At 44.7% G+C, this 144,179-nt stretch overlaps 1 protein-coding gene across 1 annotated transcript; it reads left to right on the top strand.

Moving 5' to 3' along the window:
• Positions 1 to 706: 706 nt before the first annotated feature.
• LOC139265352 (cilia- and flagella-associated protein 337-like) lies at positions 707 to 119,927 on the top strand. Its single transcript, XM_070882325.1, has 20 exons — positions 707 to 794; positions 10,134 to 10,333; positions 22,845 to 23,285; positions 34,221 to 34,397; positions 38,874 to 39,048; positions 42,904 to 43,071; positions 46,423 to 46,571; positions 46,878 to 47,108; positions 54,341 to 54,505; positions 55,434 to 55,549; positions 56,179 to 56,309; positions 61,548 to 61,646; positions 63,457 to 63,609; positions 67,872 to 68,059; positions 72,253 to 72,450; positions 93,078 to 93,241; positions 94,610 to 94,719; positions 100,969 to 101,115; positions 104,896 to 105,037; positions 119,731 to 119,927. Exons 2-20 carry the CDS (start codon positions 10,169 to 10,171, stop codon positions 119,795 to 119,797), a joined length of 3,186 nt encoding a protein of 1,061 aa, XP_070738426.1. The 5' UTR covers positions 707 to 794; positions 10,134 to 10,168; the 3' UTR covers positions 119,798 to 119,927.
• Positions 119,928 to 144,179: the final 24,252 nt, after the last annotated feature.

A 144,179-nucleotide genomic window follows, 5' to 3' on the forward strand; every position in this document is an offset into this window, starting at 1 on the left:
CTGCTGCCTTTGCCTTTCTAAGTGGTGGAGGTTGCGGGTTTGGGAGGTGCTGCGGAAGAATGCCTCGATGAGTTGCTGCAGTGCATCCTGCAGAGAATAAACACTGCAGCCACAGTACGCTGATGGTGTAGGGAGCAGATGTTTATGCCAATGGATGGTGTGCTGACATTGCAAATTGCTTTGCTTTGTCCTGAATCGGGTTGAGCTACTGAACACTAACCCTTTTGTATTAAAATCACATCCTCGTCAAAAAAATTATAAATCCGAAACTGCAAAAATTGTACTTTGAGATTTAGGTTCTCTTTCTCCCCCGTCCTGCCCCTCCAATAATACATCTATTAAAATGATAGCTGCAGCTGAAGTCCTGGAGGTACATGTCCGCCCTGCACTCCCATTGTCACTGCTTTTGCCCACTTGTGGCATTGTGTGGGACCCTGATGTGTCAAATTGGCTGCTAGTTTGCGCTACCTAATGCGAGCGACTACCGGTCAAAAGTACTTCAGCAGCAGCGGGTTAAAGGAAAGGCGCTATACAAATTATTTTAAATCTCACGCATGGAGTTGGCAAAATAGCTACATAGTTCTTGGAAGATGGCAACAACTTCAGGCCGAAGTTTGTCCCACCCTGCCGCATGATTGACGGGGCGCGTGGCTGGAAGCGGAACTGCGCAGGCCGTTGCTGGGTTACCGAAGTCACCAAACTTCTGTGGAAGGTGAAGTTTGCACGGGAGCGGACTGAATTCCTGTTTCGTTCGGTTCCGTGCTTTGTGGCTGCATGGTTTTTTTTTGAATTGGGTGAGTAAAATGTGGTCAATGTTTTGCTTTTAATATTTGGAGCGCATCTGCAAATGTGTGACCTCTCCGTACGCAACATCGGATTGAACCCCCTTTGCCGTGTCGGCGTCGTCTTCTATACACTTTTTTTTCAACATCGTTAAATGTGTACGTTGTTTTTCAGGGCCGGAATTTGGCATTGTTTTGAATGCAGTCTGGCGGCTAATTCGCCACCTGGAGTTTGATGCAACTACCTGCACCTTGGTGGCTTGAGTCCCAGAAAAAATGACTTCCTAACCCGCCTTGTCCAGAAGCTCTATGCACTAAGTTTCCTGCAAATTAGTACAGTAGCAAATATTTAATATATCTATCCTCACTGCAGCATTTAAAAAATGATTGCTCAATGTTTTTCAAACTGCAATGTTAAGCATCAGTAAAAGTTTTCACCAGACGCTTCTGAAGTGCATTGAAACATAGAAAATAGGTGCAGTAGCAGGCCCTTCGAGCCTGCACCACCATTCAATAAGATCATGGCTGATCATTTCCTCAGTACCCCTTTCCTGCTTTCTCTCCATATCCCTTCATCCCCTTATCCGTAAGGGCCATATCTAGCTCCCACTTGAATTTATCCAATGAACTGGCATCAACAACTCTCTGCGGCAGGGAATTCCATAGGTTAACAACTCTGAGTGAAGAAATTTCTCCTCACCTCAGTCCTAAATGGCCTACCCCTTATCCTAAGACTGTGTTCCCTAGTTCTGGACTTCCCCAACATCGGGAACATTCTACCCACATCTAACCTGTCCAGTCCCGTCAGAATCTTTTATGTTTCTATGAGAACCCCCCTCATCCTTCTAAACTCCAATGTATAAAGGCCCAGTTGATCCAGTCTCTCCTCGTATGTCAGTCCACCCATCCTGGTAATCAGTCTGGTGAACCTTCGCTGCACTCCCTCAATAGCAAGAACGTCCTTCCTCAGATTAGGAGACCAAAACTGAACACAATATTCCAGGTGCAGCCTCACCAAGGCCCTGTACAACTGCAGTAAGACCTCCCTGCTCCTATACTCAAATCCCCGAGCTATGAAGGCCAACATTGCCACCTTCACCGCCTGCTGGACCTGTATGCCACCTTTCAATGACTGATGAACCATGACACCCATGTCTTGTTGCACCTCCCCTTTTCCTAATCTGCCACCATTCAGATAATCTGTCTTTGCATTTTTGCCCCCAAAGTGGATAACCTCACATTTATCCACATTATACTGCATCTACCATGCATTTGCCCACTTGCCTAACCTGTCCAAGTCACCCTGCAGCCTTAGCGTCCCCCTCACAGTTCACACCGCCATCCAGTTTAGCGTCATCTGCGAACTTGGAGATATTACACTCCATTCCTTCATCTAAATCATTGATGTATATTGTAAAGAGCTGGGGTCCCAGTACTGAGCCCTGTGGCACTCCACTAGTCATTGCCTGCCATTCTGAAAAGGACCCGTTTATCCCGACTCTCTTCTTCCTATCTGCCAAGCAGTTCTCTATCCACGTCAGTATATTACCTCAGATACCATGTGCTTTGATTTTGCACACCAATCTCTTGTGTGGGACCTTGTCAAAAGCCTTTTGAAAGTCCAAATACACCACATCCACTGGTTCTCCCTTGTCCACTCTACCAGTTACATTCTCACAAAATTCCAGAAGATTTGACAAGCGTGATTTCCCTTTCATAAATCCATGCTGACTTGGACTGATCCTGTCACTGATTTCCAAGTGCACTGCTGTTTCGTCCTTAATAATTGATTCCAACAATTTCCTCACTACTGATGTCAGGCTAACCGGTCTATAATTACCCGCTTTCTCCCTCTCTTTTTAAAAAGTGGTGTTACATTAGCTACCCTCCAGTCCAGAGTTGATAGACTGTTGGAAAAGAAAGGAAAGGAGGTGGGGTAGCTTTGTTAATAAAGGATGATATCAGGACAGTTGTGAGAGACGATATTGGCTCTAATGAACAAAATGTTGAATCACTGTGGGTGGAGATTAGAGATAGTAAGGGGAAAAAGTCACTGGTGGGTGTAGTTTATAGGCCCTCAAATAATAACTTCACGGTGGGGCAGACAATAATCAAGGGAATAATGGAGGCATGTGAAAAAGGAACGGCAGTAATCATGGGGGATTTTAACCTACATAGCAATTTGATCAAATCGCACTGGGTAGCCTTGAGGAGGAATTCTTAGAATGCATACCGGATTGTTTCTTCGAACAGTATGTTACAGAACCTACAAGGGAGCAAGCTATTTTAGATCTGGTCCTGTGTAATGAGACAGGAATAATAAACAATCTCCTAGTAAAAGATCCTCTCGGAATGATTGATCACAGTATGGTTGAATTTGTAATACAGATTGAGGGTGAGGAAGTAGTGTCTCAAACGAGCGTACTATGCTAAAACAAAGGAGACGACAGTGGGATGAGGGCAGAGTTGGCTAAAGTGGACTGGAAACAGACTAAACGGTGGCACAATTGAGGAACAGTGGAGGACTTTTAAGGAGCTCTTTCATAGTGCTCAACAAAAATATATTCCAGTGAAAAAGAAGGGCGGTAAGAGAAGGGATAACCAGCCGTGGATAACTAAGGACATAAAGGAGAGTATCAAATTAAAAACCAATGCGTACAAGGTGGCCAAGGTTAGTGGGAAACTAGAAGATTGGGAACATTTTAAACGACAGCAAAGAATGACTAAAAGCAATAAAGAAAGGAAAGATAGATTACGAAAGTAAACTTGCGCAAAACATAAAAACAGATAGTAAAAGCTTTTACCGATATATAAAATGGAAAAGAGTGACTAAAGTAAATGTTGGTCCCTTAGAAGATGAGATGGGGGATTTAATAATGGGAAATGTGGAAATGGCGGAGACCTTAAACAATTATTTTGCTTCGGTTTTCACAGTGGAAAACACAAAAACCATGCCAAAAATTGCTGGTCACGGGAATGTGGGAAGGGAGGACCTTGAGATAATCACTATCACTAAGGGGGTAGTGTTGGACAGGCAAATGGGACTCAAGGTAGACAAGTCCCCCGGTCCTGATGAAATGCATCCCAGGGTATTAAGAGATGGCGGAAGTTATAGCGGATGCATTCGTTATAATCTACCAAAATTCTCTGGACTCGGGAGGTACCAGTGGATTGGAAAGCAGCTGATGTAATCCTCTGTTTTAAAAAAAAAAGGGGGCAGACAGAAGGCAGGTAACTATAGGCTGGTTAGTTTAACATTTGTAGTGGGGAAGATGCTTGAAGCTATCATTAAGGAAGAAATAGCGGGACATCTCGATAGGAATAGTGCAAGGAAGCAGACACAACATGGATTCATGAAGGGGAAATCATGTTTAACTAATTTACTGGAATTCTTTGAGGATATAACGAGCATGATGGATAGAGGTGTACCGATGGATGTGGTGTATTTAAGGCATTCGATAAGGTGCCACGCAAAAGGTTACTGCAGAAGATAAAGGTACGCGGAGTCAGAGGAAATGTATTAGCATGGATCGAGAATTGGCTGGCTAACAGAAAGCAGAGAATCGGGATAAATGGGTCCTTTTCGGGTTGGAAATCGGTGGTTAGTGGTGTGCCACAGGGATCGGTGCTGGGACCACAACTGTTTACAATATACATAGATGACCTGGAAGAGGGGACAGAGTGTAGTGTAACAAAATTTGCAGATGACACAAAGATTAGTAGGAAAGCGGGTTGTGTAGAGGACAGAGAGGCTGCAAAGAGATTTAGATAGGTTAAGCGAATGGGCTAAGGTTTGGCAGATGGAATACAATGTCGGAAAATGTGAGGTCATCCACTTTGGGGGAAGAAAAACAGTAAAAGGGAATATTATTTGAATGGGGAGAAATTACAACATGCTGCGGTGCAAAGGGACCTGGCGGTCCTTGTGCATGAATCCCAAAAAGTTAGTTTGCAGGTGCAGCAGGTAATCAGGAAGGCGAATGGAATATTGGCCTTCATTGCGAGAGGGATGGAGTACAAAAGCAGGGAGGTCCTGCTGCAACTGTATAAGGTATTGGTGAGGCCGCACCTGGAGTACTGTGTGCAGTTTTGGTCACCTTACTTAAGGAAGGATATACTAGCTTTGGAGGGGGTACAGAGACGACTCACTAGGTTGATTCCGGAGATGAGGGGGTTACCTTATGATAGATTGAGTAGACTGGGTCTTTACTCGTTGGAGTTCAGAAGGATGAGGGGTGATCTTATAGAAACATTTAAAATAATGAAAGGGATAGACAAGATAGAGGCAGAGAGTTTGTTTCCACTGGTTGGGGAGAGTAGAACTAGGGGGCACAGCCTCAAAATACGTGGGAGCCAATTTAAAACCAAGTTGAGAAGGAATTTCTTCTCCCAGAGGGTTGTGAATCTGTGGAATTCTCTACCCAAGGAAGCAGTTGAGGCTAGCTCATTGAATGTATTCAAATCACAGATAGATTTTTAACCATTAAGGGTTACGGGGAGCGGGCGGGTAAGTGGAGCTGAGTCCATGGCCAGATTAGCCATGATCTTGTTGAATAGCGGAGCAGGCTCGAGGGGCTAGATGGCCTACTACTGTTCCTAATTCTTATGTTCTTATGCATCCACTATTTCTCGGGCCACTTCCTTAAGTACTCTGGGATGTAGACTATCAAGCCCCGGGGATTTATCGGTCTTCAATCCCATCAATTTCCCTAACACAATCTCCTGACTAATAAGGATATCCTTCAGTTCCTCCTTCTCACTAGACCCTTGGTCGCCTAGTACTTCCGGAAGGTTATTTGTGTCTTCCTTCGTGAAGACAGAACCAAAGTGTTTGTTCAATTGGTGTTCCATTTCTTTTTCCCCCATTATAAATTCACCTGAATCCGACTGCAAGGGACCTACATTTGTCTTCACATATCTATAGAAGCTTTTGCAATCAGTTTTTATGTTCCCGGCAAGCTTCTCGTAGTCTCTTTTTTCCCCCTCTTAATTAAACCCTTTGTCCTCCTCTGCTGAATTCTAAATTTCTCCCAGTACTCAGGATTGCTGCCACGATTGAGCCACCTTCCCTGTTCTATTTTTACTCCAGACAGGGATGTACAATTGCTGAAGTTCATCCATGTGATCTTTAAATGTTTGCCATTGCCTATCCACGGTCAACCCTTTAAGTATCATTTGCAAGTCTATTCTAGCCATTTCACGCCTCAAACCATCGAAGTTACCTTTCCTTAAGTTCAGGACCTTAGTTTCGGAATTAACTATGTCACTCTCCATCTTAATAAAGAATTCTACCATGTTATGGTTACTCTTCCCCTAGAGGCCTCGCACAACAAGATTGCTAATTATAGTTTTTGTACAAACTGGCTTGGGTCATTGGGCAGTTTATTTCCAGTATAATAATTTTATTTTAACATATGTCTGGTGTAGGCATATATTGTCTTTAGCCAAGATTCATTCTTTTGTGTCAGTGTGTTCCATCATGAACCACTTTGCTCAAAAATGTGTATCCAAGCTCCTGCACCCCAACATAAGAAAATACTTCTGCATTCATGCCAACTGTCAATGTTTTAAGCCAATGGCCTTTCAATTCGTGTCAGCTTGTTGGCCTTTCATTCGAAAAGTCAGCTTTTTTCACTGGGATTGGAGATTGGAGTCGCATTGTTTGGCAGGTTAGACTTGATCAGCTAGAGGTGGGAATAGAATAGTTCAGAAAGACTACTATAGTTACATAAAAGTTGGAGATGCTCAGCAGGTCAAGCAGCATCTGTGGAGAGAGAAACCGAGTTAACATTTCAGGTCGATGAGTCAATGATCAGTAATATAACTGTTGATTCAACAGATGCTGCGTGATGTGGTGAGGATTTTTTGTTTTAGTTCATATTTGTAGAATAGTTACAGAATGGGACATGAAGCTATCATTTAGAAGTTATTTTCTGGTACTGTCGGTTACCCACCAGCTTATCAGATGAATTGATGGTTTCTGAGAGTCACTGTTACAGATGTATTTATTGTTTGTCCCCTAAATTTATTACATATAACTTGGTGCTAAAAGCAGCTTAAAAGTAACTTCCTCAAAGGAGCGTTCTGGGATTTGGCCTTATGTCAATGCTTATTTTCTTCAAGACTGGATTAAGCAGGATGTACTATGATGTGGATGTATTAGCTGTCTTTATTTGAGCTGTATTCTCCCTGCAATTGCAGAAGTAACAGAACTTGAAAATAAGAGTGTTACTTAATTTAAAATTAAGCCAAGTTTCCCATATTTAGGATCATTGGGCTCAATTTTCCCCAATTATCTGCGCTGTTTTTTTGGAGTAACTTTAAAATCTCCAAGTTTCCTCCAAGTTTCTGCGCCAGCACTTGGGTTTCACTTGGGTACGATTTGTTTACCTTTTTATTAGAGGCGTAAATTGCCACCCACGCCAATTCTGGCTATTTATGCAAGTTTGGCCAACTACGATTTTTCTTAAGACGGTGTATGTGTCCGCTTTGAAAAACCTGGCGGTTAACAGAATCAGCGCAGAAGATCCAGTTCCATGGCCAGAACAGCAGCGGCAGAGAGGGAGAGAGAGTGGGTAATTATAACCTGCTCGAAAATTTCTCTCTTATTTATGGGTTCTGTGGTACAACTCCATTACTGTAACAATCTCCTTTTTGTCTTTAATCTCTAATGAATCAAATTCACTTTAATCTGGGGCTTTTGTTCTCATCTGTCCACCCCTTCGTCCTGGGCTAGGGGCGGCACCTCCGTGGGGGGGGGGGGAGGAGGGAGGCTTTTCGGCCTGGCACTGCAGGGGGGGGCGAGGTGGGCCTTTCCAATTCAGTTTACAGGATAGGCTTTTGACACAAAGACTCTTTAATATTTTCACGTTGGTAAGCTGCTGCTTAAATAGCTGCAAGGTACTTGTGCAGGTTGCTGTGAGCTGGCCAGAATGTCTTGTATGTTTCACTTTCCAGCCTCGGCCTGCAGTGTGTCCCACGCTACCCTGGCAACCTGATCTTTTTGGTGCACATCTTGGGCTCCACCCACAGAGCTTAAGGACAATGTGTGCCGAGCCACATTCACAAGTCAAAATAGGGAAATTTTCACTTTTTTTGCTGTAGAGGGGCTCAAAAAAAACAGGCGAAACTCTTCAAATATGCCAAAAAAGTCATTGGAGAAAATTGAGCCCTTAATATGAGACACTACTGTAATGTAGGCCTGTTAGTATGCAAGTTGTAGTTGCAACTGAAAACACTTTTCAGTTTGCTTATGTATGGTGGAGGTCTCTTTGCTACCATGCAGTAACTGGGAAAAGAGCCAAGACTGTTCATATTAGTGGCTAATATGAGGAATAATACTAATAACCAAAAAGAGCAGGGTGGAGGCAGTCACTCGGGTGTATGTATAAATCATAAAATTTATTACCCATGACTGTTCCTCTAAACATTTTTGTGCGTTTTAGTTTATTTTAAGAGTTTTATTTCTAGTACATAGTGGTTGCATTTGTACAATGTTCCTCTGTCTGTTTTAATGAAAAATTTAACCAGTTTTTAAAAATCTATTAAAATAGTTGGTGGAGAAATGTCACACGAATGTGGTAAGCTTTTAGCTGTTATTATCATCGACAGTAATTCCAAGCCAAGTGTTTTACGAACAACAAATGTTGAAAAAGGTTGATCATCTAAAAGAGGAAAAGAGACTTGTCTCTCTCTCTCTCTCTCTCTCTCTCTCTCATCACTCAGTTCTTGGCCACCCCACAGGAAACAAGCCACCATCTTGCCAAATTCACTTTCCCAATTCATCCAGGAGGAAGTGCAATCTTTGAACTCCACAATCTCAACTAAATAGATTCCAATGGGAATACTGTTGGAACCAATCAAAACCAAGAAAGTCCAAACGACTTGACAGCCACCCAACTGAGTTTTCATGGCTCAAATTGACACCTCTCCTGAAACTCTTAGGGTGCTCATCTCTTCAATATCACTTTCAGATTCTCTCAATTACACGAGTGCAAAAAGACAAAGGCCACACCACCTTATCCTATAGACTCATAACCCTGTTTAACACATGCTGAAAAACATTAACCAAGATTTCAGGCTATCAGACTGACTGCAGCTGTCCATGGTTCAGTTCGTGCTGAGCGAAAGGCCTTTATATCTGGCCACGTTGTACAAGTTTGAAACAGCACCAGTGTTCCAACCCGAATACATGGGCACTGAATGGAATTTCCTTCTTGCTTTATTCACATGAATTAAAATCTTTTAAATTAAATTTTCACACCCTTCGTGTTCATTAATTGCCCTGACTTCCTCTTGCTCTGAGGGTCCAGAAAAGAAGGCCCATTACCCCATCTCTTTCCTTTACCCTAATATCAAACATAAGAAAAAGTTTTCATCCATGGAGAAAGTGAGGAAGCTAATATCAAAACTGTTCGCTGATTGAATTTTACTTGTAAATGACCCATCTGATTCAATTGCCAAATAGATTCCAAAGTAACAAAGAACTCAGCCAAATTTTAGGATACAAGCTTAACTATTCCAAAGTGATTCCCTCGTGCAGAATAAGCCCATAGGTATTTGTCAATCCTACTGCTATAGTGGTGGTCATCGTCTGGTTTGAAATACTTCGATACTAGTAACTCATTGACCTGAAGAATGGAAACTCTTTCCCTTGCCATCACCCTACCTCGGCAGCATACACCTGCCTGGATGGATGAAACACCTTCCTTATCACTCCTCGGAAAGACTAGCACAACAAAAATGCATTTACCCGCCTGCATTCTCTACCTGTCTTGGATTCTTCTATCCCTAGTCCAGCAATTCTAAGACTTCAGCAGATCCAGGTTCATATGAACACAGTTGCATGTGATCTGGACATACTCTCTCATTCAAGTCATAGAAAGTTTGCTAGGCCTCTCAATCTCTGCAAATCCAGACTTGTGCCTGCTGGGCATACCCACTGGTGGGTGAACCTCTTGCAACACACAGCTAGAGTAACTAATTGTAAGCGGTAAGAAGATGCATTCCTGCATTGTGGTGAAAGTCCCTACAACAACAAATATGAGAATAATATGTGACCAATGTATGCCAGTTAGAATGGGTATTGTTTGGAATCTGCTTGCAAATCACAAGTACCAGGTTTTCTGATGACCTTTCCCAAGACCAATGTGGGGTCACAAGGCCAATGAGCGTATGTAATCTCTTGTAAGTTAATGTGGCAAAACTACAGTAATTTCACAAAATATTTATGTATTCTTAAGCAAAGTCGTCGTAAAATTTAGAAAAATGCAATTTGAAGACCAAAACCACGATTAGTCAAAATCACAAATGCATATTATAAAGGTAACATGTTGTCTGATTTTCTGTTAGAAGCCCTCTGCTGATGAACATTGCAGTCTTGAAGAATGTCGTCTCCATTGCTAGTCGAGTATAAAAACACAGAAAATGAGCTGGAGTCCAGATCACTTGATTCAAATTCTGATCAAATGGAAACAGCAAAAAAGGTTCTGGAGCAGGTAGAAAACCGACTCAGCGTCAAAGATATAATGAAAATCCAGAAGGTTTTCATGGTAGGTTTTCAGTTATGCATACATGTTGGCATTTGAGGTTAATATTCCACCTTATTAACAATAGGAATGTTTAATAGTTATATACATGCCAAAAATAGCTTGCTAATGCTACATGAAAACTTGCTCATTTATGTATCATATATGTTTGGATTAGATTGATAGGATCATGGCCAAGACAACAACTCTGTAATCTCTTACTCAGCTCATGATCAGAAAGAACACTATGATTGCAAAGCGTTTGGTTCAGCCTGAAACATTGGCTGGAGAAGGGCATGGAATCAGTGGCAAGGGTACGAAGTTTTTGATGAGGGCTTGAGGAAGTTAAGATTTATCCAGGACTGGACGTCAAGGAAGTCTTCTGACAGCACAGAGGTGGTTAATTAAGGGTGCGGTGGGGGGGTAGAGTTGGGTAGCATCAGTGTACATCTGAAAACTATCTGAAGCTATCACAGCAGGGCAAATACAGTTGAAAAAGAAGAGGAAGCCAAGGACATATCCTTGAGACCAGCCCCTTGGACAGGACAATAAAGGAGAGATTGGAGGTGGAGATCGGCGTAGTTGATTGCACTGAGTGCTGTGAAGGGGTGGAGGATGGATAACTTGCCATCGTCACAGAGGATGTCATTCAAAACTTTGGTTTAGGATATTAATGCTGTAAGAAGGTTAAAAGCCAGACTGGAGGGATTTGAACAGGGAGTTCTAGGATAGGCAATAATTCCCTAAATTCATATTATGGGTTGGCAAACTCCTGCAAGCAAGATTTAGAACCAAGCATATTTAAAATCCTTTATCGAGATTGGACAATTAAACAGTGAGTATTTGCAACTGTTTTTTTCTGCCTCTCCGTCCTCTGGACTCCGCCCCCGCCCCCCAAACCGGAAATGGGACTCGCAACGGCCACATTGTTCCGACTGCGTTTTCTATTCCTGGAGCTGGATTTGCTTCCAGCTTTTGCATTATTTGGCACATTTTCGCGGCCTTCTGTGGGAGCGAAAACATCGGAGGTAGAGAGAGAGAGAGAGGGGTGGGGAAGAGAGAGAGAGAGAGAGAGAGAGGGGTGGGGAAGAAAGAGAGGTGGGGAAGAGAGAGAGAGAGAGAGGGGTGGGGAAGAGAGAGAGAGAGGGGTGGGGAAGAGAGAGAGAGAGGGGTGGGGAAGAGAGAGAGAGAGGGGTGGGGAAGAGAGAGAGAGAGGGGTGGGGAAGAGAGAGAGAGAGAGGGGTGGGGAAGAGAGAGAGGGGTGGGGAAGAGAGAGAGGGGTGGGGAAGAGAGAGAGAGAGGGGTGGGGAAGAGAGAGAGAGAGGGGTGGGGAAGAGAGAGAGAGAGGGGTGGGGAAGAGAGAGAGAGAGAGGGGTGGGGAAGAGAGAGAGAGAGGGGTGGGGAAGAGAGAGAGAGAGGGGTGGGGAAGAGAGAGAGAGAGGGGTGGGGAAGAGAGAGAGAGAGGGGTGGGGAAGAGAGAGAGAGAGGGGTGGGGAAGAGAGAGAGAGAGGGGTGGAGAAGAGAGAGAGAGAGGGGTGGGGAAGAGAGAGAGAGAGGGTGGGGAAGAGAGAGAGAGAGGGGTGGGGAAGAGAGAGAGAGAGGGGTGGGGAAGAGAGAGAGAGAGGGGTGGGGAAGAGAGAGAGAGGGGTGGGGAAGAGAGAGAGAGAGGGGTGGAGAAGAGAGAGAGAGAGGGGTGGAGAAGAGAGAGAGAGAGGGGTGGAGAAGAGAGAGAGAGAGGGGTGGAGAAGAGAGAGAGAGGGGTGGAGAAGAGAGAGAGAGGGGTGGAGAAGAGAGAGAGAGAGGGGTGGGGAAGAGAGAGAGAGAGGGGTGGGGAAGAGAGAGAGAGAGGGGTGGGGAAGAGAGAGAGAGAGAGAGAGGGGTGGGGAAGAGAGAGAGAGAGAGAGAGAGAGAGGGGTGGGGAAGAGAGAGAGAGAGAGAGAGAGAGAGAGAGGGGTGGGGAAGAGAGAGAGAGAGGGGTGGGGAAGAGAGAGAGAGAGGGGTGGGGAAGAGAGAGAGAGAGGGGTGGGGAAGAGAGAGAGAGAGGGGTGGGGAAGAGAGAGAGAGAGGGGTGGGGAAGAGAGAGAGAGAGGGGTGGGGAAGAGAGAGAGAGAGGGGTGGGGAAGAGAGAGAGAGAGGGGTGGGGAAGAGAGAGAGAGAGGGGTGGGGAAGAGAGAGAGAGAGGGGTGGGGAAGAGAGAGAGAGAGGGGTGGGGAAGAGAGAGAGAGAGGGGTGGGGAAGAGAGAGAGAGAGGGGTGGGGAAGAGAGAGAGAGAGGGGTGGGGAAGAGAGAGAGAGAGGGGTGGGGAAGAGAGAGAGAGAGGGGTGGGGAAGAGAGAGAGAGAGGTGGGGAGAGAGAGAGAGAGGGGTGGGGAATGAGAGAGAGAGGGGTGGGGGGAGAGAGAGAGAGAGGGTGGAGGAGAGAGAGAGGGAGGGGAAGAGAGAGAGGGGGTGGGGTGGGAAGGAGAGAGAGGGGGGGGAAGAGAGAGAGAGAGGGGTGGGTAAGAGGAGAGAGGGGGGTGGGGAGAGGAGAGAGGGGTGGGAAGAGAGAGAGGAGAGGGGTGGGAAGAAGGAGAGAGAGGGGTGGGGAGAGAGAGAGAGGGGTGGGAGGAGAGAGAGGGATGGGAGAGAGAGAGTCTCTCTGTGGATGGGGAGAGAGAGAGAGAGGGGTGGGAGGAGAGAGGGGAGGGGTGGGGGAGAGAGAGAGAGGGGTGGGGAAGAGAGAGGAGAGAGAGGGGTGGGGAAGAGAGAGAGAGAGAGGGGTGGGGAAAGAAAGAGAGAGAGATGGGGAGGGACGGGAAGAGAGAGAGAGAGAGACAATGGGGGGGCGGGGAGGGAGGGGAAGAGAGAGACACACACACTGGGAGGGAGGAGAAGAGAGAGAGACATGGGGGGCAGGGAGGGGAGGAGAGAGAGACGGACATGGTGGGGGAAGGAGGGGGTAGAGGGAGAGAGAGGCAGACATGGGGAGGGAGGGGGAGAGAGAGACAGACAGACATGGGGAGGGAGGGGAAGAGGGGGAGAGAGAGACAGACATGAGGGAGGGGAAGAGAGAGAGCGAGACAGACAAGGGGAGGGAGGGGAAAAGAGGAGAGAGAGAGACAGACATGGGGAGGGAGGGGGGGGGAGAGAGAGAGAGAGAGAGAGAGACAGACATGGGGAGGGAGGGGGGGAAGAGAGAGAGAGAGAGAGACAGACATGGGGAGGGAGGGGGGGGGAGAGAGAGAGAGAGAGCGAGAGACAGACAGACGGGGAGAGAGAGAGAGAGACAGATATGGGGAGGGAGGGGACGAGGGGGAGAGATAGAGAGAGACACAGACATGGGGAGCAATGGGTAGGGGAAGAGAGAGAGTGAGAGACAGTATTGGGGAGAGGGGAAGAGAGAGAGACAGACATGGGGAGGGAGAGGGGAAGGGAGAGAGACAGACATGGGGAGGGAGAGGGGAAGAGAGAGAGACAGACATGGGGAGGGAGAGGGGAAGAGAGAGAGACAGACATGGGGAGGGAGAGGGGAAGAGAGAGAGACAGACATGGGGAGGGAGAGGGGAAGAGAGAGAGACAGACATGGGGAGGGAGGGGGAGAGAGAGAGAGAGAGAGAGATATGGGGAGGGAGGGGAGAGGAGAGAGAAAGAGAGAAACAGACATGGGGAGGGAGAGGGGAAGAGAGAGACAGACATGGGGAGGGAGAGGGGAAGAGAGAGAGACAGACATGGGGAGGGAGGGGCGAGAGAAAGAGAGATATGGGGAGGGAGGGGAGAGAGAAAGAGAGAAACAGACATGGGAAGGAAGGGGATGAGGTGGAGCGAGAGACATGGGGACAGGGAGGGGAAGAGAGAGAGACATGGGGAGGGAGGGGAAGAGGGGGAGAGAGAGTTAGTGAGAGACAGACATGTGGAGAGAGGGGAAGGGAGGAGTGATATGTCCTTCCTATACAGTATAAATGCACACGAGGCCATACTTGGGAGAAGGTCACTCTGTGACCAGTTACCTTTATTACTAAGACCTCAAGAGACAGACGGAAGGTGGAGCTTCCCTTTTTATACCGGAAAGTCCAGGTTAGGAGTGTCTCCCACAAGTTCACCAACTTGTGGTCAGTGTTCTCAAGGTGTACAACTTCGGTCAGCTTATACATGGGTTGCAATCACAGTTGAATACCTGACATCACCTTCCCCCCCCAAAGTCTTATTGCGATCACAGGTTAAGTCTCTCTGGTGGTTTACGCTCCCTTGTAGAGCGCCTGAGTTGGGGCTCTGGTTGTTGGGCGCTGGCCTGAGTATCTGCTGTTTGTGGTGCCTCAGGCCTGTCCGGACTGCCCACAGTGTCTGGGCTCTCCTCCACTTGGTTCCGGTGTTCGGTCACCTGTGGTGGAGTAAACTCTACGTCGTGTTCTTCCTCTGCTTCTTCTATGGGGTTGCTGAACCTCCTTTTAGTTTGATCCACGTGTTTGCGGCAGATTTGTCCATTGGTAAGTTTACCGACCAAAACCCTATTCCCCGCTTTGGCAATCACAGTGCCTGCAAGCCATTTGGGCCCTGCAGCGTAATTAAGGACAAAAACAGGGTCATTGACATTGACCCCCTCGCATTCCTGTCATGGTAGTCACATTATGACTGACGCCTGCTCGCAACAATTTCTTTCATAGTAGGGTGCATAAGGGATAACCTGGTTTTGAGCGTCCTTTTCATTAACAGCTCTGCGGGTGGAACCCCTGTGAGCGAGTGTGATCGGGATCTATTGGCCAACAGGAGCACCTTTGTAGGGAACCCCCTTGGATTCTGAGCATCCCCTGTTTGATTATCTGCACTGCTCGTTCCGCCTGGCCGTTTGAGGCCGGCTTGAACGGTGCCGTTCTGACATGGTTGATTCCATTGCCTGCCATGAAGTCCTGGAATTCAGTGCTTGTGAAGCACGGACCATTGTCGCTGACCAAGACATCTGGTAGACCATGGGCGGCGAACATTGCCCGTAGACTTTCTACCGTGGCAGAGGATGTGCTTGAATTTAAAATGGCACACTCAATCCATTTGGAGTAGGGGTTTACTACAACCAAAAACATTTTTCCTATGAAAGGACCTGTGTAATCCACAAGGATACGTGACCATGGCTTGGCGGGCCAGGACCAGGGGCTAAGGGGGGCTTCCCTGGGTGCATTGCCCAGCTGAGCACATGTGTTGCACCTGCGAACACAAAGTTCCAGGTCTGCATTTGTCCCTGGCCACCAAACGTGTGACCTGACAATTGCCGCCTTCATGACAATGCCCGGGTGCTCATTGTGAAGTTCTCTGATGAACACCTCTCTGCCCTTCTGGGGCATGACTACTCGGTTTCCCCACAGTAGGCAATCGGCCTGAATCGAGAGTTCATCCTTGCGCCTATGAAACGGTTTAAACTCCTCGGGGCATGCCCCGTACGTGGCTGCCCAGTCCCCATTCAGGACACATTTCTTGACTAGAGACAATAGCGGATCTTTATTTGTCCAGACTTTAATCTGACGGGCTGTCACAGGTGAGTCTTCGCTTTCGAAAACTTCAACAACCATGACCATCTCAGCATCATGCTCAGCTGCCCCCTCAGTGGTGGCTAGTGGGAGCCTGCTGAGTGCATCGGCACAGTTTTCAGTACCCGGTCTGTGCCGAATTGTATAGTCACAGGCGGCTAATGTAAGTGCCCACCTCTGTATGCGGGCCGACGCATTCGCATTTATGGCCTTGTTGTCGGTCAAAAGGGACATTAGGGATTTGTGATCTGTTTCCAGCTCAAATTTCCTGCCAAACAGGTACTGGTGCATTTTTTTTACTGCATATACACATGCTAGCGCATCCTTTTCTACCATACCATAGCCCCTTTCTGCCTGGGACAGACTTCTAGAGGCATAAGCTACCGGCTGTAACTGACCCTTGGCATTAAGATGCTGCAACACACACCCTACCCCATAGGACGACGCGTCGCCCGTTAAAACAAGTTTCTTACACAGGTCATATAGCGTTAACAGATTGTTGGAGCATAACTAGTTGCGTACTCTATCAAAAGCCCTTTCCTTGCTGTCCCCCCAGACCCAATCGCGACCTTTGCGTAGGAGCACGTGTAGCGGCTCTAACAGCGTGCTCAATTTAGGAAGAAAGTTACCAAAATAGTTCAGGAGCCCCAGGAACGATCGCAGCTCCGTCGTGTTACGGGGTCTGCGTGCTCTCTGGATCGCTTCCGTCTTGGACGCAGTAGGTCTGATCCTGTCTGCTGCTACCCTCATCCTCAGGAATTCTACCTCTGGAGCTAGGAAGACGCACTTCGCCTTTTTCAGTCGCAGACCTACCCGGTCCAGTCTGCATAGCACCTTCTCCAGGTTGTGGAGGTGTTTTTCAGTATCAGAACCCGTGATGAGGATGTCGTCTTGAAAAACCATTGTCCTTGGAATCGACTTGAGGATGCTTTCCATATTTCGTTGAAAGATTGCGGCAGCCAAGCGAATCCCAAACGGACATCTGTTGTACTCAAACAACCCCTTGTGTGTCGTGATGGTGGTCAGCTTCTTCGACTCACTCGCCAGCTCCTGGGTCATGTAAGCTGAGGTCAAGTCCAATTTTGAAAAAGGTTTGCCACCGGATAGCGTCGCAAAGAGGTCCTCCGCTCTCGGTAGCGGGTACTGGTCTTGGAGTGACACCCGATGGTGGCCTTGCAATCACCACATATCCTGACCGACCCATCCGCCTTGAGCACCGGCACAATCGGGCTCGCCCAGTCACTGAATTCGACTGGCGAGATGATGCCTTCCCTCAGCAGGCGGTCTAATTCGTGCCTCATATACGGCACCACTCTGGCCTTGTGGTGTACTGGCCTGGCATCCGGTTTTATGTGAATCACTACCTTGGTCCCCATGAAAGTGCCAATGCCAGGTTGAAATAGTGAGTCAAATTTGTCCAGGACCTGTGAGCATGATATTCGCTCCACAGAAGAAATTACATTGACATTGCCCCATTTCCAGTTCATGACAGCCAACCAACTCTTCCCAGCAGTGCGGGACCATCCCCTGGGACAATCCAGAGTGGCAACCTGTTCTCTGAACCTTTGTGGGTCACGACTACCGTGGCGCTGCCTAGCACCGGAATGATCTCCTTTGTATATATCCGTAGCTGTGCATCAATTGGCAATAATTTTGGCCTCCTGGCCTTGGACGCCCACAACTTGTCGAACTGTTTGATACTCATCAGGGACTGGCTGGCCCCTGTGTCTAGCTCCATTGATACTGGGATGCCATTGAGGAGCACTTTCATCATTATCGGTGGCGTCCTGGTGTATGAACTGTATATGTGCTCCACATGAACTCGCTGAACTTCAGCTTCCAGCGATTTCCCCTAGTGTCAATTTGGCCTCGTAGGGCTTACATCGGGCCCATCCTCCTCGTACATCAACCTGGCTGGAGGCTTCCTGCAAGTATTCGCCAAGTGACCGCTGACATTGCAGTTTCTGCAGGTATATTGCTGATACCTGCAAGCTTTGGCTGTGTGTTGGCCTCCACACCTCCAACATGAGCCATTGTTGGAAACAAAAGGTCCATTACCAGTCAATCATCTCTGACTGTCTCTGTTACTGTCCTTAAGCGCACCATTGACAGGTGTTGATGGCCCCATTACTGGCCGCATTGTCCCTTGTGATGGCATGAATCACCGTTCAGCTAGCCATTGTCTCTGTTGAATTCCCCCTTTGGGTTCGACTACATGCTGGGGCATGTCCGATTGCCCCTGTCTGCCGGGAGAACTGTGTGCCGCGTTAACAATGTTGACTCCCTGTCCATTTGCTGCATTTAAACCAAGATTTTTGTCAAACATCATTCTGGTCTCTTCCTCCCCTGAGATAAATGTCTGGGCCATCAAAACCGCTGTTTCCAGGGTCAAGTCTTTGGTCTCAATCAATTTCCTGAAAACCCCAGCGTGCCCCATGCCCTCAATAAAAAAGTCTCACAGCATCTCCGCTCTGCATGCATCTGGGAACTTACATAGGCTCGCCAGTCGCCGGAGGTCTGCCACGAAGTCTGGAACGCTTTGCCCTTCTCGCCGCCGGTGCGTGTAAAACCGGTGTCTTGCCATGTGCATGCTGTTCGCCGGTTTAAAGTGTTCCCCGATCAACTTAATGAGCTCTTCAAAAGTCTTGTCCGCCTGCTTCTCTGGCGCTAGAAGGTCCTTCATCAGAGAGTACGTCCTGGATCCACAAACCGTCAGGAGATGAGCCCTGCGTTTGTCGGCTGAATCCTGTCCCAGCCATTCCTTAGTGACAACTTTGCTGTAGTCTCAAACTAAAATCGTCCCAATCATCACCAACACAGTACCTCTCGTCTGTGCTGCTAGTGGCCATGCTCGTATGGCTTAAATCCCAGTTGCTCGTCGCCAATTATATGTACTTACTATACAGTATAAATGCACATGAGGCCATACTTGAGAGCAGGTCACTGTGACCGGTAACCTTTATTAGCCAGCACGGAAGTTATGAAGGTGGGTAGAGCTTCCCCTTTTATACCTGAAAGCCCAGGTTAGGAGTGTCTCCCACAAGTTCACCACCTAGTGCGTCAATGTTCTCACGGTGTACAACTTAGGTCAGTTTATACATGGGTTACAGTGACAGTTAAATACATGACTGAGGGGAAGAGGGGAAGAGAGAGAGACAGACAGACATGCGGAGGGTGGTTGGGGGAGAGAGAGAGAGAGAGAGACAGACAGACAGACATGGGGAGGGAGGGGAAGAGGGGGAGAGAGAGACAGAGACAGGCAGGCATAGGGAGGGAGGGGAAGAGGCAGAGAGAAAGAGACAGGCAGACAGACATGGGGAGGGAGGGGAAAAGGGGGAGCAAGAGATAGAGACAGACAGACATGGGGAGGGAGGGGAAGAGTGGGAGAGAGAGAGGGGCAGACACATGGGGGGGGGAAGAGAGAGAGAGACAGACATAGGGAGGGAGGGGAGAGAGACAGACATGGGGAGGGAGGGGAAGAGGGGGAGGGAGAGAGAGACAGACTCGAGGAGGGAGGGGAAGAGAGGAAGAGAGAGACAGACATGGGGAGGGAGGGGAAGAGGGGGGGAGAGAGAGAGACAGACATGGGGAGGGAGGGGAAGAGGGGGGGAGAGAGAGAGACAGACATGGGGAGGGAGGGGAAGAGGGGGAGAGAGAGAGACAGACATGGGGAGGGAGGGGAAGAGGGGGAGAGAGAAAGACAGACATGAGGAGGAAGGGGAAGAGGGAGAGAAAGAGAGAGACACATGGGGGTGGGGGGAGAGACACATGGGGGTGGGGGAGAGAGACACATGGAGGGGGGTAGGAGAGACATATGGGGGGGGGGAAGAGAGAGCCACACACATGGGGGGGAGAGAGAGAGAGACACACATGGAGGGAGGGGGAGAGACATATGGAGAGGGGTGGGGGGAGAGACAAATGGAGGGGGGCGGGAGAGATATATGGGGGGAGAGACATGGAGGGGGGAAGAGAGAGAGACACACACATGGGGGGGGAGAGAGAGACACACACACATGAGGGGGAGAGAGAGACACACATGGGGGGGGGCAGGGGTGGAGAGAGAGAGAGACTCACACATGGGCAGGAGAGAGAGACATATACACACTTGGTAGGGAGGTGGGGGGAAGAGAGAGAGACACATGGGAGTGGGGGGGAGAAAGAGAGACACGTGGTGGGGGGGGGAACAGAGAGACACGTGGGGGTGGGGGGGGGGACGGATCACCTTCTTCCTACCTTGCCCTTTACACCTACACCTGATTTCTCGGAAAACTCGGTGTGTGTGTTACAAGGGACATTGGAGTGGATAAAATCCGGAAGTCACAACACTATCACTATTGACTTCATACCCATTAAACTCATTAACAATTTGTGATCCCCACACAATGCCCCATCTATGGCTGGGGAGGGGGGTTTTGGTCAGGAACTTGGGCTGGGGTCAGGAACTCGGGCTAGGGGAGGTATGAACTTGGGCTGGGATGAGGTCAGGAACTTTTGCTCGGTTGGAGAACTCTATCCTCTCTGGGTTCTGAAGTCAGAATGGCTCAAATTACACTTTGCAAAATCACTTGGGCTGGGCGGTTCCAATTATGCATTCCAGAGAAACTTCTGGATGTGGCTTGTCTTCCAAGGGGACTAATCAGCAATCAGGTCATGTGATAATGGAGAGCCAATCATCATTTTCCGAGTGCAAAAAACTCCGTCCACACTTAAATGGGTTTTTGTTTTTTAGCATCCTCATTTTCTCAATATATTCAGTTCTGAAGGGATTTGAGCACAGGGGCAGAGAGGTGTTACTACAGTTGTACAGGGCCTTGGTGAGGCCACACCTGGAGTATTGTTTACAGTTTTGGTCTCCAAACTTGAGGAAGGACATTTTTGCTATTGAGGGAGTGCAGCGAAGGTTCACCAGACTGATTCCCGGGATGGCGGGACTGACATATCAAGAAAGACTGGATCAACTGGGCTTGTATTCACTGGAGTTCAGAAGAATGAGAGGGGATCTCATAGAAACGTTTAAAATTCTGATGGGTTTAGAGAGGTTAGATGCAGGAAGAATGTTCCCAATGTTGGGGAAGTCCAGGACCGGGGGTCACAGTCTAAGGATAAGGGATAAGCCATTTAGGACCGAGATGAGGAGATACTTCTTCACCCAGAGTGTGGTGAACCTGTGGAATTCTCTATCACAGAAAGTTATTGAGGCCAATTCACTAAATATATTCAAAAAGGAGTTAGATGTAGTCCTTACTACTAGGGGGATCAAGGGGTATGGCGAGAAAGCAGGAATGGGGTACTGAAGTTGCATGTTCAGCCATTGAACTCATTGAATGGTGGTGCAGGCTCGAAGGGCCGAATGGCCTACTCCACCTATTTTCTATGTTTCTATGTGGCCTCGGACTATTTTTCATTTGCATTCGGTCCCCAGTTAATACACAGAAAGTAGTATAGGCCAATCATTTGTTAATAATTTAAGAATTTCTATTTTTGTGACTCATTGAAATTTTAAACTTAAATATATTTTAAAAGCCTGTTGACAGACTCGGAAATTTTTTTTTCATTCATGGGATGTGGGCGTCGCTGGTAAGGCCAGCATTTATTGCCCATCCCTAATTTCCCTTGAGATGATGGTGGTGAACTACCTTCTTGAACGCTGCGGTCCATGTGGTGAAGGTACTTCCTCAGTGTGAACAGCTGTAATGAGGTCTGGATTCGAGTGGTTCCAATTATTATATCAATCTGTAGAGTTCTGGTTCTGATTTGACTGAAGAAATCAACCTCCAGAGTCAGTTGTTATTTTTGTCAAAGTTTGATTTTTCAAGTCAGAGTCCTACCTCTAACACGGAAGGTAGGAATACATAAAAAATAGAATGTTTAAAATAATTAAAATTGAATATATTAGTTGGAAACTAGGTAAAAGTAGTTGCAATAAAAATGGAGGAGAATGCATTGAAGAAAGAATGAGAGAAGTGACAAAACAATAAAAAGCAGTGATATTTTAAAGAGAAACCTTAAAAAAAACATGCATTTTAATAGTGTAGCATTAATGTTATGGTAATAAAGCTACTACTAATGAGAGATTTATTGTTGGAATATTAGCTTTTGTATCAGAGTCACTGTACGAGAGCTTAAAATCTTTTTTTTAAATGGCCAGTCCAAGTACAGCTACACCACTGGCATCTACCTGACAAAGTGGAAAATTGCCCAGGTATGTCCTGTTCACAAAAAGCAGGACAATCCAATCCGGCCAATTACCGCACCATCAGTCTACTCTTAATCATTAGCAAATTGATGGTAGGTGTCGTCGACAGTGCTATCAAACGGCACTTACCAATAACCATCTCCCCTCAGATAATGCAGTCCATGACCTAAGTGGCATTCAGGCTTGGGCTGATAATATGTTACCTTGGATAATATGCTTAAATCCAATGTGGGCCTCAAACTTACTAACCTCGAACCCAGTGAGACCAGCTGAGCCAAGCTGACACAATTGCACCAGAAGCCACCAACCTGAAAGCAAAGATCCAAGTATGGTTAGATCAAATTCTGTTTAAGATAAATTATTTATTTGGTGCAAAGCTAGTTCCACTAATGTATTAAAATCATTGCCATCCATGTATTAAAATGAGTTCTTGTTAATATTGAATTCTAAAGCAATGGTTTTGTACTGCAATTTTATCCTGTGGTCATTTGAGATCAAATTGTATGCATCTTCCTATAATATTGCTCATCAGTTCACTCTGTAAATAAAGTGACTGTTCTGCAAACCAAATTTTCAACACTTGGTTGCTATATTAATAAATAAAACTTGTTTGCTAATGTTTATATTAATGAAAATGTTAAAGATGTAACACTTAGCCTTCAAATCCCAGTCCACACAGCAACTGCATTTATTTAATGCTCATTAACTGTTACTAGCAGTCTAATACTTTGAAATTGCTCTGTACTAATTAATGTATGATTAGTATTAACTTAAAATAATCCAGGTGAATGATTGTATGGATTTTATTTGCATAAACAACATTTCTATACTCTTTCCTCTTTTAGCCACCAAATTTTAAAGAATTTGTGCCAGTTAATAGGAAGAACTTTATTGACAGTATGTTCACAGCTCTTGGATGTGGTGTTGAAGAGGAGTATGGAGACTTGTTTGACAGAATTGATGTAACACAGGATGGTTTTGTTGATTGGGACAAAGTGACAACATTCATGCTGTTGGAACATTATGAGAAAGAAGAGCGGGTGAAATCGTCACTTGTTCCTCAGTGGAAAGATATAAAATTTCTTCCATCACATCATAAGGAACCTATTCAAAGTATAGTCTATCTGAAGAATTCACATCGCTACCTGAGTTTGAGTAAAGAAGGTTGGCTAAACGTCTGGGATGAGAATTTAAAGCTGCAGCAAACTTTACGAGTTGCCACAGATTCTGTAAGATTGCGGGACCTCTGGGTAACAAGTATGATCTCCTTAGCCAATGTAAACAAGGTAGGATTTCACCTCTGAAATACTGTGCTACTTGTGAATCAGTTCAGGGAAAAGGGATCACAAAGTACTTTTTAATATAAGTGCATAGCTGGATCCAGTTGATTCCATAACTTCTCATTTCGTCATCGCTGATTTAACATTTAGGCTAAAACCAGACATCAATGCTGGACTATTGTATGGAGTCCTAATCAAAGTGACAAATTATATCTTCTGTGACTGTGACCGTGGTCCACTATCTTCACCCTCTGAGAACTTTTCTAATACACCATTGTTAGTCATTTTTGCGTGAAAGTTCGTAATCTCGTCACCAGTTGTCATGTCTTTAATACTCTTATGATTGACTCCACGAGGTCTAGTATTGTACTTGAGCTGTTGTGACCTTAGTCCCATTTATTGTAACTCCAGAATGAGGCACAAGCATGGTGGGCAGCCTTTCATGGTGGGCAGCCTTTTATACTGGGCCCTGCACACCTATGCAGGTGACCCTCAAGTCTCCCACCGCAGTGCCCTATGGTGGCACACCTTATGTGACTATACAGATAGTATACATGGTCTACATACATGACATCACTTCCCCCCCAAGTCTTTAATGCAAATTGACTCGTACATTGACGGTGACCTGGGCTTTGCTCTTCCTGGTTGACCATTGGAGAGTTGCTTCTAGCCTGGGTGGGTTGGTAGTGGAGGTCCCAGTGGTTTCTGGTTGTGAGTCCATGACTACTCCATTCTCCCCCCCCTCCCCCCACACACAGAGATCATGCTAATGGCCCATTACATGCAAGTTGCTTTTAAGTTCATCACATGGGTTTTACATATACATCTTGGTACATTTGTTGGGTGGATTACAGTTGCGTTTCTTTTTGTGTGGTACATTTATATGATCAGTACAGGTATATCAGTACAGGTACACAAGGACAATCTAGTTCCAGCACGGCCGGATGAGATCCCGATTGTCTGGTGGCGGCGCAGCGCCCCATGCTAGTGGGTATGTGGGCGAGGTGAGCTCATTTTGCTCGAGTTGCTGGAGCTCAGGGCTCTTGCTGTTACTCCTAGTGTCGGGCAGGCCCAAAGACAGCTGATGTGTCTGTGACCTCCCTGTCCTTTTCGTTTGCACGTGTCGCTACTGCTCCCTGGGAAGCAGTCTGTGCGAGTGAGCGTTTCGTCTAAGCGACGGTGGGGCTGCCTCCTCTAATCTCGCAGTTCACAGGGGACTGCTGACTCACTTTCGTTGAGGGCACTGTTGTGAGCACTCTCTAGTTTGGGATCCTGGCTGGTCCAGGTCCCGTTCGGAGGAGCCATTGCGGGTGACCCTTCGCTCTTGGGCATTGCCGTGGTGGCGAGTGGGTTTGTGGGCTGCGCCTTTTCCACCCGGGTGGTGGGCGACAGTTTCTGACTGCGAGCATAGGCGCAGTTTACTGTTTCTGGCCCGTGGCGGTTCATGCCATCGGGTGCCTGCAGTGTTAAACCGATCTGAGACAGGGTATCGCTACCGGTGCCACTGCTCTCCGGGGATCGTTTACTCTGCGGCTTGTCTACTTCTGTCAGCTGTGGGGACACTTTATGATACATCGTTCTGGTCTCGGGGACGCAGGCTACAGCATTGGATAGCCCGCTGGACCTGTATACGACCATTAGGTGTTCGCCCGCTACATTGGCTGACATCGCTCAACAACATTTTGCTCGTTACAGCTGGGCTTTTACATTGGTTACCAATTTCAAGCAGTTCATTCAAAAATGGCGGGTTGCTGGCCTCCTTTAAAATGGCCTTACTACTTTTAACCCAATCATCTTCCTTGCATGGACCCACGTGTCGTTGTTCCATTAGCGCTGCACCTCGTGGTTTGGACGCCATATCTTTGCCCTGTCCATGATGTCAACTGCCGCAATCTTCTTTCCCAGAGATTCTGCCACCAAAGCTGGGAAGGCGCCTTCGGATCCAATCTTACTCCCCAAGAGTCCTGCCACTGAAACCGGAAAGGTGCGTTCAGGTCGTTCGGACGGATCATCGCCACACAGTCGTGATGAGCGGTCTGTGCCTCGGGGGCTGCGCGGATCTGCTCTCCAGTGCCTGGTCCAAACGAAGGTGGGGGCTTGCTCTGGCACTGAGCATGGGGGACGTCGATTGTTGGAGGGATGAAGTCTTCCCAGTTCCAATGAATCATCCCCATCCATCTTCTTCCAAGTAGCATTGGTCCATCACCTGAAACAATCCACAATGGTAAATTGTGCACCGCGTCATCATGGGATCCACTTACATCCGCACTACCAACAACTGATATCAGTTCCTTGGTGTAGGTGCGCAGCTTTGCCTGAACCGGGACCAACTTGGCTCATTCAGCTTGATCATTCCATAGCCTCTCAAAGGCTTTCTGGCTCATTACTGACTGACTTGCCCCCGTGTCCACTTCCATGAAGACTGCAGCGCCATTTATCTTGACTTCCATTATCACTGGAGGACAATCTGTGGTGCAGGTATATACTCAATACACTTCGTCCTGGGACTGAACAGCCTCTCTAGCCATCTCCTCGTAATCTGCGCTGGATTCACAGTCATTTGCTGACTCCTGTTCCACGTGGTGAGTCACAGCTCTTTTGCACATTCGCTGCAGGTGGCCCTTTGTGCTGCAGCCTTTGCACACATAGTCTCTGAACTGACACTGATGAGCCCTGTGATTACCTCCACAACGCCAGCATGGTGCTACTCAACTTACGTTTGCACCCCTTGGCGGACTCTGAGTTAAAGGACTCGGGGGGCCTGTATGCTCTTCCCTGGGCAGATTCACGTTCAACAGTTCTGCCTGTGAAAGGCGCTATTCTATTTACAGTACTTGCCGGGTTTGAGTCCTGGGAGTGAGTCATCATCTGCTTGGAGCTGCAGCTTGAGATCATGAACGCCTGGCTGATGCTGATGGCTTCTGCAGAGTGACGGTGGTTTCGGCAGGCAGTAGTCTGTGAAGAAGGGCCTCATGACCGATGCCAATTACGAAGCTGTCCCGCAATGCATCAGCGAGGGATGCACCGAATTCACACGGTCCTGCCAGCTCCTGAGGTCGGCAGCGTACTTCGTGATTTCCTGGCCCTCGGGGCAGTGGTGTGTATAAAATTGATGCCTGGCCATGAGGATGCTCCCCTTCGGTTTGAATTGGTCCCGAATTAGCACTTTCAGCTCCTCGTATGACTTGGTCGTTGTTTTCTTTGGTGCAAGCAAGTCCCTGACGAAGCCATAGAACGCAGGCCCACAACTGGTCAACAGGATCGCTCTGCGCTTATCTGCCAGTGTGGCCGATCATCGCTTACCAGGTCGTTTGCTACAAAATATTGATCAAGCCGCTCCGTAAAGGCTTCCCAATCTTCACTCTCTGGGAACTTTTCTAATGCACCAACGTTAGTCATTTTTGCGTGAAAGTTCGTAATCTCGTCGCCAGTTGTTATGTCTTTAATACTCTTATGAATGACTCCACAAGGCCTAGCATTGTGCTTGAGCTGTTGTGACCTTAGTCCCATTTATTGTAACTCCAGAGTGAGGCACAAGCATGGTGGGCAGCCTTTTATACTGGATCCTGCACACCTATGAGGTTGACCCTCAGGTCTCCCACCGCAGTGCCCTCTGGTGGCACACCTTATGTGACTATACAGTTAGTATACTTGGTCTACATACATGACAACACCTATGTTCAATTTCTCCGCTTCTCTCTCCTTAAAGACCCTTCTTAAAACCTACCTCTTTGATCAAGCTTTTAGTCACCCAACCTAATCATAAAATCATAGAATAGCACAGCACAGCACATTATAGATGGCCCATCAAGTCTGCGGCAGTTCTTTCGAAGAGCAATCCAGTTAGTCCCATTCCCTTGCTCTTTCCCCATATCCCTGCAATTTTTTTCTCTTTCAGGTATTTATCTAATAGCTAATGGCCCTGAAAGTCCGGCCTCGCCGGGTCCGTACGGAGTGTGTATGGACCCAGGAAGGCATCGGAAAAGCTGGATTTCGACACGCAATGCACATGCACTGAAAATCGGCTTTTCCGATCTGTCAAGTTCCTGGCTTGACAGATGGCCACATCTCGGGAGCGAGGACATTCTCATGGCAGAGATTGGGCTATTCGCATAGCCTACTTTTACCAGCATAAGAGTTTAAAAACATATCAAAAACATATTAAAATAAAATTTAAAAATACATATTTATGTTAAAAATCCTGCCCACTGATATAATTTTATTTTAAACTATAATTTAAAAAATTTTTAAATCGGCAAATTTTTTTTTTCAAAAATATTTCTATCAACTTTAATTTCTATAATTTATATATGTGAGGTATTTTTTTAATGTTTTATGTAGTGTTTGGGGGTGTTTCTCATTCATGGTAATAGGAGTTTCGGACTTATGAAACTCCTATTACTATGAATGAGAAAATACTTTACTGTGATTGGGTGTCCAGGCCCACGTGACTCCTACGGACATCCCAACATGAATACGCTCCGTTGCGCAAGAAGAGGAAGGCTCGAGTCCAGGATCTCTAGTGAGCGTTCAACCAAAAGGGAAGTGCGTATCTTTTGTCCTATTTTTAGTTGAACGCCCGCGGGAAGAAGAAACTGGGATTTCAGGGCCAATATCTCCTTATTTGTCCTTTCTATCAATTTATGTGTTATTGCACTTCTGTGAAGCACCTAGGGATGATTTCCTATGAAGAAATATAGGCTTGCATTTATATAGCGCCTTTCATAACCACCAGACATCTCAAAGCACTTTACAGCCAATAAAGTACATTTGGAGTGTAGTCACTGTTGTAATGTGGGAAACGCAGCAGCCAATTTGCACAAACATCAATGTGATAATGACCAGATAATCTGTTTTGTTATGTTGGTTGAGAGATCAATATTGGCCAGGGCACCTTGGATAATAGTGCCATGGGATCTTCAAAATAGTGCCGTGGGATCTTTTAAATCTATCTGAGAGAGCAGACGGGGCCTCGGTTTAACATCTCATCCGAAAGACAGCCCCTCCAATAGGGCAGCACTCCCTCAGCACTGCACTGCCAGCCTAGATTTATGTGCTCAAGTCCCTGGAGTGGGACTTGAACCCACAACCTTCTGACTTAGAGGCGACAGTGCTATCCACTGAGCCACAGCTGACACTGGTGCTATATAAATGCAAGTTGTTGTTGTTGCACTTCTCAGGATGCACCTGAAAGCTGCATTATTGAGTTACCACTTTGGGGGAATGGAAACTTTAAAAGTCAGGGCTTTGTGTGATGCAGAATCATCGAATTTTACAACACAGAAGGCGGCTACGCAACCCATTGCGTCTGTGCTAGCTTTTTGAAAGAGTTATTGGCTTAGTTATAGTCCCCTGCTCTTTCCCAATACCCTGTTATTTTTTTTCAAATCTTAATCAACTTCCAATAAAGCTAAAAACTATTATGGAATTTGCTTCTATCACTGTTTCTGGTATTGCATTCCATGTCCTAATAAATCGCTGTCTGAAAGAAATCTCCCAGCCTCTCCATTTGTTTTTTGCCGTTAAATGTATGTCATCTATTTACTGACTCAGTGAAACTATTTTTACCTTATTTACCCTTATCAAAACTTTTCAGAACTTTGAACACATTTATCAATTATTTTCTTAAACCTAGACAAGCCCCGTATTCTCTAGTCTTTCTACATAACTAAAACCTCTCATCTCTAGTATCATTCTATTGAATCTCTTCTGTACCCTCTCCCTTGCCTTGCCATCCTCGGTAAAGTAGGGCACCCAAAACTTGATACAATTTTCTAACTGCAACTTAACCAGTGACTTTTTTTTTAAGTATCTAGGCTTAGCACTACCTCATTTTGCTTTTGTATTTGATGCCCTATTTAAAAAGCCTACTATTCCATTTCTTTTACAATTTTAATTGTTCTTCCACTTTTAAAGATTTGTATGTCTAAACCCCAAAGTATGTTTGCTATCCAAGCCTTGGAGAATGAATAAAAATTTCACAATTTTAGAAGATGTTTAGTTCAGTTCTGAAATTATATAAATTGAGAATACTAATACTAAAACAACTCACAGATGTACTATCCTTTAAATAACTAAAAAATGAAAACTAATATTCTAAGATTTCCATTTTAGTCATTATGGAGAAATGCAATGAGAATTAACATTGTTTGGACTAATTAGGAAATACTGTACTAGGTATTTATAATCTATTAATAAAAATTCATATGCTTGGTATATAGTTGATATTTTGTGGAATTCTAAAATGCATTTTTTCTATACTGAAAAGACCTCAACATTATTTATTGAGTCTATATCATGGGCAATTGATTGGGCTTTTATGGATTAAGCAATATTTTTTTATTAATTAAATATTAGTATCAGCTGTCTCAGTGGATATTACTTTTGCCTCCCAGTCAGAAGGATTTGAGCACATAATCTGGGCTGACATGTTAGTACAGTACTGAGAAGTCCTGCCTTTCAGATCAAATCTCCCATTTGTTCATTCAGAACAATGTAAAAGTTCCCCTGGCACTATTCACAGAAGAGGTGTCTTGGTCAACATTCATCTCATTTGCTATTTGTGGGACATGGCTGTGTGCAATTGGCTGCTGTGTTTGCTCAACTATCAATAGCAACTCAACTAATAATAGTAACACAATTTCTAAATTCGCAGATGACACCAAATTTGGGGGTGGGGGGAGTGCGTGGGGATAGTCAATACTGAGGAGGACTGCAACAAATTACAGGAGGACATTAATAAACTTTCAGTAAGGGCATATAATTGGCAAATGATTTTCAACACAGAAAAATGTGAGGTATTACATTTTGGTAGGAAAAATAGGAAGGTCACGTATTACTTGGAGGGTGTGAGTCTAGGTTGGGTCAAGGAACAAAGGGATCTTATAGTACAAATACACAAATCACTAAAAGTTGCGACACAGGTTAGCAAGGCCATAAAAAAAAAAGCAAACCAAGCACTGGGGTTCATTTCCAGAGGTATAGAATTGAAAAGTAGGAAAGTTATGCCAAACCTATATCGAACCTTGGTTAGACCACACTTAGAATATTGCGTACAGTTCTGGTGACCATATTATAAAAAGGATATAACAACAACAACAACTTGTAATTATATAGCACCGTTAACGTAGTGAAACATCCCAAGGTGCTTCACAGGAATAAAAAATTATGGGCATATTATGAGATAAAAAATTTGACACCAAGCTGCATAAGGAGAAATTAGGGTAGGTGATCAAAAGCTTGGTCAAAGAGATACTTTTTAAGGAACATCTTGAAGGAGGAAAGAGAGGTAAAGAGGCGGAGAGGTTTAGGCAGGTAATTCCAGAGTTTAGGGCCTAGGCAACAGAAGGCACAGCCACCAATGGTTGAGCGATTATAATCAGGGATGCTCAAGAGGGCAGAATTAGAGGAGTGCAGACATCTTGGGGGTTGTGGGGCTGGAGGAGATTACAGAGATAGGGAAGGGCGAGGCCATAGAAGGATTTGAAAATGAGGATGCGAATTTTGAAATTGAGGCGTTGCTTAACGGGAACCAATGTAGGTCAGCGAACACAAGGGTGATGGGTCAGCGGGACTTGGTGAGAGTTAGGATACAGACAGCCGAGTTTTGGACCACCTCTAGTTTACATAAGGTAGAATGTGGGAGGCCAGCCAGGAGTACGTTGGAATAGTTAAGTCTAGAGGTAACAAGGGCATGGATGAGGGAGGGCTTCAGCAGCGGATGAGATGAGGCAAGGGCGGAGACGGGCGATGTTACGGAGGTGAAAATAGGTGGTCTTAATAAAGCTGCGGAAAGCAAACCAAGCACTAGGATTTATTTCTAGAGGTGTAGAATTAAAAATTAGGGAAGTTATGCTAAACCTGTATCGAACCTTGGACCACACTTATACTGCGTGAAGTTCTAGTTTCCATATCATAAGGATATAGAGGTACTGGCGAGGGTACAGAGAAGATTTGCAAGGATGATACCAGAAATGCGAGGGTATACATATCCAGAAAGGATGAACAGGTTGGGTCTCTTCTAGTCAAAAAGGAAGGCTCAGTGGTGACCTAATGGAGGTCTTCAAAATTATGAAAGGTTTTGATAGAGTGGATACAGATAGAAAGTTTCCATTTGTGGGGAAGAGGCCGTTAATATAAGATAGTCACCAAGAAATCTAAGGGAATTCAGAAGTAACTTCTTTCCCAAAGAGTAGTGAGAATGTGGAACTCGCAACTAAAGGGAGTGGTTGAAGCGAATAGCATAGATGTATTTAAGGGAAGGCTAGACAAGCATATGGGGAAGAAGGGAATAGAGGGTTATGCTGATAGATTTAGATGAGGAAAGACGGGAGGAGGCTTAGAACATAAGAAATAGGAGCAGGAGTAGGCCACCTGGCCCCTCGAGCCTGCTCCACCATTTAATAAGATCATGGCTGATCTGATCATGGACTCAGCTCTACTTACCTGTCCGCTCCCCTTAATCTTTTATTCCCTTAGCGCTCAAAAATCTGTCTATCACCGCTTTAAATATATTCAATGACCCAGCCTCCACAGCTCTCTATGGCAGAGAATTCCATAGATTTACAACCCCCTGAGAGAAGAAATTCCTCCTCATCTCAGTTTTAAATGGGCGGCCCCTTATTCTGAAACTATGTCCCCTAGTTTTAGTTTCCCCTATGAGTGGAGATATCCTCTCTGCATCCACCTTGTCTAGCCCCCTCATTATCTTGTATGTTTCGATAAAATCACCTCTCATTCTTCTGAACTCCAATGAGTATAAGCCCAACCTACTCAACCTATTTTCATAAGTCAACCCCCTCATCTCCGGAATCAACCTAGTGAATCTTCTCTGAACAGCCTCCAATGCAAGTATATCCTTCCTTAAATACGGAGACCAAAACTGTATGCAGTACTCCAGGTGTGGCCTCACCAATTCTTCCCCTTTTTGTTGTAGCAGGACTTCTCTGCTTTTATACTCTATCCCCCTTGCAATAAAGGCCAACATTCCATTTGCCTTCCTGATTACTTGCTGTACCTGCATACTAACTTTTTGTGTTTCATGCACAAGGACTTCCTAGTCCCTCTGTACTGCAGCACTTGGCAATTTTTCTCCATTTAAATTATAATTTGCTTTTCTATTTTTTCTGCCAAAGTGGATAACCTCACATTTTCTCACATTATACTCCATCTGCCAAATTTTTGCCCACTCACTTAGCCTGTCTATATCCCTTTGCAGATTTTTTGTGTCCTCCTCATAATTTGCTTTCCCACCCATCTTTGTACCATCAGCAAACTTGACAACATTACATTTGGTCCCTTTATCCAAGTCATTAATATAGATTGTAAATAGTTGAGGCCCCAGCACCGATCCATGCGGCACCCCACTAGTTACTGTTTGCCAACTGGAAAATGACTCATTTATCCCGACTCTTTGCTTTCTGTTAGTTAGCGAATCCTCTATCCATGCTAATATATTACCCCTAATCCCGTGAACTTTTATCTTGTGCGGTAACCTTTTATGTGGCATCTTATCGAATGCCTTCTGGAAATTCAAATATACCACATCCACTGGTTCCCCCTTATCCACCCTGTTCGTTACATCCTCAAAGAATTCCAGCAAATTTGTCAAACATGATTTCCCTTTCATCAAACCATGCTGACTCTGCTTAATTGAATTATGCTTTTCCAAATGTCCCGCTATTGCTTCCTTAATAATGGACTCCAGCATTTTCCCAACGACAGTGGTTTGGCCAACTGGTCTATAGTTTCCTGCTTTTTGTCTGTCTCCTTTTTTAAATAGGGCCGTTACATTTGCGGTTTTCCAATCCGCTGGGACCGCCCCAGAATCCAGGGAATTTTGATAGCTCACAACCAATGCATCCACTATCTCCTCAGCCACTTCTTTTAAGACCCGAGGATGTAAGCCATTAGGTCTTGAGGCTTGAGTGGAGCATAAGCACTGGCATGGACTGGTTGGGCCGAATGACCTGTTTCTCTGGCTGTGTATCCTATGTAATCCTATGTAAAGTAACTGCCAAACGTTTACCATTGATACATGCACGTTCTTTCTTTAACTGAAATAGAGGGCTCAATTTTCCCCAGTGATTTGTGCCGTTTTTTAGGAGCAGGCTGCTTTTTCTGGCCTAACTTAAAAATCCACAGTTTCTCCAATCAATTTGCACCAGTGTAACTCATTTAGTTTTGATTTTTTTAAAGTATTTTTTTCATCCAAAGGGGGCGTAACCAGCCACCTACGCCAATTCTGGCCATTTAGTGAACTTGGGCCAGCTGATAGTTACTCCATTTCTGCTTAGGCCAGCGTATGTGGCCTCTCCAGAAAACCCTTGCCGAGAGTTAAAGAAATCGGCGCAAGTAAGTAAATCCGAGGCCATTCGGCCTGGACTCGGGGCCGGAAGCAGACCGGGAAGGCACTCGGGGCCAGGAGAGGGCCGTCGGGGGAGGGAGTGGAAGGATCGGCAAGCCCTTCAGCCTGGGCTAGGGACGGGGAGCGGACCGGGAAGGCATTCACTCGGGGCCAGGAGAGGGTCGGTGGAGGAGGGAGCGGATGGACCGGCAAGCCCTTCGGTTGGACCAGGAAGGCACACGGGGCCAGGGTCTGGAGCGCTTCTCTGTAAACCCTGTAGAATAGAAATTTAAAATTGCACACTTACCTTAAGCTGCTGTGCCCGCTTGAGATCCCGGTCCCAGTCTGGAGGCCTCTCGATTGCCAACTCAGAGCTGTACTGTGCATGCGCGTCAAAAATGTAAGTTTTTTTCCCGCGCATGCGCAGAAGGCCCGGCTGCGTTTTTTGGCATAGACAGTAGGCGTAACTCTGGCAATACGCCAGAAAATGGTTTAGGCAAAATTGAGCCCACAGTAATTGTTCAATCCTATGTGTTATGTTTGGAAACTCTGTCACATGCTACACATTAAAGCCATTTTCTATGTTCTATTTTAAGGTAGCAGTTGCATTTACCAGTAAGGAGATTTGCTTTTATGATCTTAATTCCAAAGAAGAATTTTCCTGTCAGTATAAACTTCATGGATTATTCAATACTTTGATTTGTATGCATTATTGGTATAACCCAGAAGATGGAAATGAAGCAGTTCTCACCTTTGGTAACGTTTGTGGAGAGGTAAATTGCGCTAATCACAAATTATTCTAGGGATTTGGACTATTTTAATCATAATGATCAATGAATTTCATTCAACTATTTAATACTCTCTGAACATTTCTACATTCATTTTTGTTTGTGATTGGCTTATAGTGAGACCCTGTTTACTTCCAATTGGATTTCATTGATTCAAAATAAATATTCCTACATAAGGTTACACCAATACAAAATTAAGTGGCAAGAAGTTACACCAAGTGATGCCACACTTCAGACTGTTCTTACATTAGGTCATATAACTCTTTGGGGTTATTGTTCTTGTACCTCTGGTTTAAGTTTTCTGCTGCTTATTAGTTTCTGTTTCTTCATTGCCAGTGAACACTCTATCCACCACCATTTCTTCAGTTCTCTCTGTTTGCAGCTTTCCTTTTTCAGCATAAAGGCAACTTGTTTTTTGTATCACAAAAGTGGAAAAACTGCAGTCTTTCTGTGGTTTCAAATAAAAAATTTGAGGAAAAATGAATTTCAGTAAATGTGACATTACCGTGAGGAGAAGTAGTCTTAATTAATTCAAGTGGTCTTCTGAACCACTCATTTTTTAATGTTAGTAAATATGAGGACAGCCCTTTCTTCACTAAAGTTAAAGATTTTACTTGCATTCTCATGCTGATGTGTGGTACTTGGCCTTTATGTGCCTGAGTGCAGAATGTTGCAAAGCCAGCTGTATAGAAACATAGGTCATTCTGCCCTTCGAGCCTGCACCACCATTCAATACGATCATGGCAACTTCAGTATCCCATTTGTGCTTTCTCTCCATACCCCTTGATCCCTTTAGCCATAAGGGCCACATCTAACTCCCTTTTGAATATATCTAACGAACTGGCCTCAACAACTTTCTGTGGTAGAGAATTCCACAGGTTCACAATTCTCTGAGTGAAGAAGTTTCTCCTCCTCTCGGTCCTAAATGGCTTACCCCTTATCCTTAGACTGTGACCCCTGGTTCTGGACTTCCCCAACATCGGGAACATTCTTTCTGCATCTAACCTGTCCAATCCTGTCAGAATTTTATATGTTTCTATGATATCCCCTCTCATTCTTCTAAATTCCAGTGAATATAAGCCTAGTCGATCCAGTCTTTCTTCATATGTCAGTCCTGCCATCCCGGGAATCAGTCTGGTGAACCTTCGCTGCACTCCCTCAATAGCAATAATGTCCTTCCTCAGATTAGGAGATCAAAACTGTCCACAATATTCAAGGTGTGGCCTCCCCAAGGCCCTGTACAACTGCAGTAAGACCTCCCTGCTCCTATACTCAAATCCTCTCGCTATGAAGGCCAACATGCCATTTGCCCTCTTCACCGCTTGCTGTACCTGCATGCCAACTTTCAGTGATTGATGTCTCATGACATCCAGGTCTCGTTGCACCTCCCCTTTTCCTAATCTGTCACCATTCAGATAGTATTCTGCCTTCCTGCTTTTGCCACCAAAGTGGATAACCTCACATTTATCTACATTATACTGCATCTGCCATGCAAGTCACCCTACAGCCTCTTAGCATCCTCCTCGCAGCTCACACTGCCACCCAGCTTAGTGTCATTTGCAAACTTGGAGATCTACATTCAATTCCTTTGTCTAAATCATTAATGTATATTGTAAATAGCTGGGGTCCCAGCACTGAACTTGCGGTACCCCACTAGTCACTGCCTGCCATTCTGAAAAGGACCCGTTTATTCCTACTCTTTGCTTCCTGTCTGCCAACCAGTTCTCCATCCACAGCAATACATTACCCCTAATAACATGTGCTTTAATTTTGCACACTAATCTCTTGTGTGGGACCTTGTGAATGTGGTGTATTTGGCCTTTTGAAAGTCCAAATATACCACATCCACTAGTTCTCCCTTGTCCACTCTACTAGTTGCATTTTCAAAAAATTCTAGGAGGTTTGTCAAGCATGATTTCCCTTTCATAAATCCATGCTGACTTGGACCGATCCTGTCACTGTTTTCCAAATGCGCTGCTATTACATCTTTAATAATTGATTCCAACATTTTCCCCACTATCGATGTCAGGCTAACCGATCTATAATTCCCTGTTTTCTCTCTCCCTCCTTTTTTAACAAGTGGGGTTACATTAGCTACCCTCCAATCCATAGGAACTGATCCAGAGTCTATAGAATGTTGCAAAATGACCACCAATGCATCCACTATTTCGAGGGCCACTTCCTTAAGTATTCTGGGATGCAGACTATCAGGCCCTGGGGATTTATCGGCCTTCAATCCGATCAATTTTGCTAACACAATTTCCTGACTAATAAGGATTTCCTTCAGTTCTTCTTTCTCGCTAGACCCTCGGTCCCCTAGTATTTCCGGAAGGTTATTTGTGTCTTCCTTAGTGAAGACTGACCAAAGTATTTGTTCAATTGGACTACCATTTCTTTGTTCCCCATTATAAATTCACCTGATTCAGACCGCAAGAGACTTACATTTTTCTTCTCTAATCTTTTTCGCTTCACATATCTATAGAAGCTTTTGCTGTCAGTTTTTATGTTTCCTGCAAGCTTACTTTCATACTCTATTTTCCCCTTCCTAATTTGTCCTCCTCTGTTGAATTCTAAATTTCTTCAGTCCTCAGGTTTGCTGCTTTTTCTGGCCGATTTATACGCCTCTTCCTTGGATTTACCACTATCCTTAATTTCCCTTGTTAGCCACAGTTGAGCCACCTTCCCCATTTTATTTTTGCGCCAGACAGGGATGTACAATTGTTGAAGTTCATCCATGTGATCTTTAAATGTCTGCCATTGCCTATCCACCGTCAACCCTTTGAGAATCATTTGCCAGCCTATCCAAGCCAATTCACATCTCATAGTATCGAAGTTACCTTTCTTTAAGTTCAGGACCCTCGTCTCTGAATTCACTATGTCACTCTCCATTTTAATGAAGAATTTTACCATATTATGGTCACTCTTCCCCAAGGAGCCTCGCACAATGCGATTGCTAATTAATCCTCTCTCATTACACAACACCCAGTCTAGGATGACCAGCTCTCTAGTTGGTTCCTCGACAAATTGGTCTAGAAAACCATCCCTTATACACTCCAGGAAATCCTCCTCCACCGTATTGCTACCAGTTTGGTTAGCCCAATCTATATGTAGATTAAAATCACTCATGATAACTGCTGTACCTTTATTGCACGCATCCCAATGCTGTCAGCCTGCGCCGCTTTAAAGGTAATACCAGTGTTCAGGCAATACCTGTTGGTGTCAAGCAGCCATTACTCTACCGTTACAATATTGGCCTGTTTACTCTTCTACCATTATCCTTTCTCAAGTTAATTCTCTTCTATTTATCCATATTCATTAACTTATTGTCTCCATGACTTACAATTATTTTTAAGTCATACAAAATGTTTAAATGAGTTACCATACATATTGGATATATGCTTCTGTAAATAATTTATTTTAGAGCTTAACAACTTCATGACACTGTTAGCATTATTATACTTAAAACAATTTCTCCACCTGTGTTTACATGGCTTACAATTCATTTGAATAATATTTCGCTTTTAAACATTACTGTTACTGATTCCCATTAAAAACATGTTTTTCAGTTTGCTTGCCGTAACACCCCTTTGGTGTTTCATGAACCTAAATAGGTCAGTTATATTTCAATGCATTTTCAGCTTCATGCCAATATGACATGGGTAGTATAACTCTAGAGAAAGGCTTACAAAAAAATCTAGGCAAGTGATATGCAGTACCTCAAATACGTAATCTCTCATTGCTGGAGATTTGCATCACGTGTCATTATACAACTGGTGTAGAGCAAATTTTACAGAATTTTTAGGAAGTCTTAACATTGCTTGGAAATATATAAGTTTCATGTCTCATCTTTTAAGTGTTAATTAAGAGTCAATTGTCATCTTATCTTTGTTAATGTTAGAATTTAGCCAGCCCTTAGAATGTTAGAATTTAACCAGGGAGCAGAGCTCTGTCTATATACATGCTTTCATGTATGCACAAGGCTCCATTTTACAAGGCTATAAAACTGATGCAAAGCTTGCAGTATAAACTGGGTCTGCTGCCCTGCATTGTTTACAGCAGGTACCATTCTCAAATCGTAGCATTACTGTGTGCAATTATTTTATTCAAACTGAAAAACAAAGGAATACCTAACTTAATCCATCAATGAAAAAACCTAAATGAATCATCAGCGATTAAGTGACATAGGTTATGAAAATTTTCATCTTAAGTGGAAAGAGAGGAATGATTTTGTTGCTCATCAAGTATTTAGTTTATACAATCAATATAAGGATATATAAGAATATTTTTATTTTAGTTAATTTAGCTTCAATGAGGTTTATTCGATGTTCAGGGAGCTCTCTTCACACATTGTGTCATTGAACACTTACTGTCACCTATCCAATGAGTGCTGCCTTGATATTCTCTATACCAACTATTACAACTTCCATCAGTGTGTTCTAGAAAATGTATTTTTTTTTGCAGGTCAATGCTATTTGCTTTACTACAGCTTTAATTTCACTTTTTGAGAGACCAACCAGTTCAACGGATGAGCAAGAGACAACTGTAGCTATTACCTGGCAAGAGCTGGTTAAAGGAAATCACAAGTGCTGCTTCACTTTACGGCACAAAGAACATAATAAAGAATGGGTCAGACAAGGTACATAGGGGTAGAGTTTCCACTTTGGGCACAATCGACAATCCAGGTGCAAATTGCGCTCAAAATTGCGCTAGTTTTCCGAAGTGAAGTTACGGTTCAAGTTTTTGCTCAAACAATTTGCATAATCACAAACGTAAATTTATCCATGAACCAGCACAATTGTGTAATATTTTAGAACATTAATCATTTATTTTTTTCCCCTTGCATTAAAAAATATTCCTTAATAATTTTAAGAGTGGTAACCTGCTATGGTTTTATTAATTCAGCTAAAAATGGGTTTATCACAAAAAAATAACCATTTTTAATAAGAGTCCATCTCCTGTGAGTAACCTGATTTTAAATTACTGAAAGTGGCTTTAAAAAAACTAGGCATAACCATTTACTAGTTTCATTGGTGTACACTTGTCAGTTTCTTAGTAAATTAAATATTTTTAAAATATTTAACAACTTCAACAAAATGTGCATTAGTTCTCTTGCACCTAAAAAAGAAACAGCTTAATTTTATGAGCCTCCTCAAAGGGCCGCAACCGGGTGCAATTAACGGAAATTCCCCATGGTGATTAATTTGATCTGGGGTCATGGCCAGCTTTCTGGATAGGGCCGGCTTCCAACACAATATGTTTAAACCAGCGCAAAATATCGTGGAAACTTGATTTGCATTGGCTGTAACTAGCGCTTGAAATTCCTTGCTTTTTTGTGCTGGTTTGGCTGATTTCAAGTGATTTGCACTAGAAAAACCAGCACAACCTAGCGGCAACTCTACCCCAACGTCTATATTTTTACAAGTATTTAGTAATCCCCTGCCTTATGGATAGCTGAAGCACTTTTGTATAGCTGATAATGTGTTGCATGCAGTACGCATTCATGTATCTAAAGTGAATATTAATGAGGCTTATTGATTCATTGTCCTTTGCTTCCAGCATCTGGGTCTGAATCAAGTTCACACTGATGTGCATAACATTTCCCTTTTCTGTCTGTATTAACGGTTCAATATGGAATAAATCTTGTCAATCAAAACCTGACATTAAATTAGCAGTCTTGCTAGTATCATAGTAATGGTATGAGAAATGAAAATAAAACACAGTGGGCCCAAGTTTCCACATGATTTGCGCCTGATTTTTAGGAGCAACTGGTGGAGAACAGACTATCTTAGAATTCGCAATTCTCCACATTTTTTTTTCTGCAGTTCTAGTCAGGTAGAACAGTTCTACTTTGGAACAGAATTTTTTCTTCAAAAGGGGGCGTGTCCGGCCACTGCCGCCTGATTTCAAAGTTTCCACAGTGAAAACGTACTCCAAACTGAAGTAAAATGGAGCAAGTGAAGATTTTTGTAGAACTGAAAAAACCTGTTCTACACATTAAAAAATCAGGCGCAGGTTACAAATCAGGCATCCAGAACGAAGGGGGGGGGAAGGGAACTCATTAAATTCTACAATCAATCCTTATTTATACTTCTACAAATATTATACAAATAAATCCAACCTGAATAAACATTTATAAGCAAAGAAAAGATTAAATAAACCATCTTCCTACCTGTGTGAAAGTGCTTCAGCCAGGAAGAATGGTGCAGCAAGCCTCACAAAATGAGGAAGCCGACCGAACACGGGCGGGGGGGAGGAGGGAGCCAACAGAACGCGGGCGGGTGGGGGGGGAGGCGGGAGGAGGGAGCCGCCGCCCGAACGCGGGCGGGGGGGTGGAGGGAGCCAACAGAACGCGGGCGGGGGGGGAGGCGGGAGGAGGGAGCCGACCGAACGTGGGCGGGGTGGAAGAGGGAGCCGACAGAACGCGGGCGGGGGTGGGTGGTGGGGGGGGGGGCGTGCGGGAGGAGGGAGCCGACCGAACGTGGGCGGGGGGGTGGAGGGAGCCAACTGAACGTGGGCGGGGAGGAGGAGGGAGCCGACAGAACGCGGGCGGGGGTGGGTGGTGGGGGGGGGGCGTGCGGGAGGAGGGAGCCGACCGAACGCGGGCGGGGGAGGAGGGAGCTGACCGAACGCGGGCGGGGGGGGAGGAGGGAGCCGACAAATGCGGGGGGGCGGGGGGGGAGGGAAGGGAAGGGAGCCGACGAACGCGGGGGGGGGGCGGGAGGGAAGGGAGCCGACGAACGCGGGGGGGGGGGGGAGGGAAGGGAGCCGACGAACACGGGAGGAGGGGGGGGGAGGGAAGGGAGCCGACGAACACGGGAGGAGGGGGGGGGAGGGAAGGGAGCCGACGAACGCCGGGGGTGGGGGGGCAGGGAAGGGAGCCGACCGAACGTGAGGGAGGGAGCCGACCGAATGCGGGGGAGGGAGCCGACCGAACGCGGGGGGGGGGGGAAAGGGAGGGAGCCGACCGAACGCGGGGGGGGGCGGAGGGAATGGAGCCGTTCCAAACGGCTGGCGGGAAAGAGAGAAGACTGCATGAAGCCTCAGAAATTGAGGAGCCATTTCCCGACGGCAAAAGGGGGAGGTCGTCGGGAAACGGCTGCCTCAACTTTCTGAGGCTTCCTGCAGCCTTCTCACTGCTACAAGAAGCCTCTGTGCTGATGGCAATGTACTTTTATTAAAAAATGTTCAAAAACTAAACAGCTACAAAGAACTACAAAAATGGCCGAGTGCCAATGTTATTTTCACACTGAGCATGCGCGAATGCTCCAACGCGCACGTGCAGCGTTGCCGGCAGGAAAAAAACTAATTTAAATAGTACCCGCCCCCTCCCACTTACAAAATCGGCGCGAGTGTAGGCTCCGCCCCCCTGGGCGCCGCGCCAAGCAGACAAGGAGCTGCAAAGTGCTCCAGAATCGCTCGTTTTTTTTCCGGCGCCTTTTTAGGCGCGAAAAAGGGCGCCCAGCTCGGAGGGGCGCCCGTTTTTTATCATGTGGAAACTTGGGCCCAATGTTATAATACCTTCTGAGGCTGGTGTTAGGACACATTTTAGAGGTAATTTTTATTTCGCTCTTGGTTTGTTAGCCTGGGAATGCCTGGTGTTGACATTAGTAACAAAGCATAATAAGGTGTTTCATTCCCCAGCACTCACATTGATAATCACCAATCCATATCAATTTAAAACATGAATGTTAGTATTTTGCCTTTAAATTGTTACCTACCATTATTAGTACTGTTACATCTGGGTTCTCATTATCCAAGTTACATAAGAATATTGATTCACTGTATGCTTTTTTTGAGTTGTACGTCAGTTATCAATATATGTATAATAAATAGCACAGACCAGATTAATTGTTCATAACATGAAGAGAAATGTCTGGTGGATATAAAATTGTAGTTTGAGCTGTTGAATCCATCTCATTCTTCCGAATTTTCCAATCTAATGTAGGTCCATTATGGGGAATGGAGGGGGGAAAGCTAACCTTATCCGAGGGAGAAGTGTTGACGGTGTCAATTGAGATGTCCACTGGTAGAACTTTATTGGAAGTAGAAATACTGAATGTGGATGTGTGCTGGAGAGTGGCCTTTTTCACAACGGGCGAAGAATTAACCATTTAATAACATCCCCTCCAACCACATGTGAATTACGTTGTTGGGTCTATATTCTGGCAGGTGCAGACCCAACTTGAATCGCCCACCCCGCCCCTGCCACCTCCCAGCAAGATCTAAAAATCCCAGGGCATTGCAACAGTTCTCCCCATTTTGCCGAATCTTTATATCTAGGGAATGGATGTTTCCTGGACAGGAAAGGCAGGAAAATGCTTCCCTATTGCTCATTAGAGGGCAAGATAAAGTCTTTATCTGAGCTTCCATTAATTTGGAAAAATAACTATTATGCAATTGTCATGTGGGCAGTATTCAACTCTAAGAATTAGGCTTTTTTCATGTTAATTAATGAATACAAAATTAAATCTCTATTGCTTTCTTCCTCCAGTAAGTTATTGTTCTAATTTGGAGGCTTTCATTTCCTGTACTACAACTAACTTGAATACAATAGTCCTGGGTTGGAAAGAAAAGGGAACAACTACACTTAAAACCACTTCTTTCCATATTAGTGAAGGTGTTAATGCCTTTGATTACCATCCTGGACTCAACTTAATTGGTAAGTGAACTCATGTTTTTCTGTCCTCAAAACTGCTTGTTGTTATGGTTCAATATGAGCAGTTGTGCCAATATGAATTCACACCTGGCAGACCCAGCATGTTAAGCTCTTGATCTGATGCTGCTTTGGGCAATGTCAAGCTGATATTTCGATGCTAACTCATGGGTGGTTTGAGAGGGAAAATGAAACATATAATTATCCCTTCTCTGCTGTCACACATCTTGTGGTGTCCCAGTTTAGAACTGCATTGGTAGAGCCCTGGCAGCAATTTGAACTGTTATTTTATGAGGAAAAGGGTGGCTAAAGTAAATGTTGGTCCCTTAGAGAACGAGACCGGTAATGGGAAACATGGAGATGGCAGAAACTCTGAACAAATATTTTGTATCAGCCTTTACGGTAGAGCACACTAACAATATTCCAACAGTGGATAGTCTAGGGGCTACAGGGGGGGAGGAACTTAACACAATCACAATCACAAAGGAGGTGGTACTCAGTAAGATAATGGGACTAAAGGCAGATAAATCCCCTGGACCTGATAGCTTGCATCCTCGGGTCTTAAGAGAAGTAGCGACAGGGATTGTGGATGCATTGGTTGTAATTTACCAAAATTCCCTGGACTCTGGGGCGGTCCCAGCAGATTGGAAAACTGCAAATGTAATGCCCCTATTTAAAAAAGGAGGCAGACAAAAAGCAGGAAACTATAGACCAGTTAGCCTAACATCTGTGGTTGGCAAAATGTTGCAGTCCATTATTAAAGAAGCAGTAGCAGGACATTTGGAAAAGCAAAATTCGGTCAGGCAGAGCCAGCATAGATTTATGAAGAGAAAGTCATGTTTGACAAATTTGCTCGAGTTCTTTGAGGATGTAACCAACAGGGTGGATAAAGGGGAATCAGTGGATGTAGTAAATTTGGACTTCCAGAAGGCATTTGACAAGGTACCACATAAAAGGTTACAGCACGGGGTTGGGGTAATATATTAGCATGGATAGAGGATTGGCTAACTAACAGAGAACAGAGAGTCAGGATAAATGGTTCATTCTCTGGTTGGCAACCAGTAACTAATAAGGTGCCGCAGGGATCAGTGCTCGGACCCCAACTATTTACAATATATTAACGACTTGGAAGAAGGGACTGAGTGTAACATAGCCAAGTTTGCTGACAATACAAAGATGGGAGGAAAAGCAATATGTGAGGAGGACACAAAAAATCTGCAAAAGGACATAGACAGGCTAAGTGAATGGGCAAAAATTTGGCAGACAGAGTATAATGTTGGAAAGTGTGAGGTCATGCACTTTGGCAGAAAAAAAATCAAAGAGCAAGTTATTATTTAAATAGAGAAAGATTGCAAAGTGCTGCAGTACAGTGGGACCTGGGGGTTACTTGTGCATGAAACACAAAAGGATAGTATGCAAGTACAGCAAGTGATCAGGAAGGCCAATGGTATCTTGGCCTTTATTGCAAAGGGGATGGAGTATAAAAGCAGGGAAGTCTTACTACAGCTCTATAAGGTATTGGTGAGGGCACACCTGGAATACTGCGTGCAGTTTTGGTTTCCATATTTACGAAAGGATATACTTGCTTTAGAGACAGTTCAGAGAAGGTTCACTAGATTGATTCCGGGGATGAGGGGGTTGACTTATGAGGAAAGGTTGAGTAGGTTGGGCCTCTACTAATTGGAATTCAGAAGAATGAGAGGTAATCTTATCGAAACGTATAAGATTATGAGAGGGCTTGACAAGGTGGATGCAGAGGGGATGTTTCCACTGATGGGGGAGACTAGAACTAGAGGGCACGATCTTAGAATAAGGGGCCGCCCATTTAAAACAGAGATGAGGAGAAAGTTCTTCTCTCAAAGGATTATAAATCCGTGGAATTCACTGCCTCAGAGAGCTGTGGAAGCTGGGACATTGAATAAATTTAAGACAGAAAGAGACAGCTTCTTCAACGATAAGGGGATAAGGGGTTTTGGGGAGCAGGCAGGGAAGTGGAGCTGAGTCCATGATCAGATCAGCCATGATCTTATTGAATGGCGGAGCAGGCTCGAGGGGCCGTATGGCCTACTCCTGTTCCTATTTCTTATGTTCTTATGATACCTTAAAGCATTACAAAATATTTATTGAATCGAAATAATTTTACAATAAGCTTCATTGAAAGTTTAATAATTTCTTCAGTTCAGCTGGGTCTTTGAAAGCCAACTTTATATCAAGTTTCTATAGCATTCTATTAACTCAGTCTCCTCTAAACTGCATCATCACATTGGTCCCAGTATGGAATAATTAGATGTGGGGCTTGTGTCTGTAATGTACTATGTGGTGAGTTTCTGATGTGTATCAGGAGAATTTGCCAAGGCATGGCTCATAACACAGGGACAGGTAAAGAAGGAAAATTACTCATTAATGTAGATTTTTCACTCGGGTTCATCCAATTTGTAGATGGCAATTGGGTGACCCCGAGTAGAAAATTTGTACTGCATGAGCATCTGGAAGAAAGAAAAGTGGAGCAGAAAGCTTGCGCCTGAAACAGATGGTCTCCATTTGCATCTCCAGTCTATGGTAATCTCATCTATGAATCTATGACTGTCGTGGAGGTGCTACAGTGATCTTGGCTAAAGTGGAGGGGCGGATGCGGGGAGCGGAATCGTCCACGATTTCAGGTCCTCTGTTATCCGGTGATTCTGTTGAAAATGCTCTTGAAGATAAGGTGGGGTTTAGCTGTAATGTTCTCAACAATCAAATAGCTTGTTGGCACTCACTTATATATGCAGAATGACTACTTGGTTATGGTATTTGAGGCTACAAACATGAATTACTGTCTTTAGATGGGTGGAAAACTATTGGGTAAAGCAAACATTTTAAAATTGAGTAATAGTTATTTAAAACAGATGTGAAAACAAGCGCAAACAGCGGAAGTAGCGTGCGTCAAACCAGTCCCACTCAGCCTTTCCTTCAACAACTGTCTGTCCCACCTGTGACAGAGACTGTAATTCCCGTTTTGTACTGTTCAGTCACCCAAGAACTCACTTTAAGAGTGGAAGAAAGTCTTCCTCGATTTCGAGGGATTGCCCATGATGATATTTGTAGAAAAATAGTCATGTCCAGACTTAAGCTACCACTTAACATATTATGAGGTGTCACATCATAGCTGCCAGTGATATACTTCAAGTGATTTAAAAAACTGTATTAGGTTTGTAAACAAATGAACCAGGTTTACTGAGGACTTCTTTATGAGAGAGTGTTTTTTTAAATAAGTACTGATAGCCTTTTCAATGCACTATTAATGAGCAATAATGTGATTTATTTTGCCGCATTATAGACTGTAGATCTTAAGGTAAATACATTTTTTTCAAATAGCTTCTGCAGCTATAGATCATCGGGTCTACCTCTGGAATCCTTATGTCATGTCTAAACCCAGTGGAGTTTTACGAGGTCATCTAGCTAGCGTAATAGCAGTTCAGTTTAGTATTACACGAAGACAACTCTTTAGTTTTTCAAAGGACAAGGTGAGAGTAATTTGCTTTTAGTTTAACTTGTATATACACTTGTATATATTTATTGAATAAAAAGTAATATATGGCGGCTGCTTCACAGACTTTCCGCAATTCTAATAGTTTTAAATATTAAAGTAGAAATCTATACAGTGCTCAAACCAAGAGTAAAACCAGTGTAATGCTATGAACCAGAATGGGCATCACTAGTTTGTGACATTTGTTTATGTTCACACTAATTGTTCAGTTCAAACATAAGCTAAACATTGTCAGTTATGAATTTTATTTCTCAGTTAGAATAACTGTTTGAAACCATTCTAGGTATTACGAATTTGGGACATGCACCATCAGCTCTGTGTCCAGCGGATTGCTGGCATATTTCCAAAGTGCTTGGAATTTCAAACAATTCTGTATTTTAATGAAACCTATGGCCAACTCTTCACCACTTTCAACAATCAGCTGACACTGTTGGAGATGAAGCAAGAGACTGTCAGTGTGACAAGTCATGAAAAACCAGTTACCTGTGTGCTTTATAATTCTCTTTTCAAACAGGTGAGTAAAAGTAGGAACAGAACAATATTACTTTTGATAATGCTTCAAGGTACCAATGGTGCAAGATACTTTTATAAAAAAGAGGTTATACTTAAATTAACTCCAAGAAAATTGTCATGGTGGCAGCATTTTTGTGTGTGTAAAATCATTATTGCTAACTGCTTAAGCTGCAACTAAGATCAAATGCCACACATGCATACACAGATATAAAACACCATTTGTGTTCACAGGAAGTCGGAGGCTATAGTGTTTCATAAATAAGTGGATGTGATGTGGCTTGGGTAATAAAGTTGTTTGGGTGGGAGGAGGTGGATATCTCAGTCAGGAGCTACAAAGATGGTTGATGAGGGACATGGAAAATTTCACACTGGCATAATAAAGGGTAGCCTGAGTTTGAGGCAGAGTAGAAGAGGCTTTCTTCTTCTTTTTCATAGGCAGTCCCTCGGAGTCGAGGATGACTTGCTTTCACGTTAAAATGAGTTCTAAGATGACTGATAAGATCAATGCGGGATCTACAGTCTCTGTCATAGGTGGGGCAAATGGTGGTTGGAGGGACGGTTTGGTGGGGTGCTTGATTTGTCATACGCTCCTTCCGCTGTTTGTACTTGGCTTCCGTGTGCTCCCGGCGAAGAGACTGGAAATGTTCGTCGCCTTCTCGGTTGCTTCTTGGGCCAGGGATTTCCAAGAGTTGGTGGGGATGTTACATTTTTTCAAGGATGCTTTGAGGGTGTCCTTGAAGCATTTTCTCTGCCCTCCTGGGACTCACCTGCCGTGACATAACTTGGAATAGAATGCTTGTTTCGGGAGTCTAGTGACAGGCATGTGGACAATGTGGCCCGTCCAACGGAGCTGATTGAGTGTGGTCAATGCCTCGATACTGGGGATGTTGGTCTGAGGGAGAACACTGACGTTGGTGCACCTATCCTTACAATGAATTTGCAGGAGCTTGCAGAGGCAGCATTCGTGGTACTTCTCCAGTGCTTTGAGGTGCCTACTGTACATAGTCCATGTCTCTGAAGCATATAGGAGGGCGGGTATCACTACTGCTCTGTAGACCAAGAGCTTGGTGCCATGTTTGAGATCCCGGTCTTCGAATCCACTCACCCAGCTCTCCAATCACCATCTGCCCCACCTGTGAATGTAGATCCCGCATCTTCTTTTCTTCAGGCGGCCGAAGGCTGCACTGGCACACTGAAGGCGGTGTTGGACTTCGTCATCGATGTCTGTCCTTGCTGATAGTAGGCTCCCAATGTATGGGAAGTGGTCCACATTGTCCAAGGTCTCGTCATGGATCTTGATAATCGGGGAGCAGTACTGTGATGGGGGCAGGTTGGGAGCGAACCTTTGTCTTACAGATGTTTAATGTAAGGCCCAGACTCTCGTGCGCTTCAGTGAAGGTGTCAACGATGGTTTGGAGTTCGGCCTCCGAGTGTGCACAAATGCAAGCGTCATCTGCATATTGTAATTCAATGACAGAAGTTAGAACAACCTTGGATCTGGACTGGAGGAGTCGGAGGTTGAACAATTTTCCGCTTGTCCTGTAGATTAACTCCACTCCAGCGGGGAGCTTGTTAAAGGTGAGATGAAGCACTGCAGTGAGGAAGATTGAGAAGAGCGTTGGTGCGATGACACAGCCTTGCTTGATCCCGGTCTGCACTTGTATTGGCTCTGTGGTGAATCTGTTGGTAAGAATCACGGCTTGCATGTCATCGTGAAGCAGGCGGAGGATGGTAACACATTTTTGAGGACAGCCGAATATGAGAAGGACACTCCATAATCTCTCAAGGTTGACAGAGTCGAAGGCCTTTGTGAGATCAAAGAAGGCCGAGTACAGAGGTTGATGCTGCTCCCTACACTTTTCTTGGATTTGTCGCACAATGAAGATCATGTCCGTTGTGCCCCTTAGTGGGTGGAATCCACATTGCGACTCTGGGAGGAGCTCTTTAGCCACTGGGGGGAGACGATTGAGGAGGATTCTTGTGATGACTTTCACTGCGGCAGACATCAGGGAAACTCCTCTGTAATTAATGAAAACGGACTTGTCACCTTTCTTGAAGATGGTCACGATTACAGCGTCTCTGAAATCCCCTGGCATGCTTTCCTCTTTCCAGATAAGAGATGAGGTAATGGATTCGTGCCAAGAGTACTTCTCCGCCATGCTTTAGTACTTCAGCGGGGATTTCATCTGCTCCTGAGGCCTTGTTGTTTTTCAGTTGTCGGATGGCTTTTTCAACCTCATGCTGGGCTGGGATTGTGGCGAGGTGGTGACGCGTAGCATGCTGTGGGATGGAGTCAAGGACACGCATGTCAAAGAGAGTCTTGGTTAAGGAGATCCTCGAAGTGCTCCTTCCAGCAAGCACTGACTGCCTCTTTGTCCTTGATAAGCACCTCTCCTTTCTTGGATCTCAGTGGAATAGGACCTTGAGTGCTTGGGCCATAGGTGGTCTTGACTATGTTAAAAATTCCACGCACATCGTGATTGTCAGCTAGTTGCTGGAACTCTGGATCTGTTCTTTAGGTCACGAGTTTTTTATTGGACCTCAGCCTTCAGTTTTCTGTAGATCTGTTTTTTTTCACTCAAGTTGTGGTGTTGTTTCCAATTCAGAAATGCCTTGCGTTTGCGGTTTATTAGCACCTGGATATTCTGGGCATTCTCATCGAAATTTACTCTGTCTTTGGCTCACACTATGTCTAATATGAAAGTGCTTGATACAGACACTAAAAGCATAAAACGGATAAGTATTGCATTCCATATCATATCCTATACTGCTGAGTACAAACATTCACTGGATTCACCAAAAATAAATGTTGACTACTGTCATGTTTGTAACTTTCACATAACTGTAACCCTTATGTAACAACACTGTACACTGTATATACCTGAGTAATGCACACCTTGACCACAGGGGGTGAACTTGTGGGAGACACTCCTCAGCTGGTCATCCAGGTATATAAAGGGAGATCCCACGCAGGGTCAACACTTCTTGGTCCTGGGAATAAAGGTTCAGGTCACGTAGTGACCTTGTCTGCAGTACATGCCTCGTGTGATTCTATAGTAAGGTGTAAGGACACCACATTTGGCGACGAGAAACAGGAATCAACGACCCACGAGGATGGCCACCGGTAGCACAGAGGAACAGTATTGAGTTGGTGAGGACTGGGACGATTTCGTTGAGAGGCTCCAGCAGAGCTTTGTCACGAAGGACTGGCTGGGAGAGGAAGCGGCTGGCAAGCGGAGGGCGCATCTACTGACCAGTTGTGGATCCAAGATGTATGCGCTGATGAAAGACCTGCTCGCACCCGAGAAGCCGGCAGACAAGTCTTTTGAAGAGCTCAGCACTCTGATCGGTGAGTACCTCAAACCGGCGAACAGTATACACATGGCCCGGCACCGGTTCTACACACACCGGCGTCGGGAGGGACAAAGCATATTGGATTTCGTAGCGGACCTTCGGCGTTTGGCCAGCCTCTGTAAGTTCACAGACGTTTGCAGCGGGGAGATGTTAAGGGATTTCGTCATTGAGGGCATTGGTCATGCCGGGATTTTCAGGAAGCTTATTGAGACCAAGGACTTGACTTTGGAAAGGGCAACGTTGATAGCGCAGACCTTCATGGCAGGGGAAGAGGAGACCAAGATAATTTACGCACACAGCCCTGGTTCCAACGTGGCGATGGACCAGGGAGTTAACATTGCAAACGAGATTCAGAACCCCGCAGGCAGGCAAAGGCAATTCAACACCGCCCAGGCAGCAACAGGCTCTAGGGCGGGCCAGCAACAGAGACAATGGCAGGGGGATCGGCAATTCACACCATTACAAGGGACAATGCGTCCTGTGATGGAACCATTGACACTCACCAACAGAGTGCTCAGGAGTAATCAAAGAGACAATCAGAGAGGAATGCCTGTTAACAGTTCCTTTGTTAACAACAATCCCAGCTCATGCTGGAGGTGCGATGGCAAACATGTTGCGAGAACCTGTAGGTTTCAGCAATTTATCTGCAGAAACTGTAACTTCAGTGGACATCTGGTCAGAATGTGCAGAAAGCCTGTAGCGAGGCTAGTTCACGAGGCAGAGGAACCAGACAAGGGGTCTGCAAGGCAGGGTGATGCTTGGGGCAAAGCTATGGACGCTGAAGTCCAGCAGGTTCATATGGCAGATGTCCACAGCTCTTATACCAAAACGCCATCTATAATGATGAAAGTTCTGTTAAATGGCATCCCCGGTACGCATGGAGCTGGACACAGGAGCCAGCCAGTCACTTGTGAGTGCCCAAAAATTTGAAAAACTATGGCCACTCAAAGCTAACAGGCCTAAACTGGAACGCAATGACACGCAGTTACGGACGTACACCAGAAAGATCATCCCAGTACTAGGCAGTGCAAACTTGGTGGTCACACACAATGGATCGGAGAACTGGCTGCCACTCTGGATTGTCCCGGGGAATGGTCACGCGCTCTTGGGGAGGAGCTGGTTAGCTGAGATGAACTGGAAATGGGGGAATGTGCACACCATATCATCTGTGGATGTGCACACCACAAAGCCAGATCCGTGCCGTATATGATGCATGAGAGAATTGAGAGTGAGTTGGACAGGCTGCTAAGAGAGGGCATAATTTCGCCTGTTAAATTCAGTGACTGGGCAAGCCCCATCGTTCCTGTCCTTAAAGCGGATGGCTCGGTCAGGATTTGTGGCATCGTGCTAATGAAGGCCATTGCCCGGTCACATGTATGGTGGCCGGGAATTGACTCAGACCTGGAACACTGGGTTCGCAGGTGCACGACGTGTGCTCAGCTGGGAAATGCCCCCAGGGAGGCCACACTCAGCCCGTGGCCCTGGCCCACCAGGCCATGGTCACGTATTCACATAGACTACGCGGGCCCGTTCATGGGAAAAATGTTCCTGATTGTTGTCGATGCATACTCGAAATGGATCGAGTGCATCATATTGAATTCGTGCACGACATCCACCACTGTGGAGAGTCTGCGTACGGCCTTTGCAACCCACGGCTTGCCGGACATCCTGGTTAGCGACAACGGCCCGTGTTTCACTAGCTATGAATTCCAGGAGTTTATGTCGGGTAATGGTATCAAACACGTCAGGACAACGCCGTTCAAGCCGGCTTCCAATGGCCAGGCGGAACGTGCGGTTCAAATCATAAAACAGGGCATGTTCTGGATTCAAGGACCCTCCCTTCAATGCCGCCTATCGCGCCTCCTGCTGTCCTATAGGTCCCGGCCGCATTCGCTCATGAGAGTCCCGCCCGCGGAACTACTCAAGAAACGCACGCTTAAAACGTGGCTGTCCCTCATTCATTCAGCCCTGTCAGACATTGTTGAGGGCAAGCGCCAATCCCAAATCGAGTGCCATGATCGCAACTCAGTGGGGAGATGCATAGAAATCGATGACCCTGTATTTGTTCTCAATCATGCTTTGGGTCCCAAGTGGCTTGAGGATACTGTAATTGGCAAAGAGGGGAATAGGGTCATAGTGGTCAGACTTAACAATGGGCAGATATGCCGCAAACATCTGGACCAAGTAAAGAAAAGGTTCAGCATGGACACTGAGGAACCTGAGGAAGATCATGAGATGTCACCCACACCACTGCCAGTGAACGAGCATCAAGGACATTCACCAGCATGCACACTCCCTGTGGCCGGCCCAGACAGGCCGGAATCACCTCAAGCGACAGAGACGCATGCCAAGGCCCAACCACCAGAGCCCAAACTGCGGCGCTCCACGAAAGAGTGTCGACCGCCTGAAAGACTCAATCTTTGACGCAAAGACGTTGGGGGGAGGTGATGTCATGTTTGTAACCTTCACATAACTGTAACCCTTATGTAACAACACTGTACACTATATACCTGAGTAATGCACACCTTGACCACGGGGGTTGAACTTGTGGGAAACACTCCTCACCTGGTCATCCAGGTAAATAAAGGGAGGTCCCACGCAGGTCAGCACTTCTTGGTCCTGGGAATAAAGGTTCAGGTCACGTAGTGACCTTGTCTGCAGTACATGCCTCGTGTGATTCTATAGTAAGGTGTAAGGACACCATAACTACTTTTAAAGTATCCAAGTTAAAAAAAACTTCTATCTACATTTATGAGAAATACTCATCATCAAAGGCAGTCCCTCGGAATCGAGGAAGACTTCCACTCCTGAAGTAAGTTCTTTGGTGGCTGAACAGTCCAATACGAGAGCCACAGACTCTGTCACAGGTGGGACAGATAGTCGCCGAGGGAAGGAGTGTGTGGGACAGGTTTGCCACATGCTCTTTCCGCTGCCTGCACTTGATTTCTGCATGCTCTCGGCGTTGAGACTCGAGGTGCTCAGCGCCCTCTCAGATGCACTTCCTCCACTTAGGGCCAGGGACTCCCAGGTGTCAATGGGGATGTCGCACTTTATCAGGGAGACTTTGAGGGTCTCCTTGTAACGTTTCCGCTGCCCACCTTTGGCTCATTTGCCATGAAGGAGCTCCGAGTAGAGCACTTGCTTTGGGAGTCTCGTGGCTGGCATGCGAACTATGTGGCCTGCCCAGCGGAGCTGATCGAGTGTGGTCAGTACTTCAATGCTGGGAATGTTGGCATGGACGAGGACGCTGATGTTGGTGCGTCTGTCCTCTCAGGGGATTTGTAGGATTTTCCTCCTTCAACAGTGCTTAATTCTCTATAAAGCCCAATTCTGTACAAAACTTGAATATAGCTCCCATATCTGGGATGCTCCTCTAGCATCTCTCTTGCAATCCTGGACAGCATACAGGGAAAAAGCTAATATCTCTAGCCACCATTCTCTCTCCTTCGGTTGCAACATTTCTTTTTTCTCTAAATTAATTGATAATATGATGGTCAATGTTTCTTTAAAGTTTCCTGTCTAGTTCTTTATAAGCAGTAAATATGTCATTTTACATGCTTTTGATCCCATCTGCATCTTTGCTGTATTGAAATAAAGATCTATTGCATGGTATCCTACTGTCACTCATTGTTTTTCTGGATCTCAAAATGGTGGAACTCCTTACCTACTCATTTTCTCCTTCCTTCTACAATCTCCAGGCTTTTAAAATCCAACTTGGCATTACTTGATCACTACTTGCTGATTTACCTTGTCTTCTCTTTTATTCTTTTCAACCGAGGTGATATCCTGCACTATTATGGGCTTTGGGCCTTTACCTTGATAGCTTATTTAAGAAAGAAATGTGAATATTATATGTGAGACAGTGTCCTTTACTGGCAGGTTATCAGTTCAGACATTGGATCTACTGTTACAGTCTGGATGATTGAAACTGGTCAAAAAATAAAACAATTTTCTGGGTGCCATGGCAATTCTGAGATCACTACAATGGCACTAAATGCCACTGAAACCAGATTGTTCACTGCAAGTATTGATGGAACAGTGAAGGTAAGGTTTACAGTATACTAGCTTCTAAATTACAATTGTTATGGTATGAAGTTATGTTGTTCAGTTCTATAAAGAACAAGCAATTTAACCACTTTTGTTTAGTACGAGAAGGCATGTTTTCTAATGATCAAATAAAACGGCAGCCAATTAAATGATAGCTGCAATAAACCCGACTTAAGGCTTGGAATAGCACTTATCAGCACAGTACATTGGTTTGCTGAACAATATCTTCTCCAATTCCATCATGAATGCTCTATCTAACCCCCAACTCTCTTCTCAGGTCCTTCATCCATCATGATGTCTCTGTTGCTGTTGACTTACTAAATCACTCACTCGCCTCCATCTTACGTGCATTCCCACCGCTTCATCCCACCATCAATGGCAGACCTTGCAGTCACCTCGGCCCTATTCTCAAGACCTTTCATCTCTGTTCTTGTCTGTCCTCCTTTAAACCTGCTTAAAACATTTTGGCATAGTCTTCAATCACGTCTTCTAATTTCTCTCTCATGGCTCACCATCCATTTCTCTGTAAAGCACTTTGATATGGTGTGTACATTTAAAGGCAATATATGAATCTAAGTTGTCATTGTTATGTTTCAGCAAAGACTAACCATGATTTTATACATTTTTGGTGTGCATAGGTACACATTTAAAGTATCATAACCTGCCTTTTCTCTTTACAGCTGATAACTGACCTGCTGTGTATTTTGAGCACTTTTGATTTTATTTCAGATTTCCAGCTTTTCCTTTTTATTTTAGCTAAACTTTTAATGCAGAATATTAAATCCAATTGACTGAAATAAATCAGTCTAGTTTCAAAAAAGAATACCTGTGTCCTTACATTTGAAAAAATTCAGATAATAAATCCATATATGAAATATTTTATTTGTGAGATTGTAATCCTTGAAGTTGTATCTTTTATTGGCAGATTTGGGATTTTAATGGGCATTGCCATCATAAATTGAATGCAGGAAGGGATCAGGCAGCTGATATCTCTCAGATCCTGATACTGAAAAGGAGTGTTCTGGTATTAGGTTGGGAAAGGTATGTTATGGTCAAACGGTAAAAATTAGTAAAAAAATATATGTGGTTTTGTAGAAACTAACATGCTATTTCTGGTTCTTTAAGACTTTTTCACATAGCTTTTAAGTTAGTAAGTTTTTTTTTAATGATTTTATATTTTCTGTTGGCTTTATGTTTTACAGCACAGTCCATTGTTACTGTGTCATTAGGCTATCTTCGCTATGTCACTTGAGCTTGGTTACCTTCCTTAGATTCCTGAGATTTTCAAGACTAGTATTGTCTTCAAAGACGACACACTCCCTGGGACCCAATTAACACAGCCATATAAACTGCTCCCAGGCATTTGCCAATATTCAGTTGTTGCTAGTCACTATAAAGTGCAAGTCTCCACTTGACAGTATAGCCAGGATGGAGAACTTGTGAATGTGGGAAATAACTTGTGTATTTCTAAGTATATCGCGCTGTGGCATGGTATGTTGGAGCAACAAAGTTTGTATTGCTGTACTATACTTGATACCTCTTTGCTGGTATAAATTAACTTTGACAGGTACAGCAATTCCAGTTGTTAGAGCCATCTCATTAGAAAGCCTTAATTAGTAACTTTGAAATTTGTAAATTTGCTCCATCATGTTAATATTTTTATCTTCCAGAATTATTACTGTCTTCAGAATGGATTCCTTCACTGAATTCTTTGTTGAACCCTCAGAATGGAAGGGGAAACCACAGCACCAAAATGACATCCTTTGTGCAGCATTCTTACCACCTCAAACCCTTGTAACAGGTTTACTATTTTATTATATTTTATGTAGAGAAACAAGTTTAACAAGATTTATCACCTCTTCCAACTCATGGGATTAGACACAAATGACAAATTTGAAATAAAATTGTCAAATATTTCTCGTTGCTATTTGAATCAGATCTGGTAAATTAGTGCACATTTAACTCATTTTTTCTTACCATAACTTCAGATATAGATGTAATGGAAATATTATTTTCTCAGCAGAAACCTTGAGTTAAGTTTTTTTATTTGTACATTTGCAGATAGGAATGTACATATGAATGCACAGAACACAGAATCAGCACAAAATGTGCATTAAAAACATATAACATCACTACACACTCTAATCCAGATAAGAAGCCATAACTGGCTAAAATAATGTAAATTAAATATCTAATGGTCCAATAGAAACATAGAAAATAGGTGTAGGAGTAGGCCATTCGGCCCTTCAAGCCTGCACCGCCATTCAATGAGTTCATGGCTGAACATGCAACTTCAGTACCCCATTCCTGCTTTCTCGCCATGCCATAGCAAATGCCCAAACTCAGATATTATATGAAATTCCACGGTGCCAGTGATGTTTATTACATCTTCCTCTTGTTTCATCTTTTTATCATCATAAGAACATAAGAATTAGGAACAGGAGTAGGCCATCTATCCCCTCGAGCCTGCTCCGGCATTCAATAAGATCATAGCTGATCTGGCCGTGGAATTGGCTCCACTTACCCGCCCGCTCTCCGTAACCCTTAATTCCTTTATTGGTTAAAAATCTATCTATCTGTGACTTGAATACATTCAATGAGCTAGCCTCAACTGCTTCCTTGGGCAGAGAATTCCACAGATTCACAACCCTCTGGGAGAAGAAATTCCTTCTCAACTCGGTTTTAAATTGGCTCCCCTGTATTTTGAGGTTGTGCCCCCGAGTTCTAGTCTCCCCGACCAATGGAAACAACCTCTCCGCCTCTATCTTGTCTATCCCTTTCATTATTTTAAATGTTTCTATAAGATCACCCTTCATCCTTCTGAACTCCAACGAGTAAAGACCCAGTCTACTCAATCTGTCATCATAAGGTAACCCCCTCATCTCTGGAATCAGCCTAGTGAATCGTCTCTGTACCCCCTCCAAAGCCAGTATATCCTTCCTTAAGTAAGGTGACCAAAACTGCACGCAGTACTCCAGGTGCGGCCTTACCAATACCCTATACAGTTGCAGCAGGACCTCCCTGCTTTTGTACTCCATCCCTCTCACAATGAAGGCCAACATTCCATTTGACTTCCTGATTACCTGCTGCACCTGCAAACTAACTTTTTGGGATTCATGCACAAGGACCCCCAGATCCCTCTGCACCTCAGCATGTTGTAATTTCTCCCCATTCAAATAATATTCCCTTTTACTGTTTTTTTTTTTCCCCCAAGGTGGATGACCTCACATTTTCCGACATTGTATTCCATCTGCCAAACCTTAGCCCATTCGCTTAACCTATCTAAATCTCTTTGCAGCCTTTCTGTGTCCTCTACACAACCCGCTTTCCCACTAATCTTTGTGTCATCTCCAAATTTTGTTACACTACACTCTGTCCCCTCTTCCAGGTCATCTATGTATATTGTAAACAGTTGTGGTCCCAGCACCGATCCCTGTGGCACACCACTAACCACTGATTTCCAACCCGAAAAGGACCCATTTATCCCGACTCTCTGCTTTCTGTTCACCAGCCAATTCTCTATCCATGCTAATACATTTCCTCTGACTCCGCGTACCTCTATCTTCTGCAGTAACCTTTTGTGTGGCACCTTATCGAATGCCTTTTGGAAATCTAAATACACCACATCCATCGGTACACCTCTATCCACCATGCTCGTTATATCCTCAAAGAATTCCAGTAAATTAGTGAAACATGATTTCCCCTTCATGAATCCATGCTGCGTCTGCTTGATTACACTATTCCTATCTAGATGTCCCGCTATTTCTTCCTTAATGATAGTTTCAAGCATTTTCCCCACTACAGATGTTAAACTAACCGGCCTATAGTTACCTGCCTTTTGTCTGCCCCCTTTTTTAAACAGAGGCGTTACATTAGCTGCTTTCCAATCCGCTGGTACCTCCCCAGAGTCCAGAGAATTTTGGTAGATTATAACGAATGCATCTGCTATAACTTCCGCCATCTCTTTTAATACCCTGGGATGCATTTCATCAGGACAGGGGACTGTCTACCTTGAGTCCCATTAGCCTGTCCAGCACTACCCCCATCTCTTAAAAAGACTGTGGATACTGGGTCAATTGGAATTTCCAAGACTGATTTCCAAGATTGTTAGGTAAGGCTATCAAGGAATATGGAAAACGGTGGGTAAATGGAGTTGAGGTACAGATCAGCCATGAACTAAATGAATGGAGCAACAGGCTCAAGGGGCTGAATGGCTTTATAAGAAACTAACATAAGGACATAAGAAATGGGAGCATGAGTAGGCCAATTGACTCCTCGTGCCTGCATCACCATTCAATAAGATCATGGCTGATCTGATGCTGAGTAGCGCCCTTGATGGTAGGTGGTCCAAGGCTTGGTTGGGGGCAGGCATTGGGAGGGTCAGTGGCCCACTGAAGTTTAGAGTGGAAGGTCAGGGGGGGTCACAGCCATGGTACTCACCACGTGCTGGAGGAGGAGAAGAGGCCAGGTCACCAGTGGGGCAGGAGAGCTCCAGTCGTCGCTGAAGGAGGAGGGGAGGCCAATCACCGTCGTAGAAGAGGAGACCCGGTCGTCATTGAGGAGGAGATCACCTGTGGGGGAGGAGAGGCCCAGACACCGTCATGGAGGAGAGACCCATCTGTCGCCGCTCGTCCTCCATGGCGTGGCCCTGGACAACGTGGACCATTTCCCATACCTCGGGAGCCTCTATCAACAAGAGCAGAGATTGACGACGAGATCCAACACCGGCTCCAGTGCTACAGTGCAGCCTTTGGCCGCCTGAGGCAAAGAGTGTTTGAAGACCAGGCCCTCAAAACTGCTGCCAAGCTCATGGTCTACAAGGCTGTAGTAATACCTGCCCTCCTGTATGGCTCAGAGACATGGACCATGTACAGTAGACACCTCAAGTCACTGGAGAAATACCACCAACGATGTCGCCGCAAAATCCTACAAATCCCCTGAGAGGACAGACGCATCAACATTAATGTCTTTGACCAGGCCAGCATCCCCAGCATTGAAGCACTGACCACACTTGATGAGCTCTGCTGGGCAGGCCACATTGTTCGCATGCCAGACACGAGACTCCCAAAGTAAGCACTCTACTCGGAACTCCTTCACGGCAAGCGAGCCAAGGATGGGCAGAGGAAACGTTACAAGGACACCCTCAAAGCCTCCCTGATAAAGTGCGACATCCCCACTGACACCTCGGAGTCCCTGGCCAAAGACCACCCTAAGTGGAGGAAGTGCATCCGGGAGAGCGCTGAGCACCTTGAGTCTCATCGCCGAGGGCATGCAGAAATCAAGTGCAGGCAGAGGAAAAAGCATGCAGCAAACCTGTCCCACCCACCCTTTCCCTCAATGACTATCTGTTTCACCTGTGACAGGGACTGTAGTTCTCGTATTGGACTGTTCAGCCACCTAAGGACTCATTTTAAGAGTGGAAGCAAGTCTTCCTCAATTCCGAGGGACTGCCTATGATGATGATGGCTGTTCTGATCTTGGTCTCAACTCCACTTTTCTGCCTGCTCTCCATAACCTTTGACTCCCTTATCGTTCAAAAATCTGTCTATCTCCAACTTAAATATATTCAATGACCCAGCCCCTCAGCATCTTATATATTTCAATAAGGTCACCTCTCATTCTTCTAAATTCCAATGAGTATAGGCCCAACCTGCTCAACCTTTATTCATAAGACAACCCCTTCATCTCAGGAATCAACCTTGTGCACCTTCTCTGAACTGCATCCAATGCAAGTATATCCCTCCTTAAATAAGGAGACCAAAACTGTATGCAAGTTTTCTCATGGCTCAGGTAGTAATCCAGAGATTATTACCTTTGTCCTTTTTAATTTAGCCTCTAGCTGCTCATACTCCCTCAGCAGAATCTCTTTCTTTGTCCTACCTATGTCGTTGGTACCTACGTAGACCACAACAACTGGATCTTTCCCCTCCCACTTCAAGTTCCTCTCCAGCTCAGAGGAGATGTCCTTAACCCTGGCACAGGCAGGCAATACAGCCTTCGGGACTCACGCTCTCGGCTGCAGAGAACAGTATCTGTTCCCTTAACTATACTGTCCCCTACACTATCACATTTATTTTTACTCCCCCAACTTGAATGGCCCCCTGTACCATGGTGCTGTGGTCAGTTTGCTCATCCTCCCTGTAGTCCCTGCTCTCGTCCACACAAGGAGTAAGAACCTCCTACCTGTTGGACAAGAGCAAGGGCCGAGGCTCCTCCATCACTACATCCTGGGTCCCCATACCTGCCTCACTCGTAGCCACACCCTCCTGTCTCTGACCACGAACCAATTTTGAATTATTTAACCTAAGGGGTGCGACTACCTCCTGGAATGCATCGTCCAGGTAACTCTTTCCCCTCCCTGATGTATCGCAGTGTCTGAAGCTCGGACTCCAGCTCATCAACTCTGAGCCGAAGTTCCTCGAGCCACCAATGCTTACTGCAGATGTGGTTGCTGTGATCATACTGATGTCCATCAGCTCCCACATGCTACAGCTGCAACACATCGCCTGCCCTGCCATCTCTAATGTATTTTATTTAATTAATTAAGTTTTCATGTTTGGATGTTTAGTTTCTAATCCCGTGTCTTAATTTAAACCAGTGCTCAAGTTTAGAAAAAAAAGAGAGAGAAGTACAGACCAACCAATCACTTACCTGCTTTCCTGTGAAGTCACACTTTGATTTCTTTTTACTTCTCTCCCCTCACAGGTCCGTTGGTGCTGCTCCCAGCTAGCTGCTTTTAACTCCCGCTGCTGGTCTGGTCTCGCGCTGACTGCAGTGCTGCTTTTAACTCCCGTTGCTTTGTCCTGTTCTTATGTTTCTATGTGCAAACTTCTTATACAATTCTGCACACTAAGGACACTGAATTAATAAGGGAAAATTGTACGTTTATGAATACTTTTTTCTTCTATTGTCTTTTTTATCATCTGGTGAAAGGTAAATTGATATTTGGCTGGTGTCACTTTTTATATGAAATCCAATATTCCATGAAGGAATCAGTATTTATTTAAATATGCACAATATCTGAATGTGATTTCTACAGGCAGTTATGATGGGGAGATTATAGTATGGAATAATAATTCTGAAAATGCATCATGTAGATTTCACCCATGTGTCAAGAGAGCTCTGCAGTCTAAATCAGGTAAATTTAATACTTTCTATCTAATTCATGTTTGCAGTTCAATTTCTGTCCATAGTGATGCTGTTTTTCATTAGTTAAACATACTGTGAGAGATCATTTCAAATAATATTCCTATTTTTTTTACTGACACATTAAACCGTAGAAAAAAATATTGTGGCCTAAATTTTTCTTAGCAGTGAATGCAGGCTTTCTGCCGACTTAATTGTACTGACCCTGGTAAATTTCCCACGGTTAGCCTGATTAGTATTTTCCAGGCCAGCTTCAGGTGATACTCCTGTCTGTGATGTGGAGCCTGTGTTGGGATAGTGTGGGAAATAGCTGCTGCAGGTCTTCAAGGGTATCTGCAGCAGTAAAGGGGGACGGCTGGCTTGGGGATGTAGAAGAAGGAGGGCCTTTTGAAGCTGATGTTTAAAATTTTGAGGTGGACGGAGTGACCCAATAGACCCAAGACCAATTCCACTCTCTGGGAGGATGGGACGATAAAAGTCTTTAAAAAAACTTCCACCACCTTAGCAACATTGGACGACAGTACTGGCGTTGCTATCATCATGCATTGCTATGGCGATGGAAAAAGTGCTTTGTGGCTCAGCTCATCGTTCTTACCTATTTTGACTACATTCACCCATATTTGGCTGTTTATTCAACATATGCCTTCACTTCTGGCAGAAAATGTCATAACAAAACAGGTCCCTGGCAGATTTCTTGCCCCCGCCACTCTAGTACGATTTGAAATCAAGTAACAACAATGTGAAAAATCCTTTTAACATGCCTCGCTATAGAGTTATTCACACTCAAAAACAGAAAAAACCTTGAAATTTAATATGGTAATATTAATTTGTAAAACTATGTAATAAGCAGAACTCCAGAACAACATTAAAAATTGTGGGGGAGAAATTCCCCAGCGCCCCGATTGGGGGCGGTAACCAGCTCGAGTGGGACTTTCTGCGCCCGGCACAGAGGTCCCACCCTGGCCGCGAAGTTGTGGTTATTGCCCTTCAGAGGAAGTGGAGTGCAATCTCGCTCACTCCATTTCTTCTTGGGGCGAGTCCTGGAGCGATGCCGGGCTTGATCAGCAGCGCTACGCGGATACTCTGCATAGCGCTGACGCATTTCAATATCCCTCCCCTTTGCGTAAAGAGGGGGGCCACTGCACACTCTGCACAGCCTCTGATGGTCTCCACTAGGCCACCAGCGCAGCATGCTGCCGGGGCCGCTGCACAATGGCAGCCCGGACCACGCTAGGCTGACTGGTGAGTTGGCAAAAGCACAAGGTGGCAGCGCGGGGCGCTCGCGACCTCCTCTTTAAAATCCTGCCCTGTGAGCGGATGTTGGCCTGATTCGCAACCCGCTAGGCTGGTGCTGACACCACTCACAGCAGCCGTGCGGGGCGCAGTGCAAAATCCTCCATGGGGCAGAAAGGGGTCGGTGTGCACGGTGATGACATCGGTGATTGTGCAACGGCCCGGGCACTACCGGCAGGGCGTGGCCCTGTGCTACTGTGGCAGCACCTCCACTACTGCACAATTTCGCAGGAGTCGGTAGTCCCCCTCCCCCCCACCCCAGACACAAAGTGTTGCACGCCCTGTTCGCGCCCCCCGGAGGTGCAAATGGGTGTTGCAAAAAGAGGCATTTTCAAGCCCTATATGTTACTAATTAACCAAAAATCATGTTCAATTTAATTAAGTTACTTTTCTGAAATATGAACTTCTACTGTATATTAAAGTAAGATACTTACATTTTTAATATTTTGTATTGTTAATAAATGTGAGCTCTGCTTTCCTGATGTATATATTTTTAAAAATCATTGCAGACAATCAACTACAAGTACATCGTGTTATGGAGAATGTTTCTACAATTTCAACCAGATATCAATTGTTTAATCCTGGCAGTGAGGATAATGAATATAGCTATGTGGTTACAAGGATATTCTTCTTAGAGGGCAGAAAGAATGTTTCTACTATGGGTAAGAAAGCACAATTAGTTTATACTCTATTTATGCATGTGTTATCTGAACACACACAAGAACACAAGAAATAGGAGCAAAAGTAGGCCATTTGACCCCTCAAGCCCGCTCCGCCATTTAATAGGATCATGGCTGATCTCATCATGGACTCAGTTCCACTTCCCTGCCCGCCCCCCATAATCCTTTATTCCCTAATCGCTCAAAAATCTGTCTATCTCCGTCTGAAATATATTCAATGACTCAGCCTCCACAGCTCTCTGGGGCAGAGAATTCCACAGATTTACAACCCCCTGAGAGAAGAAATTCCTCCTCAGCTCAGTTTTTAATGGGCGGCCCCTTTATTCTGAGACTATGCCCTCTAGTTTTAGTTTTCCCAATGAGTGGAAATATACTCTTTGCATCCAACTTGTCCAGCCCTCTCATTATCTTAATGTTTCGATAAGATCACCTCTCATTCTTCTGAACTCCAATGAGTATCAACCCAACCTACTCAACCTATCTTCATAAGTCAACCCCCTCATCTCCAGAATCAACCTAGTGAACCTTCTCTGAACAGCCTCCAATGCAAGTATATCCTTCCTTAAATACGGACACCAAAACTGTACACAGTACTCTAGGTGTGGCCTTACCAATACCCTGTACAGTTGTAGCAGGACTTCTCTGCTTTTATACTCTATCCCCCTTGCAATAAAGGCCAACATTCCATTTGCCTTCCTGATTACTTGCTGTACCTGCATACTAACTTTTTGCGTTTCATGCACAAGGACCCCCAGGTCCCTCTGTACTGCAGCACTTTGCAATTTTTCTCCATTTCAATTGTAATTTGTTTTTCTATTTTTTCTGCCGAAGTGGATAACCTCACATTTTCCCACATTATACTGCAGCTGCTAGATTTTTGCCCACTCACTTAACCTGTCTATATCCCTCTGCAGATTTTTTGTGTCCTCCTCACAATTTGCTTTCTACATGCTGCATTTCGTTAAGTCCATTTTTCGTACAGATATTTGTTCAATCAACTAACTTTGTAACTTCAGTCACTTCATTTGGTTAATGTAATGAAAAGAATGATTTCAGTTTTTCCATCACCAGCTTTAGTCTCTTCATAGACACAACATCCCAATGGTTTGTATCATCAGCAAACTTGGCTACATTACACTCGGTCTCTTCATCCAAGTCATTAATATAGATTGCAAATGGTTGAGGCCCCAGCACCGATCCCTGTGGCACCCCACTAGTTACTGTTTGCCAACCGGAAAATTACCCATTCATCCTGACTCTCTGTTTTCTGTTAGTTAGCCAATCCTGAATCCATGCTATTATATTATCCCCAACCCCGAGAACTTTTATCTTGTGCAGTAACCTTTTATGTAGCACCTTATCGAATGCCTTCTGGAAATCCAAATACACCACATCCACTGGTTCCCCCTTATCCACCCTGCTCATTACATCCTCGAAGAACTCCAGCAAATTTGTCAAACATGATTTCCCTTTCATAAATCCATGCTGACTCTGCCTGACCGAATTTTGCTTTTTCAAATGTCCTGCTGCTGCTTTCTTAATAATGGAATCCAGCATTTTCCCAATGACAGATGTTAGGCTAACTGGTCTATAGTTTCCCGTTTTCCGACTGTCCTTTTTTAAATAGGGGCGTTACATTTGCAGTTTTCCAATCCGCTGGGACCTCCCCCGAATCTGCCTTTTTGCTTTTGATCGATCCAATATATATGTTTATAAAGCACAGTAGTTTAATTTATTTGGAATGACACTGCCACTTTTATGGAAAAATAATATAAAAACATGATTATATTTGGTAAATCAATTTATTTAAAGGAGCATTCGTTCCTGAATTTTTCAAAAATTACAGATAATAGATATTATATGATAGTCATCATTTCCTAGGCTCTGTGCAGGTCCATGATTGAAGATTTGGAGGCTCAGTTGAAAAAAAGTACAACTTTACTTTACAAATAATTTACCATTTTCCCACCCAATGGAAATTGAAAGTGCAACAACAGGTGGATAAAATCCTCATGCAATTCTGTGTCAGCATTGCTTTGGGTGTGCAAATGTCATTGAAGGTTAACAAATTGCATCTGATCCTAATTAGTCAAAAAACTAGGATAGTTCTGCCCATAAATATTTTAAGAGTGCATTTGACTGATTTGTCCACAGAGCGTATTCGAATGAAAAGTGATATTTTGACAGTTGCCATCTCTATCCTGGGACAATTTGGCTATAGCTACTAAATTTGTCTAGTTGATAAAGCTAACTGCTGAGCATCAATTTCAGGTGTCAGTTGAAAGTCCAGTACATTCATGTTGTAGTTATTTGCCTGCCATGTGATCTTTGTTCTTATTTGTACCAGATGCTATAGTGAGAATGATATTACTAAACTATGCACAAAATTTGCTTCCAATTTGCTGCAATGATAATGTTATTGACAAGTAGTCAATTTAAGAAGCTCTGCTCTTTCAAGTAAGATATTAATTATTACCTAATCAATGGCTCTGTGTATTTCTTATATTTTATAATCAGCATAAGCAGTACAATGAAAAACAGTATTAAAAAATAAAAATAAATCCTACCTTTGAAAATTGTAATCAGCAATTAGTACTCATTTTGATTAATGCCTCAATATTGAGAAACTCAAGTTTAAGCAAATGAACACTTTCTATTTGTCACTCAATGAGTTAAAAACTTTAAAGTAGTCTTCAATTAATATGTTCAGTTGCAGGAAAGTATTTGAGAATCTGCCATGCCAAAGATTTAGAAACAACTTTAAGGCGGCTTTAGAAAAATAAGTGCATCTTAGAAGATGTCTTCATTTATAATAACAAGTTAACTTACATTAACTTACAAGTTCATAATTGACATCCTTTGTGACTGTGACAAAGGTAACCTATCCCTCCTCGTCCTCCAGGACCTGTCTGCAGCCTTTGACACAGTTGACTACTCCATCCTCCTCCAATCCTCTCCACCATCGTCCAACTTGGTGGGACTGCACTCGCCTGGTTCCATTCTTATCTATCTAATCGTAGCCAGAAAATCTCGTGCAATGACTTCTCTTCTCACTGCTGCATCGTTACCTCTGGTGTTCCCCAAGCATCTATCCTTGGCCCCCTCCTATTTCTCATCTATATGCTGCCTCTTGGCGATATCATCCGACATGTACGCTAACGACACCCAGCTCTACCTTTCCACCTCTTCTCTTGACCCCACCATGGTCTCTAAATTGCCAGACTGTCCAGTACTGGATGAGCAGAATTTTTCTCCAATTAAATATTGGAAAGACCGAAGCCATTGTCTTTGTCCCCGCCACAAACTCCGTTCCCAGCCACTGATTCCATCCATCTCCCTAGCATCTATCTGAGGCTAAACCAGATTGTTCGCAACCTAGGCGTTATATTTGACCCTGAAATGAGCTTCTGGCCACATATCCGCAGCATAACTAAAACCGCCTCTTTCCACCTCCATAACATTGCCCCCCCCCCCACCTCTGCCTCAGCTCATCTGCTGCTGAAACCCTCATCCATGCCTTTGTTACCTCTAGACTTGACTACTCCAATGCACTCCTGGCTGGCCTCCCACATTCTACCCTATGTAAACTTGCGGTCATCCAAAACTAGGCCGCCCGTGTCCTAATTCGCACCACATACCGATCACCCATCACCTCAGTGCTCGCTGACCTACATTGGCTCCCGGTTAAGCAACGCCTCGATTGCAAAATTCGCATCCTTGTTTACAAATCCCTCCATGGCCTCCCCCCTCCCTATCTCTGTAATCTCAGTCTCACAACTCCACAAAATGTCTGCGCTCCTCAAATTCTGCCCTCTTGAACATCCCTGATTATAACTGCTCAACCATTGATGGCCGTGCCTTCAACTGCTTGAGCCCTAAGCTCTGGAACTCCCTCCCTAAACCTCTCCGCCTCGCTACCTTTCTTTTCTCATTTAAGACGCTCCTTAAAACCTCTCTGACCAAGCGTTTGGTCATCTGCCGTAATTTCTTCTTATGTGGCTTGGTGTCACATATATCTGTTTTGTCATAACACTGCTGTGAAGCGCATTGGGATGTTTTATTACATTAAAGGTGCTATATAAATAAAAGTTGTTATTTATAAAAATATGTTAACTCATTGAAGATCTATAAAGGGCATACCACCTTAGATGGTGTAGCTCTGGTTGTGTATTTATTTAGCTTTGCAATTAGGAGTGATTTCCTTACAAAATGGAAAGTTTTTTAGACTATCTTTTAAATTTCAGGTGGTGCAAACCTTGTGGCTTGTGGTGGTTCTGGGATTGTTCGCTTTTGGGATACCTTTAAAAGCCTTCTACTGGCAGAGTTTGAGGCACATGCTGATGCAGTGTCCATTATTATGACAGTTGATAAAAAAAGTGACTACCTTATTACAGGGGATGTGAATGGATGTATTAAAGTTTGGAACATACAGGTAAAGAACCTTTGCTTAAGTTTATGTGCACTATTTTATTTCTACGATCATCAGTTTCCAAATAAAAATCTACTTATGATGATTTGGAAGTTCTGAAAATTAGCCTTCAATTAGTGGTAACACATATGTTAAGTGTTAATTGGATTCAAATCAAGGAATACTGAATTCAATGGTACGTGTTAATTAGCTAACTATTTACAATTGTGGTGCTATTCCCACCAGTGTTTAACATTCAGAATTGAGCTGAGCTTCTGTTCCCTGCTTGGGCTTCTGTTGCAGACCAGATGAATTTTTTTGTATCAGATCTGAAGCTGATTCCATGATCCGGCACTCCCAGTCAACACATCATAAGAAATTTCAAGCAGATCTCAGGATGGTTCCATCTATTATGGATGGAATTTCACAGGCTGCGTGCCCCCCGTGATTTTTTGAGATTTTCTGATTGTAGGATTACCCCTCTGAACTCTCCAAAACTGGAGTGTTTTCCAATTATATTTGAATGCTCATTTCAGTTCTGGCTCTGAGAAAGCTTTTGATTTTATAATCTGAACACACCCACCATAACAAATGATTTTTCAGTGGGATTATGTACTCAAGTAGTTAAGCAATGTTTTTACCATATTAATTTGAATATAACTGAGAAAAATGATTTCATGAATTGGTTAGTGCATTTTTCTGCTAATAATAAAGTTGTTTGCTAAAATAGAACAAATAAAGACCTGGATCTAAATCAGCTCAAGGCCCTCTATTCCACCATAAAAGACAAGAACTCGCATTGTAAATATTAGATTTGGACAAAAGCAAACATAACCTAAATTAAACAGATTGTTCATAAATTTGTGGACTTTAATGTTAAAATAGACATAGTCCTGCAATTTACAGCCCCTTTGCTATCTGAACTTGTTTCTTGAGGAAAATAAACATGGTTTATTGTTTAGTATGTAACTTCACTCTCAGATCATCTCGATCTAATTTATTTTTTGATTACATTCACTCCCACAACCAGAAAATGTTGATACCATTTTATTATTTAGAAATTTAGAATTCAGCAGAGGAGGACAAAGGTTTTAATTCAGAGGGGGGAAATAGAGTATGAGAGTAAGCTTGCAAGGAACATAAAAACTGACTGCAAAAGCTTCTATAGATATGTGAAGAGAAAAAGATTAGTGAAGTCAAATGTAGGTCCCTTGCAGTCAGAATCAGGTGAATTTATAATGGGGAACAAAGAAATGGCAGACCAATTGAACAAATACTTTGGTTCTGTCTTAACTAAGGAGGACACAAATAACCTTCCAGAAATACTCGGGGACCGAGGGTCTAGCGAGAAGGAGGAACTGAAGGAAATCCTTATTAATCAGGAAATTGTATTAGGGAAATTGATGGGATTGAAGGCCGATAAATTCCCAGGGCCTGATAGTCTGCATCCAAGAGTACTTAAGGAAGTGGCCCTAGAAATAGTGGATGCATTGGTGGCCATTTTCCAACATTCTATCGACTCTGGATCAGTTCCTATGTATTGGAGGGTAGCTAGTGTAACCCCACTTTAAAAAAAAAAAGGAGGGAGAGAGAAAACTGGGAATTATAGACCGGTTAGTGGGGAAAATGTTGGAAAGCAGTGATAGGATCAGTCCAAGTCAGCATGGATTTATGAAAGGGAAATCATGCTTGACAAATCTTCTAGAATTTTTTGAGGATGTAACCAGTAGAGTGGACAAGAGAGAACCAGTGGATGTGGTGTATTTGGACTTTCAAAAGGCTTTCGACAAGGTCCCGCACAAGAGATTAGTGTGCAAAATTAAAGCACATGGTATTGGGGGGGGTAATGTATTGATGTGGATAGAGACCTGGTTGGCAGAAGGGAAGCAAAGAGTAGGAATAAACGGGTCCTTTTCAGAATGGCAGGCAGTGACTAGTGAGGTATCGCAAGGTTCAGTGCTGGGACCCCAGCTATTTATAATATACTTTCATGATTTAGACAAAGGAATTGAATGTGCTGTTTTTAAGGTCCTATTCATTCGCTCTACCAATCCGGAAGACTCTGGATGGTATGGGATGTGGAATTTTTGGTTAATCCCTAACAGGGTGCAAGCTTGCTTCATGATTTTTCCCGTAAAGTGTGTACCCTGGTCTGAGTCCAACTGTAGTGGCATTCCCCACCTGGGTAATATTTCCCCGGCCAGGATGTTAGCTACCATATCAGCGGTGCAGTTTCTAGTGGCGAAGGCTTCTACCCATTTTGTAAATTGGTCTATTATTACCAGACAGTACATTTTTCCCCTCTGACTATGCAGGGGCCCAGTAAAGTCTATTTGTAAGGCTTCCCAGGGTCTCTTTGGGCGAGTTTGGTGTCCCAGCCGGATCTTTATCTTTTTCCCCGGGTTGTGTTTAGCATATGTTATACATTTCCTACAATGGTTTTCTATGTCTCTACCCACTCCTTTCCACCACCAACATCGTGACATGGAGTTCATCATGCCGGTCCTACCGGTATGGGTGTATCTGTGGTAGAGACTCAATAGGTTTTGTTGGATACATTCCGGGGCCACTACATTGTCAATTTCCTTCAAACTCCATCCGCCCCTCTTTTAGCTCTGTTCTGTTCCCACCCTTCTGTTTCTTGAAGGGTGGATTCTTCCTGTATCTTGAGTATGTTTACTTCCTCCATTTGGGTAATACATGAGCCAATCGGGGCATTACTAGTCATATCTAATTCGGCTGCTTGTTTGGCAGCTTCGTCTGCCCAGGCATTTCCCTGCTGGTGCCTGTCCGTAATCTTTAGATGCACTTTAATTTTTATGACTGCACATTCCTGAGGGAGGAGGGATGCTTCTACCAATTCCTTAACTATCTCTTCGTGCCTAATGGGTGGTCCTCCCGATGTCACGTACCCCCGCCTCTTCCAAGCAGTCATATAATCATGTACCACCCCGAAGGCGTAATGGCTATCAGTGTATATGTTGACCCTTTTCCCTGCTAATTTTAATGCTTCGGTGAGGGCTACCAATTCCGCTACCTGAGCCGATAGGTTTCCCTCTAAGGGTCCCCTTTTCCTGACTTGTCCATTGTTGTCCACCACTGCCCATCCTGTTCGTGGGGTTCCGTCTACATATCGACGGGATCCATCCACGTAGAGGTCCATATCTGCCTTTTCAAGCGGGGTTTCACTAATCTGACTCCCTTCCTCCTCATTTCCCGTGAGACCACACTGGTGTTCTTTACCTTCGGTGACTATCCATCCTGCGGGATTATTCCCGTTGTCCTTTATTATAGTCACGCCGCCATTTGGGGGTAAGTGCATCGCTTCCCAATTGGCGCGCCAAGCGTCGGATACAGTTCTCAACCTTCCAGTGTTAAGTAATCTTACTTTGGGGAAGGTGTAGGGGTCTTGGGCATTCCCTTTAATTCGTGTTTGGGATGCAGGACGTTGTCTATATGTCTCCCCTAATTACAGACACCCGGGAACACTTCTCATCACAGCCGCCTGTGAGTGGAGATGTTCCCCAAATAGCAAAATCGTACATCATTTATACATTTCATAGACCCCTTGCTCCTCGGTATGACCTTCCTCGATCTCTAATTGGGTTACCTTATCAATAATATTTTGGATTGACAGACCAGGATCTCAAGGTAACCTTAGACCTTAACTGGGATGACCTCATTGGGTTAGAATTTGCTGATCGTACATAATGCCTAAAAGTCTGTTTAGAGTCTTTTCACAGAGTCTTATCAGTATCTGTTTAGAGTCTTCCATGGTGTCTTATCTTGTCAGACTGGACATACCTTAATGTTATCTAGTGTCCCAGTACATCAGTGTTGAATCAGAGGCCTCTGGGTCCTTGGTGCTGGAATATGTTAGAATGTGTGAGGTCAGCTACAGACCATTTACCCCTTTTGCTGAGCCGATGTAGAAGCCGGCACTTTAAATCTTATTTCCCTTATACCCCTAATGCCAATTTTCTCTTCCACTATGTTTCTATGTTTCTATTATATTTTCCTGTTTGCAGGCAGTTGAGCAAGGTTTTATCCACTTATACCCCTAATGACAATTTTCTCTTACACTGTTTCTATTATATTTTCCTGTTTGCAGGTAGATGAGCAAGATTTTATCCATCTAGAATAGAACATTGATGTTATTCGTTCAGCTGTTGTGAGGAACTAAACTGCACATTATGCTTCTGTTTGTTTCTGATTAGGAGTACTGCTTGTGTTCCAGTGACATTGTCATTACTCAACATCCACCAATAGTGGCAGCAATACAACCTCATACAGATTGCATCAGTCACCTTGAAACTTGTGTGCAGGATGACCATTTGCTAATTCTTTCTGCATCTGCTGATTGCAGTATTGTTTTGAGTGACATTTCTGGATCAGTGATTGGTGTATTTGGACAGGTACAGATAATCTTTCTTTAATTTTACTGAAATTATCAAGTTGGTTGCATGTATGCAGGCTAAGAAACTAATACTGTGCCATTGTAAGATTTCTAAATCTCTGGCATTAAATGGACAGCAAGACTGATTCTTTTAAAACAATTCGGAACAGTTTATACAACACACACACATGCACATTTATCAGCAGTCGTCGGCTATCCTATGGATCTTACTTAGTTACAACAGATACAATGTTACAATAATGACTTATAAAAAGGTATATGTCACTTTCCTCAGGCTGGCTGGCTGAACACACAGCTTGTTTTTTCGGCTGGTCATCAGCAGGAGGTCTGCCATGTGCTCAGGAGAGAAGGAGAAGAGGAGAGAAAAATCTTTGGCTTGAGTTCCTCAGAAAGCCCCATGATTTGATCTTGGTCCCAGGGCAGTTCCTTAATGGCTCTCCTCACCCATGTGTCTGTCTGGAGGCTCCTTGATTAGGTTAATGGCTTTCCAATTAATAAAATACACAAACACCATGCTGGAGGTCTGTGAGCTTCCATTTTGAATCTTTCAAAACTGTCTTTTCGTATAGTCTACACTTTCAACATTTATACAGACACAGAATCAATTTTATTGCTGAAAACTTTTATTTTTACAAACTCCCCACCTTGAGGGGGAAATATCCTTATTGACCCCTCATATGGTTTATCTCCTCAGGGATCACATACCATAAACATTGAGAGGGTTCTGTAGTTCTGCTGTTTATGAGTTTTAAACTTAGAGAGAGAGAGAGAAAAATGGATGGCCTGACTTGGCCCCCACCTTGTAAGGTGTATGCCACACGTAGGGGATTTACTATAGTACAACAAAATCTCCAGCGGAGATGCCCCCCTTCCCGTATCTTCGGTGCACCGTCACTTCTCAAAGTACATTAATGATTGATGATGTTCGGGAGTTATGCTGCAGCTCCCACTTCTCCATCTTCCCTCGGCTTCGGTCATGACCAGTATCGTCCTGACAATCGTGAGGATCCGTAACATAGTCTGTCGGAAACAAGATCAGTGCAGTATTTACTCTTTGGCAGCCTTTAACTGATTAATGTGAAACCATTTCTTGTACTTAACGCCCTTTATCCCGAGTAACTGAATCAAATAAACCGCGGGATTCAATCGGTCTATAATTTTATGCAGTCCCCACCACCTGGGCTCAAAGGCAGCTTCCTTTTCCTATAATTTGGAATCATTACTGAGTCTCCCACCTTGTATTCACAGGGACGGACTTTCTTCTCAAAGTACCTTTTAATTTGTCTTCTTGACTTCCCCAATTTGATGGCCACTAATCGATTGATCTGATCGGTGTGATCTACCACTTGTTCCAACCACTTGGAATTACATGTTTTCATTATCAGGCGACTCATCCCTGTTAGTGTTAGCTGGCCTGGTGTTCTCATGGGCCTCCCCGTCATGGCCTGATATGGGGAGACCCCTGTTATTCTATGAGGTGTGGACCTCATTGCCATTAAGCACATTGGCAGCATGTTAGCCCATTGAGTGGGGTGGTCCACGCACAATTATTTTAACATTAACTTGAGGGTCCTGTTCCCCCTTTTGACTCCTCCGGACGACTGGGGGTGATGAGCAATATGTAATTTGTGTTTTATCCCCAACATTTCCTGCAGGTAGGTAAAAATTTTACTGGTAAAGTGTGAACCTTGATCGCTGTCCACTTGTACTGGTACTCCCCACCTACAAAACACATGATTCAATAGTGTTTTGGCTGCTGTGATGCGGTGTTGGAGCGGCAGGGGATTGCTTTGATCCATTTAGTGAATTGATCCACCACCACTAGGGCATGCTGAAAATTGCCTTGCACCTGTGGAAGTGGCCCAATGAAGTCTCTCTGGAGATGAGTCTAGGGCCCTTGAGGTGGGGGTGCACTTTGAAGCAAGGCTCGGTTACTGCATGCGGGAGGATTGTGTTGCAAGCACGGTAGGCATCGTGCCACGTGTTGGTTGATTGTTTCCCTCATGGAAGGCCACCAAGCTGTGGATGCTACCTTATAGAAGGTTACCAGGACCAAATAGTGCCCTGCTGTGGGGTGGGAGTGAAAGAGGGAGAGTAGTTTCTGACCCATCTCTGGTGGAACACACACCAGCGGGCTGGCATTTGGCTTTCTTTTGAACATCAGCAACTGCTCATCTGAGTCAGGGGCAGTGGCTAGTATGGTATTGGGAGCCCAGGCTGTTGGTTGAGGAAGGGGTCTGCCTTCCTCGTGCCAGGCGCTTACAACAGCATATGATCAGTATTGCTGCTGCAGGGATTTCAAATCTAGGTGATCTTTTGTGGCGGCCTTGCTAACAGCATTGCAGAACTAAACAACTATATCCTCTATCTCCCCATCAATCGCAGCATCCTTGGCTGCTCTGTAATTTCCCTCACTATGTGGACCCCCTTTTCTATGGGCTGCTACCTTACCTATGAAGCAGGGCTAGGATCGCTGTTTAAGGTATGACCAGAGCAGGTGTAACCAGGGCCATGGACCAGGGCCTTACCGTCTATCGTACGATAGTCATTTTTGTGGTATGGGGCAGGGAGAGCATGGTGTTTATAGCATAGGCACTATCAGACCAAATATTCACGGGTCTATCTGAGGTTTCCTTTACAACAGCTAGAAGTGCGGCGATTTCTGAATATTGTGAAGACTTTCTGTTGCATCTTTGCTGGATGGTTCTTTCTGGCAATACCACATCATACTCGGTGTGAGGGGATTCTTCAATGTGATATGAGGACCCATCGATAGAGACATCTGGGGTACCCTGTATCTCCTCTTCCTGCACAGGATGGGTCTCAAAGTTAACCAGGGGTAGCAGACATTCATGCAAGTCCCTTTCATAGATCAGAAATTGTGGCAGCAATGTGGTGGGTTTGGAAATGGTATCAATGTTTCTTTCCATAAATTCCAGTGTCCATTTGCTGAGGCGCTGCAAGGAAACGAGTGAATCTCCAGGGTTCATCAGTAGTTTCAGAGGTGTGTGTCCGCTGTGCAGGATTGTAGCTTGTAACCCAATAATAAAGGTAAAGTGATGTACCGACCAGAAGACGGCCAGTAGGTGGCGCTCGCATGCGGTATACGTCTTTTCTGCCCCCTGCAGGATTCGAGACGCATATGCAATGGGCTGTCGTCGATCAGCTCGCATTTGGCACAGAACTGCAGTGAGGCTTTGCTCTGTGGCCCCGACCTCCAAATGGGAAGGGCTGCGTGGGGATCAGAAGTGATCAGACATGCGGCCTGTGAAACTGCCGTTTTTAATTTAGCCACAGACTGGGTATGTCATCACCCTGCAGTTTTATTAAATCATACAGGGGCTTTGCACACTCTGCAAAGCCTGGGATAAAGTTCTTTTGGTACCCCACCAAACCCAAGAATGACCGTAGGGCTGTTTTGGAAGGAGGTAATGGCAGTCGCTGTATTATCTCCACCTTGTAAGAGTTGGGGGATGATCCCTCTGGAGAAATGAACACTCCTAGAAAGGTGACCCGTTCTTTTACTAATTGAGCCTTACGGGGATTCACCTTTAGTCCCGCCTGAGCTAACAATGTCAAAAGTTCGTGCAAAATGGACAGATGCTCCTCCATGCTGTTGGTTGCCAGCAGTAGGTCGTCTATGTACTGCAGCAAGCAAGTAGGGCGGGAAAAGTCTTTTAAAATTGCAGCCATTCTTTTGTGGAATATCGTGGAGGCATTGTGGAACCCCTGAGGCAGGCATGTCCAGGTGTAGCTCTGGTTCTCAAATGTGAATGCAAATTTGTACTGGTCTTCCCTCTTAATAGGGATACTCCAGAATCCATTGGCGATGTCGAGGGTCGAGAAGTACTTGGAACCAGCAGGAATTTTACTACCGGTGAGCAGGCTGGTGTTACAGAATTTAACTTTCTGTAATCAATAGTCAGTCACCAGCTGCTATCAGGCTTTTTAACTGGCCATGTGGGTGAATTGGTCATGAAAGTGCCTGTCCTAAGAACACCCTACTCAACTCGGGATTTTATGATGTCTCGGATGCAAGGGTGATTCTCCCTTGGGATGGGGTATGTAAGTGGTTTCCACTTGGATGTTTTCGACGCACCCCCAAGTTACACTAGTTCTAGACCTGGGAATGATTGCTGTACTGAACAGATGAATGAGTCACGGACAAATACCTCGGTCTCAACCGGCAATGCTTTATTAAAGCTAAATACACACCTGCACCCAGTAAAACCACACACACTCTGATGTGTCAAGCAAACAAATGCAGTACAATACATATTGTGACCTTTCTAACAGGCCTCTATCGCAAAGTACCCCAACATCTAAAACACCTCCCCTGTAAACCCTGAAGAATTTGCTTGGGAGAATACACGATACCCCCTCACACCGTGGCTGTGATCTTAAAAGATGTGTGTGCAGAAATGCTCACTGATTTCACTGGCTTACTCGCTGCTTATTCTGATGAAAAGATGTCTCTTCTGGTTTCTTCCCTCCGTCACAATACGGTGGGTTGGATTCTTGTAGGGGCAAAGCAGCGAGGCAAGAGAGAGAGCTGTGTCCACATGGCATGCTTTTATATCCCAAGTTCATTTGCCTTTTCAGGCTGAATAAAATTTGTTTTGAGGCTTCCTATGGGTGTGTCTTCTGCTTTTACCCAATAAGGTTCCTTGTTTTGAGGCTTCCTGTGTTTGAGTCCAGTGATAGGTTTTCGCTTCCAGGCAGTCTGGGCTTAATGGCTCTCTATTGTTCTGGTAACTCATCCAGGTAATTGGTCCGATCACTGATTGATGAGGTCACCTTGCCTAACAGTGGATTCCATTAGCCCACCTCCTGCCTTATGTTGGCCATTGTCATTCCAGACTCCCTGCCCATCATTCTAAGTCCAACATAGAGTCGCACCTAGGACCCTCCCACAAACTGCTTCCAGCTTTCTTTCTGTGGTGAGAAAAATATTAAACGCAATGTCAAGACAATGTCCAATAAATTCTTGGGGGTTCAATGCCTCCAGTCCTTACAGTCCCCACTGTGATATTTCAAGAGTGTTCTAGAACATATCAACATCCGCTGGTGAGCAAGCATCATGGTTCCCAATCAATTCTATCCCCTTTTACTTTTAAAACACCCCGAATATACGTCTCCAAAATACAACTGTGCATCGCACTATTACCATATAGATACAGAAAGTTACATTCAAGGTTCATTAACTACGGCCTCCCATTGACTCCGGATCACCTGACTTCTCTTTTTACAAGAAATACACAACAGGTATATCACAATCAAAAACTGTACAATGACAAGAGCATGTGAGCATATCCGAATCCACGGAGGAACTTCCACACTTATACCAAGGTCTCACCAGGGTGGGAAAGTTATCCGTTCCCCTGTGTCCCGGTTTGTCTGTTCCAGTGTGAAATAATGTTTTTGGGATAGCTCAACAGCCTTCAATAACGTTGTTAGGTGTTCCGGCAGAAAAGGAATCTAATACCCGAACTGGGTAATGTACTGTTGCAGGTTCGGGATCATGTCATTTACCATAATGTGCACCGTGGATGGTTCTGGGATTGGAATAATACGTTCCTGTGCCACTTGAACTTCTGCATGGTGCTGTCGGTGACCGGACACCAAGTGTCCCGGTGCACTCGATACCGGTCCACACTCGTGGTTACGCAGTGTGTCCCGTTGCCCGCATATGCTACTTGAGGTGGAACGTGTCTCTAGGCCCTCACCTCCATGGTGTAGTTGATAGGATCTCGACGCCCGGGGGGAAGCTCGGGTGGACTCGGAAGAGGAAGGAGAAGATAGCGAGGATTGGGGGCAGGGTACGGACGTCCGACCACCGCTTGAAGCGCCAAAGGGACCAATGCATCCCATAAGGCAGCAGAAATATGGTGCGGTCAAAGTCAAAGGGCGCATTCACAACCCCATAACTGCAAAATATGATTTCAGGGGTGACCAAGCTTAACAACGAAGGAGACCCATTGGTCCACTTCACGGAGGTGGAACAGGTGGGAGGGATTAATGGGTGTAACGAAGCAGAGGTTCACAAGCTGCTATTATTTTCCCTGGAGGGGAAGATGTATCAGGCCCTATTTGCCGAAAGCAAGAGGGGGCAGGGAACCATAGAGGGCTTAAAGGAGGAAATCCTAAGAGCAATGGGTTACACCCAAGGTAGTCATTCTCCAGGGTAGAGAGGACGCAACTCAGGCTTTTGCAGACCGGCTCTGGCCGGTCTATAATAAAGCCTGTAATGGAGTGCTGGACCGAGTGCAGTTGCAGGGGGAGCCAAGGAACTATTGGCTCAGGACACTAGTGTCAAAGAGTTTGCCCCGGATTAGGGTAAAGTCCGAGAACTGGTTTGACCCTGAGAATCTCCAGAACATGGAGGCGGATGTGCTCCGTCATGGCATTTAACGATGGCGTGGAGGAGGAGGTCAAACCAGTTAAAGGGAAGGTTCACGAGTTAAAGGCCAGTGAGGGTAGTTAAAGGGAACGGTGCCAGGAAGGAGATAGCTCAGAGAGGGCTAGGACATGTTTCGGGTGTGGGAAGACGGGACACTGGAGGAGAGACTGCCCGGCCCCGAGGAGGGGGCAAGGCAAAGGGGATCCTCCAGTACTTAAATCAAAACCTGTCAAGGCGAAGGGACCGACCCCGGAACAATTTGATGTTCTGGTGGCTGCCCTTCGGACAGCTTTTGAGCCAGGGCAGGGAAGGGTAGACACTGCCGTGAACAGGGAAATCCCGACCGCTCCAGTAATCCCACCACCCTAACTAGCAGGCACCCAGCCTGAGTAGCTGTGTTCGCTCACATACGATGAGTGGAGTAGACCATGCGTGAAGGTGGGGGTGGAAAAGGTAGTGGGGAAGTATTTGTTGGACACCGAAGCTTCCAGTATGGTGATTCACGCAAATGATCCGACTACCTCACCTTGGTCGAGCAAGGTTCCACACAGTCTGGTGGGGTTCACAGGGAACGAACAGGCGGGGTCGATCTCCAGGCCGTTAGCCATCGATTTAGGATCAATCCATGCAAAATGGAAGTGTATCCTGCTGAAATGGGAGCAGCCAAGGTCAGGAGTCCTAGGGGCCGACTTTATGTTAGCCCACAGAATCATAGTGGATTTGAGGCATCACTGCCTTTGGGGAGCAGTGGGTTCCGATAATGAGGAAGAAGTTGTGGTGATCCCAAGGAAGGAGGAGGGTAAAGACACAGTGTGTACAATGAAGCCGAAGGGTAGTTACGACCTAGAGCAATTAGTCAATAATACTCCAGCCGAATACCAGACTTACGCGCGGGACGATCTCGCATCGCTCGCCACACACAAACACGACTGCAGTAAGGTGACGGGGATAGAAGTCAGGGTATAAGGAGACTCCACGTCCCGACCGCAGAAACAGTATAATTTCCCCAAGGAGGCAGAGGCCGACTTAGAGATGGCACTTGGATCCCTGGTAGCCCAGGAGGTGTTGGGGCCCATCGCCACACATGTGAACTCTCCACTTTGGCCGGTTCGGAAACTGGACCAGTCGTGGAGGGCCACCGTGGACTATCGGGTGCTCAACAAGAACATCCCAGTTTGCACGCCCACTGTGCTGATCCAGGAGCGGCACGGCAAGCTGAGACCTGTGGCTTACTCCTCAAGAGTCCTCACCGATGTAGAACGGGGGTACAATTGCAAGAGGCACCTCTTCACGGTGTCATCCCAGATCATTCTACTAACCCACCACACCCCCACTCAGATGTTACTAGATGGGAGGATAAAGGACGGCACAGTGAGCAGTGTTCGCATTGCTTGCTCGACTTAATAGCTCTCACAGATGAATCAGCGAGTGCAAGGCCTGTGTGAGCCCAAGCTGGCAGCTAGCATGATCTGTGCAGGGACGGCCCATAAGTATTCGGTAGAGGGAGTATGGGACGTAGACATCGGATTTTGGGCCGGGTTACATCCCACGGGACGCGAAATATATGTCGAAGGATCCAGTTCGGTGGTAGCAGGGACGCGTTTCACTGGGTGTGGGATTTATGATCCGACGGCAGGCATTGCAAGGGCCATTAAACTCCCGAGCACCTGAGTGCTCAGCACGCCGAACTGTCGGCGGTGGCGTACGTCGTTGCCCACGCCGACGAGTTCCCGACCCCATACACCATCTGCTCGGATTCCATTTTCGTATGGCAATTTGTGCACCGAATACTTGGCCATCTGGTCTCATCGCGATTTCACTTCCGCAGACGGGAAACCCTTAGCATCCAAACCACTGTTGCAAAGGATCTTAGAGAACCAGGGAAGCCATTACATACATAAAGTAAAGGCCCATTCCAAGACAGAGCCCAGAGGGGAAGGCAACCAAAAGGCTGATGAGCCAAGGAGGGAGTCAAAACAGGAGAGTTTTGGGACCCATACGGGTTCAGCCCAGTAGCAGCGATCCGGGACAAAGAGGGGGCACAAGGGAGTGTAGGGGTACCATTGGCCCCGCACTTGACGAAAGTCCAGGCACAGGATCCTGTCCTCAAGGTTGTCTTGGAACAGCTGGCTATGGGAGAAAAGGTAGAGGACCTGGTCGGGGTAGCGGGCATTACTTTAAAGGGAATGCTTTTCAGGGGAGATCAGTGGGTAGTTCCAGAACAGCACCAGAGGGAATTCCTCCAGATAGCTCATGGGGGCCCAGGAGCAGGACACCCAGGGCTGGAGACTAGCTGGCAGAGGGTAGAACAGGCAGGGTGGTGGCCGGCACTGAGGGAGGATGTCCGCTATTTTTGCGCAGACTGTCTGGTGTGCGCAGCGAACAACCCCGATCCAAAGAAAAGAAACGTTCCCATGGGACACACGAGAAGGGTAGAGAGACCACGGCAGTCGGTGCAGGTCGATTACATCGGGCCATTGCCCACCGCAAAGGGGGGTTACAAGTACTGCTTGGTCCTAGTGGATGTATCCTCGAAGTGGGTTGAAGCCTTCCCTTGCTGATCAGCCACAGCGTTGGCGACGGCAAGGATCTTGGTGAGGGAAGTGTTCTCTAGGTGGGGACTGCCACAGATTGTGCAGTCCGACCAGGGGAGTCACTTCACAGGGCAGGTCATGCAGGCTATCTTGAAAGTGCAAGGAATAGAAGGAAAAATGGCATGTGGCTCACAACCCACAGTCATCAGGGGTTGTGGAGCGACTTAATCGGACCACTAAAAAAAGGCTGCGGAAGGAAACAGGGCAGTCACTGAAAAGGTGGGTTGAGGTCCTGCCGCTTGTCCTGATAGGGGTCTGAGCCAGCCTCTCCAGAAGCACAGGGTATTCCTGCAAGAGCTAATGACTGGTAGGGTCATGCACACGCCCACCCATGTTCTGGGGCCGGTTCTCACAGCGGGGCAGGTGAGAGAGGTAAACCGGGACAAGTTTGTCAAGAATCTGTTCAAGCACTTGAAACAGATTCATTGGCAAGCTGCCAGCAACATGGGGAAGCAGCACCGGAGAAACCACCAGTGGAAGGTAGGGGATCAGGTCATGGTCTGCAATTAAGCTCGGGTGGGCATGTTTGAGCCTTTGTACATGGGACCCTACAGCATCGTAGATAAGGCCAGTCCCATGGTGTACGCGATTAAGCTTCCGAAGTGCACAAAGTGGTTCCTAAGTGAACCAGTGCAAGTTGTTTATATTGTGTTCCTAACAGATGAGACTGCACACAAGGAGGGTAAAGTAACAGTGACCTCAGTCTTTATTTAAGACACTCCAGAGTGAGGAACAGGCCTTAGGGGCCGGCTTATATACAGTGCTCCCAAGGAGTGCTGGGATCCCTTGGGACTGCAGGGGATGCACTCCCTGGTGGCGGAACATGGGAGTGCATGTTTTACAGATACACAACATCACTACCCCCCAAAGTCAAAGTGAAAACTATTTACAAGGTGAGGCGGTCGGGAGCCTTTCTTTCCCTGGTGGACCGCCTCGGTACAAATGTCTGTTCTGGTGTGTTGGCTGTGTCCTCGCTGGGCTGGCGTGTTGGCCCTGCAGGGCTGCTAGGTGAGCCTGGCCTTGTTGGGCGTGATGGGTTCAATTTCCTGGTCGGGGGTGGTGTCGTTGATCCTTTGAGTGTGTGTTGTGGGCTCGAAAAAGTGGTGTCTGCTGTGGGTTGTTCAGGGCAGTCTATGAACCGCAGCCTCATTTGGTCCAGGTGCTTTCTGCAAATTTGTCCATTGCCTAGTTTGACTACAAACATCCTACTCCCTTCTTTAGTTATCACCGTACCCGCGATCCACTTGGGACCATGTCCATAGTTTAGCACAGACACAGGGTCATTCAGATCAATTTCCCATGTCACAGTGGCACGGCCATCGTTTACATTTTGTTGCTGCCGCCTGCTCTCTATCTGATCATGCAAGTTGGGGTGAACCAGCAAGAGTCTGGTTTTAAATGTCCTTTTCATGAGTAGCTCAGCCAGGGGCACCCCTGTGAGCGAGTGGGGTCTTGTGCGGTAGCTGAGCAGTACTCGGGACAGACAGGTTTGGAGTGAGCCTTCTGTGACTCTTTTAAGACTCTGTTTGATTGTACTACCCACTCTGCCTGCCCATTAGAGGCCGGTTTAAACGGGGCCGAGGTGACATGTTTGATCCCATTGTGGGTCATGAATTCTTTAAATTCGGCACTGGTGAAACATGGCCCGTTGTCACTGACCAGTATGTCAGGCAGGCCATGAGTGGCAAACATGGCCCTCAGGCTTTCAATGGTGGCGGTGGCGGTGCTTCCCGACATTATTTCACGTTCAATCCATTTTGAAAAAGCATCCACCACCACCAGGAACATTTTACCGAGAAATGGGCTCACATAGTCGACATGGATCCTCGACCATGGTCTGGATGGCCAGGATCACAAACTTAGTGGTGCCTCTCTGGGCGCGTTGCTCAACTGAGCACACACGTGGCATTGCCATAAACAGGACTCTAAGTCAGAGTCGATACCGGGCCACCACACGTGGGATCTGGCTATCGCTTTCATCATTACTGTACCCGGGTGTGTGCTATGAAGATCTGAGATGAACGTCTTCCTGCCCTTTTTTGGTAGCACTACGCGGTTACCCCACAACAGGCAGTCTGCCTGAATGGACAGTTCGTCCTTTCGCCGCTGGAACGGCTTGATTAGCTCTTGCATTTCAACGGGGATGCTGGCCCAGCTCCCATGCAGTACACAGTTTTTTACTAGGGACAGCAGAGGATCTTGGCTGGTCCAAGTCCTAATCTGGCGGGCTGTGATAGGTGATTTATCATTTTCAAACGCTTCCATGGCCACCAACAAGTCTGCGGGCTGCGCCACCATCAACAAGTTTGCAGGCTGCGCCATTTCCACCCATGTGGTGGGCAATGGTAGCCGACTGAGAGAATGCGCACATTTCTCGGTGCCTGGCCTGTGGCAGATGGTATAGTTATACACTGATAGCGCGAGTGCCCACCTTTGTATGCAGGCTGAGGCATTAGTATTTATCCCCTTGTTTTTAGTGAACAGAGATGTGAGGAGCATGTGATCGGTTTCCAGCTCAAATTTGAGGCCAAACAGTTACTGATACATTTTCTTTACCCCGAACACACACGCTAATGCCTCTTTCTCACTCATGCTGTAGGCCTTTTCGACTTTACACAAGCTCCTGGAGGCATAGGCGAAAGGTTGCAACTTCCCCGCAGCGTTAGCTTGTTGTAATACACACCCGACTCTATACGACGACGCTAGCACAAGTCTTTTACATGGGTTATACACTACAAGCAGCTTGTTGGAGCATAAAATATTTCTGGCTTTCTCAAAAGCAATTACTTGTTTTTTTCCCCATACCCAGTTCTCAGCTTTTCGCAATAACACATGTAGGGGCTCGAAGAGGGTGCTTAACCCCGATAGGAAGTTACCAAAATAGTTGAGGAGTCCCAGAAACGACCGCAGCTCTGTGACGTTCTGTGGCCTGGACACGTTCCTGATAGCCTCTGTCTTGGCGTCTGTGGGCCGAATGCAATCCGCCGTGATCTTTCTCCCCAAAAACTCCACTTCTGCTGCCATGAAAACGCATTTCGACCTCTTCAGCCGCAGCCCTACGCAATCCAATCGCTGGAGGACCTCCTTCAGGTTTTGTCGGTGCTCGACGGTGTCCCGGCCCGTGACCAATATGTCATCCTGAAAAACCACTGTGCGTAGTACCGACTTGAGTAGGCTCTCCATGTTTCTCTGGAAGATCGCTGCAGCCAACCGAATTCCAAAGGGGCATCTGTTGTAGATGAACAGTCCCTTGTGCGTGTTGATGCAGGTGAGGCCCTTCGGAGACTCCTCCAGCTTCTACGTCATGTAGGCCGAAGTCAGGTCGAGCTTGGTGAACGTCTTGCCTCCTGCCAGCGTCGCAAATAGGTCGTTTGCCTTAGGTAGCGGGTATTGTCCTGTAGCGAGAAACGATTAATAGTTAGTTTATAATCGCCGCAAATCCTAACCGTGCCATCACTTTTGACTACTGGAACAATCGGGCTGGCCCACTCGCTGAATTCCACTGGGGAGATGATGTGTTGCAGCCTGTCCAGTTCAATTTCCACTCTCTCCCTCATCATGTGAGGTACCGCTCGCGCCTTGTGGTGAATGGGTCGTGCCTCTGGGACCAAGTGGATCCGCACCTTCGCCCCGGAAAAGTTTCCAATGCCTGGCTCAAAAAGGGAAGGAAATTTGTTAAGAACCTGGGTACATGAGCCCACATCGACATGTGATTGCGCTCGGATGTCATCCCAGTTCCAGCGGATTTTGCGCAGCCAGCTCCTTCCAAGCAGTGTGGGGCCATTGCTCGGGACAATCCAGAGTGGCAGTTCATGCACCGTGCTCTCGTAGGTGACCTTGACCATGGCGCTGCCCAGGACAATGATGAGCTCTTTGGTGTACGTTCTCAGTTTCATGTGGATGGGGCTCAGGGCTGGTCTGAGTGCCTTGTTGCACCACAGTCTCTCAAACATCTTTTTACTCATGATGGATTGGCTAGCGCCAGTGCCAAGTTCCATGGCTATGGGTAAGCCATTCAATTTTACATTTAGCATTATAGGTGGACATTTCGTCGAAAATGTGTGCACCTCATGTACTTCAGCATCTGCCTCCTCTCTCTGAGGCTCGAAATTGCTTTGATTCACCATGGACCGACCTTCCTCTGCCATGTGGTTGGTGAGCAGGTTTTGCAGAGCTTGCAGCTCATCTGCAAGCTCGTTGGAGGTGCCCCATTGTTCCACAGCTCTTGCAAACATACCATTTGAATAGGCTGAATGGAAGCCTCCACAACACCAACAAGGTGTGAATTGCCTTGCATTCATCCTTTGTTGCAGACTCGGTCATCTGGGTCACCTGAGGCCTGCTGGCAGTTGCAGCCTTGTGGTTTCTGCCCTGTGCATTTCTGCTCGCAAACACAGTTCCAGTTAATTTATGAACATTGCTAGCACTTGTGTGCTGAGAGATTTGTTTGGTATTATCACTGGTGGATATTAACGCCTGTGCTATCGCAATGACCTTACTGAGGGGCAGTGTCTCTACAGTCAAACGTTTTCGTAGGATGGTCTTGTGGCCAGTGCCCAGTACAAAAAAGTCTCTGAGCATCTGCTCCAGGTAGCCATGAAACTCACATTGTCCTGCAAGTTGCCTTAGCTCGGCGACATAGCTCGCCACTTCCTGACCTTCAGATCGCTAGCACGTATAGAACCGATACCTCGCCATCAGCACGCACTCCCTCGGGTTAAGATGCTCCCGAGCCAGTATACACAGCTCCTCATACGACTTATCTGTGGGTTTCACCGGAACCAGAAGATTCTTCGTGAGGCTGTAGGTCGGTGCCCCGCAGACCGTGAGGAGGACCGCTCTCCTTTTTGCAGCGCTTCCTTCTCCATCCAGCTCGTTGGCTACAAAGTACTGGTCTAGCCATTCGACATAGGCTTCCCAGTCCTCACCCTCTGAGAACTTCTCCCGGATGCCCACTGTTTGCTGCATCTTTGGGTTGGATTCGTATACTCGTCGCCAGTTATTGTGTTCCTGACGCAGATGAGGCTGCACACTGGGAGGTTAAAGTAACAGTGACCTCAGTCTTTATTAAGACATTCCAGAATGAGGAACAGGCCTGAGGGGCTGGCTTATATACAGTGCTCCCAAGGGATGCTGGGATTCCTTGGGACTTCAGGGGATGCGCTCCCTGGTGGCGGAACATGGGAGTGCATGCTTTACAGATACACAACAGTTTAACCCGGGGGAAAGGGCGAGAAAGAGAAAGAAGCACCAAGGCGCTGTAAACAGCATGGTGGACGCGGGTCTTCCTCCCGTAGTTTGGGACAGTGAGGAGCCCGCGGTGGTGGTGGTTAGGAGGAGTAGCAGTATCCCACGTCTGAGAGCACCATGGTCACCTCCTTACACACCTCCAATGAGCCGTAAAAGACCCAGGGTCGTAGAGACCTAGCGGGGCCACCCAGAGACGGGTGGCGGTGTATATAGTTTCCTTCTCAGTTTCGTGTTTTACAGAATGTGTGGAGGTATATCCTCTCACAGAAAGGTGGTTGTTTTTTTGTATCTTCACAGGAAGCCGAGAGAAAGATGGAGGATACCCTGGTAATCGTTCTTTGGAGCTTGGCCGGAACATGGTACAGCAGGAGGGGGGACGCCGAGTTGTCCTTCCTCTACGGATATACTGGGGGGAATGGACCCACCATGACACAGGGGGATAGGACAGGGGATACGGATGGGATGGCAGCCTACTTCCACGAGGGAAGGTGGCCAGGTGGCTGGAGTCGATTTCGACAAAATACTCCAGCCACACCGGGTTCACATACGGGGAGGCTTCCATACCGTGTTCCAGACTGAAGGTCACAGCCACACGGGTTGGGGTGACCAAGGACAAGTCCATATGCTTGAAGTGCAAGGGACACATTCCTCTGGGATGGTGGTGGTGGCTCAGGAAATTGAGTCAGGACACGGGGAACCAGACAGTTGACTGGGAAGAACTGGTGAAATATACATACCGACAGATCCGGGGTCAAAGGAGGAAGGGGAGGGGGCTGGGACAAGTGGTGGAAGGAGGAACAGGGAATTTATGTGTTTGTATGTGGGGGTCGGAGCAGATCTGCCCAGCAGGTGTGTCGATTGCCTTTTCGAGGCATTGGCAGGACGCCGGGGCTGGGATCAGATGGGATCGGAGTATGGACTCCTACCTGATCCCAGACCCTCCCAACACAATAAATACCACTGAACTTGTAGCACACAAGAGGAAGCCCCTGCCCATAGCCACACAGTTAGGTGTCCGGCCACCACACCAGGCCCAGGGAATGGTTTAGTTTTAGTACCCGCCTGCCATTTTTCCACAGTCATGCTTGCATGTGGCAAACACCGCTCGGTATTCCTGAATTAGTTTTGCCACAGCTTCATTTTCGTTCCCTGGAGGGTCATATTCAGATGGCTTTTTAATAGCAAAAACCGAATGAGCATCTGAAATTTCTGTCACTCCTACCTTATCTCTCAATCCCATCCAAACACAGTCCTGATTATAATCTATCACTGCGCCATTCTGATCCAACATATCAGTCCCTAAAATTCCCCTTCTGTCGGGTGGTCATCAGCATCGGCGCTGGGACCTTACAGGTGAGGCCTCCCAACTGAAGTTCAGTGGCTTTCCCTGTATACGTGGTGGTTGTATCACCGTTAAACCCTTGAAGGGTCATACAACCCTTGCCCGCCGCTGCATGGCGTTCAGGGTATGGGGTGTGGATGATGGTAATGGCTGAGCCAGTATCGATATGCATAATCTGCTGCCTGCCCCCTTTTAAGACAACAAGAACTACTGATCTCCCGCTACCATGACGTTGGAACCCCACTTCCGACCAATCTTTGGGGGCCGAACCCTGTTATTGGGTCGATCCTGGAATGGGTCTCTCTAATGAGTGTGCATCGGCGATTGCGTGCACCGGTAAATGATTTTGCATTCTCCCCATGGCAATTTGGGTTTGTATAAGGGTTATCAATTGATGCAATCGTTGATCTGTCCCAGAGGGCTTGGATTCGTCCCTCGGGAGGTATCTATGCATTGTATCATGGTTCACTGCTGCTCTGGATTTGCTGCAGTCTTTTGCTAGGTGGCCTACCTTCTGACAATTAAAGCACTGTCCCTTAAAGGGGTAGTTTCGAGATAGCTCCACCATTGACACTGGTTTATTCGCAGTGGGTTGTGATTTCGCCTTTAATTGGTCTTTTACCATCTCCCAGGCAATTTGAGCGCTGGTCTCTCTATCTGTCCACTGATTGGTGGGCCTCATGGATATGCCCAGGGTGGTTTTAACTAAAGGGTGGAGTTGGGTTAGGAACATCGATTTAAATTGTTCCTGATTCTTTCCTAGTGTAGCATTTGCGGGTGCCTGGTTCTGCGAACGTTGATAGATATCGTACAGGCGATTACTGAAGGTTCTAGGGGTCTCTTCTGGGCGCTGTTTGGTCTGATTAAGCAGAGCCACTAAGTTCGAGTTTTGGATCCCTAAATGGTTTAGGATCTTGGTCATGAGTGCATCGGCCGCTGCGCCAGGCTGGAGGATGGCGTCTGGCAGATTATCTTTCAGGGAAGTGGAACAGGCCAAGAGGAGGACTCGTGTTAATTCTCTTTCTTCCAACTCGGGGTGACACCTCCTGAAATTTGCCCATCTCCTATTAACTTCCAGTGGGTCATCCCCATCATTAATGGGCCCCAACTCGTGGCTACATGCCGTGGCGTCAGCACCAGATATGGGCCGTGAATCGGTATGGTTACTGGTGATGCGACCGCGCATATTAAGTCGTAAAGAAGTGGTTACTACGGCTACGATTGGCTCATGTGCCTCCAAGGTATCCCATCCTACACCACCCACCTGAGGACTATACTGACTGCCTTCCTCTTCCCAATCTGTCTCCCCATTGTCCGCTTCTCCTGTCTCTGTTATGGCTCCCCGTGTTACTGCGGATACCAGGGCCTGCTGCTCCCCCAAATTACTTTTTAGCCTCGCTATTTCTAGTAGGTACTGGGAGTAATCTGCCTCCCTATGTGGCTTCTTAATTACTTCCCTTAATGCGCCCCTAGCATTTTCTATCTCTTGCTGGAACCTCAAGTTTTTCAATTTATACTTTTTTAACTCTTAATTTGTTTTCATTTGCTTCAACAATGGCAGCTGTGGCATTTAAATTTGAGAGGCTTTGTTGTTGTAGCAATGAAGCTGCCTGTTCAGCCCTTCTTTCTAATTGCTTAATACTGTGGTTTAATCAACCAATTTCTTGTCTTAAATGCTGTATTTCTGCCTCTTAACTGCTTCACAAGTTGAAGGCCTTCTTCCTTTTATTGCTTTATACCTTTAATCTCTCTTTCTTTTGATTGAATCTCTTTTACTTGCAATTCTTTAAAATCTTGTATCACTTTGGCCTCCTGCCTCATTAATTCCTCATCTCTCCGGGCACAATAAAATGCGCTAAATGCCACAAGACTGTTTGCCCGTTTTGGCCTTAGCTCTCCTTTATCTACTTTCTCCTGGATAAATGCCACCAGCTCCCCGAAGGACACGTGTTGGCCCTTGCAGAAGTACCGTGCCTGTGCCTTTAACTATTCTATGTCTTGTATCGGGAACTTTTTGGACGACTTCTCTTGATAAACTAGCTCAACATTTCTTTTTATTGTTGGCTTTCTGTCCATGACCGGTCCCTTCATCCTGTGTCTTTTGAATATAACCACTGGTGGGTCCCCACTTAAACAGTTCCAACTATCCAGACGACTGCTCCTTAAAACGCAACTTCTCCCGATCCGTTTAACCGTTTATAATTATACTTCGCAACACAGGTTAGAATCGCAACTCCCGAAATTTCCAATTGTTCAAAAGAATCATCAAAAATCTGTCTCGCCAGATGCACATTCTCCACAAATTTGTAAGATTTCTAAATCTCTAACATTAAATTGACAGTGAGACTGAGTCTTTTAAAAACAATTCGGAACAAGTTTATTAAAACACACACACATGCACATTTATCCACATGTCATCGGCTATCCTACGGATCGTACTTAGTTACAACAGATACAATGTTACAATAATGACTTATTAAAAAGGTATACGTCACTATCCTCAGGCTGGCTGCTGAGCACACGGCTTGCTGTTTCGGCTGGTCTTCAGCAAGAGGTCTGCCATGTGCTCAGGAAAAAAAGAGAAGAGAGAAAAATCTTTGGCTTGAGCTCTTATACCTCTTAAAGCCATTGTTCCTCAGAAAGCCCCAGGACTGTTCCTTATTGGCTCTCCTCACTCATGTGTCTGTCTGGAGGATTCCTTGATTAGGTTAATGGCTTTCCAATTAACACAATACACAAACACCATGCTGGAGGTCTGTAAGCTTCCATTTTGAATCTTTCAAAACTATCTTTTCGTATAGTCTACACTTTCAATATTTATACGTACACAGAATCAATTTTATTACTGAACACTTTTATTCTTACACCATGATCTTTGCTGCACTACTTTCAAAAATGCAGTACAATCTGTGAGTATAGGATGTTCATAACAATCGGGATTATCTCCAAAAGTTGATCTTTAATTGTTTTTCTTTAAAATGGCAGCAGTTATCCTTGTCAGTGTGGTAATTGTGTTCCCTGGGTGGTGTGTCACTCTCTGGTAACTGTGTTCCCTGGATTGCTATTTTGCTTTTACCAATTGTCAAGAGCTAACTACCCCAACAACTTTTCTCAGGTTAATGAGCAATACTCCATGCATTGCCATGCACATGTTCCCCCATTTGTACTGCTGTCTAAATACTATCAATAGGACAGCAGGTTACAGAAACAGTTGCATTTGAGAAACCAATAGGTCGGCAATGCCTAAATTTCTTTAGTACTCTCGAGATTCACTTGTTTACAACTAACAATATGTGTTTCTAGTCCTTTGCAGCAACCACTTTAAATCAAAGTAATATAAATTGCTTTAGTTTACTCAATCGATAATGCAAATTTAAAAAGTTCAATACTATTTTAGAATGTTTAATAATTTTTGTATATAATGTTTTAAACACATGCATAACTCAAAAGATAAAAAGGATTTAGTTATTTTAAGGACATTTTTTTTTACATTTATGTCTATGATGAAAAAATATTTGATGCCTTGCAGTAACATTCTTTTTTCAGTAGTATACATCAGAATATTGATGCAGTGCCTGTCAAATGGTGTGAAAAACTTTATGGTCATCTTCATGGGTTAAAAGTTATGCAGTTTCTATTATATTTTATAAAGGATATTGGGCATCCTTTTACTTTAAATTTCCTTTTAACGATAGTCATTTAATAAAGTACCATATAGCAGACTTATTCGGAAAATAGAAGCACAGGGGATTAAGAGGACAGTAGTAACTTGCGTACATGTTTTTTGACTGGAGAAATGTGCACTGGGGTCCCAGGGATTTGTATTCGGATCATTACTTTCCTTGTTATATATAAATGACCTGGACTTGGGTATAGGGAGTATAATTTTTAAGTTTGCAGATGATACAAAACTTGGCAATGTAGTAAATAGTGAGGACGATAGTACCTGACGTCATGAGGACATAAACAGACTGATGAAATGGACAGAAACATGGCAGAAGCAATTTAATGTGGATAAGTGTGAAATTATGCACTTTGGGAGGAACAACGTGAAGAAGCAGTATAATCTAAATGGTACTATTGTGCGTGGGGAGGGTGCAAAAGCAGAGGGGCCTGTCGGTGCATATTCACAAATCTTTGAAACTGGCAAGGCAAGGCAAGTTGATAATGAAGTTAAGAAAGTATCTGGAATACTTGACTTTGTAAATATGGGATTTGAATACAAAACAAAAAGATTATGCAAAACCACTGGTTGGGCCTCAGCTGGAGTATTGTATACAATTCTGGGCACCACACTTTAGGAAGGATGTCAAGGCCTTGGAGAGGATACAGAGGAGGTTTACCAGGATGATACCAGAGATGAGGGACTTCAGTTATGTTGAGAGATTGGAAAAGCTGGGATTGTTCTCCTTAGAGCAGAGAAGGTTAAGTGATGACCTAATAGAGGTATTCAAAATTATGATTCGTTTTGATAGAGTAAATTGGGAGAAACTGTTTCCTCTGGCAAGTGAGTCAGTCACCAGTGGCCATAGATTTAAAATAATTAAGAGGGGAAATGAGAATTTTTTTCACGCCAAGGGTAATTAAGATCTGGAACACACTATCCAAAAGGATGATGCAAGCAGATTCCGTAGGAAATTTCAAATGGCAATTGTGTATAAACTTGAAGAGTTATGGAGAAAAAGTTGGGGTGTGGGACTAAATTTGGACAGCTCTTTCAAAGAGCCGACACAGGCACAATAGGCCAAATAGTCTCCTTCTGTACTGTAAGATTCTATGAAGTCCAGTTTTCATTGTGCTCCACAAGAAAATGTCTACACAATGGACATCAGTTGATATTAATAATACTTTCAAATAAATTCCTCCACAAAGGAGAAAATTCACATTTTCAGTTGGTTACTGAAGTTGTGAGGAAAATTAGGTCAGTTATCTTATTAACTAGTAGATATGGATTGGTTATATGCCAAATCACTTCATCTTGTTAAAAAAAATCATGCATGCCATTTCGAAACATAACTAATTTGAAGTATTAAATTTAGGATGAACATTGGCGAATTGGTGCGTGTTCACCTCCCTCTGTAATAAAGAGTCTGCCCAAAGAGGAGAAGACTGTAGGTCAGAAGCATATAAGAAATGAAGAATGCCTGGCAATTTCCAAACACAGTATCCCCATTACTGAGGAGAACATTGATCCAGATAACAGGTAAATTCATTATAACAAAATACTAATTGGAGAGAGAATTAATACAGGTAGTATAATATATCTGCTGTATTTACGTTTGTGTTTGCTTGCTGCTACATTTATAATTAAGTTGGATTTTGGTTTGCTTTCTGTTACCTAGGTTAATGTTAAATATTCAGGAACCATTTTTGACCCAAAGTCTCCTGGTAATTTAAACATACTCAAATCCAGATTGTTTGTATTAAAATCTATTTTCTTTTACTTTCAGAAACCAGTTAGGCTGGAAATTTGAATCTGCTGTGCTATTTTAAGCACAACTGTACAAGATCACTTATTTATAGCATTAGCACCTGAAGACAGGGTGTATAACAGGATACGACACAGCATAATAACAGAGGAACAGGACTAGGTCATTCAGCCCCTCGAGCCTGTATCGCCATTCAATTAAATCATGGCGGATCTGTATCTTAACTCTTTCTACCCGTCTTGGTTCTGTATCCCCTAAACCCTTGCCTAACAAAAATCTTATCAATCTCAATTTTGTAATTTTCAATAGATCTAGCATCAGCAGCATTTTGTGGGAGAGAGACCCAGATTTCCACTATCCTTTATGTGAAGAAGTGTTTCCTGACATCACTCCTGAACGGCCTAGCTCTGATTTTAAGTTTATGCCTCCTTGTTCTGGGCTCACCCACCAGCGGAAATAGTTTTATCTCTATCGACCCTATTGAATCCTTTAATTATCTTAAACACCTTCATTAGATCATCCCTTAATCTTCTATACACTAAGAAATACAAGCTTGATCTATGCAACCTGCCCTCATCATTCAACCCTTTAGCCCTGTATTATTCTGGGGAATTTGCACTGCACCACCGCCAAGGCCAATATATGCTTCCTGAGATGTGGTGCCCAGAACTTGGGTCTAACCAGAGCTTTATATAATTCTAACATAACTTCCACCCCTTTATATTCCAGCTTCCATGAGATAAAGGCCAACTTTCCATTAGTCTTTTAACTTTTTTTGGACCGGCCCACTAGCTTTTAGTGATTTCTGTACTTGGGGCCCATAAATCTCTCTGCTCCTTCACAGTTCCTAGCTTCTCAGTATTTAGAAAATAATTTCTTAGCCAAACCATATTTGAAAGTTATTTAATAGTTTTTATTAATGAACTACCAATGACATTTCTTAATCTGCATCTGACATATAGTAAACATTTTGATATAGGAGATATGAATATTCACTGAAAGAAAAGGCAAAAGTCGTTCAATAGATAACTGTTTTAAAATGAGTTACAGAAATATGTAAATGTTGGGAAACTGTATAGTTTCTAAATATGAGTCTTGACATTTTTTTTATCTCTTAAATATAATTGAAATTTTTCTTTTAGGGTGAACATATGGAAAAGTACAGTTTTAGGCAAAAAGTTTAGAGAAAGCAGAATCCAAAGAAGACCAAGAGCCCAGCTGTATACTTGGAACAAAATACAAAACCCCATTGGTAAGAGTAATCTCTCTAAACATATAGTAAACATTTTGATATAGTAGATATGAATATTCACTGAAAGAAAAGGCAAAAGTTGTTCAATAGATAACTGTTTTAAAATGAGTTACGGAAATATGTAAATGTTGGGAAACTGTAGTTTCTAAATATGAGTCTTGACATTTTTTTATCTCTTAAATATAATTGAAATTTATCTTTTAGGGTGAACATATGGAAAAGTACAGTTTTAGGCAAAAAGTTTAGAGAAAGCAGAATCCATACCTTCATATATTGCATTACATATGAGCTGATCTATTAGGATTTCTTACAAGTATAAAAAAGCCAGTAATTCACAGCCAAATTACCTGTAAAGTGAATTTATAGCAGAGCCCTATGAAAAAGTACCAATGACCAAATTAAGAGCTTAGAGTTGTTAAAAATACAATTTCAAATGAATCTGAAGATTTTACACTTTATTAAACCTAATTTAAAATGTGATTCTTAGAATATTCTGGTTAATGGTAACACTTATAGTTGTTTGAGGACATTTGACCAGGATGTAGCCTATGAAGTTGGAACATTCATATTTGAATGCATTTTGACCTGTTCTTAGTAGAACAAAGTATAACAGAGTTTAAATCAAATTCTAAATTAATTATTTTAAAATTGGACCACTGATTAGTTCAGTTTTCACTGGCTTATTTAAGAATTTTAATGGATAGATATTTGTTGAGTCCTTAACTCTTAAACATAATCACACGAGGCACATACTGCAGACACAGTCATTCTGTGACCTTCACCTTTATTGCCTGGACCAAGGAGTGCTGGCCCTGCGAGGGACCTCTCCTTATATACCAGAATCTCCAGGTAAGGAGTGTCTCCCACAAGAACACCCCCTGTGGTCAAGGTGTGCACTTCTAGTAAGTATGTACAGTATGTTGTGGTTACCATGAGGGTTACAATTGTATAGGGTTTACAGTAGTATGCTGGTTACATACATGACATCACCTCCCCCCTCACGTCTTTTTGACTCAAAGGTTAAGTCTATCAGGTGGTCGACGCTCTCTCGTGGAGCGCCGCAGTTGAGGCTCTGGTGGCTGAGCCTTGTCATGCGTTTCTGTCACCTGAGGTGATTCCGGCCTGTCCAGGCTGGTCGCAGGGACTGTGCATGCTGGTGATTGTCCTTGTTGCTCGTCCACTGGCAGTGGTGTGGTTGACATCTCATGCTCTTCTTCATGTTCATCGGTGTCTATGCTGAACCTTTTCTTTACTTGGTCCAAGTGTTTGCGGCATATCTGCCCATTATTGAGTCTGACCACTATGACCCTGTTTCCCTCTTTACAATTACGGTGCCCTCCAGCCACATGGGTCCCAATGCATGGTTAAGTACAAATACCGGATCATCCATTTCTATACACCTCTCCCTTGAGTTACGATCGTGGCACTCGGTTTGGGACTGGCGCTTGCCCTCAACAATGTCTGCCAGGGTTGACCACTCGGCTGCCCCATAGCAGGCAGTGGGCTTGGATGGAGAGCTCATCCATCCATCTCTGAAACAGTCTGACCTCCTCGGGGCACGCCCTGTGTGTGGGCGCCCAATCCACCGTCAGGACACATTTCTTTATCATGGATAGGAGGGGGTCCCTGTTGGTCCAGAGCTTGATCTGGCGGGCTGTGATGGGGGAGCCTGCAATGTCAAATGCCTCAACAGCCATGACCATCTCAGCGTTTTGCTCCGCCGCCCCCTCGGTGGTGGCCAGGGGAAGCCTGCTTAGCGCGTCAGCGCAGTTTTAGGTGCCTGGCCAGTGCCGTATGGTGTAGTCATACGCAGCCAGCGTGAGAGCCCATCGCTGTATGCGAGCTGACGCATTTGCATTGACCGCCTTGCTGTCGGACAACAGAGAAGTTAACGGCTTGTGGTCCATTTCTAACTCGAACGGTCTGCCGAAAAGGTATTGGTGCTTTTTTTTCACAACATAAATGCAAGCGAGTGCTTCCTTTTCGACCATGCCGTACCCACGCTCAGCCTGGGAGAGTGATCTGGAGGCATAAGCCACCGGTTGGTGTTGTCCATCTCCATTACCCTGCTGCAACACACACCCAACCCCGTATGATGATGCATCGCATGTTAAAACTAGTTTTTTTTACAGGGGTTATACAACGTTAACAGTTTGTTAGATCAAAGCAGGTTCCGCGCCCTGTTGAAAGCCCGTTCTTGACAGTCCCCCCCAAAACCATTCTGGACCCTTACGCAGGAGCATGTGTAACGGCTCCAACAATGTGCTTAAGTTCGGCAAATAGTTCAAAAGTCCCAGGAACGATCACAACTCCGATGTGTTGCCAGGCCGGGGCGCATGACGGATCGCCTCCGTTTTTGATTCAGTAGGCTGGATCCCGTTGCGTCAACCCCCCTGCTCAAAAACTCAACCTCTGGGGCCAAAAACACTTGGCCTTCTTCAGCCACAGGCCTACCCGGTCCAGTCGGCGTAGCACCTCCTCCAGGTTGAGGAGTGTTCCTCGGTGTCTCGACCCGTTATTAGGATGTCGTCCTGGAATCTGATTGTGCTGGGAATGGATTTCAGCAAGCTTTCCATGTTTCTCTGAAAGATGGCGGCTGCCGAACGGATGCCAAAAGGACACCTGTTGTAGATGAATAAACCCTTGTGCGTCGTGATGGTGGTCAGAAGCTTGGATTCTTCAGCCAGTTCCTGAGTCATGTAGGCCGAAGTGAGGTCCAATTTAGTGAACAGCTTGCTACCTGCTAATGTGGCAAAAAGGTCCTCCGCCCTCGGGAGCAGGTATTTGTCCTGCAGGGACACCCGATTGATGGTGGCTTTGTGGTCACCACAGATCCTAACCGAGCCGTCCGCTTTAAGGACAGGAACAATGGGACTAAATTCAACGGGCGAAATTATGCCCTCTCTGAGCAGCCTGCCCAGTTCACTCTCTATTTTCTCACGTATCACGTATGGCACGTACTGGCTTTGTGGTGCACTGGTCTGGCGTCCGGGGTGATGCATATAACTACTTTTGTGCCCTTGAACGTTCCGACACCGGGTTGAAACAGTGATCCGAATTTTTGTAGTACCTGTGAGCATGAGCTTCGCTCCACAGATGAAACGGCGTGCACATCCCCCTATTTCCAGTTCATCTCAGCTAGCCAACTCCTTCCCAAAAGCGCGGGGCCATTTCCCGGAACAATCCACAGTGGCAGCCGGTTCTGTGACCCGTTGTGTGTTACCACCACGTTTGCACTGCCTAGCACTGGAATGATCTCTTGGGTATACGTCTGTAGCTGCGTATTAATTCGTTCCAGTTTGGGCCTGCTAGCTCTGTGTGGCCATAGTTTCTCAAATTGTTGTGCACTCATGAGGGACTGGCTAGCCCCTGTGTCCAGCTCCATGCGCATCGGGATGCCATTCAATAAAACTTTCATCATCATGGGTGGTGTTTTGGTGTATGAGCTGTGGACGTCAGCCACATGAACACGCTGAACTTCAGCATCCATGGCTTTACCCCAAGCATTGTCCTGCACTGCAAACCCCTCGCCTGATTCCTCTGTTTCATAGATTAGCGTCGCTACTGGCTGTTTGGAAACCCTAGCCAAATGTCCTCTGGCATTACAATTCCTACAGACGAACTGCTGGAATTTGTAGCTTTTCGCATAATGTCTGCCCCCGCATCTCCAGCATTGGCTGAGATCGTTGTTCACAAAAGGACTGTTAGCAGGCATTCCTCTCTGATTGTTCCCTTGGTTGTTTCTAAACACTCTGATGGTGGGTGTCAATGGTCCCCTTGATGGCGTGAATTGCCGCTCCCCTCTCCATTGTCCCTGTCGGGGGCCCACCTTAGAGTCGGTTTCAGCTTGGGCAGTTACAAAATGCCTTTGTCTGACTGCTGCAGTTTCAAAATGCCTTTGTCTGACTGTGAGATCTTGAGCCGCGTTTATCACATTAATTCCTTGGTCCGTCGCCACGTTGGACCCAGGACTACTCGTGTAAATTAGCTTGGTCTCTTCTTCCCCCGCTATGAAAGTTTGAGCTATCAATGCTGCCCCTTCTAGAGTTAAGTCCATGGTCTCTATGAGCTTCCTGAAGATCCCGGCATGGCTAATGCCCTCAATGAAAAAATCCCTTAACATCTCCTCCATGCAGGCGTCTAAGAACTTACAGAGGCTGGCCAAGCACTGCAAGTCTGCCACAAAGTCTGAGATGTTTTGCCTTTCCCGACGTCGGTGTGTGTAGAACCGGTGCCGGGCCATGTGTATGCTGCTCGCCGGTTTTAAGTGTTTGCTGATCAGCTGGCTGAGCTCTTCAAAAGACTTGTCGGCCAGTTTGTGGGGTGTGAGCAGGTCCTTATCAGCGCGTACGTTTTTATCCCACAGCTTGTTAGTAGATGCGCCCTCCGCTTGTCAGCCGCATCCTCTCCCAGCCAGTCCTTCGTGACAAAGGTCTGCTGGAGTGTCTCCACAAAATCGTCCCAGTCTTCACCCACACAGTAACGTTCCTCTGAGCTACCGGTGGCCATCCTCTGGGTTCAGAGATTCCCGTTTCCCGTCGCCAGGTGTTGAGTCTTTAACTCTTAAACATAATCACACGAGGCACGTACTGCAGACACAGTCACTCTGTGACCTTCACCTTTATTACCGGGACCAAGGAGTGCTGGCCCTGCGAGGGACCTCCCCTTATATACCTGAATCTCCAGGTAAGGAGTGTCTCCCACAAGTACACCCCCTGTGGTCAAGGTGTGCATTTCTAGTAAGTATGTACAGTATGTAGTGGTTACATGAGGGTTACAATTGTATAGGGTTTACAGTAGTATGCTGGTTACATACATGACTATTAATGTATAAGGTTACAAAATAATTCATAGAATATTAATTAGTTTATTACATCAACAAATTCTATCATTGTGTAACTTTGCACAATATTAACATAGTGAATTTGGAGACTAAGCTGGAATAAAATTTCATATGTGCCATAATGGGTTCTTTTGAAGACATCCCTACAAGTTATTGATACGTATCTCCAAATTCATAGCTCATACTTTCACATGACACAGTATACATTGCCTACTGCTGTAAAATTGGATTTGGCATTTTTCAAAAGAATCCATGGATCAGAAGTATGTCCTCTCATTTTCTGAATTGTACCCAATAATTGAAAATTAAAATATTTATCAAAATATTCACTTTTAAATCATTACATCAATGAAGGCTAAATTTAATTCTAATAGCAATAATGCTATTTAGCAGTACTTAAAGCAAGCATTGGCCAAAAATTTGCAGATGCCCCCGACCTGCAAAAAATCTACGGATTTACCTGGTGGTCTGGGAGGTTCGTACATTCACGCTCCTGAACCTCTCCAGGTACCGCGGGTAGAGACCCAGGTATCCCCAGGGGTGCAGGCGGTTTGCAAGGGATCATGTGGGCTTGCCCAATCAATAAAAGAAGAGAATCCCCATTCATACTTATGGGGTTTCCGTTTGCATCAGGCCTAAATTTTCAAGGGCATTCGCTGGGCAGAAAATGGGCAAATAGCCCAACTCTCCGCCCACATAGGCCCATTTCTTTCAGATTCGTACGACCTGTCAAGATGATTGTTGAGTTCTGGATTTCAGCGCATGCGCAGTGCATGCCTAACCCCAGAACTTGTGGGGCCCCTACGGGCGCGCGTACCTGGGATGCATCCGTTATGGCCGCAAATTCAGGCCCATTGTGTTTTAAATCTCTTCATTGACAAGAAATACTGGAGCACCACATACTACTGCTAGAGAGGGGACAGGCAACTACTCACCAATGAGGCATTGGAACCTGGATAATTGATTTATACAAATTTTAGCTGTTGCATGGGCCTCAGCTGAACACTGCCAATAAAACACATATTTATAGAAGTGAACAAATTAATATTTGTACAAAGGTACATATCTCTATTACATGCAATTCGGTATAATTTAGTTTGATGCTGTGCAGCTGCAGTTTCTCCTCAAAATAGAATCTAACTCATCACTAATTCGAATTCTGACTTTAGATTAGAGTATGTACTGATGTGCAACAAACTGGTTAACTTTGATTTCCCATTTGTTTCTCAAATATTCTTATTTTTTTCCTAATGTCTCAATAACAGAATGATAGTCTTTAAAGAAGAGTCTACTTTAAATTATTTTCTGCATTAATGTATAAACACAAAACTGAAACATTTTTGTTTTAACATTTTTATGCTAAGAGATATTTGGTTATGTTTTTTACTTGTGGATTGGCTTTACAGGAACATTTAGTTCCCTACATATGGAAGACTTGGAGAAAATCATTGATGTGCCAAAACCAGACTTTCTGCAGAACCCCCATAAATACTTTGATGGAAAGATTGAAGAGGCTGATAATGAAAAGCTGATCTTCCCTACATTGTCTGAAAGTAAGCAATTAATTCCTTTATAGCATTTTTAACTGAATTTCAAATATGGAGCAGAAATATAAGGCCAAGTTGAAAACCCAACCTACTTACCTGACGTGATCCGCATGCACATGGACCACATGGACAGTCAAAAAGCTGGAAAAATGGTAAGTAGATGGTAAAATGCTGTTTAAGTATCTTTTAACAAGCTGTTAATGATGTCAATTGCCTCCCCTGCCACTTGGTGTCAGGTCTGTAAAGCACTGACAGACCAACACTTGAAAAATTGATGCGAAGGCGGGTTGTCAGCGGGCAATCGACCCGCTGACAGTCTTTTATATTTTGACAGTGGACCCGCCTCATGGCGCTGGCAAAATTCCGATTTAAGTTTCAGAAAAAGTAACAGGAGTTCAGCTGTAGTTTTTAGTTTGATAAAGCTAGTGGTGTTGTAAATGTAACTGAATATAATATTTAATTTAAAATACATTCACATATCTATTCGCATAATTTAAAATGTTGCATTTAGTGGGCATCACACCTTAAATGTGTATGACAAACCATAAATCATCTCTCATACTTTAAATATGTACATAGTGCTGTTCTGATTGGCTTAAGTGACCACTATCTGTTAGTTAATGATGTTGATTTGATCAAATATCAGATTGTCACTGAACAAGTAGGAAAAGCTCGCCGTACCAATCAAGAACCAGCAACTTGTACAAAACCAATCACTCCCTTTTTTTACAGTCATCATCGTTATCAATCAGGAACTATCAGTCACCCCAACACCAATCAAATCATTCAACAACAAAAAAAATCAGTTTTATTAGTCATATAAGGCCTGAAATTCCGGTCGGGGGCTTCTTTCGGACGAACGCCTCCGACCCGAGAATTTTTACGAAATTACCTGTTTATCCCGGAGGCGTCTGTGATTCCGATGGGTAGGCTTTCTCTTCCCGTGCTTCGAAGCACGCTCCCATCCTCGAGGTTCGAACGCAGAAGGTGCACAACCAATCAGGTACAGTATTCCACAATATTCTCATTAATAGCAATGAGAACTCCATATCTACAAGTTCTCATTGCTATTAATGAAAAAAAATAAACACACTAAACACAACATAAAAAATAAAAAACACACCTCACATAATTAAAATTAATTGAAATTAAAGTTAATAAATGTGTAAAAAAAATATATATTTTTCAATTTTTTAAAAAGTTTTGTAATTAAGGTTTAAAATAAACTTACCTTAGTGGGCAGGGTTTTTAACATAAAAATTTGTTTTTAAATTTTATTTTTATATGTTTTTTATATGTTTTAAAACTCTTACGGTGGTAAAAGTAGGCTATGCGCCTATTTTTACCAGGCGCAAGAGTTTTAAGGACATTCGCTGGGGAAGAGATGGGCAAATAGCGCAATCTTGCCCATGCGAATGTCGTTGCTGCCTAGATGCGTGCGATCTGTCAAAACAGAACTTGACAGGCCATGAAAGCCGGTTTTCGGCGCATGCACATTGCACGCCGAAAACCGGCTTTTGTGATGCCTACGGGTCTGTACACACTCCATACGGACCCAGGGAGGCCGGAATTTCAGACCCATTGTTTTCCTATCTATTGCATTATGTACCTCTAATAGTTATATTTACAACTTAATAAATAGATTAAAAATGATATAATTCTTTAAACAAGATCACCAAATCTTACACTTGAATGTTAGAGCTGTCTCTACCAAACAATGAATTGAATAGACTGTCAGTCCTCTTCCCCTAATCTTGCCAGTCCCTTGTTCCCCTGAGTGGTGGAAGGTCCCAGCCCCTACCACCCAAGCACTGCCTGGCCCAGCTACTCTTCCCCCTCATCAAAGTGCTGCCAGGTCACAGTCCCTTGAGAGCACTCGGGCCCAGCCCAAGGACTAACTATTACCACAAGAATGGCTGTCCCTTTTCTAAATTTCTGTCCAGTGGGCCTACAGGAGGGCAAAGGATAATACATGAATGGAAGTTTTGAATGGAAGTCCTGTATTGTTCTATGCAATCAAGTACAAGTAATTACATTTTAGGACAAAACAATATTTAGTAACAGTTTCAGTCAGTATACTGAAATGATAATATTTGGAATTGTTTTGTTCGTGTAAGAAATAACTAAGTAAAAATTCCAATTGCAAATGTACAGTGCTGCTGCCTGCTGTCAGTTTTCTGTATGCTCTGTAATACTCAGCAAACAGAGTGAAAGTTGACAGTAGATTACAATGGAAACTTTAACCACTATTTTTCATGCTGAGCAGAAAATTAAAACTATTGTCATTTTTTGACTTACCTTTTTGGTGCTTATGTTGGTGAACAATATTAATGCAAAATAATAGAACACTTCATATTTCAGATATCTAAGCTCTGATTGTTACCTAAACCACTTGGTGGGAACAGGACAGGCTCAGGTCAGATGCTTGTTTTACACCCTACACAACTTTACGCTCTATTGACTTCAAAGGAGCATAAAATCAGGCAGGGTGTAAAATGGCCAACTGGTTAAAATTGGGGCGCTAGTATCTACATCAAGCACTTTAAATCAATCATTTATCTAAGCACATGACTATTTATTGTTCATCATATTTATGATTAAAAGTGCTGGTGAATGAAACATTGAAGGGCAATAATATTCTACTAAAATGGCACACAACTTTCAAAAGGTTATAAAGACATAGGCCTGAATATTCCGGGGGTCAGCAGGCGGGATTGGTGGCGGGTTGTGTGGAAAATTAGATTTTTTTTTGATAGCGGTTGGGACCCCGCTGAGCAGACACAACGGGCAGCGGCAGGTGACCCAGTTAAACTCATTAGCATCTAGTTGACAGATCATTAACAGGCTTTTTGTAACTCACCTTTTCACTTGAACTTCATGGCCACGGGAACCACACTGTTCGGGGACCACGACTGTCAAGCTGAGGTGAGGGTTCAGTGGGCATTGTTCCAGCTGATTACTTGACAGCTTCAATTGTATAGTAATAGCTCCCACCTGACAGATCATCACTTTCCTCAGCCACAAGCTGTTTCTCAGTTCATTTCCAGCACAGATTCTGCAAGCTTTCCACATTCCACTCTCCATCCACATTGCAAGAACTCTCTCACCATTGACAAAATTCTTCTGTCATCTCTACTTCACTGTTTCGTGATCTAATGCAATCATTGAAAGGTTTGCACCACTGCACCCAGATCCTCTTGACCACATCCCTGCTTGTGACCTCATCTGCAATGTGCAACCAGCCTGTGTTGGTCTCCTGGGGAGGTGTCTTCCTCCCACCGGAAGGAAAGAGAACCTCCCTGCTTGCTGTGACACCCTCTATAAGCATTTGGAGGGAGCCATGGGAGAAGCTGGGGGCACTTCAATGCTATAGAACACTGACAGCACAAATGTTAAAAGAAAGTTGGCCATGGTCCCTTTAAGGAAACCGTCACCAGATCCACTTCCTCTAATTGGTTCGGGAAACACGCTGGGCAGTCTTAGCAAGCCCTATCAATGGAAAATCATTTTCCAGAGTGGGATGGAGCCAACAGCCGGGTTGGGACCCGCCATCGACGTCACCCGCCCTGTACCCGCTGAGGTAATGAAAATCTCAGTCATAGACTTCCAATTAAGTATTGTTAAAATGTTTTATGTTTCAAGTGTTTGAGGTAGCAGACCTTTTGTGCAGATATAACATCATGGATAGAGACTGAAAGCTAAGTAGCAATTCTTTTTTATAATGTCACAATAAAGGAGCTTCATAACATTGTAATAAACAATCTACCCTTTTCACTACATTAACAGCACTAAAAGCAGCTTTTGATGAGAAAAGCCTATTTCCTAAAGAAATACTGGATCGTGAACACAAAACAAAGCTCTTGCATGAACAGAATTTAAATGTAAGAAAAACTGTGATAAACAGAAAAGCCTTAAGATTGAAGTCCAGGTAGGTAATCTTTGTCCTATAATACACTTGAATTCATTAAGACTTCATAGGTTAAGTTGAAAATTAATTTGTCAATATACAGGCACTTTGAAATGTACTTAGACATCTGAGTTACACAACAGTTAAAGAATCAAAGAATTTTGAAGATGTTGTGAACTATAATAGAAATATGTGAGCAGTTTACAAAGTAATTTCAACTTTGTACACCTGCCTTGAAGTCATTGGTGTTTTAATTTTATTTATAATATATACACTGCATTTTTTTTTAACTAGCAGCTTTGACGCCTAATTTGTAACTTAACAAAGCACCTGCATTCTTCAAGCAAATGAGCCTCACAGTTTACCGTACATCTGTACCTATGGTATTAATTATTGGAATAATAATATGTTACTAGTCAATCTCCCATGGCATTGCACATGGTGGGGGCGTAATATTAATTTTGGGTGATGGTGCAAAATAGACAATATAGAATAAGCTGCCCATTATATACCACGCCCAGTTTTCCTTTCCAATGAAGTCAATGGAAGGGAAATTTGTGCAGGGTGTAAAATGGGTGGCCAAATCAATATCGCTCATTTTACACTATCACCCAAAATTAAAATTACCCTCAGGAGTGCAAACAAGGTTAAAGGATGGGAGATAACTCAACTTAAAAAAAAAAAATAATTATTGGGATGTGTGAATCTCTAGCAACATCAGCATTTATTGCCCATCCCTAGCTGCCTTTCAGAAGGTGGTGGTGAGCCGCCTTCTTGAACCACTGCAGTCCATATGGTGCAAGTGCTCTCACAGTGCTGTTAGGTAGGGAGTTCCAGGATTTTGAGCCAGTGACAATGAAGCAATATATATCGGCTAAGGCAGGGAAAGGGGATGAGAAGGGACGGGAAGAGAAGGATAGGATAAGGATAGAGGAAAGGAAATGGGGAGCAGGGAAGGGGAGAGTGAAAGAGAGAGGGGACCGGGGAAGGGAATGGGGAGAGGAGTGGGAGGGGGTTGAAACAGGGTCAGGAAAATTACCTGGGGGCGGGGTGGGGGTGAAGGGAGAGAAGGCTGGTAGCTTTGGTGGAGCGGAGGGGCTGTAAAATATCTTCGAAGGATGTGAGTTCCTGAAAAACAGCAGAGTGGATTGCAGAGGCTGCTTAGCCAACTTAATGACATCACTGTTGCTGGATGTTAGGAATCCCCTAGACTTGTTGTCAGATTCAAATTAACGCGGGTGAGATGAAATAGATGCCATCAGCGCGAGCACCATCACTTCATCGTTGACCGTAAAATCTGTGACATCATGCTTAGAGGGGAGGAAAATAAGGGTGTTAATATGGAGGTGCGATAAAAGCTACAAATGCAAGAGAACGTTCTGTATAGACAGTTCTGCAGAGACATCCAGTGGCCAGAATCTGCAATCATAAACAGGCTGTCATCAGCGCACTAAATTCCGATAGCTTGGTAGGGCACTAAAACCAGCAGTACTATCTGGGGAGGTGGAATATGAGGAGGAACGAGGACCATTTAAGTTCTGCCTTAACTTTTACCAGAGGTGAGGGAGGATAGATGCATAAGAACATAAGAAATAGGAGCGGGAGTAGGCCATACGGCCCCGCGAGCCATTTAATTCGATCATGGCTGAACTCGGGCCCACTTCCCTGGCCCTTCCCCATAACCCCTTCTTCCCTTATCAGTTAAGAAACTGTCTATCTCTGTCTTAAATCCATTCAATGTCCCAGCTTCCACAGCACTCTAAGGCAGCGAATTCCACAGATTTACAACCCTCTGAGAGAAGCAATTCCTCCACATCTCAGTTTTAAATGAGCGGCCCCTTATTCTAAGATTATGCCCCCTAGTTCTAGTCTCCCCCATCAGTCACATCCTCTCTGCATCCACCTTGTCAAGCCCCCCTCATAATCTTATACGTTTCGATTAGATCATCTCTCATTCTTCTGAATTCCACTGAGTAGAGGCCCAACCTACTCAACCTTTCCTCATAAGTCAACCCCCCATCTCCAGAATCAACTGAGTGAACCTTCTCTGAACTGCCTCCAAAGCAAGTATATCCTTTCTTAAATATGGAAACCAAAAGTGCACACAATATTCCAGGTGTGGCCTCACCAATATCTTGTATAGTTGTAGCAAGACTTCCCTGTTTTTATACTCCATCCCCTTTGCAATAAAGGTCAAGATACCATTGGCCTTCCTGATCACTTGATGTAATGCATACTATCTTTTTGTGCTTCATGCACAAGTACCCCCAGGTCCCGCTGTACGGCGGCACTTTGCAATCTTTCTCCATTTAAATAATAACTTGCTCAGCGCTGACTAACTCGACATTGGAAAAGGCGTGTGGCGGCCGGTTCTCAGCGGAGTGCAGACCCGCTAGGGAAAAAACAACTTTCCCACCCGACCCGTCACCGACTGCCCCCGCTGACCCCCTGGAAAATCTCGGCCAAAATTTTAGTTTGGATTGGGCTTTTATCAAAATGTTGTTGCTTTTAATTTTGGAATAATCTTACTGCACTTATTGGCCTCCCTTGAGACAATGTTTTGTTTAAGAAATGACTCTACAACATCATGTTAGGCTACAGTATGGGATGTATTTGCTGTCGGATAAAGAACAGCAGAGAACCCAGGAGGCCAAGCTTATTTCGCAGCACTGCACGAGATCCAGACCCTCCTACAGATACTCATCCATCAGGGTGTATAGACCTAGACAATCTTATTTGAATATCTCTCTGGAGCTCTGTGTAAGGTGCCTGCGGTCCACCCAGAAACACTCTGCATTATCTTACAGGAAGATCTAAAAACTTCCTCAAGAAACAGAGTACTGCTTACTGTTGTTCACAAAATCACTTATCCACTGGTTAAGTTCAAGGGGCAACAGGCAACTTCAACCAGGGTCAGTCAGTTTACTTTCAATTCTTGCACAGAGAAGTTGGTAGCTTAGATGTCAAGTCACCCTAGTTCATTACCTTTGACTCAGCAGCAAGATAATTGAGTGAAGGGGCCATTCATTTTCATTGGATCACTAGGTTTCCAAATGCTTGAAGCTATCGATTGCATCATGTTGCCCTCCAAACCAATTCTATCAATCGACACCATTATGCCAACGAAAAGGAATTTCACTCCCTAATGTCCAATCAATGTACGACTATAGGCACAGATTTCTCTGTGTCAGTGCCAGTATGCAGGGAACTGCCACGATTAATTTATTCTTCAGCTGTCCAGTGTCGCTGCATTCTTTCAGAATGAAGGGCAAGGCACTAGCTGACCATAATATGGTAGAATTCTTTATTAAGATGGAGAGTGACACAGTTAATTCAGAAACTAGGATCCTGAACTTAAGGAAAGGTAACTTCAATGGTAAGAGGCATGATTTGGCTAGAATAGACTGGCAAAGGATAATTAAAGGGTTGACGGTGGATAAGCAATGGCAAACATTTAAAGATCACATGGGTGAACTTCAGCAATTGTACATCCCTGTCTGGAGTAAAAATAAAACGAGGAAGGTGGCTCAACCATGGCTAACAAGGGAAATTAAGGATAGTGTTAAAGCCAAGGAAGAGGCATATAAATTGGCCAGAAAAAACAACAAACCTGAGGACTGGGAGAAATTCATAATTTAACAGAGGAGGACTAAGGGTTTAATTAAGAGGGGGAAAATAGAGTACGAGAGGAAGCTTGCAGGGAACATAAAAACTGACTGCAAAAGCTTCTATAAATATGTGAAGAGAAAAAGATTAGTGAAGACAAACGTAGGTCCCTTGCAGTCGGATTTATAATGGGGAACAAAGAAATGGCAGACCAATTGAACTAATACTTCGGTTCTGTCTTCACGAAGGAAGACACAAATAATCTTCCGAATGTACTAGGGGACAGTCGGTCTAGTGAGAAGGAGGAACTGAAAGATATCCTTATTAGGTGGGAAATTGTGTTCGGGAAATTGATGGGATTGAAGGCCGATACATCCCTGGGGCCCGATAGTCTGCATCCCAGAGTACTTAAGGAAGTGGCCCAAGAAATAGTGGATGCATTGGTGATCATTTTCCAACAGTCTATCGACTCTGGATCAGTTCCTATGGACTGGAGGGTAGCTAATGTAACACCACTTTTAAAAAAAAGAGGGAGAGAGAAAATGGGTAATTATAGACCGGTTAGCCTGATATCAGTAGTGGGGAAAATGTTGGAATCAATCATTAAGGATGAAATAGCAGCGCATTTGGAAAGCAGTGACAGGATCGGACCAAGTCAGCATGGATTTATGAAAGGGAAATCATGCTTGACGAATCTTCTGGAATTTTTTGAGGATGTAACCAGCAGAGTGGACAAGGGAGAACCAATGGATGTGGTGTATTTGGACTTTCAAAAGGCTTTTGACAAGGTCCCGCACAAGAGATTGGTGTGCAAAATCAAAACGCATGGTATTGGGGGTAATGTAGATAGAGAACTGGTTGGCAGACAGGAAGCAGAGAGTCGGGATAAACAGGTCCTTTTCAGAATGGCAGGCAGTGACTAGTGGAGTGCTGCAGGGCTCAGTGCTGGGACTCCAGCTCTTTACAATATACATTAACGATTTGGATTAAGGAATTGAGTGTAATATCTCCAAGTTTGCAGATGGCACTAAACTGGGTGGCGGTATGAGCTGTGAGGAGGATGTTAAGAGGCTGCAGGGCGACTTGGACAGGTTAGGTGAGTGGGCAAATGCATGGCAGATGCAGTATAATGTGGATAAATGTGAGGTTATACATTTTGGGGGCAAAAACACGAAGGCAGAATATTATCTGAATGGTGGCAGATTAGGAAACGAGGAGGTGCAACGAGACCTGGGTGTCATGGTTCATCAGTCACTGAAAGTGGGCATGCAGGTACAGCAGGCGATGAAGAAGGCAAATGGTATGTTGGCCTTCATAGCTAGGGGATTTGAGTATAGGAGCAGGGAGGTCTTACTGCAGTTGTACAGGGCCTTAGTGAGGCCTCACCTGGAATATTGTGTTCAGTTTTGGTCTCCTAATCTGAGGAAAGACGTTCTTGCTATTGAGGGAGTGCAGCGAAGGTTCACCAGACTGATTCCAGGGATGGCTGGACTGCCATATGAGGAGAGACTGGATCAACTGGGCCTTTATTCACTGGCGTTTAGAAGGATGAGAGGGGATCTCATAGAAACGTATAAGATTCTGACGGGACTGGACAGGTTAGATGCGGGAAGAATGTTCCCAATGTTGGGGAAGTCCAGAACCAGGGGACATAATCTTAGGATAAGGGGTAGGCCATTTAGGACTGAGATGAGGAGAAACTTCTTTAGTCAGAGAGTTGTTAACCTGTGGAATTCCCTACTGCAGAGAGTTGTTGATGCCAGTTCATTGGATATATTGAAGAGGGAGTTAGATATGTCCCTTACGGCTAAGGGGATCAAGGAGAGAAAGCAGGAAAGGGGTACATAGGGAATGATCAGCCATGATCTTATTGAATGGCGGTGCAGGCTCAAAGGGCCAAATGGCCTATTCCTGCACCTATTTTCTATGTTTCTATGTTTCTTATAGACAAGGTGTATCCAATACTACCAGTACTGTGTTTTCGAACACCATTGTGTAGGTGTCCCAGTGAAGCAGAGAAACTCTACAACAGGGCTCAAATGCACTCTTGAATTAAAATTGAACAGGCCATTGGCATGCTGAAAGGAAGACTCGGCTATCTAGTTAGGTCCGGGGGCACCCTCCAGTGTGCTCCCAATGCTGCTTCATGGATTGTGGTGGTCTTCTCCACAATTTCACTCTTCAGAAAAGCCTGGAAGTTGAGATTTCTGAGGAGGGACATTCAGAAAAAAATCCCCTGAAACAAAGTAACTTGGATATGAGGAGGATGCAGCAGGATCAACAATCAGAGGGGACGGGGGGAAAGAGCTGCGAGACAAGATTATCAGAGATTGCCACAGGGGCTTTCAATTTACTTTGAAATGGAATGTTGTGCTACACCTGCCATTTTTTATATATAATAGATACAGATATAATGATAAATTTGAGAGTTACTGTCCAATATTGTGTGCTTTCTCTTTACACATGGTTGGAGAAACAGAATTCTCCAAAGTTAGCATTTGTGGCATTCTGTGGTAAGGGACATGTCCCATCCATTGTTAATTTCCCCTGCCCTCCTCCATCTGAGATTGAGCATTCTGGTACTATAATCTGACTCAAAATGTGAGAAATTGCCTCCTGAGGGCAGACAAATTCAAATGTCACTGGAAAGTGGGGCTAAAGCTTGCAATCCTCTGATTGGACGACATACTCTAGGAATTTTAACAGCACATAATCTCCTGATTATTTTTAAAATTCTGACCTGTTCAGAGCATGTAATAACATGTGGTTTAAAAACTGCGAATGTTAGAAATCGGAAAAATATATTGGATACACAGCAAATCAGTAAGCATCTATGAAAAGAACAGACATGTCTTGGACTAGGTTTTTCATCAGTACTGAAAAATAAAACAGAAAACCTATTCTCTCCATAGATGCTGATTGAACTGCAGTGTGCTTTCTATATTTGTTCCACATTAATAGCTGACAGAAATAATTATAGAGTAGAAATTAATTTTAATATATTTTAGTATGTGTAATATTCAATGCAAGTTATTTATTGTGTTTCTGTGTGGGATTTGTATAGCGTACTTGAGATACTTATGGAATAAATGTTATAGTCATAGACTTGCAATTAAATACTTTCTCGTTTCTTCTTTCACTTTATTCTTTCAGTCCCTTAACCTTGTTGTAAAGTAACACAATTATATATATTTTTCTGCCACTTCTAACATATTTCCCTCAACACCGTTCCCAAACCTGCATCGTGAGCTAGTTGCTAGGCTCTTCTTGCTTACATCTATGAGACAGAGGCCGGAATCTTCCCAGCCTGCGAGTGTGGGTTTGGAGGTGTGCCCGCTGTCAAAATGGTCGTGATTGACAGCGGGGCAGGATCCCGCTCTGAACCCACTTCTTTGTAAGTTTCCAAAGTGCTGGATCTGGCTGTGGTTCACAGACCTGACACTAAACAGCGGGCCAGCCAATTAACATCATTAAGAGGTACTTTGAAGGTATTTAAAAATAATTTTACCAGGTACTTACCATTTTTCCAAGTTGTTTTATGAGGTTCACATCCATCAGGGAACATATCAGTTAAATGTGTCAGGTTCTCAATGCTTTGACTAGTTAACAGCTGCAGAAGTGGTATAAAAGCTACCATTTCACAGCTGTTCACTTTCCAATCTCAGAAGCTGAAGCCTTCAGGATTTGGAAGACACTTTTCAGCTGAATGCAGGTTGGAAGTGTTTGCAGTGAACTCTCTATCCACTGTCACCTCCTTGGAGCAACCTCTCTCACCATTGACAGATCGCTTCTGTCATCTCCACTTCAGCTGCCATTTATTCCATCAACATCAGTGCCCATGAAAAAATCTCACCTTGCTCCTCAAAATCCCACCAAGCCCCAACACCAACATCACTAAACACACCAGCATCACCAACAACAACACCAACCTTCTCCGCAATCGCCTGACCTTGTGTGTTGTTAGTTGGTATGATTGGATAAGGATGAGGGTGAGTGTGAGGTGTGGCTAGTGAGATGGGGATGTGATAATGTAGATAGAGAGGGATGGGTGGAGGTGCAAGGTAAGTTGGTGTGAGTAAGGATATGCAGAAGTAGGGTAGGAAAGGCAGAGTGATGGGGATGTGATAAGTGGCACAGCAAGATAAATGTGAGTGTGGCCTTGCAGTAATGTTTCGTGATCTACTGAGATAATTGAAAGGTTTGCGCCACTGCAGCCAGGTCCTCCTGATGACATCCCTGCTTGTGCCCTCCTGTATAATGTGCAACCAGGCTGTGTTGGTGTCCTGGGAGATCTCTTCCGCCCATTGGAAGGGAAGAGAACCTCCCTGCCTACTGTGACTCGCTCCATAAACATCTGTAGGGAGCCATGGGAGAGCCTGGGTGCAGTCGTGCACCTTTGTTCAGTGCTTGTCAGTGTTTGCAGCACATCACTACTGTAGAACACTGACAGAACAACTGCCAAAATCCATGTGAACATGGTCAATTTAAGGAAAGTGGCTGATGACACGTCATCAAATGACGTAATCAGACCCGCTTCCTTTTAATTGGCCGGGAACATTGCGGGGGTGCTTAACACGCCCAATCTAGGGAGAATTATTTTCATAGGGCGGGCTGGAGCCAGAAGCGGTGTCGCAACCCACCACTGACCTCGGCCACCCTGAACCCACCATGGTTGGCGCAATCGCGGCCAGAGATTCGAATTGCTATCACCTGTGTGTGTGTGTGTGTGTGTGTGTAAGAGGGAGATCAATGGGGAGAGGCAGAAAAAGTGTCCTTCCTCATTTTAATTTGATTTCTTAAAAAAACACAAGCATGTTGAATTTTGCAAGCAAACACAGTCTTTTTGAACGCAACAGATAGGAAGGATGGATGGATGGGGGTGGGGGAGGGAGTAAATAGATGATCTGGCCTTTGACATCTATGGCCACTATTAAGTAAGAAGAATAGCATAGGATATTGAATGAGAACTGCTGAGGATTTCCCCACACCTGTCACTGAAATATGTGGCCTACTGCCCACATCAACTCTCTACCACACTATTCCATACTACCCACTACCTCCCACCCAAGAAGATAGAAAATGACAAAGAAGCAGACTGGGACAGAAATAGAATTTTAAAAATCATAAGTTACAAATATCACAACAATGCTATGGGAGATAATCTTAAAGATAGAAACATAGAAAATAGGTGCAGGAGTAGGCCATTCGACCCTCGAGCCTGCACCACCATTCAATATGATCATGGCTGATCATACAACTTCAGTACCCCATTCCTGCTTTCTCTCCATACCCCTTGATCCCTTTAGCCGTAAGGGCCACATATAACTCCCTTTTGAGTATGTCTAACGAACTGGCCTCAACAACTTTCTGTGGTAGAGAATTCCACAGGTTCACAATTCTCTGAGTGAAGACGTTTTTCCTCATCTCAGTCCTAAATGGCTTACCCCTTTTCCTTAAACTGTGACCCCTGGTTCTGGACTACCCCAACATCGGGAACATTCTTCCTGTATCTAACCTGTCTAATCCCGTCAAAATTTTATATGTTCCTATGTGATCCCCTCTCATTCTTCTGAATTCCAGTGAATATAAGCCTAGTCGATCCAGTCTTTCTTCATATGTCAGTCCTGCCATCCCGGGAATCAGTCTGATGAACCTTCGCTGCACTCCCTCAATAGCAAGAATGTCCTTCCTCAGATTAGAAGACCAAAACTGTACACAATATTCAAGATGTGGCCTCAACAAGGCCCTGTACAACTGCAATAAGACCCCCCTGCTCCTATACTCAAATCCTCTCGCTATGAAGGCCAACATGCCATTTGCCTTCTTCACCGCCTGCTGTACCTGCATGCCAACTTTCAATGACTGATGTACCATGACGCCCAGGTCTCGTTGCACATCTCCTTTTCATAATCTGTCACCATTCAGATAATATTCTGCCTTCCTGCTTTTGCCACCAAAGTGGATAACCTCACATTTATCTACATTATACTGCATCTGATATGCATTTGCCCACTCACCTAACCTGTCCAAGTCACCCTGCAGCGTCTTAGCATCCTCCTTACAGCTCACACTGCCACCCAGCTTAGTGTCATCTGCAAACTTGGAGATATTATATTAAATTCCTTCGTCTAAATCATTAATGTATATTGTAAATAGCTGGGGTCCCAGCACTCAACCTTGCGGTACTCCACGAGTCACTGCCTGCCATTCTGAAAAGAACCCGTTGATCCCAACTCTCTGCTTCCTGTCTGCCAACCAGTTCTCTATCCACGTCAGTACATTACCCCCAATACCATATGCTTTGATTTTGCACACCAATCTCTTGTGTGGGATCTTGTCAAAAGCCTTCTGAAAGTCCAAATACACCACATCCACTGGTTCTCCCTTGTCCACTCTACTAGTTACATCCTCAAAAAATTCCAGACGATTTGTCAAGCATGATTTCCCTTTCATAAATCCATGCTGACTTGGACCGATCCTGTCACTGCTTCCCAAATGCGCTGCTATTACATCTTTTGCTGCGTGATTTACCCGGCAGTGAGGCAACAGTTGCCAAGAATAACTCTTTGCAAATCTCCAACGCCAAAATATGGCGCAGGAAACTGCAGTGTAAAACCAAACAGGGCGGCCCCCGTGCCAGGGGTCAGGGGTTACATAGCGTGGACACACTGGGCCAGCGATTCAGGCGCACAGCCTGAAGACACTAAGCGGCCGTTTCTCTCAATAATCTTCCATAAAGCGCATGCTATATTTGAGTAATGCATGCCCAGGTTTTCCTTGCATCTCAATCATGCTACATCATCATCATCATTGGCAGTCACTCGGAATCGAGGAAAACTTGCTTCCACTCTTAACATGAGTTCTTAGGTGGCTGTACAGTCCAATACGAGAACCACAGTCTCCATCACAGGTGGAACATATAATCGTTGAGAGAAGGAGTGGGTGGGACTGGTTTGCCGCATGCTCTTTTCGCAGCCTGCGCTTGATTTCTGCATGCTCTCAGCGACAAGCCTCGAGGAGCTCAGCTCCCGCCTGGATGCACTTCCCTCACTTGGGGCGGTCTTTGACCAGGGACTCCCAGGTGTCAGTGGGGATGTTGCATATTATTACAGCAACCGATCGTCTGGGCGACTGCGGGCAATTAATGGGAGTTTCAGTTTTCTCCCCTCGCCCATTGCCCTCCTCATTCGCTTTCGTGGCTGGAGAATCGAGGGCAGAGGGGCAGATTGCTGGCTTACACCCGGCCTCCGAGACGCCCTGGTATTCCTCCCCGGAGCAGCAGCCCACACATATCGGAAACATGCATTTATACACAGGGCCTTCAACGTCCCAAGGCACTTCTCGCAGGGTAAATCAAACAGCATTTCACACCATGCCACACCAGGTGACCAGAAACATAACTGGCCTGTGACACTGCTCCAATCCAGCTGATGTGCATTTCTGCAAGTCTATCATTTTTATTTCCGATTCTTTGTGTTCTGTGAACATCTTTGTGTGTCTGTGTTTCTGTGTTTGTGTGTGTGTACGGGCAGTAGGGAGGGATTATTGAAATCTCTGGCCAGCTATTGAGCAACGTTCCGCACTGAATATTCAAGACCTCAAGTGGTGCCTGCTTACGGTTAGAGGATGCTTTAAATTATTGTGTGTTTCTGTGTGTATTTGTGTTTGTGTGCTTGTGTGTCTGTGCGTCTGTGTGTCTGTGCGTCTGTGTGTGTGTGCGTCTGTGTGTGTGTGCGTCTGTGTGTGTGTGCGTCTGTGTGTTTGTGTGTGTGTGTGTTTGTGTGTGTGTGTGTTTGTGTGTGTGTGTGTTTTTGTGTGTGTCTCTGTGTGTGTGTGTGTGTGTATGGTCTGTGTGTGTGTGTCTGTGTGTGTGTGTGTGTGTTTGTGTGTATCTCTGAGTGTTTCTGTGTGTGTGTGTTTGTGTCTGTGTGTGTGTGTGTTTGTGCATTTCTGTGTGTGTGTGTGTGCTTGTGTGGCAGCCTGGCCAGGAAATAGGCCAGGTCCCGGCCTGCAAGACCATCAGCAGGCCGGGACCATTGGAGGGAGCAGCACATGCTGCTGCAGGAGGGCGATGGCTGCGAAGCCAGGTCGCTGATTGCAGAGCGGGCAGGCACAGCAAGAGGGGTGAAGGTGCGGCAAGAGTTCGTCGAGGGAAGTGACCGGGGCCCAGGAGAGGCGTGAATCTGGGGCCGAAATGAGGCAAGGGCCCAGGGGCAGCACGGGCCAGCCCACACTGTGATATGTGTGTGGACTCAGTCTGTGCAGCAGAGTTGGTCTCCAATTAGTCTTGGGTAACCCTTGCCACTGGACCAAGACCTAGCTCTGTCAAGCCCGTGTGGTGGCTGGTGTGCAACGGCTACCACACGTTAAAAAAATACATGCACAGGCATCTTCCACCATTCACGATGTAGTTCTGGATCTGGAATATTAGGTCCTTCATTGAAACATCTGTGAACTCATCCCTTTTTGGCGTGGAAGCAAGTCATCCTCGCTTCGAGGGACTGCCGATGATGATGATGATATTACATCTTTAATACTTGATTCCAACATTTTCCCCACTCCCGATGTCAGGCTAACCGGTCAAGAATTCCCTGTTTTCTCTCTCCCTCCTTTTTTAAAAAGTGGGGTTACATTAGCTACCCTTTAATCCATAGGAACTGATCCAGAGTCTATAGAATGTTGGAAAATGACCACCAATGCATCCACTATTTCTAGGGCCACTTCCTTAAGTACTCTGGGATGCAGACTATCAGGCCCTGGGGATTTATCGGCCTTCAATCCCATCAATTTCCCGAACACAACTACCTGACTAATAAGGATTTCCTTCAGTTCCTCCTTCTCGCTCGAACCTCGGTCCCCTCGTATTTCCAGAAGGTTATTTGTATCTTCCTTCGTGAAGACAGAACCAAAGTATTTGTTCAATTGGTCTGCCATTTCTTTGTTCCCCATTATAAATTCACCTGATTCTTACTGCAAAGGACCTACATTTGTCTTCACTAATCTTTTTCTCTTCACATATCTATAGAAGCTTTTGCAGTCAGTTTTTATGTTCCCTGCAAGCTTACTCTCATATTCTATTTTCCCCCTCCTAATTAAACCCTTTGTCCTCCTCTGCTGATTTATAAATTTCTCCCAGTCATCAGGTTTGCTGCTTTTTCTGGCTAATTTATATACCTCTTCCTTCGATTTAACACTATCCACAATTTTCCTTGTTAGCCCCGGTTAAGCCATCTTCCCCGTTTTATTTTTACGCCAGACAGGGATGTACAATTGTTGAAGTTCATCCATGTGATCTTTAAATGTCTGCCATTGCCTATCCACCGTCAACCTTTTAAGTATCATTCGCCAGTGTATCCGAGCCAATTCACATCTCATACCATCGAAGTTACCTTTCTTTAAGTTCAGGACCCTAGTCTCTGAATTAACTGTGTCATTCTCCATCTTAATGAAGAACTCTACCATATTATGGTCATTCTTCCCCAAGGGACCTCGCACAACAAGATTGCTTATTAATCCTCTCTCATTACACAACATCCAGTCAAGGATGGCCAGCTCTCTAGTTGGTTCCTCGACATATTGGTCGAGAAAACCATCCCTTATACACTCCAGGAAATCTTCCTCCTTCATATTGCTACCAGTTTGGTTAACACAATCTATATGTAGATTAAAGTCACCCATGATAACTGCTGTACCTTATTGCACGCATCTCTAATTTCCTGTTTGATGCCATCCCCAACCTCACTACTACTGTTTGGTGGTCTGTACACAACTTCCACTAGCGTTTTCTGCCCTTTGGTGTTCCGCAGCTCTACCCATATGGATTCGACATCATCCAAGCTAATGTCCTTCCTTACTATTGCGTTAATCTCTTTAACCAGCAATGCTACACCACCTCCTTTTCCTTTCCACCTATCCTTCCTAAATATTGAATACCCCTGGATGTTGAGTTCCCAGCCTTGGTCACCCTGGAGCCATGTCTCCGTAATCCCGATTACATCATATCCATTAACAGCTATCTGCACAGTTAATTCATCCACCTTATTACGAATGTTCCTCGCATTGAGACACAGAGCCTTCAGGCTTGTTTTTTTAACACTCTTTGTCCTTTTAGAATTATGTTGTAATGTGGCCCTTTTTGATTTTTGTCTTTGATTTATCTCCTTTCTACCTTTTGTTTCTGCCCCCAATTTACTTCCATCTGTCTCCCTGCATAGATTCCCATCCCCCTGCTATATCAGTTTAAACCCTCCCCAACAGCACTCGCAACCACTCCCCCAGGACATTGGTTCCGGTCCTGCCCAGCTGCAGACCTATGTTTTAAATAAGACTAAATAACGTACCAAATGTGTTTAACAATTAGTGGAGTGCAGGGGCTGGATTTTCAGGTCATTTGCCACCCAGTTGTCGTCGTGTTTTGACCCTCTGCGGCGAAAAATGAGGCGGTCAGCTATTTTCGTCCGTTCGCGATCCTCGGGTCGGTTTTTGCGGCGGCACTTAGAAGCACCGCCGGGGAGAGCTGCACCGGAGGTGTAACGGCTTGCATTGCGTTGCCACTGTGAGTTTTGAGTCTCACCCAACCGGTATGCTGCGAAATGTGCCCCGCGATGACCATCAGGGAAAACATAGCGGTCCAGCCCTGCCGGTGGTGGTGAGTTGGATAAACTGCAAAAAAGGTAAGTTAAAGTTTTAACTTTTTTATATTTTTGCAGCGATTTGTGAGGTAAGCGTGTTGGCAATGTTTTTTGAATGTATTTTTGCATTCTCCCCCCCTCCCAACGCCTCTCTCGGAGCGCTCCCGGCCCCACAGTAAAGTTGGCCAGGTTCCCGTTTTTGTGCCGCAAAAATAATTCAATGCCTCCCTTTGCACTGCACCCCTGGTGCACTGCACCCCTGGTGCACAGCCCGATGACAAAAGTTAAGCAATTAATCGCTAATGTTAATTGGGCGGTAAATTTGCCGCCCCACCTCCATTTTCACCCCGAAAACGGGAAAGCCGAAAATCCAGCCCTAAAGGTTTACAGTGCTAAGAAGTTTAATTCGAAAAAGTTAATTCATACCACTGTTACAGTCACTGGAAAGCTAAATTTAAATCTGCTTCTTCACAACAGACTACCACAGGAGACCGCTGCAGAGATCAGACTGGGGAAAAAAATTGATATTTCTATCCAGAAATAGACAGATGCATTTACAAAACAGAAGAATTTAAAGAAATCAATTTCTTAAAACTCAAAGCATTGTACTTAAAAAAAACAAAAGTTGCTGATGAGTGAATTGAATTCATTGAAATATGCTTCAACAAAGCTGTATAAGTGTAATTTATGTGAAAAGTAGTATTGTTATTTTCTGTTTTACTATCATGCAGCATTAGCAATGGGTGGTGGTAGTGAATTATCACTCACTCAATATAATAATTAGCTGTGAATGAAAAATGGAATTTAAAAAATGTGTTGCTTGTTATTTGCACTTGTATAGCATATTTAATAGATTATATTCAAGGCAAAGATCAATCTACTTGCAGAAAGATTATCTCTATTTTGCTATTTTTGTAAGTTCACTGGCCTTCTGGCCCAAAAGAAAATCATCTTTTTGTAGGTTTGCGCTTGACATCAATCACATGCCGATAGGGAGACATTAAGCAGAGGTCAGGCGCTTCCCTGTAAAGAAAGAGCTAAAACTGGAAATTTATATAGGGCCATTTTTGTGCAACTCCTAATGGCTGGTTTCAGAGTGGTGTGGGTGGAGGCCTGGGAGCAGTTCCTCATCTCCTTGTAAACTGTAGATAGTATATGGTGCCATGGACCTAAAAAGTGGCAATTTCTTTATGACTGTTGAGGAGAAATCTCCCTTTCTCCCTCGCAAATCCACTGAGATAATGGATCGACGCTCTTGGTGTACGACAGACTCAAAGAGATAGGTTCAAAACTATTTATTCCTGAAAATGCAAGGGAAGGTCTGTTCGTAGATGTCGAAGACAGAACTCTTTAAAAATCAGAAAATCTCACTGGCTTTTATACAGATTTCAGTGGGCCGGTCTATAATGAATCTTTTGAAGTGACAGTGATCGAGAACACTATCTGTGACAATAACACAGATGTCTCTACAATCTTTGAAATGACAATTTAACTGCCACAAATCACACAGATGTAAGGCATTGACAAATAACGGAATTTGTTACCACATTTGGTTCGGTCAAAGAAAACATTCAATTCACAAAGCACAGAAACATTTGTTAACATGAAAGATGGGAACTTCGTTTTGTCACAGCACAGAATTATTTATTAACACATTTGTGAATATGAAAGGTGGGAATTTAGATCGATCTCAGCACAGAAACATTGGTTTAAAACATTTGTTAACCCTTATCAGACTAACTGCTGTGTGAGCTGATCCCTTCATCTTCCCGAGCATTTGGTTCCCCTCTTGACTTCTTTCAATGTGTTCTCTCTGCCTCTCACAATGTGTTTGTTTCTACATGTTTGATTTTATGGGCTCTTCTCAGTGTGCTCCACATTCTTTAAGAGTTAAACACATAAACTGTTCTATGTATTCCTTCAAAATCTAAGATTCATTTTCCAATCATAGTTTTACATATAATTCCGATAATTACTTAACCTACAACAATGCCCCCCCCCCCCCCCCCCTTATGGCCCTTGGCTATACACAAGTAGGCCATACCGTTGAGATTTGTTGAAGAATAGCTTCCGGGTTTCCTTGCTAGTGGCCATCCAGCTTGGAGTACCATCACGTGTCTCTCCAAACCTCAAACAGTGTGCCCTTTGTCCTCTGTTCATAAAGATTTTCTTGCCTCGAGGTTGACCTAGCCTTAATTGCCTTTACTAATCGCCGGGCCTTCCATTTTCTTGCTGCAGCACTGTCACGTATTGATGCTTGGGGTCACTAGACACCAGGGGGCACCACTGTCGGAGGTCATCGGGCTGTATGCATGTGTGCGCGGGCCCTGGTAGATAAGAGCGAGTACCATGTCATGTGGCACTTTGGGCATGAATAAAGTTGGACCAGGTTTGCACCTGAGTATATTTCCAGTAGAGTGGACAAGATAGAACCAGTTGATGTGGTGTATTTGGACTTTCAGAAGGCTTTTGACAAGGTCCCACACAAGAGATTAATGTGCAAAGTTAAAGTACATGGGATTGGGGGTAGTGTGCTGGCATGGATTGAGAACTGGTTGGCAGACAGGAAGCAAAGAGTAGGGGTAAATGGGTACTTTTCAGAATGGCAGGCAGTGACTAGTGGGGTACCGCAAGGTTCTGTGCTAGGGCCCCAGTTGTTTACATTGTACATTAATGATTTAGACGAGGGGATTAAATGTAGTATCTCCAAATTTGCGGATGACACTAAGTTGGGTGGCAGTGTGAGCTGCGAGGAGGATGCAGAGTGACTTGGATAGGTTAGGTGAGTGGGCAAATGCATGGCAGATGAAGTATAATGTGGATAAATGTGAGGTTATCCACTTTGGTGGTAAAAACAGAGAGACATACTATTATCTGAATGGTGACAGATTAGGAAAAGGGGAGGTGCAACGAGATCTGGATGTCATGGTACATCAGTCATTGAAGATTGGCATGCAGGTACAGCAGGTGGTTAAGAAAGCAAATGGCATGTTGACCTTCATAGCGAGGGGATTTGAGTACAGGGGCAGGGAGGTGTTACTACAGTTGTACAGGGCCTTGGTGAGGCCACACTTGGAGTATTGTGTACAGTTTTGGTCTCCTAACTTGAGGAAGGACATTCTTGCTATTGAGGGAGTGCAGCGAAGATTCACCAGACTGATTCCCTGGATGACGGGACTGACATATCAAGAAAGACTGGATCAACTGGGCTTGTATTCACTGGAGTTCAGAAGAATGAGAGGGGATCTCATAGAAACGTTTAAAATTCTGACGGGTTTAGACAGGTTAGATGCAGGAAGAATGTTCCCAATGTTGGGGAAGTCCAGAATCAGGGGTCACAGTCTAAGGATAAGGGGTAAGCCATTTAGGACCGAGATGAGGAGAAACTTCTTCACCCAGAGAGTGGTGAACCTGTGGAATTCTCTACCACAGAAAGTTGTTGAGGCCATTTCACTAAATATATTCAAAAAGGAGTTAGATGTAGTCCTTACTACTGGGGAGATCAAGGGGTATGGCGAGAAAGCAGGAATGGGGTACTGAAGTTGCATGTTCAGTCATGAACTCATTGAATGGCGGTGCAGGCTCGAAGGGCCGAATGGCCTACTCCTGCACCTATTTTCTATGTAACAAGTGTTTTGAGTCATTATATACATTACATTTGGCGACGAGGTAACTTAAGAACCTTCGCATGCACAATGGGCACCATTGGAATTCTGGAGAGATTCATGGATGGCGAGGATTGGGTGGATTTTATCGACCTCCTGGATCAGTATTTCGTGGCCAACAAAATGGAGGAAGCTGGTGACGCAGTTAGGCACAGGGCGATTTCCCTCACCGTTTGTGGTCCAAAAATTTATGGCCTCATTAAGAATCTTCTCTCGCCTGCACATGCAATGGTCAAAGAGTATGGGGATTTGTGCGCTCTGGTGCATTAACATCTCAAGCCAAAAGAGGCGATCATCATCTCAAGCTATCGCTTCTACACACATTTGTGCTGAGGGCCAGGATGTGTCGGGATTCGTCGCTGACCTGAGACATCTGGCTGAGCCATGTAAGCTCGGAAACTTATTGGAAGATATGCTGTGCGATTTCTTCGTGATAGGCATCAACCATGATGTGATCCTACGGAAATTATTGGCTGCAGAAACACTGGATTTGAGCAAGGCCATAGCGACTGCCCAGGAATGCATGGCGACTGATGATAATTTAAGGCAGATATCATCGAAGAGTCGGAGCTCCACGGCAAGTACTATAAACAAGATTGTGTCGTCGTCTGGCAGAACTGCTTATGGCAGGCCTGCTCGACTGCTTATGTGAAACCTGTAGCTGCTCAAAGTCCTCCAACTGGTACGAATCCGATTTCACCCTGTTGGCATTGTGGGGGCAATCATCGGCCTATCAATGTCAGTTTAAACAGTACATCTGTAAAGGCTGTTCGAAAGTGGGGCATCTTCAGTGACTGTGTCCACAACTGAGCAAATATGCTGCTGCTCATCACATTGATGATGATGACCAGTCCAGTGCTGGCCCGGATATGCAACACCAGATACCCGAGGAGGAAATGTACGGCCTGTATTCGTTCCTGACAAAGAGCTAACCGATAATGGTTAATGTGAAGCTGAATAGTGTGCCTGTATCAATAGAGCTGGACACGGCTGCGAGACAGTCGATAATGAGCCAAAGGACATTCGACAAGCTGTAGGACACTGAGGCTGTGAAGCCTAAGCTGAGTCCAGTCAATGCCAAGTTGCCGTACTTACACTAAGGAACTCATACCGGTGATTGGCAGTGCAGTAGTCAAGTTGTCATATGAAGGTGTGGTTCACGATTTACTGTTATGGATCATCCCAGACAATGGTCCAACGCTGTTCGGCAGGAATTGTCTCGAGAAAATCAAGTGGAACTGGAATGATATCAAAATGTTGTCCTCCAAGGCCCTGTACAACTGCAATAAGACCTCCCTGCTCCTGTATTCAAATCCCCAAGCTATGAAGGCCAACATACCATTTGCCTTCTTCATCGCCTGCTATACCTGCATGCCAACTTTCAATGACTGATGTACCATGACACCCAGGTCTCATTGCACCTCCCCTTTTCCTAATCTGTCACCATTCAGATAATATTCTGCCTTCCTGTTTTTGCCACCAAAGTGGATAACCTCACATTTATCCACATTATACTGCATCTGCCATGCGTTTGCCCACTCACCTAACCTGTCCAAGTCACCCTGCAGCCTCTTACCGTCCCCCTCACAGCTCACACTGCCACCCAGCTTAGTGTCATCTGCAAACTTGGAAATATTACACTCAATTCCTTCATCTAAATCATTAATGTATTTTGTAAATAGCTGGGGTCCCAGCACTGAGCCCTGCGGCACCCCACTAGTCACTGCATGCCATTCTGAAAAGGACCCGTTTATCCCGACTCTCTGCTTCCTGTCTGCCAACCAGTTCTCTATCCACGTCAGTACATTACCCCCAATATCATGTGCTTTAATTTTGCACACCAATCTCTTGTGTGCGACCTTGTCAAAAGCCTGTTGAAAGTCCAAATACACCACATCCATTGGTTCTCCCTTGTTCACTCTACCAGTTACATCCTCAAAAAATTCCAGAAGATTTGTCAAGCATGATTTCCCTTTCATAAATCCATGCTGACTTGGACCGATCCTGTCACTGCTTTCCAAATGCGCTGCTATTTCATCTTTAATAATTGATTCCAACATTTTCCCCACTACTGATGTCAGGCTAACCGGTCTATAATTACCCGTTTTCTCTCTCCCTCCTTTCTTAAAAAGTAGTGTTACATTAGCTAACCTCCAGTCCATAGGAACTGATCCAGAGTCGATAGATTGTTGGAAAATGATCACCAATGCATCCACTATTTCTAGGGCCACTTCCTTAAGTACTCTGGGATGCAGACTATCAGGCCCTGGGGATTTGTCAGCCTTCAATCCCATCAATTTTCCTAACACAATTTCCTGGCTAATAAGGATTTCCTTCAGTTCCTCCTTCTCTCTAGACCCTCGGTCCCCTAGTAATTCTGGAAGGTTATTTGTGTCTTACTTCGTGAAGACAGAACCAAAGTATTTGTTCAACTGGTCTGCCATTTCTTTGTTCCCTATTATAAATTCACCTGAATCTGATGCAAGGGACCTACATTTGACTTCACTAATCTTTTTCTCTTCACATATCTATAGAAGCTTTTGAAGTCAGTTTTTATGTTCCCAACAAACTTCCTCTCATACTCTATTTTCCCACTCCAAATTAAACCCTTTGTCCTCCTCTGTTGAATTGTAAAATTCTCCCAGTCCTCAGGTTTGCTGCTTTTTCTGGCCAATGAATATGTCTCTTCCTTGGATTTAACACTATCCTTAATTTCCTTTGTTAGCCACGGTTGAGCCACCTTCCCCATTTTATTTTTACTCCAGACTGGGATGTACAATTGTTGAAGTTCATCCATGTGATCTTTAAATGTTTGCCCTTGCCTATCCACCGTCAACCCTTTAAGTATCATTCACCAGTCTATTCTAGCCAATTCAGGTCTCATGCCATCAAAGTTAACTTTCCTTAAGTTCAGAACCCTAGTCTCTGAATTAACTGTGTCACTCTCCATCTTAATAAAGAATTCTACCATATTATGGTCACTCTTCCTCAAGGGGCCTCGCACAACAAGATTGCTAATTAGTCCTTTCTCATTACACATCACCCAGTCTAGGATGGCCAGCCCTCTAGTTGGTTCTTCGACATATTGGTCTAGAAAACCATCCCTAATACACTCCAGGAAATCCTCCTCCACTGCATTGCTACCAGTTTGGTTAGCCCAATCTATATGTTGATTAAAGTCGCCCATGATAACTGTTGTACCTTTATTGCACGCATCCCTAATTTCCTGTTTGATGCTGTCCCCAACCTCACTACTACTGTTTGGTGGTCTGTATACAACTCCCACTAGCGATTTCTGCCCTTTGGTATTCCGTAGCTCCACCCATACAGATTCCATATCATCCAAGCTAATGTCCTTCCTTACTATTGTGTTAATTTCCTCTTTAACCAGCAATGCCACCCCACCTCCTTTTCTTTTCTGTCTATCCTTCCTGAATGTTGAATGCCCCTGGATGTTAAGTTCCCAGCCTTGGTCACCCTGGAGCCATATCTCCTTGATGCCAATTATATCATATTCATTACTTGCTGCCTGCACAGTTAATTCTTATTGCAAATACTCCTCGCATTGAGGCACAGAGCCTGCAGGCTTGTCTTTTTAACACGCTTTGCCCCTTTAGAATTTTACTGTAATGTGGCCCTTTTTGCTTTTTGCCTTGGGTTTCATTGCCCTCCACTTTTACTTTTCTTCTTTCTATCTTTTGCTTCTGCCCCCATTCTACTTCCCTGTCTTCCTGCATCAGTTTCCATCCCCCTGCCATATTAGTTTAACCCCTCCCCAACAGCACTAGCAAACACTCCGTCTAGGACATTGGTTCCGGTGCTGCCGAGGTGCAGACCGTCCAGTTTGTACTGGTCTCACCTCCCCCAGAACCGGTTCCAATGTCCCAGGAATTTGAATCTGTCCCTTCAGCACCACTCCTCAAGGAAAATATTCATCTGAGCTATCCTGCTATTCTTACTCTGACTAGCATGTGGCACTGGTAGCAATCCTGAGATTACTACCTTTGAGGTCCTACTTTTTAATTTAGCTCCTAGCTCCCTAAAGGGACCCATAAAGGACTGTTTTTCTACAACAGGTGTCCTTTTGGAATCCGTTCGGCTGCAGTGATATTTCAGAGGAACATGGAGACTCTACTGAAGTCCATTCCTAGAACCGTCGTGTTTCAAGGTGACATTCTGGCCACAGGTCGCGACACTGCTGAACATCTGAACAATCTTGAAGAAGTCCTACCTAGTCTGGACAAAGTGGGACTCAGGCTGAAATGTTCGAAGTGTGTCTTCATGGCACTTGAAGTTGAATTCCTGTGGAGGAAGATTGCTGCTGATGGCATCAGGCCTAGATTCGAAAACCAAGGCCATCAAAAATGCACCCAGATCTTAGAATGTGATGGAGCTGCGTTCATTTCTTGGGCTACTCAACTACTTCGGTCATTTTTTACCCAGATTGAGCATTTTATTAGAGCCACTGCACGTTCTGCTCAGAAAAGGCGACAACTGGGTCTGGAGTGTATCTCAAGATAGAGCTTTTGAGAAAACCAAGAATCTGCTCTGTTCGAACAAGCTGCTTGTTCACTATGATCCATGTCAGTGTCTTGTATTGGCCTGTGATGCTTCATCATATAGGGTTGGCTGTGTACTCCAACAAGCAAATGAGTCGGGTAAGCTACAACTTGTTGCGTATGCCTCGAAAAGTTTGTTAAAGGCGGAAAGAGCTTACAGCATGGTAGAAAAAGAAGCTTTGGCCTGTGTGTATAGCATCTAAAAGATGCATCAGTCCCTGTTTGGTCTTCATTTTGAACTTGAAATGGATCACAAGTCACTCATTACATTGTTTTCGGAAAACAAAGGTATTAATACCAATGCATCGTCCCGTCTCCAAAGGTGGGCGTTGACATTGTCTGCCTATGGTTATGTTATTCATCATAGACCTGGCACTGAGAATTGTGCCGATGCACTGAGTCGTCTGCCATTGCTCACACCGGAAGTGTAGACGTCTCAACCTGCAGATCTTCTGTTAGTAATGGATGCTTTTGAGAGTGAAGGAACTCCTGTCACTGCTCAACAAGTGAGGATCTGGACCAGCCATGGTCCTATTTTATCGGTTGTGAAACGTTGTGTCCTCAGTGGTGCTTGGTCTGCAATACCTATGGAAATGTGTAATGAGACGAAACCTTACAACCGTCGCAAAGATGAACTATCCATTCAGTCAGATTGTCTACTGTGGGGCAATCGTGTTGTTATGCCAAAGAAAGGCAGAGAAAAATTTGTACCTGAACTACATAGCACTTATCCTGGTATTGTCATGATGAAAACCATTGCCAGGGCTCATGTTTGGTGGCCTGGAATTGACTCTGATCTGGAATCATGTGTGCATCAGTGCAATACTTGCATGCAGCTAAGTAAAACACCAGCGGAATCTCCGCTGAGTCTTTGGTCGTGGCCATCTAAACCATTGTCGAGGATACACATTGATTTTGTGGGCCCTTTCCTGGGAAATTTGTTTTCTGTTGTGGTGGATGCTTATTCAAAGTGGATAGAGTATTATTATGTCATCAAGTACATCCAAAGCTACTATTGAGAGCCTTCGTGTCATGTTTGCTACTCATGGTTTGCCGGCCATTGTTGTGAGCGACAACGGATATTGCTTCACAAATCTTGAGTTTCAGGAGTTCATGAAACTCAATGGTATTAGACATGTAAGGTCTGCTCCATTCAAACCTGCATCTAATGATCAAGCAGAACGTGCAGTTCAAACAATCAAGCAAAGCATGAAACGTGTGACTCAGGGTTCACTGCAGACTCGTTTTCATTTATATTGCTTAGTTACAGGACAAGACCTCACACGCTTACGGGGGTCTCCCCTGCTGAAATACTGATGAAGAGAAGTCTCAAGACCAAGCTTTCTCTTGTCCATCCTGATTTGAATGATCATGTTGAAAACAGACACCAAAATCAGCAATGGTATCATGATCGTGCGGCTGTGTCACGTGACATTTCTATCAACGATCCAGTTTATGTGCTGAATTATGGTCAAGGTCCAAAGTGGATCGCTGGTACTGTCACAGTCAAGGAGGGTAACAGAGTGTTTATTGTCATGCTCAAGAATGGCAAACATGCAGGAAACATGTTGATCAGATAAAACTGCGGCACACTGATGAACCGGAACTGGTTGAGGAAGATGCAGTCAGCGACCAACCAACCAATGTTCATCCAATTCATCAGAAGACTCTGCTGCCATTACTGAATTTGGACTTTCAGTCTCTGATAGGGTCATTACCACTCCCATTACTCAGCTTCCAGTTATAACTGACTCAGAACGCTCGCCCAGAACTGGAGTTGAATTGAGGTGATCAACTCGTGAGCCAAAAGCCCCAAACCGTCCTAATTTGTAAAAAGACTGATACTAAGATCTTGAAGGGAGATGTTATTATGTATTGACACTAGGGGGCACCACTGTCGGAGGTCATCGGGATGTACGCACGTGTGTGCGGGCCCTGGTATATAAGAACGAGTATCATGTCATGTGGCAATTTGGGCGCGAATAAAGTTGAACCAGGATTTGAATGTTCAGTCCCCAGTTCCAAAGATCATCCCACCATTTGGTGACCTTAATGTCCACGATAGCCTTCCAAATGTTCTGATTGTTCTGCCTGAGAGTATAGTAGAGCCTCTGACTCTTGGCGACTGTTTCTCGCAGTTTGACGAGATGTTCTGGTAACGGGGGTACATCATATCCAAACATGTTCACGTACTTGGTGAATTTCTCCTTTATGTCTCCTGACACCTGTATCGATGTTGACTCTCGTCAATGTATGTCTACCAATTCCTCCATTCTGATTCTCACAGATATTTCCGGGACAAAGCAAAATGTAGTTTTGGGGATCTGGCATTCCTGCTGATTGTACTTAAAGGATTTCTGATTGGTCGTTACACAGTATTCTCCGTTGCTTACATATGTCACGTGTGTCTTTCCTCATTGTGCACCCACGGTTTCCATGGTACAATTTACCTGCGTACTAGTAATATTAAATCCGCAAGCCACCTCAGGATCATAACTAATTTGATGAGGGCATATCGTGGTGCCTTGATGAGTGATACAGCCTTCCAATTTTGTTTCTATCAAACTGTCTCCGTACGTCACAGCATATGGTAACATTTTGTGATAAGCTACATGCACACTGTAATATATGTATACTTGTATTTACTCTGTACAGCCACCAGAGGACTCATCCCCTGGAGTCCCAAGGGATCCCATCCTCGTCGCCAGTTGTGTATGGAGAAAGAGTCAGACTGAACACTAGTAAAGTGTGATCTTAGTCTTTTATTGCAGGTCTCCAGAGTGCCTCTCCAACCTGTGAAGCCTCCTTAAATACCTGTGCTCCCAAGGGATGATGGGATCCCTTGGGACTCCAGGGGATGAGCCCTCTGGTGGCTGTACAGAGTAAATAGAAGTATACATATATAATACACACCTTCTCTAATAATCCCTATGTTTTGTACATCATACATTTCCTTTGGGCTATCTCCTTCCTTAATTACTGGAATGGCCAGAACCAATCCTATTAGTCCCCCTGTATCATTATTACATTCCACTTGTGTGGGATATACGTGTATCATTCCCCTGAGTTGGCATCTTTGTCTTTCCTTCGAATGCATGGTCTAATTGACCAATTGTTCATTGCTGATCCACAGGGGAACCTCCCCTCGGTGAATCTGTGCCAAATTTTCACTTGTCTGTTCTACTACCCAGGTCCCGATTGTACTGCAGACATCATTCTTAGCTGCCTGGTCAGAGGCTACATGTTCCTCCTTGATTAACTTATTAATGGTCCGTGCGTGGGCCTCGAGGACCGTTGCTATGTCCTGTAATCTAAATGTCAGCACTTAATCTTCTGCTAACTGTGAATCTTGATTCTGATTTTGTTCCCACAAAATTTCCTTAATACGAGAAGATAAATCTCGTACTTTATTATCCACAGTTGCCAAATCAATGGTGTTAGCCACCGAGGTTCCGGTATTAAAGACCGCAGCTGCATCATTTACCAGGCCTCGTTTATGTCATCTATGCAAATGGGACCTAATTGGCCCCCCGTTGGCATAGGATTTGTTGTACCAACCTTCGGTACAACTGCTGCGTTCCTTTAGAACACCATTCAGGGAGTTCCAGATTAGTCAAATTCAGCACAATGGGTATCAACTCATGGTGTACATTATCATATAATATCTCTTCACGTTTTACTAACACTAATCCATTTTGTGTTCCTGCTTTATGCAAAGGACAATTCCCTCTTTCCCCTTTAATATGCACCCTTGTGACATTCTTGACAGTATCATTCCAGTTATTTTAAACTTAGTCGTTGTCTTAGTCGGGGGATCTGCATTGTCGGGGCAATCAGATGTCTCTCGCTTTGGTGTACCTGGGAACACACTTCCCCTGGCTTGTTCATTGCTGCTGTTTGGCATCATATGCCATTATAACTGGAACAGATGTGCCTGAACAAGTTACACATTCCGTTTTCTTGCTATTTCTCCGCCATTCTATCCCAACACCTTTATGTCTCATGGTAGTTTCTTACGATGGTCTCTTGCCATTTTGTTTGGCTATTATATGTGTTAACGGGCATATTATCATAATATAGTTTCCCATGGCTCATTCACCCCTTGTGCCAGCATTAATGTATACTTCCCTTGTTGGTTAACACAGGACGAGGAGCCCGAGGCTACATTCTTTTTAAGCCGTCTCATTGGTGTGGTCTTAGATTCGCATTTCACCCGGACCTGACGAGTCTGTGCTGTCTGTTAGTGACTACTAACTATTGTGCTGTAGGTCATTTGGCTGCCATCCTTATTCTACCTCACCACAATGGATTCCCCATTGGTGTGGAGACCGATCTTTCCTTAAATATAGGGTTATCGGGCCTTCACATGTCAACCTAAGTCCCGTATCAGCTGGCATGGACATGGTAGTATCATTGATACAGCTCCCAACGTTGGGGGCATAGTAAACCTCCAAACTGGTACCCATGCTCCCCCGGAGGATCTCGATCACCATTAACTGCATTTTATACTCGCACCGGCTCTATTTCCTGCCAGTGATTGATGCCTCTCCACTGTCGTCTTTCTATCCAAACCTTCCAAAACAGCACAATTATTACAGCTACCGTTATGGTCCCCACTATTGACCATATAGTTCTGTTAATGTTCATTTTCCCAGTCCTGGTGCCTTGTATAGTACTCCTCAGTTTCGTCATATGGAATGATAGCAGGATCGCCACTCATCTGTAAGAAAAGATAATCTGGTCGTCACCGGATAATTATTTGTACAGTTTTAGCTGTGTCCAATCAAACTCTTAAATTGTCCTTAGCTAAAGCTTCCATCGTCCCTTTCCTCTCATGTCTATACATGCGCAGGTGTCACTGGTCATAAGTGCCTCATATGGGTCCTGCCACTTTGGTGCAAATCCTGTTTTTTCAAGGGTTATCTTAACCATCACCTTCTCATCCATCCCAGGGGTGTTTCTCTGTTGCTTATCTGCATCCTGTTTAATATCCTTAATTATTTGTTGATCCCATGCTTCTTGCTTTAAGGTATGCAATTGCTCGCATAATTGTTTCATAAACTTCCTGATTCTATCCCTTGCCAGTCCTACATCCTCACCTCCTGTCATTATTCCCTCCAGTAGTCTCCTAGCTCTACCCATCATCAATTCGAAGGGAGTCAGTCCTGTCGTTCTATTCGGGGTGGACCGAAGTCTCATTAGAATACCGGAGGCAAATCTGCCCATCCCTTCCCGGTCTTCTCTATAGCTTTAGCTAAGGACAATTTAAGAGTTTGATTCATTCTTTGCACCATCCCCGAGCTTTGTGGGTGGTATGGGATGTGGAATCATTGCTTAATCCCTAGCAAGGCGTATGTATGTTGGATTACCTTCCCGGTGAAGTGTGTCCCCTGAACTGAATCTAACTGGAGGGGAACACCTCAGCGAGGAATGATTTCTTCTGCAAATATTCTTGCTACGGTGGTAGCGGTGCAATCCCTTGTGGCAAACACTTCCACCCAACGTGTAAATTGATCACTCACCACTACACAATATATTTTCCCCCCAGAATTCGGGAATGATCCAGTAAAATATATTTGTAGGTTTTCCTATGGTTGTGGGGGCCTTAACTGGTGTTCCATTCCTACCTTTATGGGCATCCCGATAGACACCTACTTAAAACAAAAGAAACAAAGAAGCTCTGGTTCTCTTCAAATTAAGATTTCCGATATTCAAAAGGTATCACCCTCTAAGTTAAAACAGAGTTCACAGCTGCCTGTGAAAGAATTAACTTCCTTAGTTTCAAAAGCTGACAAACACAGACACCATCAATCAATGTCGACTTCAGCCTACAGCCTTTTTCAGTTTAAATGTTCCAGTTAAACATCTTACTTTTGTAAAGTCTCTCTGTTTTTATTCTCAAAATAAACATTCAGAAAAGCAACTTTGCAAATAGTAGCAGATAATTTTAAAAGTTTGGTTTGTAATAGGTTAATTAACCTCAATAACTCCCATCTTAAACTACCCAATGCCACTTAGAAAAAGAGGAGGAGCCACAGCCAAAATTCTCCAGTCCAGGCCACACCCTAGTAAGAGTCTCCTCCCCACCCTTTCCAGTCCAATCACATCTTTCCTGCCTTGTGATGAACAGAATCGCACACCAGTTGTGACCTAAGTAGAGTTCGCTACTGTTCAAGCATGACGTCCCAGCCCTGTATTCCATGCTTCGACTAATAAATGCAAGTATTCCATATGCCTTCTTAATCACCTTATCTACGTGGCCTGCTACTTTCAGTGACCTGTGGACTTGCACTCCAACGTCCCTTTGTTCCCCTGCACTTTTCAGTGTCATACCATTTAATGTTTCTTTTATAATCTGTTACTCCCTGTATTTTTTAGCATTTTCCTCTGCTATATGCCTACAATTCATGGTTTGGATTCCCACTGAATATCTCTTTTTTAAAAAATTCCTCCCTGCTTTTTTAAAATGGTCACCATAGCAACTAACTTCAACCCATTTTTTTTGCATTTCAAAGAGCAAACTTTCACACCACGTTTGTCGGAGTCTGTTGCAGTTATAACAGTCTTTGGGTGCCCTCCCCTCCCCGCATTTCTAATTAATGGGGTCTGCTGGCAGTTATTCCTTTTCATGTGCCCTGCCTTTCTTTCTCAAAACTGGCTACCTCGTCTTTTAACCTTTTATTCTCCTCCTCCAGCTTTCTTTTCTGACTCCCACCATTTTCTTTGTTCAACGGGTGGATCGTCTGGTTTCCAATTAACAACTTAAATTAATAATGTACTTTTGTAAAATTTCATGCAGCAATGCTAGAGTTTTTTGGTGAACTAAATAAAACAGCTGTCAGTGGAAAGGGTTAACTCCTTTGCAGCTTTGTAAGAAGGCATGACGTCATTACGTGACTTTGCGTAATTCTTTTTTTTTTAAAAACCCTCCCTGATATGAAAGACATGTGCTCGCAATGACTGTCTCTCATCAGAGAATATAGCATTTATAAAGGTTTCCAAACCTGAAATTTAAATTTCTTTTACTGAACTAGAAATTTTCCTGTAATTTAGAATAAAATTTCCCAAAAAACCAAACGGCAACTTTTATTTTTCCGAGCAAAAATGACCGATAAAAATACTGAATTAGTTTTTGTTTTCAACAAACTTCACACATGTTACACAAAGCGAAAAAGAGGGTGGTGCTTCCCTTAGCTTGTAACTCCGAGAAATTTATGCAGGTTTTTTACAAAGGGACACTATGGCAAACGGTGCTTTTAAACGTTCAAATTGATAAATCCGTACCTGTGTTTCTAACTTAAAATCTAGTTCAATTCTAAGTACACAATGAACATTTATTCATACTTTCCCATTTCTAGGACAACATTACAAAGGGTTAAAAAGGCTTTTGGCTCCATATCCGAAAGGTGGGGTGGGGGCGGCTAAAACAAGTAAAAGATTCTACTTTCTTTTTAAAAGACAGGCTTTTAGAGAAATAAAAAAAATCCTTAACTCCCATCCCAAACATTCCAGTCAGGAAAACTTCCAAACACATACACACATACTTTCACAGCTTTCTATTTTTTTCCCCCTCTCTCAGCTCAGAACTTAATAATCGACCCCCGGATCCTCGATGGTTATTTCGTCCATCGACTAAGAGCTTAGTAATCCCCCCCACCCACACCCCGGGTCGCAATCCATGGTTGTTTCAGCCATCCCTTTGAAATCATAAGCCTAGCGGGTTTTTTCCCTACCATTGCTTCCGGGTGGTTCGACGCGACTTGCTTTTCTGCTCTTTAATAGATCCGACTGTCTGGTTCACCCTATAGATATGCAACTTTTTAAGTACTTTCCGACCCAATTTCAAATTGTAAGCCTAGCGGGTTTCTTTCTACCACTGCTTCGGGTGGCTCTGTACAACTTGTGTTTCTGCTCTTTAATAGATCTGAACCTCTAGTTCACTCTATAAATACGCAGCTTTACAAGTACTTTCCGACCCCGATCGCACCTTCTCCTGGGTCTGTCTCAAATTTGTTCGGATACCTTGGTCTTACCAAATGACCAGCATTGGGTTGAACCCTAACTATTGGATGGTAACTTAAAATACTCACCCCTTTTGGTTCGACTTTGCTGGCCACACTTGTGTGTCATAGATCCTGCTGACTATGCCAAATGTTGAGGAGAAATCTTCCTTTCTCCCTAGCGGATCCACTGAGATAATGGATCGATGCTCTTGATGTACGACAGACTCAAAGTGATAGGTTTGAAACGATTTATTCTGGCAAATGCAGGGGAAGGTCTGTTCTTAGTTGTCCAAGACAGAATTCTTCTAAAATCAAAAAGTCTCACTGACCTTTATACAGATTTCAGTGGGCCGGTCTATAACAAATCTTTTGAAGTGACAGTGATCGAGAATGCTATCCGTGACAATAACACAGATGTCTCTACAATCTTTGAAATGATAATTTAACTCACAAATAACACAGATGTAAGGCAATGACAAATAATGGAATTTGTTACCGCATTTGGTTTAGTCAAAGAAAACATTCAATTCACAAAGCACAGAAACATTTGTTAACATGAAAGATGGGAACTTCATTCTGTTACAGCACAGAATTATTTGTTAACATATTTGTTAAAAGAAAGGTGGGAATTTAGATCGATCTCAGCACAGAAACATTGGTTTAAAACATTTGTTAATCCTTATCAGACTACCAGCTGTGTGAACTGATCCCTTCATCTTCCCGAGCATTTGGTTCCTCTCTTGACTTCTTTGAATGTGTTCTCTCTGCCTCACGGAATGTGTTTGTTTCTACAGGTTTGATTTTATGGGCTCTTCTCAGTATGCTCCGCATTCTTTAAGAGTTAAACACATAAACTGTTCTATGTATTCCTTCAAAATCTAAGATTCATTTTCTTATCAGTTTTACATATAATTCCGAGAATTACTTAAGCTATAACACTGACAAATAAAAAAGTTATACATAATTACTGTAACCAGTATATCAAGTTAATGTTGCACCTATTAACTTTAATTGTTAATGTAACAGGATAGAAACATAGAAACATAGAAAATAGGTTTAGGAGTAGGCCATTTGGCCCTTCGAGCCTGCACCACCATTCAATAAGATCATGGCTGATCATTCCCTCAGTACCCCTTTCTTGCTTTCTCTCCATACCCCTTGATACCTTTAGCCGTAAGGGCCATATCTAACTCCCTCTTGAATATATGAACTGTGAACAATGAACTGGCATCAACAACTCTCTGCGGTAGGGAATTCCACAGATTAACAACTCTCTGAGTGAAGAATTTTGTTCCTCATCTCAGTCCTAAATGGCCTACCCCTTATCCTAAGACTGTGTCCCCTAGTTCTGGACTTCCCCAACATCGGGAACATTCTTCCCACATCTAACCTGTCCAGTCCTGTCAGAATCTTACATGTTTCTATGAGATCCCCTCTCATCCTTCGAAACTCCAGTGTATAAAGGCCTAGTTGATCCAATCTCTCCTCATATGTCAATCCAGCCATCCGGGAATCAGTCTGGTGAACCTTTGCTGCGCTCCCTCAATAGCAAGAATGTCCTTCCTCAGATTAGGAGACCAAAACTGAACACAATATTCCAGGTGAGGCCTCACTAAGGCCCTGTACAACTGCAGTAAGACCTCCCTGCTCCTATACTCAAATCCCCTAGCTATGAAGGTCAACATATCATTTGCCTTCTTCACCGCCTGCTTTATCTGCATGCCAACTTTCAATGACTGATGAACCATGACACCCAGGTCTCTGTGCACCTCCCCTTTTCCTAATCTGCCGCCATTCAGATAATATTCTGCCTTTGTGTTTTTGCACCTAAAATGGATAACCTCACATTTATCCACATTATACTGCATCTGCCATGCATTTGCCCACTCACTTAACCTGTCCAAGTCATTTTGCAACCTGTTAGCACCCTCCTCACAGCTCACACTGCCACCCAGTTTAGTGTCATCTGCAAACTTAGAGATATTACACAAAATTCCTTCATCTAAATCATTAATGTATATTATTAATAGCTGGGGTCCCAGCACTGAGCCCTGCGGCACCCCAGTAGTCACTGCCTGCCATTCTGAAAAGGACCCGTTGATCCCGACTCTCTGCTTCCTGTCTGCCAACCAGTTCTCTATCCACGTCAGTACATTACCCCCAGTACCACGTGCTTTGATTTTGCACACCAATCTCTTGTGCAGGATCTTGTCAAAAGCCTTCTGAAAGTCCAAATACACCACATCCATTGGTTCTCCCTTGTCCACTCTACTAGTTACATCCTCAAAAAATTCCAGAAGATTTGTCAAGCATGATTTCCCTTTCATAAATCCATGCTGACTTGGACCGATCATGTCACTGCTTTCAAATGCGCTGTGATTTCACCTTTAATAATTGATTCCAACATTTTCCCCACTACTGATGTCAGGCTAACCGGTCTATAATTACCCGCTTTCTCTCCCTCCTTTTTTAAAAAGTGCTGTTATATTAGCTACCCTCCAGTCCATAGGAACTGATCCAGGGTTGATAGACTGTTGGAAAATGATCACCAATGCATCCACTATTTCTAGGGTCACTTCCTTAAGTGCTCTGGGATGCAGACTATCAGGCCATGGGGATTTATCAGCCTTCAATCCGCTCAATTTCCCCATTGCAATTTCCCGCCTAATAAGGATATCCTTCAGTTCCACCTTCTCTCTCGACCCTCGGTCCCCTAGTATTTCCAGAAGGTTATTTGTATCTTCCTTCGTGAAGACAGAACCAAAGTATTTGTTCAACTGGTCTGCCATTTCTTTGTTCCCCATTATAAATTCACCTGAATCTGACTGCAAGGGACCTATGTTTGTCTTCACTAATCTTTTTCTCTTCACATATCTATAGAAGCTTTTGCAGTCAGTTTTTATGTTTCCAGCAAGCTTCCTCTCATACTCTATTTTCCCCTTCCTAACTAAACCTTTTGTCCTCCTCTTCTGAATCATAAAATTCTCCCAGTCCTCAGCTTTGCTGCTTTTTCTGGCCAATTTATATGCCTCTTCCTTGGATTTAACACTATTCTTAATTTCCCTTGTTCACCACGGTTGAGCCACCTTCCCCGTTTTATTTTTACTCCCGACTGGGATGTACAATTGTTGAAGTTCATCCATGTGATCTTTAAATGTTTGCCATTGCCTATCCACCGTCAACCCTTTAAGTATCATTTGCCAGTCTAATCTAGCCAATTGATGCCTCATACCATCGAAGTTACCTTTCCTTAAGTTCAGGACCCTAGTTTCCGAATTAACTGTGTCACTCTCCATCTTGATAAAGAATTCTACCATATTATGGTCACTCTTCACCAAGGGGCCTCGCACAACAAAATTGCTAATTAGTCCTTTCTTATTACACATCTCCCAGTCTAGGATGGCCAGCCCTCTAGTTGGTTCCTCGACATATTAGTCAAGAAAACCATCCCTATTACACTCCAGGAAATCCTCCTCCACCATATTGCTACCAGTTTGGTTCTCTCAATCTATATGTAGATTAAAGTCGCCCATGATAACTGCTGTACCTTTATTGCACGTATCCCTAATTTCTTGTTTAATGCTGTCCCCAACCTCACTACTACTATTTGGTGGTCTGTACACAACTCCCACTATCATTTTCTGCTCTTTGGTATTCCGCAGCTCTACCCATACAGATTCCACATCATCCAAGCTAATATCCTTCCTTACTATTGCGTTAATTTCCTCTTTAACCAGCAACACTACCCCACTTCCTTTTCCTTTCTGTCTATCCTTCCTGCATGTTGAATACCCCTGGATGTTGAGTTCCCAGCCTTGTTCTCCCTGGAGCCATGTCTCTGTGATGCCAATTATATAATATTCATTAATTGCTGCCTGTGTAGTTAATTCGTCCACCTTATTATGAATACTCATCGCATTGAGGCACAGAGCCTTCAGGCTTGTCTTTCTAGCACACTTAACTCTTTTGGAATTTTGCTATAACGTGGCCTTTTTTGATTTTTGCCTTGGGTTTCTCTGCCCTCAACTTCTACTTTTCTTCTTTCTATCTTTTGCTTCTGCACCCATTCTACTTCCCTCTGCCTCTCTGCATGGGTTCCCACCCCCCAGCCATATTAGTTTAACTCCTCCCGAACAGCACTAGCAAACACTCCCGCGAGGACATTGGTTCTGATCCTGTCCAGGTGGAGACCGTCTGGTTTGTACTGGTCCCACCTCCCCCAGAACCAGTTCCAATGTCCCAGGAATTTGAATCCATCCCTTCTCCTCAAGCCACATATTCAACTGAGCTATTCTGCAATTTCTACTCTGACTAGCATGTGGCACTGGTAGCAATCCTCAGATTACTACCTTTGAAGTCCTACTTTTTAATTTAACTCCTAGCTGGATAATGTATAACACCCTCTAGCTAAGAGGTATAGATATAATATATAGCGCTGTTTAGCTAGCAGGTATAGGGAGCTGTATTGAGAGAGAAGGTCTGTAAAGGAACGCTATCTTAAGCTCCATGTGGCTCTCTTAGATCTCCCAAATAAATAGAGTTAAGTTGAACTAAGTGTGTTCAAGAGACTATAAAATACATGGGGCTAGACTTTCCACTATGATCTCTATCACTCAAAAATGGCCAATATTTCCGGCCTTAGTGCTTTTTCATTTTTCAGGACTGCTGGAATATCGCCCATTTTAAAAACCGCTAGATTTGCCTTTTTAAATTGGGCAATAGCCTTAGCGATGTGAAATGGACCTTAGCGATGTATTCAGTCATGCAAGGCTGGCATCCACAGTAACGGCCGTTCTGTACATGTGCGTTTTAGTTTCAGGCAAATAACTTTTCCCACAGGGGTTGACAGAGAGAACAGTGTACCTGGTCCCTATCAGTAACCGTTCTTTTATTCTAGCCCCTGTTGGTTTGTAAAATAAAATCTATCAGTCAACTGAGGTGAACTCCATTTCCTTCCTCATGGGATGACATACCCTGGTTCTGCTTCAACTTGTACTGTGGACCAGAGGGGGAAAAAAATCCATGAATAATATTAACCCTGACATTACAGCAATGTACTTGTATATAACTTTTCTCATTTTAATTTAACTTACATCAAAAGAATTGTTGTCCTCTCCTGATAACTAGGTTATGCAACATGCAGCACACCACCATCATCATCATAGGCAGTCCCTCGGAATCGAGGAAGACTTGCTTCCACCCTTAAAATGAGTCCTTAGGTGGCTGAACAGTACAATACGAGAATTACAGTCCCTGTCACAGGTGGAACAGATTGTCATATATGTAACCTTCATGTAACTGTAACCTTCATGTAACAACACTGCATATTGTATACACCTAAGAAATGCACACCTTGACCACAGGGGGTGAACTTGTGGGAGACACTCCTCACCTGGTCATCCAGGTATTTAAAGGGAGGTCCCACGCAAGGTCAGCACATCTTGGTCCTGTGAATAAAGGTTCAGGTCACAGAGTGACCTTGTCTGCAGAATGTGTCTCGTGTGAATTTATAGTAGTGTGTAAGGACATTATATTTGGCGACAAGAAACGGGAATCAACAACTCATGAGAATGGCCACCGGTAGCACAGAGGAACGGTACTGTGTTGGTGAGGACTGGGATGATTTCATTGAGAAGCTCCAGCAGAGCTTTGTCATGAAGGACTGGCTGGGAGATGCAGCAGCTGACAAGCAAAGGGCGCATCTACTGACCAGCTGTGGACCTAAGACGTGCGCGCTGATGAAAGACCTGCTTGCACCCGAGAAGCCGGTGGACAAAACCTTTGAAGAGCTCAGCAAACTGATCGGTGAGCACCTCAAACCGGCGAGCAGTATACACATGGCCCGACACCGATTCTATACACACCGATGTCAGGAAGGACAGAGCATACCGAACTTCGTTGTTTTCCTTCGGCGCTTGGCCAGCACCTGTAAGTTCACAGACGCCTGCAGGGGGGAGATGTTAAGGGATTTCTTTATTGAGGGCATTGGTAATGCCTGGATTTTCAGAAAGCTAATTGAGACCAAGGACTTGACCTTGGAAGCGGCGGCATTGATAGCTCAGACCTTCATGGTGGGGTAGGAGGAAACCAAGATGATATGCTCGCGCAACTCTGCTTCCAACGTGGTGATGGATCAGGGAGTTAGCATTGTAAGCGCGACTCAGAACCCTGCAGGCAGGCAAGGGCAATTTGACACCACCCAGGCATCAACAGAATTTAGAGTGGGTCCTCAACAGAGACAATGGCAGGTTAAACGGACATTTACGTCATCCCGGTGGACAATGCGTCCCAGGATGGGGCCATTGACACCCACCAACAGAGTGCTCAAGAGTAATCAAAGAGACAATCAGAGAGGAATGCCTGGTAACAGCCCTTTTGATCACAACAATCTCAGCTCATGCTGGAGGCGTGGGGGCAGACATGCTGCAAAAACCTGTATGTTTCAACAATTTATCTGTAGAAATTGTAACTTCAGTGGACATTTAGCCAGAATGTGCAGGAAGCCCGCAGCGAGGCTAATTTATGAGGCAGATGAACTGGAAGAGGGGTCTGCAAGGCAGGTTGATGCTTGGGACAAAGAAATGGATGCTGAAGTTCAACGGGTTCATGTGGCAAATATTCACAGCTCATATACCAAAACGTCACCTATGATGATGAAAGTCCTATTACACGGCATCCCGGTATGCATGGAGCTGGACACAGTGGCCAGCCAGTCACTTATGAGTGTCCAACAATTCGAGAAACTATGGCCACTCAGAGCTAGCAGACCCAAACTAGAATGCATTGAAACGCAATTACGGACGTACACCAAAGAGATCATCCCAGTGCTAGGCAGTGCAATGTTGGTGGTCACACATATGGATCAGAGAACCGGCTGCCATTCTGGATTGTCCCGGGAAATGGTCCTGTGCTTTTGCGGAGGAGCTGGCTAGCCGAGATGAACTGGAAATGGGGGGATGTGCACACCATTTCATCTGTGGAGCGAAGTTCATGCTCACAGGTCCTACAGAAATTTGAATCACTATTTCAACCTGGTGTCTCGACTTTCAAAGGTACAAAAGTAGTGATACGCATCACCCCGGATGCCAGACCAGTGCACCACAAAGCCAGAGCTGTGCCGTATGTCATGCGGGAGAAAATTGAGAGTGAGTTGGACAGGTTGCTAAGAGAGGGCATAATTTCATGCGTTGAATTCAGCGACTCGGCAAGCCCCATCGTCCCTGTCCTAAAAATGGATGGCTCAGTCAGGATCTGTGGTGACTACAAGGCCACTATCAACCGAGTGTCACTACAAGACCAATACCCGCTTCCGAGAGTGGATGATCTTTTTGCCACGCTGGCAGGCGGCAAGCTGTTCTCCAAGTTGGACCTCACTTCAGCCTACATGACCCAGGAACCGGCCGAAGAATCCAAGCTACTGACCACCATCACCACGCACAAGGGGCTATTTGTCTACAACAGGTGTCCGTTTGGCATTCGATCAGCGGCCGCTATCTTTCAAAGGAACATGGAAAGCCTGTTCAAATCCATCCCTGGAACAATCGTATTTCAGGACGACATCCTTATCATGGGTCGAGACACCGAGGAACACCTCCACAACCTGGAGGAGGTGCTACGCCGACTGGACCGGGTAGGCCTGCGACTAAAGAAGTCCAAGTGTGTGTTTTTGGCCCCAGAGGTTGAGTTTTTAGGCAGGAGGGTTGCCGCAGATGGGATCCGGCCTACCGAATCCAAAACGGAGGCGATTCATCGTGCGCCCAGGCTCGGCAACACATCGGAGTTGTGTTCATTTCTGGGACTCTTGAACTATTTCGGGAACTTTCTGCCAAACTTAAGCACGTTGTTGGAGCTGCTACACGTGCTCCTGCGTAAGGGTTGCGATTGGTTTTGGGAGGACTGTCAGGAACTGGCTTTCAATCGGCCGTGGAACCTGCTTTGTTCTATTAATAAGCTGTTGACCCTGTACAACCCCTGTAAGAAATTGGTTTTGACATGTGATGCATCATCCTATGGAGTTGGGTGTGTGTTGCAGCAGAGTAATGATGAGGGCCAACTCCAACCTGTGGCTTATGCCTCCAGGTCGCTCTCCCAAGCAGAACAGGGATATGGGATGGTAGAAAAGGAAGCACTTGCATGTGTCTACGGGGTGAAAAAGATGCACCAGTACCTTTTTGGCAGAAGGTTTGAGTTAGAAAGGGACCACAAGCCGTTAACATCCCTGTTGTCAGACAGAAAAGCTGTCAATGCCAATGCGTCAGCTCGCATCCAGCGATGGGCTCTCATGCTGGCTGCGTATGACTATACCATACAGCACCGGCCAGGCACCGAAAATTGCACTGACACGCTCAGCAGGCTTCCACTGGCCACCACTGAGGGGGCAGCGGAGCAAAGCGCTCAGATGGTCATGGCCGTTGAAGCTTTTGACAGTGCAGGCTCCCCCATCACAGCCCACCAGATCAAAATCTGGACCAACAGATCCCCTCCTATCTTTGATTAAGAAATGTGTCCTGACTGGGGATTGGGCGCCCGCACACGAAGCATGCCCCGAGGAGGTCAGACCATTTCACAGACTGATGGATGAGCTCTCCATCCAAGCTGACTGCCTAGTCATGCCCCAGAAAAGCAGGGAAGCATTCATCAGGGAACTCCACAGCGAGCACCCAGGCATTGTGCTAATGAAGACCATTGCGCGGTCACGT

Source organism: Pristiophorus japonicus, chromosome 6, assembly GCF_044704955.1.
Source record: "Pristiophorus japonicus isolate sPriJap1 chromosome 6, sPriJap1.hap1, whole genome shotgun sequence".
Lineage (NCBI taxonomy): Eukaryota > Metazoa > Chordata > Chondrichthyes > Pristiophoridae > Pristiophorus > Pristiophorus japonicus.

Coding starts and splice junctions, on each gene's coding strand:
- LOC139265352 (XM_070882325.1), top strand. CDS start 10,169: ATGTCGTCTCCATTGCTAGTCGAGTATAAAAACACAGAAAATGAGCTG. Junction 39,049..42,903: donor TAAAGAATGGGTCAGACAAG/GTACATAGGGGT, acceptor TTCTTCCTCCAG/TAAGTTATTGTTCTAATTTG. Junction 94,720..100,968: donor CAAAATACAAAACCCCATTG/GTAAGAGTAATC, acceptor TTGGCTTTACAG/GAACATTTAGTTCCCTACAT.